At 36.4% G+C, this 144,179-nt stretch overlaps 1 long non-coding RNA gene across 2 annotated transcripts; it reads right to left on the reverse strand.

The window, feature by feature from the left end:
• Positions 1–49,033: 49,033 nt before the first annotated feature.
• LOC307180111 lies at positions 49,034–121,047 on the reverse strand. 2 transcript variants are annotated; one of them, XR_013825682.1, is made up of 4 exons: positions 120,916–121,047; positions 118,681–118,803; positions 52,075–52,240; positions 49,034–49,111 (listed from the first exon to the last, which is right to left on the reverse strand). It is a non-coding gene; the product is annotated as an uncharacterized lncRNA (long non-coding RNA). The 2 variants fall into 2 exon arrangements; XR_013825683.1 differs by lacking the exons at positions 118,681–118,803; positions 120,916–121,047 and adding an exon at positions 77,975–78,414.
• Between the last annotated feature and the right edge of the window lie 23,132 nt (positions 121,048–144,179).

A 144,179-nucleotide genomic window follows, 5' to 3' on the forward strand; every position in this document is an offset into this window, starting at 1 on the left:
ATCAATTAAAGAAATCTCTATGGTACACCAGGAGGAACAGAGAGAGAGAGAGGGAGAGAGAGAGAGAGGTGGGTTTTGCTCTTCACTGGAGATCAGGAAATCAATTTAGATGGTGAACATTCCTGTTCTCTCACCCTATAACAGAACTGTGTGACAGTACAAAGCAATCTGTATGTGGGTGTGCTGCTATTATGCCTGTCCCAGAATAAGCCCAAATAGATTTGAAGCCACAGAATTTCAAAATCTTGAGAAGCTCTGAAAAGTCAACAGGATTGATTTTTAAGAACTTCTGATTAAGAAATGAGTTTTGTAAAACAGATTTCTGTCTAGTTTGGAAGTCTCTCTGCTGTTTAACTCTACTCATTTCAGACTAATTGAGTTTGGCATTTCACTAATTAAAGTTTTTTGGAGCTGAAGCACATTTTCAGAAATTTTAACAGATTGGAAATTCAAGGCATCTATACATTACTCTTTTCCTCTATCTCCTGAAATTTAGCGCTTTCTGATTATATTCATGAACAATTTATTTACTTCACTGGTACCTTACTGACTCTCATTTGCCATTAATAATTATGGAATTTAGCTAATGCTCTGACTAGAGGTCAGAATAGGAGGCCAGTTGGCTTTGGAGGTTTCAAAATTCTTTATTCAATGTCTTTATCTACTGGTATCATCCTTCTTCCTTCTTCATATCTATCTATCTATCTGTCTGTCTATCTTCATCATCACCATCATCTATCATCTAGCTATCTAGCTTTCTCTCTATATATATATGTATATATATATATATATATACATATATATTTTATAAGTTTCAGGTGTATAGCATTATAATTTGACATCTACATACACTACAAAGTGATCATCAACACAATTCTAGTTGCTGTCCATCACCATATAGTTGACCACTTTCACCCACACCCAACCCCCTTCCCCTCAGGTAACCACTAATCTAGTCTCTATATCTATGAATTTGCTTTTGTTTTATTTTGTTTGTTTCGTTTTCTTAGATTCCATATGTGAGTGAAATCAAATGGTATCTGTCCTTCTCTGTCTGACATATTTCACTTAGCATAATACCCTCTAGGTCCATTCATGTTGGGGTAAATGGCAGGATTTCATTCTTTTTCGTGGCTGAGTAGTATTCCATTGTGTATGTGTGCATATATATATATATATATATATATATATATATATATATATATATATATATCTATCTCACATCTTCTTATCCATCCATCTGTTGATGGACACTTGGGTTGCTTCCATGTCTTGGCTATTGTAAATAATGCTTCAGTGAACATAAGGGTGCATATATCTTTTCAAATTAGTGCTTTTATGTTCTTCAGATAAATACCCAGATAGTGGAATAACTGGTTCATATGGTAGTTCTATTCTTAATTTTTTGAGGAATCTACATACTGTTTTCCAAAGTGGCTGCACCAATTTACAGTCCCACCAACAGCGTATGAGGGTTCCCTTTCCTCCACATCCTCTCCAGCATTTGTTATTTCTTGTCTTTTCAATTATAGCCATTCTAACAGGTGTGAACTGATATCTCATTGTGGGTTTGATTTGCATTTCCCTAATAATTAGTGATATTAAACATCTTTTCATGTGCTGGTTGGCTATTTGTATGTCTTCTTTGGAAAAATGTCTATTCATATCCTCTGCCCATTTTTTAAATCATATTGCTTGCTTTTTGATGTTGAGTTGTATAAGGTTGTTATATATTTTGGATATTAATTGCTTACCTAATATATTATTTGTGAATATTTTTTCCCATGCAGTAGGTTGTCTTTTCATTTTGTTGATGGCTTCCTTTGCTGTGAAGAAGGTTTTTAGTTTGATATAGTCTAATTTGTTTTTTTTAAATTTTGTTTCCCTTGCTTTTGGAGTCAGTTTCACAAAATCATTGCTAACACTGATGTCAGTGAAATTATCACCTATGTTTTCTTCTAGGAGTTTTATGGTTTCAGGTCTTACTTTCAAGTCTTTAACTCATTTAGAGTTAATTTTTTGTGCCTGATGTAAGTAATGATCAGATTTTGTCCTATTGCACGAGGCTGTCCAGTTTTCCCAACACCATTTACTGAGGAGACTACCCATTCTTCATTGTATGTTTTCTGCTCCTTTATCATAAATTGTTCATATATGCGTGGGTTTTTTTCTGGGCACTCAATTCTGTTTCATTGATCTGTCTGTTTTTTGTGCCAGTGCCATACTTTTTGGTTAATATAGATTTGTAATATACTTTGAAATCAGGAAGCATGATACCTCCAGCTTTGTTCTTCTTTCTCAGGATTGTTTTGGCTATCCAGTATCTTTTCTCACTCCACACAAAATTTTAAATTATTTGTTCTAGTTCTGTGAAATATGCTATTGGAATTTTGATAGGGATTGCATTGAATTTATAAGTTGATTTGGGTATTGTGGACATTTTAACAATATTCTTCGAAGGCATGAACATGAAATATCCTTCTATTTATTTGTGTGTTCTTCTTATAATTTTCAATGTACAGGTGTTTCACTTCTTTGGTTAAATTTTTTTCCTAGGTATTTTATTCTTTTTGATGCAACTGTAAATGGGATTTTTTCTTTATTTCTATTTCTGATAGTTCATTATTAGTGTATAGAAATGGCACAGATTCCTGTATATTGATTTTGTATCTTGCAACTTTACTGAATTCATTTATTAGTTCTAACAGTTTTTTTATGGGAGTCTTTAGGGTTTTCTACATATGTAGTATCATGTCATCTGCAAATAGTGAAGTTTTACTTCTCCCTTTCCTATTTGGAGACCTTTTATTTCTTTTCCTTCCTAATTGCTGTGGCTAGGACTTTCAATACAATGTTGAATAGAAGTGGTAAGAATAGGCATCCTTGTCTTATTCCTCATCTTAGAGGAAAATCTTTCAGCTTTTCACCATTGAGAATGATGTTAGCTGTGGTTTTGTTATATATGGCCTTTATTATGTTGAGAGACTTTATTTCTATACACACTGAGTTGAGAGTTTTTTTTTATCATAAATGGAAGTTGAATTTTGTCAAAGGCTTTTTCTGCATGTATTGAGATGATCATATCGTTTTTGTCTTTCATTCTGATAATGTGATGTATTATGTTGATTGATTTGCAGATGTTGAACCATCCTTGAGCCTTTTGAATAAATCCCACTTGATCATGGTGTATGATCCTTTTAAAGTATTGAGGAATTCAGAATGCTAATATTTTGTTGAGGATTTTTGCATCTACATTCATCAAGGATATTGGCCTATAATTTTCTTTTTTTGTGGCATCATTGTCTGCTTTTGGTATTAGGGGGGTAATGTTGGCTTTGTAAAATGTGTTTGGAAGCTTTTCCTCCTCTTAAATTTTTTGATAGAATTTGAGAAGAATAGATATTCAGTCTTCTTTGAATGTTCGAATGTTTTGTAGAATTTGCCAATGAAGCTGTCTGGTGCTGGCTTTTGTTTGTTGGGAGATTTTTTTTTTTTTTTTTTTTTTTTTTTTGCGGTACGTGGGCCTCTCTCACTGTTGTGGCCTCTCCCGTTGTGGAGCACAGGCTCCGGACGCGCAGGCTCAGCGGCCATGGCTCACGGGCCCAGCTGCTCCGCGGCATGTGGGATCTTCCTGGACCGGGGCACGAACCCATGTCCCCTGCATTGGCAGGCGGACTCTCAACCACTGCGCCACCAGGGAAGCCCTATTGGGAGATTTTTGATTACTGTTTCAATCTCCTTACTAGTAATCATTCTGTTCAGATTTTCTATTTCTTCATGATTCAGTCTTGGAAGATTGTATGTTTCTAGGAATTTATCCATTTCTTTCTAAGTGGTCTAATTTGTTGGCATGCAATTGTTCATGGTAGTCTCTTATGATCCTTTGTATTTCTGTGGTATCAGTTGTAATTTTTCCTTTTTCATCTCTGATTTTCTTTATTTGAGTGCTCTCTTTTTTCTTGGTTAGTCTAGCTAAAGGTTTGTTGATTTTATCTTTTCGAAGAACCAGCTCTTAGTTTCATTGATATTTTGTATTCTATTTCTTAGTCTTTATTTCATTTAATTTTATTCTGATTTTTTTTCAGGCTATTGAAGTGTTGTCTTTTATTTTAATGTCAATGTGTAAAGTGGCATACAGGCAACTTAAAATAACATCATACATGATATTGACATATTTATTCTTAGAACATATGCATTATATTTACAGACATACAAATATAGGACAAAGTTTTACAAAATCTTTTACTAATTACATGTTTACAACATTTTCAGAAATAAAATGAAATCTGCTGTAAACCACCTTACTGCAATATGTATATAAAAAGGTTTCTAAATATCCATGTTTTCCTTCATTTCTATAACCATTTAAGTGCTTAGTTTTAAAAAATTCATCACACTCATCAGCGTAGTCACACATCATTAGTCACTGCTGGACTGTTATCAAGTAGAGAAATCAGACTCCTTGATTAGCTGCGAGGCTGTATTTTCAAAAGCTTAATTAAGGAAAGTGACCTACTACTACTAAGTGTCCTACTCTATTCTAGTCAAAAACAAAGGCCCCTCCTCCCATGAGTTGTTTCCAGAGAAAATTGGTTTGGAGTGCTAAGCAAGTATGAGTTTGAAAGCCCAGAAACCTGCTGACTTAAAATCTCCACCGTTAGCAGGGTTAGCCTTTTCTTCACTCACTCTTCAGTGCTGGGAAGGTCACTGCTTCAGTAGGAAGTTCATAAATGGTCAGGTGGAACTGTAACAAAGTCATCTTCATCTTATGTTAGAGTCTAGCAAGGCTAAATATTAAATTTTCTTTCCAGTTAAAAAAAAAGGTATATACAAAACCCTGAGTACAAAAATTTTCCAACAAAAACATCATGACTTGTTTTGCATCTTGACATAGAAAAGACATTCAACATATTTTATATTTTTCTTTTATTATCAACCAAAACTGTACACAAATATTTTCTAACGATTCAAATATAAATTTGAATTAGTCTGATAAAAATATATGAATAAGGTTTCATGCTATGTATAAAATTTGAAATAAGTTGAAAATTCCAATTATTCCTATGGGGAAATTAGTCACAAATGTTGCATTATGTATGCTGAATGGAATTATTCCTTGCAAATATGTGACAAATAGTCCTGTCCTTTGCTGAGTTTCATTTCAAATGGCTGTCTATAATTTGGAGATTGCACTGAGGTTTAATGTTGACTAGAAGTAAAAATACCTATAGTTTAAAAATATACACAGTTAAATTCTAAACAAGTCCTATGATTGGTGGGTCTGTTTGGAACTGTAAATATAACGGGGTCTGGCTCTAACCACTTAAAACACATTTTACTTTTGTTTTGTAAGAACCCTGGAGGATTGGGCTTTGAGCTCAGATGTTTTGTGTTATATAAGTTTAAACCTGTGACAACAAGGAGAAAACATTATTTTGGCCAGATACTCAACATGATTTTATCCAGAGTTACTTTTCGATTATTCTGATCTTTATTATTCCCTTCTCTTTATCTTTTTCTAGTTCTTTTAGGTGTAAACTTAAATTGTTTATTTGGGATTTTTCTTCTTTCTTGAGGTAGGCCTGCATTGCTATGAACTTCCCTCTTAGAACCTCTTTTGCTGCATGCAAAATGATCCATATGTTGGTTTTAGTGGACAAGTACTTTGAAATAACAATGACTAAATTATTAAAGCACATGGAGAATAAGGTGGAAAGGGGGAAGAAAGTATGATTACACAAAGAAATGGAATCTATAAAAAGTTAAATGGACACTTTAGAACTGAAAAGAATCTAAAATTAAGAACTCAATAGTTTAATAGCATACTACATAGCGAGTAAACTTGAAGACAAACCAATATAAAATATCTGAACAGAAACATGGAAAAAAATAAAGGTGGGAAAAAAAGAACACAAGACAAGTGGAACATAGTGACATGGTTAAAATATGTGTGATTGTAGTATAAGTAAAAGAGAGAGAAGGAATGGGAAAGACAATATTTGTAGAGATAATAGTCAAAAAATTTCCAAATGTGACAAAAAGCCTCATCTCACAGATTCATAATACTCAGCAAACTCCAAACAGGATAAATGAGAATAGAAAACTTAGTTTTATCATAGTAAGCTGCTAGAAAACGAGTGATGAAGGTGAAATCTTCAAAGCATCTGGAGAAAAAAGACATGTCACCTTCAAAAGAAGAGCAAATAGATGGAGAGCTGACATTTCGATAGAAACAATGAAAGTCAAAAGCCAATGCAGTGACATCTTTAAAATGCAGAGAGAAACGTTTTTGACATAACATCTCTAAACCTAGGAAAAGTATCCTCCAAAAATAAAGGAAAATAAAGGCACTATCAAACAAGCAAAAGATAAAAGAATTCACTGACAACACACCTACATTTAGAGAAATACTAAATGAAGTTCTTCAGACTGAGGAAATAATCCCAGAAAGAAGGAAAGAACAGCAGGAAGGAATGAAGATCACCTGAAAAGGTAAATGTGTAGATAAACTATTTTGACCCACTTTGGTATTATCAAGCCCAACTTAAATTCTATGGAGTTCCTTAAGTATAAGGCTCTAGAGTGTAATGATAGGTTAGAAGTGACCTTTGAAACCACTTAGTCCAACTCACCTTATTGGACAGATACGGTAAAAATTTCACAGAAGAATTGGTCACCTAGTTTAATGATTCTAACCTTTAAGTTCCAAATGTTTTGAGCTCCAGGCCATTCACTAACTTTTAGGCCTTTAAAGTCTCTTGGGAAAATCTGTTATTATATACAGTTTCTGGCTACTCTACAGCTCCTATGCTCCCTGTGCCTGCTTAACAATATAAGGATTTTCTGCACCACGAAGCTTCAAGACACAGCCTCTAATCCTCTTGAACTGTATGAAATGTCAATCAATTTAATCTTTTGGATCTTGCATGATAGACCTTGTGTAAAGTAGATTCCACATTGGTAGATGAATAGGTACTAATCCTAAGGTTGCTTTCTCAGACAAGTTGAGGGTAGGTAGATATATTTTTCTTTAAAAGTGTTCACTCTTAGAGATTAAAGTGATGTTCTTATATACTAGTTATAGCAGCTAGGAAGGTGCTGAACTATCAAAAACACAGCCTAGACAGCCTGCCCCAATGAGTCCCTCAGGCTGACCAGTTAGTACCTAACATTTAGAATGTTTGAAGCTATACAACAATGGACATAAAGAAACTTTTTTTTTAATCTAGTGGTTTGAATAAAATAATGTTTTATAAAACAAATGCTTCATATTTGTTCTTATTTTGGTTGTGGTAAGTTTTTCCAAAGTTGACTGATTTAGACCAAATTTCACTCATTAATAAAAGCTATTTAGTTTAATGTATGAGTCATTTTACCATTTTGAAACTAAGTAGTAGCCAATCATCTTTTCATATGGGCATATCTTCTGACTTTGCTGTCCCCAGTGCATGGAACCTCTATCCTTTGATAGGACTTATTACCATCTTGGAGAGGACATGCAGCCTGATACGTTACCTGCTGATATAACTGCCTGCTTTTACCTGGTATGTGAAGTAGGTGTCTAGAAGCCACGGAACCTCTCATTTTGGGAAAGGAATTTTAATTGTTTCTTTGTTTCTTTAATTGTTTGTGATCCAGACCATCATCTAGTGGGGGGGGTGAATCAATTATCCCTTCATTCAATTATTTATTCCTACACCCTTTATTGAGAAAATGCTAACATAATATTAGACATAGAGAAGTCATTTTACTTTCATATAGGGTAGATCTGGATTCAAATACTGGTTCTACTACTTATTAGCTAGTAAGTGAGATTTTGGGCAAACAGCTTAAACACTGTGAGACTTGATTTTCTCTTCCTGAAAATGGGAGCAGCTACTATAAGAACGGAGAAAGTATTGCCTAGTATTTACATTCCTGGCAAGGCAGAGATTAAGAGAGTATTATATACAAATTTTCAGTCTATTTTCTATGTATATCATAGCAGGACTATCTTCTTATCCTATCATTTGAATGAAATAAGAAAGAGCCATAGGATCGACAGAAACTGAACATCAATATTCATGATGCTTTTGCATGGAGAAAGAGCATTTATGATATTTTCTTAAGCTGTTATGTCTGGTTTATAATGAGTATCCCAGAATAAGCAAACCGCTAGACTTTCAAATCTCCAAAGAACCATTCAGCTCTATGCATCTGTCTGAATTTAAATAATGAAGCTCTGCATGCACAAAAAGGAAACTCAAGGAAAAGGGAGCTAAGAAAATAGTGTGCTTACATGGAGAGATTTTAAGAATGGTTCTCCTGTTTGTTAAAATCCAGTGTTTGTAAATTCACACAGAGATAACATCTATGCCATAAATGCTCACCAGAAGTCCAGTGGAATGAAACCCCCTTGTGCCTTCTTGGTCCTGAAAAGGAGCAAAGACAAAGGTAAGGTGGAGTTTTTGGTTCTTATTTCTGGGTGCTTCAGTAGTGTCTGCAAACATCAGATCTTTTAGAAATACTGGAGCTATATTTGAAGTCCAGTTGCACATTCTCTATATACAGGGAGAAGCAGAAAAAAATTCAAGGGAATGGATACTGTATTCAGCATGAAAATATCCTGGCTCCTTTACTCTTGAAAGGATCTTGGTCTAAGGTAGTGTCTAATCATAAAAGTAGAATGAACTCATAATCAGGATCCTCTCTATCTGAGACTTTTTAGAAATATCTTTAGGAAATGGACAGTATGTTCTTAAGAATGTTGACTGTATATTGCCTTTTTCAACCTTTGCAGCTGCTAGATTCAAGGGCACAGTCAGCCTATGGCAATTTAAGGTTATCCATAAGTACATGGGCAAAGGTTTATCTGTAGTCAGAGGCAGAGAGCCCAATCTGAATGTTCAAGGTGAGTTCAGATTCAAGCAAGAAATCACAAGGTAGACATTTCCCAGAGTTCTTTTCACCTTACATAAATACTACCTAATAACAAAAGTCTTCATATCTGGCATTCAGAGCAATTTATTTTATTCAAAGGATGCTACCACACACAAAATCTCATTTCCAAATCTTTATTGCATATGTTACAATTTTCAATATAATAAAAATCCAGGACCGTGAAATAGCATATAACTTTCTTCTACCTGTAGGAGAAACCATTTACAGTAGCCATAAATGAAGAATACTTTCTTAGGTGCATATAACTACTCTCTCTTTTAGGCTGAACATTTAGGTAACATGAAGCAAATGGTCTAATGGTTGAGTGTATGTGTGTCTTTGTGTGTGTGTGTGTGTGTGTGTGAGAGAGAGAGAGAGAGAGAGAGAGAGAGAGAGAGAGAGAGAGAGAGAGAGAGAGAATGTTCACAGCTTCATATTGTTTTATTATTATCATCATCATTGCTTCTTTTGCTAGATTATTCAAGGCCTTAAGATATTGTATTGGTAGTCTTTTGGGGAAATGGCCTAGGGCTGTACATGTCATTTCTAATCACTTATTGCTTTTGTATACATTTGGGTTTTTGGCCTTGCTGCGTGGCTTGTGGGATCTTAGTTCACCAACCCACGCCCTTGGCAGTGAAAGCGCTGAGTCCTAACCACTGGACCACCAGGGAATTCTCTCATATACATGTTTGGCACTCCTGTTTTCCCACTTAGGAACTTATTGTGACCCTCTTCTCTTCATCTTCACAGGATTCTTGGTTTCTCAGTCCAATTATTTAACTTAACAAACATTACTGAGCTTAAGATTTTCCAGGCACTTAGGCTGCATGGCTAATAAGATATGCTTCCTATCCTCAAATGTCTCAAAATCAAACTGGAGAAACAAGCGCATAGACATCTAACTAGAACATCAACACAAAAAAAGCACCATAACTGTCCTAGCACATTGAAAGTGCAAAATTAAATATAAAAGTAGATTACCTTATGGAGCAAATTTTAATAAAAATGAAAATTTCTCTCAACACTTACCTGTTATCAATTACGGCTTAAGGCAACTCTGGTATTGTGAATACTTTTTTTCTAGTATGCTTCTTTGTATATTACTGTTACGCTTTTCTTGGAATCAGATTCTTTGGAGAATGGTACAAGCCTTAGGACTCCAGGCTCATTATCTAACAATTCTACTAGGAGTTGACTTTTCTCAGGTTCTCTTCAACACATGCATCAGTAACCCATGTTCACTATTAGGGTTCATTTAGGGAGCTGGTAGAGGCCAGTTAACCTGGGTTGTTAGAAGTCAATTAAAATGAAGGTCATCGATTTTCTTGTTAACCTCAGGATCAACTCAGTGGTCTTCAACATTAGCTATATAATAGAATCACCTCAGGAACTTAAAAAAAAATACTGATGCCTGCATGCTTCCACCTCCCTCCCACCAACACACACAGACACATACACACGCACACACACTCACACACTTCCCCAATGAGATTCTAATTTCACTGGTCTGGGGTGCTGCCTGGGCACCAGAGTTCCTGAAAACTTCCCAGGTATTTCTAATATGTACCCAACATTGAGAGACATTGTACTAATTCCTTACTATTTCCTCTGATTTGCATATATTTTTCTTCCTCTACATGACAGAAAGATTATAAATATTGAAGGTTTGAAGGCCTCGGTCCTTATGCTCAGAACACAAATATACTTTATGATAAGTTTCTCTCAAATTATTGGCTTCCTTGCCTTCTAATTTTGTGCAGTTATATAAAAACAAGTCAGCAATTTTTTTACATTCCTTCCACGAAGACTGGAAGTTTATGCCCCTTCCCCTTTGATTTGGGCTGACCTTAGTGATATACCCATTACAAGCAGAATGTAGTGGGAATGCACTGTGTGACTTCTCAGGCTGTGTCAGACAGAGCCATGAAGCTTTTGCCTGGTTCTTTTTGAGTAACCACACTAGAAGCCCTGAGCCACCATATGAGAAGTCTAACCATCCCAAAGCTACCATTCTTTGAAATAGCCAGACCATATGGAAAGATTACCTGTAGCATTCTGATCAGTAGTTCTAGCCTTCAAATCATTACAGTTAAGCAAGACATGTAAGTAAAGAAGTTTCTAGATGATTCTTCTGCCTATTGAGACAACCAAGCCTTTGCGTCTTCCCAGATGAAGTCCCTGATATTGTAGAACAGAGACAAGCCATTCCTGCCATTCCCTGTTCAAATTTCTGACCCACAAAATCATGATAAAGTACAGAATTTGGTACCTGGAAAGAAAATACCCAAAACATATGGCATTGATTGTGGGACCATGTGGTGGATAGAAACTGGAATGGTCTTAGGACTATTGCTGGAAGCCTGATGGGCCTAAGGAGACTGTCAATGTGGGATTAAAGAAGAGTAAGGAAAACGTAATTGAAAGCTGCAGGAAAAGAGATCCTTGATGTGTAGTGGCAAACAGTTTAGCAAAACTATCATTTATGGTTGTGCAGAAAATAGAAAATGCACCTATAAACTGTTGGTCTGGCTAAGTATTTCCAGATAGGATGTCAAAACTATCAATTGTATTTTTCTTGTTAGCTGAGTATCATAAAGTATGCTGACAAAAAGGCAAACTAAAGAAGACATTATTGTTTCAAGCAGAATTTAAAGAAAATGTAAAGAATCAATAATGCTGTATTTGAATATAAACCTATTTATTAAAATTCCTAGTTTTCCTAATGAATATTATCAAAGTAAGAAAGGGCTTGAGATATATATATATATATATATATATATATATATATATATATATAGAGAGAGAGAGAGAGAGAGAGAGAGAGAGAGAGAGAGGGAGAGAGAGGGAGAGAGAGAGAGAGAGAGAGAGAGATTTGTTACAAAGAATTGGATTGCATGATTATGAAGACTAAGTCTTAAGATCTGTAGTTAGCAAGTTGCAGACCCAGGAGAGCCCATAGTATAGTTCCAGTTTGAAGGCCAGGACTTGAGACAAAGGAAGAGGTGATGTTTGAGTTTAGGCCTCAAGTAAGGATAAAAACTGATGTCCTGGTTTGAATTCAGTCAGGCAGGAAGAGTTCCCTCTTATTCAGGAAGGGGTCAGCCCTTTGTTCTAGTTAGACTTTCAGTTGATTGGATGAAGCCCACACACATTAGGGAGGGCAATTGGCTTTATTCTGTCTATGAGTTTAGATGATAAAGTCATCCAAGAGCATCCTCACAGAAACACTTAGAAAAATGTTTAACCAAATATATGGATACCTTGTGACTCAGTCAAGTTGATACATAAAATAACTGTCACAGGGCTTCAGAGCAAAGATCAAGACCAAAGTGCTATCAAGAAAACATCTCCTGGTAAAGATGAACCAAGGATGTTACTGTGAAACATTCTTTTTTCACCTCAGGGATTTAAGGTAGCACCTCCTAGACCCTTCCAAACAGACAAAAGGATTTAAAAGGAGATATGGTTGCTGATATCATAGGCAAATATAATCTGTCACATGTCTATAACTTTTCTCTTGAGCTTTATGATACTTTTCTGATCAATACCTCATTTGCCTACAATGGCTTTCCTTTGTATAGTTCTTAATCACTTGTCAATAAAACAGATTGTTCTGCCTTTTTTTTTAAGAGAACATAAACTATAGAAAATCGTAGCTTCATTTTCTAAAATGGTCAGAATTTTCCAGAATGAAGCAGTATAAAACAGTAAAACTAATCAAAATATTGTTTTCATTTTGAACTCTAGCATATAAATTAAAGAACAAAAATGTTAAAAATAATGGATGATACAATATTTTGTTGATTATGACATAAACAACCTAAAAAGTAAATGTGTAGAACATTTTTATGCAATTGGAGTTAAGTTGTCATCAGTTTAAAATAGACTGTTATAACTCTAAGATGTATTATGAAAGCCTCAGAGTAACCACAAAGTAAAAATAAATACACAAATGATAAAGAGAAAAGAATCAAAATATACCATCACAAAAATCATCTATTCACAAGAAAGATAGCTAGAGAGAAAGAAAGGAACAAAAGAACTACAAAACAATCAGAAAGCAATTAACAAAGTGGTGATTGTAAGTCCTTACCAATCAAAAACTCTCTAAATGTAAATGGTTTGAATTCTCCAATTAAAAGGCATAGAGTTGCTGAATGAATTAAAAAAACAAGACCCAACTATATCTTGCCTACAAGAGACTCAATTAAACTTTAAGGACATTCACAGACTGAAAGGGAGAAGATGGAAAAATATATACTGTACAAATTGGAAACAAAAGAGAGCAGAGGTTGTAATAGTTACGTTAAACCAAATAGACTTTAGTCAAGAGCTATAACAAAAGACAGAGAAAATTGTTATATAAAAATAAGGAGTCAGTCCATCAAGAGGATATAACAAGTGTAAATATATACACACCCAATATCAGAGCACATACATATTTTAAACAATTTTTAACAAATCTGAAGGTAGAAATAGACAGCAATGCAATAGGAGACTGCAATATTCCACTTTCAACGAAGGATGCGTCATCCTGACAGAAAATTAGTAAGAAAATAATGGACTTGAATGCCACTTTAGACCAAATGAACCTAACAGACATATACAGAGCTATCCATCCAACAGAAGCAGAATGCACATTTTTCTCAAGCACACACAGAATATTCTTCCAAGATAAGTCATATGTTATGTCACAAAAAAGTTTTGAATTTAAGAAGAATGAAATATCAAGTATCTTTTCTAGCCACAATTTTATGAAACTAGAAATCAATAACAGGAGGAAATCTGGAATATTCACAAATATGTGGAAATTAAAACACTTCTGAACAACCGATGGGTCAACCAAAGAAATCAAAAGGGAAATTAAAAAATATCTTGAGATAAATGAAAATGGAAGCATGACATACCAAAAGTTATGAGATGCAGCAAAAGCAGTTCTAAGAGAGTTTATATCAATAAATGCCTAAGTTAAGAAAAAAAAATTTTCAAACAACCTAAACTTACACCTAAAGAAACTAGAACAAGAACAATAAACTAAGCCCAAAGGTAGCAGAAGAAAGGAAATAATAAAAAATACAGCAGAAATAAATGACATAGAGACTAGAGAGACAATAGAAAAGATCAATAAAAATAACAGTTTATTGAAAAGATAAAGTTGACAAACTGGTTAAAAACTAGACTAAGAAATAGAGATGATTCAAATTAATAAAATTATAAATGAAAGAGGAGATGTTACAACTGATACCACAGAAATACAAAGAACTGTAAAAGACTACTATGAACAAATTATATGCCAACAAATTAGATAAGTTAGAAGAAATGGCTAATTCTATAAACCTACAAGTTACTAAGACTGAATCATGAAGTCACAGAGAATCTGAACAGACCAGTATTGAGCAAGGAGATTGAATCACTAATCAAAAATCTTGCAACAAATAAAAACCCAGGACCAGATGGCTTCACTAGTAAATCCCACCAAATATTTAAAGAAGAATTAATACCAACCTTTCTCAAACTCTTCCAAAAAATTGAAAAAGAAGAATGCTTCCTCAGTTTATAAGGCCAGCATTACGCAGATATTGAAACTGGACAAAGACACTAAAAGAAAAGAAAGTTAGAGGCCAATATCCCTAATGAACATAATACAAAAATTCTCAGCAAAATACCAGCAAACTTAATTCAAGAGCACGTTAAAAGTATTATACACCATGATCAAGTGGGATTTATCCCTGGGGTACAAGGATGTTTCAGCATGCGCAAATCAATGAATGTGATACACCATATCAACAGAATGAAGGATAAAAATCATATGATCATTTTAATACATGCAGAAAAAACATTTGAGAAAATTTAACATCCTTTTATGATAAAAACTCTCAACAAAATAGGTATAGAAGGAATGTACCTCAAATAATAAATGTCATATATGACAAGCCCACAGCTAACCTGATACTCAACAGTGAAAAGTTAAAAGCCTTTCCTCTGTTCTGAAGAACCTAGGGACAGGACAGGAATAAAGACGCAGATGTAGAGAATGGACTTGAAGACATGGGGATGGGGAAGGGTAAGCTGGGACGAAGTGAGAGAGTGGCATGGACATATATACACTACCAAATGTAAAATAGATAGCTAGTGGGAAGCAGCCGCATAACACAGGGAGATTGGCTCATTGCTTTGTGACCACCTAGAGGGGTGGGATAGGGAGGGAGGGAGGGAGACGCAAGAGGGAGGGGATATGGGGACATATGTATATGTATAGCTGATTCACTTTGTTATACAGCAGAAACTAACACACCATTGTAAAGCAATTATACTCCAATAAAGATGTTAAAAAAAAAATCCTTTCCTCTAAGATCAGGAACAAGACAAAGATGTCCACTTTTGCTAATCCTTTTCAACAAAGAACTGAAAGTCCTAGCCACAGAAATTGCAAGAAAATGAGAAAAAAAAGATTACAAATTGAAAAGAAAGAAGTAAAATTATCTCTGTTTTTAGAGGACATGATCTTATATATAGAAAAACCTAAAGACTCCACTAAAAAACTGTTAGAACTAATAAATGAATTCAGTAAAGTTTCAGGATACAAAATCAACATACAAAACTCAGTTGCATTTCTATCCACTAACAACAAATGCACAGAATGCTATGAGAGATCAAAGAAGAAATATTTATATCCTGTGGAGATCAAAAAACTTTTCTTGGAGGAGATGCTATCTCAACTCAGTCATAAAGGATGAAAAATTTATCTAAGAATGGATAAACAGTATTTTAAACATGTGAGCTCACAGAAACAAAGACCTAGGCTAAAAGAAAAAATCACAGATTACGTGAAAATCTATAAGCAGTTCATTGTTGCTAGATTATAAAGTGCACAACAGCGAGTGGTAGGTGATGAATCTCGAGTAATAGTCTGGGGCTAAATCATAACAATCATGTGTTATGATATGGAATTTGGATATATGAGAACTCACTGGAAGACAGGAGAATGACATAACTAAACCTGCTTTCTATGTCATAGTTTACATCTTCATGCTTATCCTTTAACTGCATATTGTAGTTATAGTTTCTTTTATAATTTTTTTCTTTTAGTATACATACTAGCTTATTTTAATAATCTTCAATCGTTACTATATATCTGCCTTTCCTAGTGGGATTTTCTCTATCCTATAGATTCTTACTTTTTCCATTTAAAGAAGAACCTTCTACATTTCTTTTAGTGTAGGTTTAGTAGTGATGAATTCAGTTTTAGCTTGTCTGAGTTCTTTATCTCTCCTTCTATTTTGTTGAGTGCTATTGAAAGAGAAGATGTTTGGTAGTAGGAGAGAGAGATGTTTTGCTTTACCCCTTCTCTATTTAAAATTTGCTTGAAATGCTCTAGATTTTTGTTTAAGGGAAACATGTTTCATAATTGTATGAGCCAGGGTTCTCCAGAGAAACAGATCAATGGGAAATACACATATGCATACATATATACACACACTTGTGTGTGTACATAAATAATTATAATATAAAATATGTTAAATGATTTTGCATATATATATATTTTTTTATTATGAGGAATTAGCTCACATGATTATGGAGGCTGAGAAGTCTCACAATCTGCTATCTGCAAGCTGGAGACCCAGCAAAGCTGGTGGTGTAATTCAGTCCAAGTCCAAAAGTCTGGGAACCAGGAGACCTGATGGTGTAAATCCCAGCTGAGGATAAGGAAATATGGGATGAGATGTCCCATCGCAAGCAGTGAGGCAGAAAAATAAAGCGGGATGGATTCCTCTTTCTCTGTCTTTTGTTCTATTCAGGCCCTCAATGGATTGGATGATGCCCACCCCGTTTGGAGAGAGCAATCTACTTCACTAGGCCCACTAATTCAAATGCTAATCTCATCAGGAAACACCCTCACAGACACGCCAAAAAATAATGTTTTTTTAAAATTTAATTTAATTAATTTATTTTTTATACACTAGGTTCTTATTAGTTATCTATGTTACACATATTAGTGTATACATGTCAATCCCAATTCATTCCCCCAACTGCCAATCCCCCGTTTCCCCCCTTGGTGGCCATACATTTGTTCTCTACATCTGTGTCTCTATTTCTCCCTCGCACACCAGTTCATCTGTACCATTTTTCTAGATTCCACATATATGTGTTAATATACGATATTTGTTTTTCTCTTTCTGACTTACTTCACTCTGTATGAGTCTCCAGGTCCATCCACGAAATGACGTTTAATCTGAGCATCCTGTGACCAGTCAAGTTGACACATAAGATTAATCATCACAATATTTAATTCAATAAGTAAGCAAAACAAGCATTTATTGGGCACCTGCTTTCTATGTTTCAGGCAAAGTAACCTTCATTTTTCTAGATGCTCACATCTAGTAAAGGAGGCAGCTACTCAAACAAATACTATAGTATGGTGACCAAACCTATAATACCTTTAATAGCGATAGGTACAAAATACTGTTGGAACCCAGTTAAGAAAGCATTAATTCAAAAAAAAAAAGGAAGCATTAATTCGTAGCTGGAGTTTAGTGAGAATAGACCATATAAGAAAAGTGACAAGTGAATTGAAACTTGATAAGTAGCACTTTGCCAGAAAAACAAGAAGTGGGCAGGAGAAGCATTACAAGAAGAGTATACATATGGTCAAGAATAAATAAATATGAATAGGTCTTGAGTTTGGCAGCAATGGATGCCATCTAAAGTAGCTAGATATGTGAGAGGAAATGAATGATATTAGAAGGAAAGGGTAAAGCAAGTTTTGTGGAGGACTCTGAATTTAGAGTTGATGACAAAGAAAAAACAGTCATGTGTTTTAAGCAAGGGAGTGACATTGTCAGATTTGCATTTGAGAAAGATTACTTGAGCTGCAATTTGGAGAATTAACTGGGTAATGCAAGGCTAGAGACCTGTTCAGATGCCATTGCAGCAATCCCAGTGAGAGATAATAGTGGCATGGATTATGACAGAGACAGGGATTATGAAGAGGAGAGATCAGATATAGGAGGATTTTGAGGGAGAATCCAAAGGACTTGGCTCTCTGATATTTTCCTTCCCTTACTTCACTAAGGGATTTCTTGCTTGATATATTCTTTGAAAGATAATGCACTCACAAAGGATAGAAGAATGGCTAAATGAGAAAAAGATGTGAGGTTTGGCAAGGCCATAGGGTTGAGGGAAAGACCTGGTAGAGAAAAACAATGAACTTGGTTTTATTCATGTTGAGTTTGAGGTTTTATTACCACTTTATTCAGTTTTCCATTCAGATTACATAGTGACCATGTTACTACCCAGCTTAAAATCCTTCAGTGACTCTCCATCACATCAGTGTTCAGTATTAACTTACAATGGCTTATAAATCTCTCCAAAATCTGGATCTACCATTGTCCCCTCTGACTGGAACATGCTTTCTTGACTCTTCAGCTAATAAGTGGGAATCAGCTTAGACATCATTGTTTCCAATTTGACTGGGTACTTGTTTCTAGCAACTTCTATCCTGCAAGTGCAATAAGTTCAGGAACTTTATCCAATTCACTAGCTGTTTTATCTCTTGCACCAAATATATCCTTTAAGACATAGCAGATATTGAATAAATAATTCGTGAATAAATGAAATTCCTGACAACCATCTTGATAGAAAGGTCCTATAATCAGGTAGATATGCAGATCTTTATTTCAGAAAATAAATGTTTTAAATCATTTTTATTATATGTGTGCTAGTTGAAACCTTTAGCATAGACATCATAACTCAGGCCACTAGATTGAGAAAACCGTAGCCTAATAGAATTCAGTGGAATACTAGTATTTAAAAGAACAATGAACCATGGTAAGAGACATAGAAAGAGTCATCAGAAAAGTGTTAGAAGGAGAGAATAGTGTCTCAGAAACCAAGGAAGGAAAGAATCTCAATTGGGTCAGTGGTGTTACAGTGCAGAACCAAGAATTAGGAAGGACTAACAAGAGACTATTTCCTCGGGTAATCTATAAAGTAATGGGGAAAGAAGTTGGGATACAAAGACTTCAGGAGATATTTTTTAAACTTATATTTCCAATGATCCCTATTTTTACATATTTGTGCCCCTGCAGCTTGTTTTAAGGTGCAATTGTAAAAAAAAAAAAATCCAATAAATATTGGCATTTGAGTTTGTCTGCCATTATGTGTACATTTCTATGCACTCTGAGTCACATTATAAATGTGCTCAAAGCCACCAACTGACTAAATAAAATAAATACACTCAAATATTTTGGGTTTTGCATTCAAATGAATATTTAAAATTTTTGTACATAATGGGTTGTATGTTGAAAATATTTATGATTAAATACTCACTGAAAATTATGCACCTAAATTCTAATTGTAGATCATTGTTCCTTTTGCAAATATCACAAAACAAATTTTAAAGAGAAAGAAAAAGATAATTCACAGTGCCTTGCTTGATATAGCTTCAGTATTCAATTGTATCTCCAAAATATGCTTTTAACATTGGATTTCCTTGCAACAATACAAATACGTTCCCTTACTTACTTCATACTTTTATAATCGCATTCAGCTTCAAATAGCTTCATTAGGTAACCAGATTATCCATGTGAAATAAATCTTTACCACTTCTCTAACGATATGAAAATTCTCCCTTGGTGAACCCTGGGGTTTATTCATCACAGGAAGTAAGAATGACATAATGTAAAGAATAGGACCCTATCACAGCGTTCTTAAAAATGTGTCTTTTAAACCAATTTCAAATATCTAGAAAGAGGTAAGCTTTGAAAACACCCAAAACCAAAAATTCCCAATTGATTCAGTTATTTTAGTCTTTGTCCACATCCAGGTCTAACATCATAAGTATTACAATAAAAAAACAAGGATGATCAGCTGGGTAACAATGGCACTGACTACAGTAGGATGTTTGGAAAATAATTATTAGTGGAAAATATAATTTTTAATGTTTTGTTTTATGAATTTGGGTTTATTAACAGTTAAAGGCTATATGAAGTTTGTACTCATCAACTTATTTAAAGCACAAAAATTTCTTGGAGTTGTTCAATATTCACATCCTCAAACACAAATGCATGTTCAGCTGTTTACTCTTTATTTCACCATATATTATCATTACTTCATTCATAGTAACCTGATTCAGTGAATAGACATTTGTTTAGGATTTCCCTTATTAGCTGTCATCATGTTGTCTCTGTGTTTTCATAATTTCTCTTTTCTTTATTTTCTATATATTCCTTTATTTCTTTTTTTATCTTCTTTTCCTTGGGGGAGGGGAACTATGTAATTGTTTCACATTTAATGAAATATAGTTCATCATAGCTCAATCAAAACAACTTGGTCCATTCTGAAATTATTACTTTCTCCACAAAGCTCACATAAATCACAAATGCAATGCCAAAATGTAATTTTATTGATATTCAAGTTTTTCTTATTCATGGGGACTATAGCAAAAAAAAAAAAAAATCTAGCATTTATGTAATCAGAGTCCCAGAAAGAGAGGAGAAAGAAAGTGAGCTGAAAAAGTATTTGAAGTTGGTACAGATGAACCAGTTTGTAAGGCAGAAACAGAGACACAGATGTAGAGAACAAATGTATGGACACCAAGGAGGGAAAGCGGGGGTGGGTTGGGATGAATTGGGAGATTTAGATTGACATATATAATGACATATATAATTTAGATTGACATATATAATTGACATATATAATGTATAAAATAGATAAGTAATAAGAACTTGCTGTATAAAAAATAAATAAATAAAATTCAAAAAATATATTTGAAGAAATAAAGGGTGAAATTTTTCCAACTTTAACAAACAGCATAACCTACAGTTTCATGAAGCTTAGTTAACCCCAAACAGGAGGAACTGAAAGAAATCCATGCCAAGATACATCACAGTTAAATTTCCAGAAACTAAAAACAAAGAGAAAATCTTGAAAACAGTGAGAGAGAAATGACATTTTACCCATAGGGGAAATAAATTCAAATGACAAGCAGTTTATAATATGAAACTATAAATAGCAATATGAAGAAACACAATATTATTCAGGAGTTGGAAGAAAAGAAGTGTTTATCCAGAATTTTATGTCTAGTGAAAATATTCTTCAGGAGTTAGAGGAAAAATCAAGCCATTCTCAAATGAAGGAAAATAAGAGAATTTGTCACCAGCAGACCTACTCTAAAAGAATGGTTAAAGAAAGTTCCCTAAACAGAAAGGAAAGAATTTTTTAAAAAAAGGAATTTGGGAGCATTAGGAAGAACAAATACAGAGAGCAAAAAATGAATAAATACAATGGCTTCCCTTCTGCTCTTCAATTTCTTAAATTATGTTAGTTGAAGTAAAAATTACAACACAGTCTAATGTGGTTCTAAATGTATGTAGGGGAATTATTTAAGACAATTATAATAGAGGGAAGGTAAAGAGACATCAAGAAAGATGAGGTTTCTACACATAAGTTAAACTGGGAAAATGATAGCAAAAGTAAACTGTGCTAAGTTATGGCTATAACATATAATACCTAGAGAAACTACTAAAAAAGCTATACCTATACAAAGATAAAACAATAGATACATCAAAATGGTCTAAAAATGTTGATGTAACCCACAGGAAGGTGGGGGGAAAAACAGAGAAATGAAAACAGAGAGAAAAAACAGAAAACAGAAAATAAAATGGCAGATTTAAATCTTATCAAACCAATAATTGCATAATATGTAAAGATTAAAGACATCAGTTAAAAGACAAAGATTTGCAAAGTGGATGAAAAAATAAAAGAACCAAATTTTATGCTCTTTACAAGAAACTCACTTCAAATGCAATGTTATATGTGGGTTAAAATTAAAAGGATGGGAAAAGATATCTTACAAATGTTAATCAAAGAAGCAGGATTGGCTATAATATCAAGGTAAAATGGAAGTGAAGAAAAAATAAAAGTGAAGAAAACTACCAGAGTGCTTTCCTGGAACAGAGGATGGGGGGTGGGGGGAGAAGATGAGTGAAAGTGGTCAAAGGGTGGAAACATCCAGTTATAAAATGAATAAATTCTGGGCATGTAATGTACAGCATGGTGACTATGGTTAACAACACTAAATTGTATATTTGAAAGCTGCTAAGAGAGTAGATTTTTAAAGTTCTCACCACAAAAAAAGATTATAAATATGTGAGGTGATGGATGTGTTAACTAATCTTATTGTGGTAATCACTGTGCACTAGATACATATATCAACTTACTACATTGTACACCTTAAACTTATACAATGTAATATGTCAGTTATATCTCAAAAAAGCTAGAAAATAAATAATAAATAGATAAATATTGGTTCTCTAAAAAATAAATAAGTTAAAATGACTCCAAGTGTACCTAAATGTTGTATTTAGCAGATAAATATTTCAAATTAAAGTATTATTAATATCTTCCTAACAACTGTAAAACTAATACTGTACCTAAAATACACTAAACAAAATTTGGTAGAACTTGAAGGTTAAATAGACAATCTGTGATTAGAAGCAGAAATTTTAACTTCTATCTCTCAGTAATTTACAGAACAAAGTAGATGGAAAATCAGTAAGGATGTAGAAGGCCTGAACATTACAATCAACCAACATGATCTGATGTCTATAAATCACTTCACCCAACGACACCAAAATATACATACTCTTCAAGTGCACATGGAACATTTTCCAAGATAGACCATATTGTAAGCTATAAAACAAGTATGAAAAATTTTTCAATTATTTGAATCATACAAAATTAGTTCTATGACCACAAATGAATTAAAATAGAAGCAAGTGACAGAGAGGGAACTGGAAGATCTGTGAATATTTGTAAAGAAATTACTGTAATTCTAAAGAACCTAGGGGTCAAAGAAGCAATGAAAACCTATCAATATTTGTAGGATGTAGTTAATGCAAGCCATAAAAAAAAATTGAAATTTTAAATGCCTACATTAAAAGTTTAAAGTTTTAAAATCAATGATCTAAATGTACCCAAGCAGGACCCTATGGGGTCTTCCTGAGGCAGGCCCTTCCCCCATATCCTCTGCATTAGCTCCTCTCTGAAGTACATAGTTAACAGTATCTGGTGTACATTTCCTGAGTTGTTTTACAGATGCTAAAACCCCCACAGAATGGATGATGTTAACTACTTGATGACCCTGACCGCATAGTCCCCAGGCCTACTGGAGCCTGAGGATTGATAATGTTAACCCCTGCGACAGCGCCCTGTTACCTCACCATAAACCAATCACAGAATTGTGCACCAGCTGATCACATACCCTGTGACACTCCCCTCCCTCACCTGGCCTTTAAGAAATGCTTTCCTGAACCGCATCAGGGAGTTTGGCCTTTTTGAGCACTAGCTGTCCTGGACTTCTTGTCTGGCACCTTACAATAAATGCTGCACTTTCCTTCACTACAACCTGGTCTCAGTAGATTGGCTTTACTGTGCAGGCGAGCAGACCCAAGTTTTGGTTTGGTAACATTGGAGTACAGCCTCATGGCTTTTGCTTTTATAAACCCCTGACTCTTCTTCCCCAGAACATTCTTCTGGTTTTACTCAAATCTGTATCTCCCAAACGACAATTCTTAAGACCCCTTTTCTTATTTGCAATCTTCTGCATTTTTTGTTTGGTTGGTTGACAGGGGGGAGCACACAATTCAGGCCATAACAGATGGATAATAACAAAATAAAAATGAATGAAAGTAATGGCACAAAAAATGTCAAAGTAGGGCCATGCCCTACTCCAGAGCTCTGTCCCTCCAAAGACAACAACAACTAAAATGCTAGTAAAAACAATCAAAATCAACTTTCACAGAATCTGGAATCTAGTCAAAAACTTAACAACCACCAAGGGAAACCTTAGTGAAGGAAGAATCTGCTGCACTGTGGCATTTTAAGTAGCCTACCTTCCATCTCCCATTCCCCAGATCTGTTATGGCTGTAAAGGGGGGGAACCTGCCTGCCTGGGTCAGATTGTTAGTGTAGAGAGGCAGTGCAGACCATAGTCTCAAAGAATTGTGGTTGGGCTGCTCTATCTCATGGCTCTCTGAGGAACCAACACAAGGACTTGCTTTTTTCTTTTCTCTCTCTCTCTTTTTTCTTTAAACAAGTAAAGAGGATTCCCAGGACTGTGGTGACTTCCCAGGTGGTGTTTGCTGTCAGGTGGTGTTAGCTGAAAGAATTTAAAGCAAAATATTGGCCACAACAACTTGGGGCAAGGGAATAAAAGCCAGGATAAGCAACAGAGAGTCTAGAAAGCCTGAGGGGAAGAGGTCGAGAAAGGAGATACATGGGGGAATATGGTTGTTAAAAGCTCTCACATATATTGGGGAATAGAAAAGGCCAGCAGCATGCTCAGGGCTGGATGCATGCACAGAAAAGGCCTGAGAAACCCTAGTTTTCACCTCCAGCTGACCTCTAGCATCGGACAAGCATAAAGTGAAGGCCAAGGCAGAGTTGTAAATGGCCTGGCTAAGCATTGAAAAAGTTCCCCCAAACAGAACCAATCTGTAATACCTCGGAAAATACTTTTTTTGGTTTTGTTTCTCTTTTATTCTTTATGTTTCTTTTCATTTTTTTTTCTTTTTATTTGCTCAAGGAATTTAAGAAAACTTTGTCAAAATGCTAGATGACCTGGGAGGGAGGGAGACGTAAGAGGGAAGACATATGGGAACATATGTTTATGTATGACTGATTCACTTTGTTATAAAGCAGAAACTAACACACCATTGTAAAGCAATTATACCCCAATAAAGATGTTAAAAAAAAATGCTAGATGACCAATAGTTAATAGAACATAGTCTCCAGTGGCACATAGGACAAACAATAAAGATTTTACAAAAATGGTTTGGAAAAGTCACTAAGCAAACAAACAACAAAAACCCTCAACAAACACACAGAATTGCAAGTGACCCCAAATAACCAAGACAATCTTGAAAAAGAAAAAGTTGTAGGACTCACAGTTCCACATTTCAAAACTTACTACAATCCTACTCTATAGTACTAGCATTCAGACATATGGAACAGTGGAATAGAACTGAGTCCACAAATAGACTCATATGGCTATGTCCAGCTAATTTTTTACAAATGTGACAAAACCAATTAATGGGGAAATCATGGACTTTTCAACAATGATGCTGGATATCCACATGCAAAAGTATGAGGCTGGACCATACCATATACCATATACAAAAATTAACTAAAAATGAACCAAAGGCCTAAACTTAAGAGCTAATCTATATAAAACTCTTAGAAAGAAACATACCAAGGAATCTTTATGCTGTTAGACTTAGAAACTCTTAAATATGACAACAAAAGTACAAGCAGCAAAAGAAAAATATAAATTGGACTTCATCAAAACTAAAAACTTCTTTGCATCAAAAGACGCTATTGAGGGCTTCCCTGGTGGCGCAGTGGTTGAGAGTCTGCCTGCCAATGCAGGGGACACGGGTTCGTGCCCTGGTCCGGGAAGATCCCACATGCCGTGGAGCGGCTGGGCCCGTGAGCCATGGCCGCTGAGCCTGTGTGTCCGGAGTCTGTGCTCCACAACGGGAGAGGCCACAACAGTGAGAGGCCCGCAGTTCAACAATACAAAGACAAACATCCCAATTTAAAAAATGGGCAAAAGTTCTGAATATACATTTGTTCAAAGGAGATATGCAAATCCTCAAAAATACATGAAAAGTTACTCAAAACATCATTAGCCGTCAGAGACATGCAAATCAAAACCAGAAGATATTGCTTCTTACCCACTAGGATGGTTATAATAATAATATTTTTAAAAAATGGAAAACAACAAAGATTAACAAAGGAGGTGCAGATATTGGACTCCTCATATTAGGGCAGGAATATAAAATGTACAAATTTCCATAATTAGTGGCAGAAATGTAAAACAGCACAGCAACTGTGAAAAAGAGTTTGGCAGTTCCTCACAAAGTGAGACAGAATTACATGACCCAGAAATTCCATTCCTGGTATATACCAAAAGAATTGAAAATGAGTATTCAAAATTTGTACACAAATGTTCATAGAAGCACTAGCTAGTCACAATAGCCAATAGGTGGATAAGACCCAAATGTTCACTAATGAATGGATAGACAAGTTATGTTATATCCATGCAATATAATATTTTTATGTTATAAAAAAGAATAAAGTACTAATACATGCTACAACATGGAGGAAACTTTAAAACCTTATGCTAAGAGAAAGAAGCCAGACACAAAATGTCACAAATTGTATAATTACACCTGCATGAAATTTCCATAATAGGCAAAACCATAGAGACAGAAAGAAAATTAGTGGTTTGCAGGAGTTGGGGGGAGGGGGAAACAGGGAATGACTGCTTCATGCGTATGAAAATTTCCCTTTGGGGTGATGAAAAAGATTTGGAACCAGCTAGAGGTGATGGCTGCTCAACATTGTGAATGTTCTGAATGCTACTAAACTGTGCACTTTAAAATGGTTGAGTTTATGTTCTGTGAGTTTTTCCATAAAAGAAAAAGTTAGCTGAAAAAATGAACAAAAATTAGAGGAAAATCAAAGAAATCAAAGATAGTTATTTTAAAAGATCAGTAAAGATGATAAACCTCTAAGTTATCTGATGAGAGAGAGAGATAACACAAATTACCCATATGAGCAATGCAAAAGGGTACATCACAACAAATCCCACATACACAAAAGCAAATTAAAGAAACATTATGAAAAACTTTATGCCAATAGTGTTGACAATCAGATTAAATTAACAAATTCCTTGAAAGACCCAAGAACAAACAGAAAATCTGAATAAGATTACATCTATTAAAAATGGCATCACTATTTCTCCAAAATAGTGCAACCACTTTGGAGGACCATTTAGCTGTTTGACTGTTTCTTATAAAGCTAAGCATATACCTGTCCTATGATCTAGCAGTTTCACCCCTAAGTATTTACCCAAAAGAAATTAAAACATAAGTACTCCAAAAGATTTGTACAATATTGTTCATTGCATGTCTAGTCATAAAAGCAAGAAATTGAAAACAATGCACATGTCTATCAACAGGAGAATGGTTTATAAAAAGGTATTATATTAAAATAACAGAATATTACTCTGCAATCAAAAGGACCAAACTACTGATACAAACAACAAAAGCATACATCTCACAGATATAATATTGAGCAAAATAAGCCAGTTATAAAAGAGTATGGACTGTATTATTCAAAGTATATGAAATTCCATAACAAACAAAATTATGTGGTGATGACAGAAATCAGATCAACTGTTCCCTCTGGAAAGTGCTGACTAGAAAAAGGCATGAGGAACTGCCTGGGTTTCTGGAAATATTTTACATCTCATTTCAGGTGACAGTTGTATCTGTGTATACTTTTGTAAATTATACCCATCCTTATACTCTGTTTTTAACTGCTTTTAACTCTGTGTCATAACCCAACATTTTCCCATCAGTATCCAGAAATAGGGAAGTTCAGGAATCTTTTCTAAAGAACTAGCTGGGAACTAAAATGTATACCTAGCCTTGGCATTTACCTAGGGAAAAAATATCTCAGGCAACTAGGACAATGGCTTTTTTCTCTGTCCTGCATAATTGCAAGGCTTTTATTAGATTATAAAATTTCTACCAGTTAACTGTACACTTATAGGTCCCTTTTTATGATATAATCATGCAGCCATTAATGTGAATATTTCAATTTTTTTAACTCAGAAAAGTAGTAAACTGGAAATCAAAACAACTGAAGTTAAAGAATGTGTTAATTTAAACAGAGTTTTAAAAATTCTTCCAAATTAAAGAAATGCACCAAAGCTATAAAGTTAGTTTATTGGCTTAATCTAAATCTCATAAAGTAAAATTCAGGAATATAATGTAAAGTAAGGAAAATTGCCTTCTGAAATAAGAACAATGTTTACTTTATCTCCCCATCCCTACAAAAAAAAAAAAGTTAAGGATATTTCATGTGTTGAAAGCACATTGTTTTCATGTGTTGAAAACAATGCACATGTCTATCAACAGGAGAATGGTTTACAAAAAGGTATTATATTCAAATAACAGAATATTACTCTGCAATCAAAAGGACCAAACTACTGATACAAACTACTGATACAAAGTGCATGAGATCTACATGCACTTTCCACTGAGCAGTCCCATTCCACTATTAGATTCAAAACACCAACACTGACAGTGAAGGAATAAAGAGAACTTACATTTTATTGTTACTGAATTAGATGTGACACCAGCCTCTTGGGGCCCTATCTGAACTGAAGCCCCCTGGCTCTGTCAGTGAGTTCTTTTCCGCTCAGGTACTTGCTGCCTATAAATGAAAACAATTTGGTGCAAGAGAGACAGGCTTTTATCCAGTGGCCAGAGAATGCAGAAAGGGAGCTCTTGTTCTAAAAGTATCTTCTTCCCAACCAAAGGTCAGGGGAAAGTTTTTACAGGAAAGGGGTTAAGGGTAGGGAGCCAGGTGGAATCTGACATCATCTTAATTCTCAGAAAAGGCAGGGAGTTTCAAGAATGGGGTCCACTCCTTTCTATCATTACATGGTCAGGACCACCCAGCAATGGTGCAGGAGGTGAGCAGATCTTAGCATGATAATGTGTTATAATGTGTGTATAATGAGAAAAGCGGTGAACTTTAGCCTACTTTGTGGGCCATTTTGGATCAAGCTGGTTTGGTCTGGTTTTGCTGCGGGCTTTTGTGGCTTCCTGTTTTCCTGTTGATAAAACACATCTAGCCTATAACGTTAAAGATGGTTTCTGCATCTGGGCCTAGGGCTGCCTAGTGTGGATGACATTATAAATTTGGATGCTTTAGGAAAAAATGGCAAAATCACAAATGTCAGGATGTATATTTTCAAATGGTTGTTGAAATGAAGGTGCAGTTAGGACTAGTTGATCAATCCATTCTGTCAAGCACTAGACTTGATTGATCTTTGTTCAGTTTGGGGGTGTGTGTGTATGTGTGTGCACGGTTAGATTTTTTTAAATGACTGAATGAACTGATTATCATGGTGTTATGCTAGACACACACTTATTTCTGTGATTAAAAATAAAATAAAACACTATACTTGTATTATGCAACAGCAGGTAAGTTAGTCCATAAAAGCATTCACTTAAATAGGTTTTCACTTGATTAATAATGGATGTGTAAGGATCAATGGTTTTATATGTTGTCTTCTAGAAATGATTTGAAACAACAAGTAGACTATGATATATTCCCTCAGAGATTCTTTGCCCTCTAGCCAAAGACTGCCAAGGAACACACCTGTAGTTGAACCAGTTGGATTTACTACTCATTGTAGTGAGGGAGGATACACACCCTGGGGAACCACGGTGCATCTTAGTAAGAGAGTGTTAGAAAGAACTTATTAAGGGATTTCAGCTTTGATTAGGTGATTTGGAAGATTGGATGTTGTCAAAAATCAGGGGCAATCCTATGATTGTGTGTTGCAATAAATCTTCTTTAAAGGGAGTCCAAGGATGAAACTATATTTGGTAAAGAAGTAACATTTTGTCTGAGAGCATATATATGATACTGGTCTAATAATTAAATGGATATAAAACAGATTAACAGATTTATGTATATGTATATATAAAGTTATATATAATTAATAAACAGAAACCTGAATTAAATAGACTGAAGACACCAGAAGGGGGAGCTCTCATGCCCTGTAATGATAGCAGATCCCAACAGGAAGAAGGAAGACTCCTCTTCTTTCCTGCCAAGGACTCAGCCAATGAAAAGCCATGGACTCTTTGTTTACTCTAGCCCTCCCAACTTCCTTTTCCTCTCTATAAAAGTGTTCTTCCCTTGCTGTGCAGGGACTTGCACATGGCTCACTGTGGTTGCAGACCCTGAATCACAATTCTTTGCTGATCCCATCTTTGCTGGAGAAATATCAGGTAGTTTATTTTTTTAGGTCAAAAATATATAAAGAGATTTATTATAAGGAATTGGCTCATGGGATTATGGAGGATGGTGAATACAAAATCTGCAGTGTGGGCCAGCCAACTGGAGACCCAGGAGAGCTGACAGTGCAGATGAAGCCTGAAGGCAGTCTGCTGGATAATTCACAAGTTGGAAAGATTAAGTTTATTGGTAGTTTTAGGTTCTTCTATGGTTGTATTTAGCCTGAGAGAAGGAGAAATACAGATAAAGAGCAGGCTAGGAAAACAAGAGAAAGTAAGACTTCAAATTAAAAATAGTCATTAGTAAACTCTTATCTCTATCATTTGGAATCTATTTAAGCTTCTTTGCACACTGTGTTTTTCCTTCTCCGAGTTTTTCCTCCTCCGATAAAATCTCACCAATAGGGAGCAAAATACACTACCCTAAAATATTCCTCTTGGGCATAAGGATTATCTTGAGCTGGATACAGGAGAAGCTCTGAAAACTGAATAGAAGTTACCTTTTTGCAAGACACATTTACATTTATAAGGGAAATCTCCATTTTAAGGGTGTCTCCCTCTGTGTACCAGGAAGAGGAGGATGACTAAATCTCTAGAAAATTTTATCAATGGAAAAGGCAAAAATTTAAATCTGTATAACAATCATACTCTTGTTTACTGTATTTTTCCTGGTAACCTCCCATAACTGATACCATACCCACCTCCAAATCTTCTTTTGTCTTTAACTGGAAGTGGTATTTAAGGTGATGCTTGGGCTATTTCACAGTTACTCAGTTTTCCTGGAGGTATGCATGTGTTGACGGAAAGGAAAACGAACAATGTAAGAGCTGTGTGTTGAGTTTTATTCAGGGTCTTACTGAGGACTATAGCCAAGGAGACAGCCTCTCAGTTGCTCTAAGAAACTTCTCTGAGGAAATAGGGAGAGAAGCCAGTTTATATATGATTTTGGCTAGGGAATATGTACAGTCAAGCATACATCTCAGTAAAAAGGTTAGTCACAAGGATCAGATATCTGTGCTTTTCTATGTATGGAAAAATGCAAGAATATGTGTTAAACTTTTTCCAGAGATATACCTAACTATCCAAGGGTCTGTTTTTCCAAAGCACAGAGTGCTTTATCCTGTTTTTTCATCCTGAAGTCTTTTCAGGGTGCACAGTCGGTCAGTGACTGCAGTGGCTAATAATCCTTGTAGAACCAGATGGTGAGTAACATTCTTTGTTTTACACGTTGTTAAACTTACGTTTATTTTTCTCCTGTAAATGTTTTGAATTACAGAGGGGACCTCAGTTAAGATGGTACAGGGAAAATTATTTTTCTGCCCCTACCTAGGGGTGACCTAAAACTGCCCACGGTCTGAAGACTTGCCTTAAGGATCCTTGTTGACAAACCCAAAAAGATGAATGTGAATGTGCAGTAGTATGCATCCTCTCCAAATTTCTAAATTTACACTATCAGATTTTACCAAGTCACTTTCCTCAAGATAAACCAATAGGCTCACACTGGTTTGCACACCTAATTTAGAGTCAAACAGACCTAGTTTCAAATTCCAGTCTTACACTATTAAGGGCAAATTACTCAACCACAATGAACCTCAGCTCTCTTGTTTATAAAACTGGAATTATATTACTAATTCATAGGTACATTTCAAGTTCTACATGAGATTAAAAAATGCAAAACATGTTGGACACAGCCCAAGAAAAGACAGCTGCTATTATCATTACTGTTCCTATTATTATGAGTATTATTAAATTATTATGCCCACAGTCTACATTCTGATTATTCAATAGAGTTGGTATACTTCATGTCCTTCAGACAATAGCAGACAGTTCCCTAAAAGCCATGTGGGCAAGGACTGTATGTTGCTAAGTATAGATAGGTTTCATAAACTTTAAACACTAAAGTTGTGGCTGTATCCTTTTGCTTAAGAAGAATTCTATTCTACCTGTCCGTGAAGGTGAGCCAATGAAATATTTGTGTATAGGAACAGTGTTTTCTATACAATATCATACTGCATAATTTTTCTTACACAAAAATAAATAAAATGTTAAGACTACCAACACTTTATAATAGTTTATGGCTAAGATTTAGTCGTTGGAAAACAGACAAGTAGGTAGCCTAAATGGTGGTCCATTAAGATGATAAAAGTATCTAAATAATGCCACAATAAACATCTGATTTTAAACAATTTGTTTTCCCAGGGAACTCATCAGTATGATATGGGTGCAAAATGCATCTTTAATGATAACGTAGTAATTTGGTACAATTGATTAAAAGAAAAACTTTTTACACCAATGGCATCACCTTTTTACTGAACTCAGGTTTGGCTGTTCTCTGTTCAAAAGCCAATAACGGAGAGGCAAGTGTCAATAGAAAGGAAAGATTCTTTAATCAGAAAAGCTGGCAATCTGGGGAGACCGACTCCCAGAATTTTCTGCTCAGCCATGGCAGTTTTTAAAGGGAAAAGGGGGGAGGGGTAGAATCTCAGTGAATTATCAAGGCAGGAGTTTGGATTCTGCATCATTCTCCACTGCGTGCAGGCTGACCGACTCTCTCTTTAGATGTTGTTCTTGCTCGCGTGATCTGCCTGCAGGATTGCTAAAGGGGTTGCTGGGGGTAGAGAGCTAGTCAATCTTTACTTAATTCTTCTGAATCAACAGGTTAATTATGTTCTTTCAAGGTTAGAGGGGAACAGAAAGGGGAAAACAGGAAAGAGGTAAAGAGCTGCTTTCAATTCCCCACTGTCAAACATCATTCCATTTCTATGGGATTAGGGGTGAAGGTCTATCTTCTGTAACTTCTTCAGGCTGACATAGGGTACCATATTCTTAGAGTGGAAGATGTCAACATGGGTCTGTAGCATCTTTGCTGGCAATTTTAGTTGCCTGATTATATATATGAGCAGAGCAAGCTACAATTATTTTGATGCCCACAAAGATATAGATTATTATGAGCAATAATGTTAATCCCATTCTCTTGTGGCCAGTGCTTGGAATTGTGCTAGCCATAGATTCAGTACTGCTCAAGATGGATCAGCTTATGTCATGTCTATAGTCTGGTCATCATGCAGTGAGCTTGTTTTCTCCTCTGGTTGCAGTTATAGTGTCTATAAAACAACTCAGGAATGTGCATCAGACACTGAGTCTGTGACTCTATTTTCCTAATCATTAACTGCTCAGTTTTGTACTTGGGGGGCCCTGTAGGGTTCTGCTGGGTTCCAATCTGACCTTTTGTTTTGTTCTAAAGTATAAAAGACAGATATAGGAGTAAAGAAAATAAAAAATAATTTGGTTTTGGAAATTTTATGATACTCTCCCACACTCCTCAACCTCGGCATCCCTCCACCCACCTACCACTCCTGGGAATACCAGAGAACAAAATACTAAACTTGCATGAAATCATAGTCAGTTTGCACTTGGCATTCTATGCAAATTTCTGGTTACAACACATAAGAGTGAGCTTTCAGAAGTAGAGAAAGTTCAGGATAGGGCAATTCAATCAGGATGGCACCAGACTTCCTCAAAGCAGCTCTGTCTGGAAGCAAGTTCTTCAATATTTTGAGGAAAAATTATTTCCAACCTTGAATTCTTTATCAACTAATCAAAAGTATAGAATTTCCAGATGTACAATATCTCAAATAATTTGCTTCCATTACATCCCTTTTAAGTAAGTGATAGATGCATTCCACCAAAATAAGGGTGGAAAGCAAGAAACAAAAAATGGGATCCAGAAAGAGGGAATTGATGAAAGAAATGAAGGCTTAGATAACAAATGGTCCAAATTGAAATAGAATGATGGAGGGCTCTAGGAAAGCTATCTCCAAGAAAGAGATAAAATAGATTACCAATGGTATTTGTATGTATTGAGAGGAAATTTACACTTTTGGAGAATTATAAGTATACACATTTTTAAAAGGGAGACAAAAGGAATTTAGGGAAATAAAAATTGTAACAGGAAGGATGCGAAATTATTCTCAATTAATGGATCAGTTGTGAATCTAATTATATTTATACCCCGAATTTCATAATTAGCCTTGTAGAAGTATTTACTTTTTAATTATGACCTAATAATTAATTAAAAAAATGTAAAATGTCACCCAAAGAGTTTAGTTCAGAATTTCTATATTTCTACTGATGAGTCAAATTCATTTACAGTAGAAGTCAAAATTGCAGAATCTTCTGGTCAGTCTGGCTTGGGTTGATTCTGCCTTTTTAACTAAATGTATTCCATATCGTTTCTAAATGATGAACAGATTTATTTGTGCTTTTATTTGCTTAAGGAAGCAGAAATTAATTTTAGGGGAGTTATTGTCTTCCATCAGGGCCACTTGGCTTTGCCTTTGTTCTGTTCATTTCTATATATATTTGATACAATTTCATGTAGGGTCCTCCATGTGATTTTTTTTACTTTTGAATTCTAAAAGGCATCAATGGAATTGTTAAAGCATATGTAAACAGAAAGTTCATTTGCATGTTTAAGCACCACAGAACCAGGATATACAAACACAAATTCTTTTGTCAATATCAACTTGCATAAAATCAGAGACACAGATAAGCTGATTATTTAGAAGTACAACTGGTAATACTGGGGACACTCTGAGTGCTTGCCCTTTGGTACAAGTAAAGAAATTAGTAAAAATGCCCACACTTGAGGTTTTATGATTTTTACATTGAAATATGAAAGTTTAGCCATGGATAAATTTCATATTCTAGGATTAGCATAGGAGGCAAAGAACAGAGAAAAATCTTGTTATTTACATGATGGAACAAGTCACAACTCTGACGCATGAACAGGGCTAGCCTCAAAGGTAGATATAGTCAATAATTAATTACCCACATGGTGTGATTCATACAATTCACCCAAAATAGTCTCCATCTAGCAGTGCAGAAAAAAAAATCCACACTAGCAATTCAGTATTGAACGTTATCTTGTCACTTACATAAAAATCTTTTTAAAAATGAAAGGAGTTCCATAATTATTCCTAACAGTGTGTGGTTTGATAAGATTTATTTCCTCTCTGACATGAAATATGGGTTGGGCAACATGAGAGTACCAGGAAGAGGCTATGATATGTAGGGTGGAGTAAAGGGATTGGTGAAATGGGTAAAAGAAAAGTAAGACTAGGGCATTAATAATATATTTTCCCTAATTTCATAATTTTAGTTCCAGTTATGTTAAAAAATGATCCCAAAATAAGATGATAGTATAAGTCATCCCAAGATAGATCATAGGGCTGGTTGCATTATGACACAGACCTATAATCTAAAAAAAATAAAAAAAGCCATCTAAAGTCTAGATAGTTGTAAAGTGGCTGCAAATAGTGTCAACAATCAGGAAAATTCTTAGTTGGGTTGTATTTTCTAACCATGTTCCTCTATTCTACCTCCCCGCCTAATACACATTCTACAAACATTTTCTGAGTTCTGTTTCCCACACCCTGAAGTTAGTACTCTGCTAGACTGTAATCCCTTAAAATACATTGTCTCTTCTTCCTTTTCTTCCTCATTCAAATCCTACACATTCTGTGAAGTTCAGGTCAGTTTCAATTTTCTTTGAGATGCAAAATTTATTCCAGAGAATTAAGCAGTGTCCTGTATCGTACACTGCTAATTTCAGTGTTAATTCTGTAGAAGAGCAAAGTTTGCCTAAATTATTCAACATTCTTTTAGGCCTTTAGGAGGAAGGTCAAGGGTTCTTCCTGATCTTTTGGACTTTGATTGTTTTCAGCTCAAAATAATCCTCATGCCAAAGAAAATTTAGGGTGGCAAATTTTGCTCCCCAACACAGATACTGTAACTTGAGTTTCACACTAACCAAAGCTTTTAGATGGCCTCTGGAGTGGTGAAATTAACTTATTAGAATGTGTTTATTGATATAAATCAAAAAGGATAACTGCATGGTACAGAATGGGTATAATCTTCAGTTTTTCAACTAAAATATCAGGTGTGTGTATAGTTTCAACTTGAAGGTACTATCCTAAATTAGGAATTATATAATTAAATAGAAGTTAGAAAGATGGTTAATTGAAATATTAATAACACAATACACTTCCCATTGCAGTTTGCAAAGTTCAAAAGAACAGTTTAATTAAAACTAAATTTAATTTATTTTCAATAAAATTACATTATGACCATTTCTGTGATGTTTAACAGATGAGACAAAATTATATTAATATATTTAAGAAACTAATTCCATTTGAATAATTATATTTTAATAAATGAATAAGCAGCATCTATGTGCCTGAAAAATTTGATCAAAACTTGTATCATTCTGAATATCCTAGAACTATGGCTCATTATCTCTCTGCAGTCCTCCTTGCAGATACATTCTATTGGAAATACTCATTTCATAAGAAAAAATGTCCCCAAAATCCTCCTGAATTTCATAGAATTTTTAAAGAAATCTCTGTCCTCGTTTGAGATCCCACAGAAGCAGTCTCATGGATTAGTATGCAGTAGTTTATTAGAGAAGTGATCCCAGGAAGTAGCAGTAAAAGAGATGAGATGTGAGATGGGGGAAGGAAGAAACTCAATATATTGTTTTAATTAGCAGGTCAGGGTGTGGGTAACTGGTGCTCAGTCTTGCTAGGGACCTCTGGGAACAGCCCATTTCAGTTGTTCCACTCAAGGAAGAGGAAGCTGGGGTGTTCATCTTCCAATCCCTGTCCCTCACTGGCTATGGCTCTATTAGTTTTCCATAGCTAATTTAACAAATCACCACTAATTTAGTGGTTTAAAACAGCACAAATGTATTATTATTGTTGTTATTATTATTGTTGTTGCTGTTATTAATCATCTTACGATTCTGTAGGTCGGAAGTCCACTGGCTCTCAGTGACCTAAAACAAAATGTCAGCCTGACTGCATTTCCATCTGGAGGCTCCAGGGAACATTTCCTTTCATTCTCCAGTTTGAAAGGCTTTCCTTTGCTCAGAGCGCACTTCCTCCACCTTCAAGACCAGTAACATTGGCTAAATCCTTTTCATGCTGCCATCTCTCTGTTTCTCTCTCTTCTGCTTCTCTCTTCCACTTATAAGAACTCTTGTGTGATTACCTTATCCAGATAATCCAGGATAATCTTCCCATCTCAAGGTTAGCTGATTAGAAGTCTTATTTTTCCTTATTTGTGTTACCTAACATATTCACAGGTTCCTAGAATTAAGACATGGGCATCTTTGGTGGGGAGGGGGTATTATCTTGCCTACCAAAACGTTTGTTCTCCAGTGATTAAATCCCCATGCTCCCTGCCACAGAAAGTCCTAAGGAAGAGAGTTACAGCTACTTGCAGGAGAAGTCTCTTGGCATAAGGGAACGGTGAGTACCCAATGGATATGGGTGGGGCACCAACCTTCTCTGATACAAATTCCTTGCCTTCGTTGAAACCCAGATCTTTTCGAAGAGCACTATTTTACTTGCAGCCTTCTCAAGCAGATGCTATTAATCCCATGGCCACAGGTTTTATGTCTTATATTGTTAGTAACCTATTTATTCCACCCTCTCTCCCTCTTCAACCAATGTCCAGGTACCATGGTGTAGTAGTAAAGAATATGGACTCCGGAACCAAACCGTACTTCAATCACAGTTCTTTTACCTATTTAACAGTGCAACTAGGCAAGTTACTTAATATCCCTGTGTCTCAGTTTTCTCATCTGTAAAGTATCAATAATATCTTCCTAAAAGGGAGGTTGTGAGGGTTATATAACATAATATATGTCAAGTGGTTAGAAAAGTCCCTAATTAGTAAGAGTTACATTAATGTTTGCCAGATGATGATGATATCTGTCAATCTAAAGAATATTCTTTCTCATTTACCAACTTTCTATTCCATTCCTAATCCTTTCATTTTCTTGGATGACTTTAAAATCCATAAACCAACTTGCAGACCCTTGACTCTCCAAACATTCACATGTACTGGATTTCATTCCCATGGCTACATTAAAGGCTTCTGATCCTACTAACTGACCAAAACTTTTTATTTTTCCAGCTCATTCTCTTCCTTTACACCTGCTCTTTGAAGCTATTGTGATTTTCTGTCAAATGATTCTTCAACTTTCTCTTAGTTCATCAGCTCTGAACTCAGTGTATATACTCTCTCCCAGCCTGGATCCAATGGTCAATCACTGAAGTATTTTCCGGCTAGCACCCTTAGTTCCTTCTCACCTTTTCCTTTTTATTGTGCCTACATTACCGATCACTAAATTTGGAATTTGGAACAATCTTAAAAGTAGCCCTCTTTGCTCATATATCGAAGCTTATTTGTTGATAGATGTGTGAATGTCCAGATTAGTTTTGCTGCAAAATATTATTGGCAATAATAGCTGAGACATCAGAGCTGCTTATCAATCTCCTTACGTTTCGTTAATCATTTCCTCTTTTAGTTAACCCACACAATTACTATAACCTTTGTTACTTTCTTTCGGCTTCCTACTCAATATCCTTTCTCCTCACTCTCAGTAGAGGACTTTAACTCCTACTTATTACAGAACAATATCCATTAAGAATGAATTTCAATTTCCAACAGAGAGCCATATGCCACTTTTTATACCCTGTGTATTCTATTGTCCTTTCTTCCAATTTTAGAGGAATCACTGTCTCTTCCCTAACCCAAAGCTAACCTTGTCAGTACCATGCTATGTCCCATCTCCTTCCACAACTTTTTCTTGGAACATCTTTGCCTGATTATGTATTTTCCTTGACTCTCTGTGTTGGTGTCTGCACAGTAGACAAAGTAGGCTTTGCATACTGGCCTCATAGAGAAGTTCCCCCCCAATCAGCCCAGTCAGAGATTCTGGAGACCTCAACCAATTCTTCCCCACCCCCCACTCAGGGAGAAACAGGCAACTGCCCACTCTGGGCTGAGCTAGCGGGTGGGGGAGAGCTATGACATTTGCCCGCTCTAGCTGTCACCTCTATTCTCCCCAAGTGACTAGACTGTGTTGGACCTGTCAGAGCTCCAGGACTAGCCAGACAGATGTTACTTCTTTTGGAAGCACCAGAAAAGTTAGAGCACTGATAGTGGATTTACTCTCTCCCTCCCCAGGGGGAAGCTGAGAGCTGAAATTTTTCAGCCATTTGCTCTACATTGAATAGAGGGGCAAATCAATGGCACCTACCAGCCCAAGACATTGACTCCATACTCTTCCAGGTGGCTAGACTGCACTGGACCCATCAGAGCTCCAAGTCTGGCAAGACAGAAGCCAGTCCTCTGGGAAGCCTCCTTGGAAAAGTTGGGGCACAAGACCCATGAGCCAACACCTTCCCTACCCTGGATGAAGTTGGGGGTTACATGGCACTATGCTAGGGACAAGGTCTCCAGTAAGAGAGTGTCCTGAATTTCCCTACTGGCTTTGGTGAGTCTGGTTTTGTGTTCTCCAGGGTGCAGGAGCCGTTCAGTTAGTTTCTGATTTCTCATATAGGGAATTTATCCATGAATTGTTGCTGAGTCAGTGTGTTTGTTGTGGGAAAGAGGGTCCAGGGATCCTTAGTCTGCTATCTTACTCCAAAGTTTTTAATTTAGATGAAGTCTGACATGTATATTTTTACTTCACTTGATTGTTTTTTTAACTTATTCTTTATTGTGATAAAATATAAATAACATAATATTTATCATTTTAACCCTTTGTAAGTGTACAGTTCAGTGTTATTGATTACATTCACAGTGTTATGTCCCTTAGCAGCACTGTCTATACCCAAAACTTTTCCATTGAACAATGACTCTGTGCCCATTAAACAATAACTCCCTCTTCTTTCCTTCCCCCACCCCCTGGCATCCCTTATTGTACTTTTTGTCTCTATAAATTTGCCTATTCTAGGTACCTCATATAAATGGAATCATACAACATTTGTCCTCCCCACTTGGTCATGGTAAATATTCTTTTAAATATACCATTGAGTTCAATATGTTAATATTTTGTTTAGAATTTTTGCATCTGTATTCATAAGAATGTTAAACTGTTATTTTATTTTCTTGTGATATTTTTATTTGGCTTTATTATCAGGATAATGCTGACCTTATAAAATGATTTAGAAAATGTTCCTTCCTTGTCAATTTTGAGGAAGATTTTGAGAAGGATTGGTAAGCATACCTCAGCTGTAACTCTTTTCCATTCATCCGCGTCTCTGGATTTTGAGGTGGCAGTATGACTTACTACTTCAGTTCTCTGATGGTTCCAAGAAAAGTAATTGACCTTCAGTTTCTTTAGTTGTTGTTTTCTTTTTTTATTGTAACAATGGGAATGAATACTTCCAAGCTCTGTTCCTGTCAAAGTTGATGGATTTTTAAAAATTGTTACATTTTGAGAATTACTCTGATATTTTAGATACAAATTATTTGTCAGATAGGTTATTTGCAAATATTTTCTCCCAATCTTATTTTGCTTTTTAATTCTCTTAACAGGGTCTTTCAAAGAGCAAAAGTTTTAAATTTTGATGAGGTCCGATTTTATTAGTTTTCCTTTTTAGGAACAACTTTTAAATTTCAATTCCAAGAATTATTTGTGTAGTGTTAGGTCATGAATATTTTCTTTTTTTTTTCTTAGAAGTTTTCTAGTGTTAGGTTTTTCTCTAGAGTAGTTCTATCAGTTACTTATAGGAGGGTGGTAATGTCTCCAACTATAATTGTGGATTTGTCTATTTCTTCTTTCAGTTCTTTCATTTTTTGCTTGATATATTTTGAGGCTCTGTTCTATGGTTCATACATATTTGAAATAATTATATCTTCCTGGTAGATTGAGCCAAATTTTCTTTATACCAAAGTCTACTTTATCTGATATTAATATAGCCACTCCTACTTTTTAAATTAATGTTTGAAACATATAGTTGGAATGTATTTTTAATCCACTCAGCCAATCTCTGCCTTTAGTTGGTATATCTAGACTATTTCCATTTTAGGTGATATGTTAAAATTTAAGTCTGCCATATTGTTATTTTTTTCTCTTTGTCATTTCTCTGTTGCTCTTTTCTTGTTTTTATGTGGAGTTTTGACCATTTTTTTTAAGGCTTCAGTCTTGATTTATTTATAGTGTTTTAGGGATGCATCACTTTTCATAGTTTTCTTATTGGTTGTTGTTTATCTACGTGTAAAATGCAAAATTATAAATCTCTGAGAAGGCTACATAGGAGAAAATCTAGACAATCTTGAGTTTGGTGATGACATTGTAGATAAACACCAAAGGCATGACCTATAAAAGAAAGTATTGATAAGCTGGACTTCCTAAACATTAATTGTTTCTGCTCTGCAAAAGACACTGTTAAGAGAATCAAAAGATAAGCCACAGACTGGGAGAAAATATTTGCAAAAGACATGTCTGATAAAGGACTGTTATCCAAAACATACAAAGAACTATTAACACTCAACAAAAAGAAAACAACCCAATTAAAAAATGGAACAAAGACCTTAACAGACACCTAACCCAAAAGATAGACAATGGTAAATAAGCATATGAAAACATGTTCTACACTATCTTTTAAATTTTATTAAGTAATATTTTATCCATAATGTTATTAGGGAATTGCAAATTAAAATAACAATGAGACACCATCGCACACCTATTAGAATGGTCAAAATCCAGAACACTGAAAACACCAAATGTTGGCAAGGATGTGGAGCAACAGGAATTCTCATTCATCGCTGGTGGAATTGCAAAATAGCACAACTACTTTGGAAGACAGTTTGGGAGTTTCTGAAAAAAACTAAACATACCCTTACCATATGTATGATCCAGCAATCACACTTCTTGGTATCTATCCAAAGGAGCTGAGAACCTATGTCTGCACAAAAACCTGCTCATAAATGTTTACAGCAGCTTTATTCAAAATGTCCAAAAGTTGGAAGCAACCAAGATGTCCTTCAGTAGGTGAATGGATAAACAAACTGTGGCATATCCAGACAAAGAAATAGTATTCAGTACTAAAAAGAAATAAGGTATCAAGCCCTGGAAAGACATGGAGGAATCTTAAATGCATATTACTAAGTGAAAGGAGCCAATCTGAAAAGGCTACATACTGTATGATTCCAATTACATGACATACTGGAAAAGGCAAAATTATGGAGATAGCAAAAAGATCAGTGATTACCAAGGGCTAGGGGGAAGAAAAGGATAAATAGGCAGAGCACAGACTATTTTTAGGGAAGCAAAACTACTGTGTATGATACTATAATGGTAAATACATGTCATTATACATTTGTCCAAACTCATAGAATTTAGAACACCAAGAATGAATGCTAATGTCAGTTATGGACTATGGGTGATAAGGATGTGTCAGTGTAGGTTCATCAGTTATAACAAGTGAACCACTCTAGTGTGGGATGTTGATAATGGATGAAGCTGTGCATATGCAGGGGTAAAGTATATACAGGAAATCTCTGTACATTCTGCTCAATACTTTTGTGAACATAAAACTGTTCTAAAAAATAAAGTCTACTGAAAAATCACTGTTTGTTGGAACATTTTTATAATGGGGGCTTTAAAATTCTTGTCAGAAAATTCCTACATCTAATTCATCTCAGTGTTGGTGTTTATTTATTGGCTTTACTCATTCATATTGCTGTTCTCCTGGATCTTTGTATTACATGTGATTTTCGATTGTATCCTGGATATTTTGCATATTATATTATGAGACTCTAGATCTTATTTATTTGATTTTATATCTATTTTAGCAGGTAGTTACTTTGTTGAGGTATAGCTGAGGGCCAAGCAAATGTGTATGTTCAGCTTCCTACTTGGCTTCCTACTTGGGAAAAGTAGATCACTGACTCACACTTCCAGATTGAAAATAAGTAAAGTGGAAGTTTAGCTCTGCCTTAAACCCTAGTAAAGTGGGACATCAACTTGCACTGTCATGTTGCCTCAGAGTGAAGGTGTAAGCTCAGCTTCCCACTGGACCTTGCTGAAAACAGGGGTTGTGGCATGGCGAGGTGCGGGGTGGAGAAAGAACTTCAACTCCCCTGGCTTGCACCACTTTGTTCTGCCTTGCTGATGTCTGGTAGGTATGGAGGCTCAGCTCCTGCCTGGGCTTAGCTGACATGGGGATGGAGGAGGGATAGGAATCCCTATTAGCCTCTACTCACACAGTCTTGTTCAGACTTACTGATTCCAGTTGCGGGTGGAGGTTCAGCTTGCTTCTGGGCCCTGCTGATATGAGAGTGGAGGGGGTGAAGTACAGTGGTGACTACCCCACTTCGCATTACCTTATTAAGTCTCTTTGTTGCCCATTGAGACTGTTGAAACTGTGTGGCTTGGGAATTAGAGCACCACTATCTCTGCCAGATGGGAGATGCAAGTTTAGCTCCTTGCTTGACTCTGCAGTTACCACTGGCTGGGGAATGAGAATGCTGCTACCTACTTCTGTCAGGGTTGGGAATAGGGTGGAAAATCAACTGCTGCCCACCCAGCCCTGCTGAAACCACAGGGGAGTAGTATGTGAGTTTTCTGTCGGTGTTTGGCTGGAATACTGTGAGCATTCCAAAAACTTTTCTGTTATTAGGCCATACGTTTTCTGGTCCTTTTGCTAAAAGGAACAGGTGTTTCTTGGATCATTTTTTTGTCTGTGCCTGATGGCAGTTCCAGGTTGGAGGATTCTATAGGACCTTGTCCTTGATATATGGGAGGGAATAAGGAAACCCAGAGAACTAACAACCATGTCATTCCTCAAACCCCAATGTCCCTAAGCAGCCCATCTACTTTTTCCACCTTTCAGAATCTCCCTATGATTGTTTACTGTGCTATATCCAATGTCTTTTAATAGTAAGATGGAGGACATGGGAGGAATAAGGATACTCCACTTTAGCAGAAACAGAAGTTCCATTCTATATTATTTTAATTAACAAACTTATCTACTGAGTGACTACTGAATGCAAAGCAGCACGCTAGGCGATATGAAGAAATTCAAGAATGCTCAGTCATGTCCAATCCCTCTAAATGTTTACAATATATTTAGCTAGATTGAACATAGTGGCATAAAATGGAATACAAATTTCATATAAGTATAACTATACGGTGTAAAGTATTAAGGCTATCGAAGTAGAAAGAGTTCAGTGTGGGCTGATGTAGACAGGAGGGAAAGTGCAACTTAAGCTAAGGATCATTGTATTAAAAGCAATTCCATAACACAAAGTTACTGATGTTTTGAAAGGGAATGTTGGTTTGCCACTATCTGTTCATTGTATTCTTTGATTACTTGCTTGTTTGTTGAATGGCAAAAGTGGCAGATGTTGGAGACCAAAAAAATCTAGGAAAGTGAAATGATTTCATCTTGCACCTTCAGTTTATGCTTTTATTTGGAGGACTTCATATTATATAAAGCATTTTATCTCCATGTAGTGATACCTGCCATTTCCTTGCATAGCCTCCCTACCTACCTTCCTCCTTCTCTTTCTGCCTCCTTTTCTCTTTCCTTTCTTTTCTTTCTCCCTTCTTTCTATATTCATTCAACAAACATTTGCTGAACTTCTTTTTTTGTGCTGGATAATATTGTAGGTACAGTGTATGAGAGCTTTCTTTCTTGGAATTTGTTGACTAGTGGAGAGATTAGCAAAGTACACAGTTAGCGACAATACGAAACAATATATATTTAAAATACCATATAAGTGGTATTAAACACATACAGTAGGAATTTGGGGGACAATTATGATTTTCTATTATGCTTTCTGAAAGATCATATATTTTACCCAGAATATATCTCACTTTCCTTTTCTCCCTGCCATCTCTCCTAACCTCTTGGCCCCAAATGTCATATCCATATTTAAATTTGCATTCCAAATGTAGATTAGTAACCAAGCAAGGCTCACAAATTTAACCGCACATTTCAGTAGCCAAGCTAAACATTTTTGGGAACACTAAAGAAGGAGGACCATGGAATACTGAAGGCAAGGTCACTGAAGCTTTTTTCCAAGAAAAGATGGGAGAAATGAAGTGATACATTTTGGCATCACCCCAAATTAATTTAGAATTTCTCATTTTATAGTCCAGTCACTCAAGTATTAAAATATCCTTCTATAAAAATTTGGTATGAAATGTTCCATTCAGCCCAGGAGTGAAATTTTTCCTGTATTTGAGAAAAAGTGAAAAGAAAAACAACAGATATTGAATTATAGGAGTAAGAATTTCAGATGGTTTATTTTCTTTGGAATTCATGTAACTTTAGGACAGATCCATTTATTTAAGTTACATATTACAGATGGATTGTCTGAGATGGGAGTGGAGCAAAATGAAAAAAAGAGAGAGAGAAAGAAGAAAGAGAGAAAGAAAGAAAGAGAGAAAGAGAAAAAGAAAGAGAGAAAGAAAGAAAAGAAAGAAAGAAAGAAGAAAGAAAAAGAAAGAAAGAAAGAAAGAAAAAGAAAGAAAGAGAAAGAAAAAGAAAGAAAGAAAATCTGAGTTCTTTTCTGCTATGACTTTTCATGTCTTTGGGCAAGATGCTCCTTATGAATAGATTGTTTTCTTTAGCCCATCATTCTACCAAACATAGGAGGGCCTTACTTTCAATCTGAAGGCACATCACCCCCAGCAGAATCAAATCCACTGTACTCTTGGCAATCAAGTTTCCTTCTAGGCAGTTGCATGCACTGTCAATTTCTGTATGAGCTGCTCCTTCCATGAGGGTCAAGCTCATTTTAGGAAGAAAACACCTTGTGTGCCTTCTATACCAAAGAAACCTTTTCTTATCCATTTTTTCTAAAGTAAAGAATTTTGTGAAGATCCTACTTTCAAGATGGAATTTGCTGGAGACAACTGTATAAATTGTATAAAGTCTAACCATAGTTCCTTATGCTTGTTCCCTCTAACTCTTATTCTTCTTGTGTGTTCTGGTTTTCTTATTTGTCTTCTTTGGCCTATCTTTCTCGCTCTCTCGCTGTTCTCTGTCTCTATCTCTCTGTTTATTTCTCTCTCTCTCTCCATCTCTCTCATCCTCTCTCTCTCTCTTAATTCTACTTTCTGATTCTCATTCCTTTCTACCAACATATTCCTCTCTGTGGTAATTAGTCTTACATGTGATATATACTTCCACTTAATAACTGAGATTTTTAGGTTCATCATCCAAAACACTGTGTTGGTCTTTTTCTGCAATTTAAAAGGACTAGGGATAGGTAGCCCCTTTCAGGAATCTCTGACCTTAGCAACAAAACTGTATTTTAACCAATCTGTCTCTGTCTTGGAAAGTTCATTCAGGCTCATGGATTTGCTTATTTTCTCTACAGAGTGTACCCTTAAGTTATATTTCTAACCAGTATTTGTTCCTTAATTTCATTCTTCTTTTTTCCCCTTCTTTAAGTCCATTACATGTTTATTTACAAAATATTAAAACTTTTCACTAAAATATGATAGACTGACTATACAAATGGGCAATAGCCAGACCATATATAGAAACAGAACTCTGACCCACAGTCTGCAGCAACCAGCCCAGGAAACCAACACATCCTCTACGGTAATCAGCCCAGGAGCCAGCATGCCATCTAAAAGTCAGACTTGTAGGAAGTCAGGCCATGATCTCTAGCAATCAGTTCAGGAAACCAAATAATTCCTGTAACAGTTGGCCCCAAACAGCCAGGATTTGATTAATAACCAATAGCTCCCTTAATTTTTGTCCCCACTTCCAAGTTAGAACCAACCAGAGAAAGCCAAATATACTTTCCTAAGCAATCACGTATGATGCCCAGCTTCTAGTTTAGCCCGCCCTCCAGCTTCCCCATGCCACAGCCTTGAATCAGGGCATAACTGGAGCCTTTCCTTTTTTCTACTGTAAAGCTGTCCCACTCCTCTGCCTGACTTTGAGTCCCTACCCAAATGAAAGCAATGGTAGCTGATTCTGTTGCTATAACAAGCTTTGAACAAACAGCATTTACTTGTTCTCATTTGGTTGCTCTTCATTTACTTTCACAAAATTTTGCAGGGCCCCAAGTTCAGCAAGAGGTAAGGTTTTAGGGTCTTCTCAGCACTTTCTAAGGCACATGCCCAATCTTACATATGTATGTAGCCTTTTAGGTTTCCGGGAATGCACCTAAGCTTTTCAAAGGTCTTTATGGACGTGTCATTCCTCAGATCTTCCTTTTAGGGTTCTGGTTAGGTTTTTGTTTGTCCCAGGTGCAGGGTTATGTAATTGCTCCTGGTTTTCACCAAATCCCTATGATAAGGCTTTTCCCAAGAAGTGAACACTGAGTCAGCTCAAATAATGACAAGGCCCTGTGACTGGGGCTTTTCCAGGGAGATGTGAGACAGGTCAAATAAAAACAATTCTCTGTGGATGGGGCTTTTCAAGGGACTCCAAATCAAGTCAGCCCCCCTTAATGGCTGCAAGGCTGCTGGTTTTCATAGCAACTGTGGAACAATAGATGGGAGGCTGTTTTTTTGAAGGTTGTCATTGAGCTGAGGAGAGATTTTTGGTATAGTTTGTCAAAACATCCCAAATTTTACTGTTTTTCCAGAGGTTCAGGTGTTTTCTTGAAAAAATGTTTTTTGGATTTTTGAAAGCCTTTTGTTAATTTCTAGAGTTCTGAAAAAGTTGATTTAGACAATTTTTTTGTTAGTGTTTTCATTGCTTTTATTTTTAAATTTTTATTTATTTTTTTAACATCTTTATTGGAGTATAATTGCTTTACAATGGTGTGTTAGTTTCTGCCTTATAACAAAGTGAATCATCTATACATATACATATATCCCCATATCTCCTCCTTCTTGCGTCTCCCTCCCACCCTCCCTATGCCACCCCTCTAGGTGGTCACAAAGCACCTAGCTGATCTCCCTGTGCTATGTGGCTGCTTCTCACTAGCTATCTATTTTACATTTGGTTGTGTATATATGTCCATGCCACTCTCTCACTTTGTCTCAGCTTACCCTTCCCCCTCCCCATGTCCTCAAGTCCATTCTCTACGTCTGTGTCTTTATTCCTGTCCTGCCCCTACGTTCTTCAGAACCTTTTTTCTTTTTGTTTTTTAGATTCATTGCTTTTATAGAGGAGCAACTTCACAGAGGCCCTCACTCTACCATTCCAGATATCCTCACATTATTTTTCCTGTACACTGATAGAACTGATGTTCAACATCACTAATTATTAGAGAATTGCAAATCAAAACTACAAGGAGGTATCACCTCACACTGATTAGAATGGGCATCATCAGAACATGTACAAACAATAAATGTTGGAGAGGATGTGGAGAAAGGGGAACCCTCTTGCACTGTTGGTGGGAATGTAAATTGATACAGCCACTATGGAGAACAATATGGAGGTTCCTTAAAAAACTAAAAATAGAATTACCATATGACCCAGCAATCCCACTACTGGGCATATACCCAGAGAAAACCATAATTCAAAAAGACACATGTACCCCAATGTTCATTGCAGCACTATTTACAATAGCCAGGACATGGAAGCAACCTAAATGTCCATTGACAGAAGAATGGTAAAGAAGATGTGGCACATATATACAACAGAATATTACTCAGCCATATAAAGGAATGAAATTGGGTCATATGTAAGACGTGGATGGACCTAGAGACTGTCATACAGAGTGAAGTAAGTCAGAAAGAGAAAAGCAAATATGGTATATTAACACTTATATGTGGAATCTAGAAAAATTGTATAGATGATTTTATTTGCAGAGCAGAAATAGAGACACAAATGTAGAGAACAAATGTATGGATACCAAGGGGGATGGGGGGTGGGAGGAACTGGGAGATTGGGACTGACACATATACACTATTGATACTATGTATAAAATAGACAACAAATGAGAGCATACTATATAGCACAGGGAACTCTACTTAATGCACTGTGTTGACTTAAATGGGAAGGAAATCCAAAAAAGAGGGAATATATGTATATGTATAGATGATTCATTCCGCTGTACAGTAGAAACTAACACATTGTAAAGCAACTATACTCCAATAAAAATTAATTCAAAAAATAATAAAATAAAATTTAAAAAAACTGTCCATATCCAATTTTGAAATTGTTTCTTATGGGAAAATCTTCCTCCAGGCAGGGTTTTATTTAGGTTCTAGCAAGCAGCTAGAAAAGGATCAGATTATCTTAATCTAAAAGGGATTGAGGTAATTTGAGGAGGAGTTTAGTTATAAGGCCTGATGTATTTCCAGCCCACCCCACTCCTCTATATAGTCCTCTGGGGTCCCACCTGATAGCCTGGAGTATTTCCCAAAGCCCATGAACCTTCATGCTCCTTAATTACCATTTTGTTTTCTCTTAAGCCTTGTGAAAACTGTCAACAGTTCTGCTTACCTTCTCAGTTTGTTAGGAGCTGCTTTCTGGTTGGCTTTTCTCTTTCTTGTCCTATGCCACTTATAAATTATTGACTGCCTGGAGAAGAAAAGCAGTTCAGAATGTCTGGCTCACTTCATTGTACACTTTTTCTCTTCTCAATTTTGGTCTTATAAATCCTAACATTTGATAACCTGAAACTCCTATTTTTGTCTCCCTAGCTCTGTTTGACTGCTTTTTACCACTTACTGCCCCTATTGTTTATTAATCAACAAATGAACAGGGAGAAAGCAGCACAGGATGTTGGATTAAGAACAGAGACAAAGAGAAAACAAGATGTCTGGGTATCTTTTTATAAGGGCACTTATCCCATCATGAGAGCTCCACCCTGTTGACCTCAACTAAACCTAATAACTTGCCAAAGGCCCCCTCTCCAAATACTGTACCATTACGTTGGGCATTAGAGCTTCACATATGAATTTTGCAGGGATACAGTTCAGTCCATAACCCCATACTTTCCTCCCACGCCCAGTTACCACCCATTCTGGCCTGAGGCTTTCTGTCATAATACTTTAATCTGCATTTTCTAGAATTTTATATAAATTTAATTATATTGTATGTACTCTTTTATGGGGTTTTTTTTTCACTCAGCATAATTATTTTGAGATTAAACCATGTTGTTGGATCAATAGTTTATTACTTTGTATTGCTTAGTAGTATTCCATTATGTGACTGTACCATGGATTGTTTATTGATTCACCAATTGATGAACATTTGGATTATTTCCAATTTGGGGCTATTATAAATGAACCTGCTATAAACATTTACGTATCAGTTTTTGTATGGACATATGCCTTTATTTCTCTTGGGCAAATACCTGAGAAAAAAACGACTGGATCATATGGTAGGTGTAAATCTAACTGAAAACAGTTCTGCAAAACTATTTTCTAATGTGGTTGTATCATTCATACCACCAGTCTATAAAACTAACTATAGTCAGTCATTTTAGTTATAGCAGTTCTAATATGTTTGTAATGGTATTGCATTGTGGTTTTTTTAAATGCATTCCTTAATGACTATTGATGTTGATCAATTTACATGTGCTTGTCATTCAAAAAGTTTTTTTGTAAAGTGTCTGTAAAATATTTTACTTATTTTTAAATTATTTTCTTATTATTGAGTTTTGAGAGTACACAGTGTATTCTGAATATAAGTCCTGTGTCAAATACATGATTCAGAAATATTTTATCTTAGTCTGTGGTTTGTGTTTTCATTCTCTTAACAGTGTTTTTTGGAGACAAGAGTTTTTCATTTTGAGGAAGTAAAATGTATCAATTCATTCTATTATGGATGTGCTATTGGTGTTGAATCTAAAAAAATCTTTGTCTTAATGCAAGATCACACACAAAAATCTTCCCCTATGCATTCTTCTGTAATTTGTATAGTTTTAGGGTTTACATTAAGGTCTATGATCCATATTGGATTAATGGTTTGAGGTATGAATTGAAGTTCCTTTTATTAAACAAATGAATATCTAATTTTCCAACATCATTTGTGGAACTATTCTTCCTCTATTGAAGTACATTTGCACCTGTATCAAAAATCAGTTGTCAATATACATGGGAGTCTACTTCTGGATAATCAGTTATCTTCTATTGGCCTATTTGTCTGTGTTTGTATCAATACCACACTGCTTTGATTACTGTAGCTTTACAGTATGTCTGGAAATTATGTAGCATTAGTCCTCAAAATTTGTTCTTTTCCAAAGTTGTTTTGGCTAGTCCAGCTTCTTTGCACTTTCATATAAATTTTCAAATGTTTGTCACTTTCCAGAAAAAAAAGAATGGGATTTTGATTGGGATTATATTAAGTCTATAAATTAATTTGAGAATTGATATTGAATACTAAGTTTTCCAATAAATGAACAAACTATATCTCTCCATTTATTTATGCCTTCCTTAACTTCCCTCAGCAAAATTTTATGGTTTATAGTGTATAGTTTTCAAGTCTTTTGTCAAGTTTATCACTAAGTATTTCATATTCTTGATGCTATTTTAAATGGTATTGGTTTTTATTTCAACTTATGATTGTTCATTGCTAGTATGTAGAAATAAAATTGGGTTTTGTATGTTAATCTTATATCCTACAACCTTGCTAAACTCACTCATTATTTCTATCAGCTTTGTTGTAGATCTTATAAAATAGATGATCATATATAGATGATCATTATAGACATTATTTCTTGAAATATTTTTTTCTGTGCCTCCCCTCTTTTGGAAACTCCAATTCCATGTATATTAAGCTGCTTGAAGTTGTCCCTCATCTTACTGAGACCACTTTCATTGTTTGGAATTCTTTTTTCTGTGTTTTGTTTTGAATTTTTTCTTCTATCACTGTGTCTTCTAGTTTACTAATCTATTCTTCTCCAATATCTAATTAGTCATTAATCTATTCAGTGTATTTTTCATCTCATACATTGTCATTTTTATTTCTGGAACTTTGATTTGGGTCTTTAAAAAAAATCTTCCATATCTTATTTTTTGAAAATATGAAAAATAGTTGTAACAAGTTTTTAAATGTCTTTCTATGTTAATTCTAACATCTGTGTAAGTTCTGGAGTGGTTTTAACTGACTATTTTCCTCATTATCATTGAAATTTTCTTGGCTTTTTGTACACCTGGTAATCTTTGATTGAAAGCCAGGCATTGTGGATTTTACCTTGTCAGAGGCTGGATAATTTGTATTCCTATAAATATTCTTAAGCTTTTTCTGGGACACAGTGAATTTACTGGTAATCTGCTTTATCCTTTTGTATCTTACTGTTAGGCTTTGTTAGGTGGGACTATAGAAGTATTCAGTCTAGGGTTAATTATTCCCAGTTACTGAGTCAAGATCTTCATGTACACTCTACCTAAGGTCTCATGAATCATGAGGTTTTCTCATCTTTTTGGTGGGAACAAATTATTCCTGTCCTTGTCTGAATACCAGGCACTGTTATTGCTAATCCTTTAGGAAAATTATTTTCCCAGTCTCAGGTAGTTTTCTCACATGTATAAACTTACCAGTTCTCAGCTAAATGCTAGCAAGGGGTCCCTTGAGATCTTCTGAGTTTTCTCTCTGTGTAGCTCTCTCCACTCTGGTATCTTGTCTTGTCTAGCTGCTTTGGTCTCCCCACACTCTCAGCTCCATCTCCTCATCTCAGAGAATCCTCTGGGCTCTGCTTGGGTTCTGAAATGCATACGGAGGTCAAAGGATCTTACTCTCTAAATACAAGGCGTCAGAACAAAATTATTTCTCTTTAGGGTCACCAGGAGACAGCAAGAACTTTCAAAGAAGTTCAATCATGGGCAGGGGGTTGGTTTGCAGTGCTGTGCAGCTGAGAATCAAGGCAGAACATTCTAAGGTAATTGTTGCAAAGTTTCCCATTTGATAAATACAAAATTTTTAGGACAGTGGTTAATATATTTTCTCCTTGATTCATAGTCATACTAAATATGTGCCTTGAATCAATGTGCCAAAGAGTGTGTGAGAAGATTGTCCTTTTGAACAACCTACTGCAGAAAACAAAATGCCTCTGACAAAGACATATTGCTCCCTGAACTGAATGTCGGAATTTTTTATTATGATTTTTATTAAATATAGACTCAATATTTATTTCTGTCAGGACTCATCTCTGAAATTACGATGGAAGTCCAAGGGACACCATTCAATGTACAAAATATTTGTTTTCCATACACCTCATTTAAAGGGTATATTCAAATGTGTAAAAAGCTTACAAATTGTATTCTGGTTTGGAGGGTACGTGAGTGATTCAGGTGTAATAAATGCCTCTGCTCAGTAATTCCCCATTGTCAGATAAAGGAGTATTAAAAAATTACTCATGGTCTACAGAATCTAATCCAAATAATTGAAATAGTATCATCATTTAAGTAAATCTTAAAGCTTAGTACTAGGGAAATAGAAGTCTTATGAGAAATAGGATGGCAGCTTTCAGATATTGAATGGCTGCCATGTGAAAGAGAGATTAAAATTATTCTGTTTGGCTCAGAAGAGCACAGCTCGTACCAGTGGTTCAAAATTTTAGTATGTTAAATTTGGTTTCATTGGAGACAGAATTTTCTAACAAGATTCTTCCATCTTGTAATAAGTTTCTTCATGTAATAATTATCACTTCTTTGGTTCACAGATACTTTCCATTTTCAAAGCATTTTTTCATTTAGATTCTTAAAACAATCCAGTGAAGTAGGTAAGGGAAATGGTGCCAGTGCACTGATTTACATCAGCTTGCAGGAGCCAATTTTGTGCATCTTTTCCCAAATCGGTGTCCAGAGATGTCGTGTTATTCGCTTGAAATTAACCATAACCGGAGTATTAAAACCACGCAAATTGACAAACACCACAAATACTTACCAGTCTCCACCTCCCAGCCAGTTATTAAATATTTACCAACACGTCATTGGGGAAAGACAAATAAGGAGTCTGAGGTTTAGGTAGGTTCAGTGACTTCTCCAACGTCTAACAGCAAATAGGTGACTGAGCGACTGAATCAGCTATACCTTAGGGGCCAGAAAGTTATTGATTGTGAGCTTCCACCCTGTGTTTGTGTGACCCTCAAACTAAGAATGTTTTCACATTTTAAAAGGTTGTAAAAAAAAAAAAGAGTTTGCAACAGAGGATATATGTCATAGGAAAACTTGTCATAGGCAAGCAGACTAAAATATTTATTATTTGACCCACTACAGAAGATGTTTGCCGGTCTAGAGCCTCAGCTCTATTATACTCCCTGTGGCAAAGACTGCTTCTTGTCGAACAAATTCCATTTTCTACATCTTCTACAGCAATTGAGCTGTAGCTGGACACTAGATTGCCTAGCTAAGCTATATTACTCAGCATCCCTCATGGCTAGGAGTGACTAAATGACTAAGCTCTCCTCAAAGAGATAGGCATGGAAGTGATCCGTGCAATTTGAGTGTCACTTTTTAAAAATGAAGATTGCTCTTGGGATTGCTATCACTTTTCCTTCCTGCTGACTGGAAAATTTGAAGGTTGGAGTAATAATGTTAAAAAACACTTATTGAGGATGGTAAAACTTCCCTGCTGATCTGGACTACTAGAATCAGTTTGTGAAGCAGAGTCCATTTACCTACCCAGGATGTTTTTCATGGGAAAAATTTATGTGAGAAAGAAATTTCTATCTTATATTAGCCATGTATTTTTGGATCTCTTTGTTATAGCAGCTTAGCCTTTATCCTATACCTCCCTTTTCTCTGCCCAAGGCTCTTGGCTGTGACCCCCCTACAAAGTCCCCCCTGTTTCCTCTAATCTCTCTTCAATGATTATTTAAGCTTGATTACTTTGGCTTAAGTCTAGCAAATGGTGAAGCTAATACTTGAAACCAAGTTTTGTGACTTCATTATGATATAAAATAAGTATGTATGCACTGGAACTTAAATAAAAGGCTCAGTATTTTCCTGGAGAAGAAAACATGGAAAATAACTTCAGCTAGCCTTTGATACAGTGCTTTTTTTTTTTTTAACATCTTTATTGGAGTATAATTGCTTTACAATGGTGTGTTAGTTTCTGCTTTATAACAAAGTGAATCATCTATACATATACATATATCCCCATATGCCCTCCCTCTTGCATCTCCCTCCCACCCTCCCTATCCCACCCCTCTAGGTGGTCACAAAGCACCTAGCTGATCTCCCTGTGCTATGTGGCTGCTTCCCACTAGCTCTCTATTTTACATTTGGTAGTGTATGTATGTCCATGCCACTCTCTCACTTCGTCCCAGCTTACCCTTCCCCCTCCCCGTGTCCTCAAGTCCATTCTCTACGTCTGCGTCTTTATTCCTGTCCTACCCCTAGGTTCTTCAGAACCATTTATTTATTTATTTATTTAGATTCCATATACATGTGTTAGCATATGGTATTTGTTTTTCTCTTTCTGACTTACTTCAGAGACAGTGCTTTCTTGATGTCTGTGTTGATGAGTAGAAAGGACATGCACAATACATTATTATTCCTTACTGCCATATTGGGTTTTCCCTGAGAAAATGTGTAATTAAACTAGTTCCTATGAGTTATCTTAAAAAGTAAAGCCAATTCAGTGTACCACATCCTTGCCAACACTTCTTATTTCTTGTGTTTTTGATGATAGCCATCCTAACAGATGTGAGATGATATCTCATTGTGGTTTTGATTTGCATTTCCCTGATGATTAGTGATGGTAGGAACCTCTTCATGTACATGTTGACCATTTGCATGCCTTCTTTGGAACAGTGTCTATTCAGGTCCTTTCCCCTTTTTAAAATTGTGTTACTTTGGTTTTTTGTTTGTTTTTTGCTATTGAGTTGAATGAGTTCCTTGTATATTCCTTGAATTGCTCCTCTAATGATGAATATGAAAAGGATCTTTGGTCTCAAATGAAATATTCAAATGCCTTAAATAGTTCACCATTCCAATCCTGCTCTCTGAGACCAATCTGTAAATTACATTACACCAACCTATAATGGATAAAACGTATTTAAAATAAGGTCATGCTTGTTTGGATAAATGGAAAAAGACTTTTTGAAATGAGAAATGCAATTTTGATTTAATTTATTGAGACACTAAATCAATAGATCGTCCAAGTTGAAAGTACACTTAGGCCAAACTTATAAATTCACATCTTCTAATATTTCTAAGCCCTGCTCTGTTTCTTCTCTCTGGTTCTTGAAAATTGTCTTTGTTTTGCTCCCTAGTCTCTAGTTTGGTGGAGCTTGTGTCTCTCTTATGTGTTTTGTTTAGGTGTTCAATAGCACAGAGGATAGAAACAATGACTCTCTCTCTCTCTCTCACTCTCTCTCTCACACACACACATACACACACACACAGACACACACACACACTTTTAAAAAGGGCTTGGACTGGTCACAAAGGCATTAGAAATCCTTTTAGCTTTTATGCTCCTCCCACAAACTGGTTATTAAAAGGTATAATTTCTGTGATATGGTAGAAGATTACCTTATTTAACCGTGGATCAGGGCTATTATCAGTAGTACATAAGGGTACAAAACCAGCTCCATAGACTTGGTCCTCTGGGGTAGCTACCATCAAATAAGGCTTATCTGGACAGCAAAGAGCTAAACATCAGGCTTGCTTTAAACCAAGATCACTAGGAAAAGCAGGGATAAAACATTCATTTATCCCTTTATTTATTAAAAAAATATTAATTTGGGATTTACTCAGTGACATAGATTGAGCTAGTCCTGGGAAGACAGCAATGAAAAGAACAGACACGGTTTCTGCCCTCATAGAACTTATCATCTACTGCAGAAAATAATACTGAACAAATAATGACAAGTAAGTTGAGTGTTATGAAAAGCAAAGCACAGGGAGCAGTGGGGTGCATAGCAGAAATGTCTTCCTTTCTTTAGGTTGCCTCTTTAAAAGTGAAAATACTCTGGGATAGCTGACTACTAATTGGTTGTAAATTATTCATTCCTTAATTTAAATTGCTAGAATCAATTGTATTTTCTCATGAGAGTAGGGATCAGGAGAGAATGAACAATAGAGTGTTTTGGGGTCAGGGAGATTGAAAATGAGGAAAATATTATATATGCTAAATTTCTTACTGGGAATTGTGGTCACCAGCTCAAATGCCAACAGTGAAGAAATAGATACAACAAATGAAGGAAGCTGGCTGAAGGTTAGACAAGACGGTGCAGGAGTATGTGCGGTCAATATTACTAGATCTTCCAACTTGAAGAGAAGTCAGAAGTCCAGATCGTTGTGTAAAATTTCCCAATTTTAAAATGTTGGCAGTTAATTCAGAATATGTTTAACCATTTTTAAGATTTTGTACTAAGTAAAATATATCTGTAGCCAGGATGTGAGCTGGGGTCACCACTTTGCAACTTCTGTTCTATATTATAGTTGAGAGATTTGTGAAATGAAAGAAGTAAGGAATGGAAATGAAAGGATGGTTTTGAAGATAGCAAGGAAAAAAAAAGTGATGAGTTGGCAATGGTCTACGAAGCTTCCAAAATCACATAGAAGAATATTAACTGAACAGTTTTCTTGAGCAAAGACCTCTCAGGAAATGCAGATTTGCTAAAGAGATGCTAAAGGAAATATTATATCCCATAGTCACTACTATTCTTATTTGTGTGTTTACAATTTCATTGCTTCTTATTATGGTGTTATTATATGTGTAGATTTATCAGGAAAACAGGAGCACACAGATATTATGGTTGTTATGGACCGAACTGTAAGAAAACATCTCTCAGTTGTTTAAGCCACCCGGTATGTGGTATTTTGTTATGGCAGCTGTAGCAAACTAATACAATAACAAAAAGCCATTTGTTATAGTGATCAGATCTTACATCCACCTGAACCACTAATGAGGGTGAACAAGTCAGAGAATGTGGGAAAATCTGAGAAACTGAGCACAAGTGACTGCCAAGGTTGTACCACGAAAGATTTAATGGAGATTGTTGTGGAAATTGCCATCCCTGCAAAAGCTGTTCCCTTAAGTGGAAACTGCTACTTCTACTAAGCACTTGGTGATGGGCTTGAGCCTGCTGTTGACTGGTAAGGGCATTAGTTGGAAAGATGAACTAGGAATGGAACAGAAGAGCAGGGACAAGGTAGGGCTCTCTAAACTTGTCTATATCTATCCATCACTATATCTCACTTTGACAAATTTCCTAGTGTTTCACTTCTGCCTCCCAAATGTTATACAGCCAACTCAAATGCAGAACCATAGAGAGGAGCGGATTCTTGAAAACACAGCTCCCAATTTCATTTGGGAGGATTGGCGCCAAGTGGCTAATACACTTACATGCACAGAACATATCATTAACAATATATTATTTAGTTTCATTTTTCAACGTATAAGCAGTAACATACTGTATGCACTGATCTATGACTTGGTCTTTTCATTGAACATTAGGAATCTGAAATCATCCATGTTTATGAGTGCTGCCAGAGTTGCTTTCTTTTCATTCATATGTATTTAGTATGCCATAATTTACCCATTCTCCTGCTGATGTATATTTGGGTTGTTTCTCCTCTCTGGCTACTGCGAAGAGTAGTTAAACAATCCTGTACCTGTCTCCTGGCACTCACATTCAAGAATCTTTCTATGGTATAGACATAGGAGTGGGATTCCTAGGTATGGGCATTTTTGAATTTGCAAGATAATGCCAAATTAATTTTCTAAAGTAGCTTTCCCGTTTTGAATCGCAACAGAAGTATATGAGTTCCCATTACTTCATATCTTGAAAACCACTTGGAAGACTCAGGCTTTTAATTTTTGAAATTTGGAAGGCATAAAACTGCATTTCATATGGCTTTAATTTTCAATTCCTTGATTACTAATGAAAATTAGTATCTATTAATACGATTTTCGAGCTTTGTTTTATGTGAAATTCAATTCCTATAGTTAGTCCATTTTTCTATTGAGTCATTCGTGTTTTTCTCTATATTAAATCATAGGGGTTATTTATTATGCCTATCAATCCTTTTGCAGTTATATGTGTTGAAAATATATTCCTTAAATGTTTGGCTTGTCTTTAAACATTCTGTTTTTTGATGAACAGATATCTTAAGTTTAATGCAATCAAATGCATCTGTCTTTTCCTTTACTGAATTTGCATTTTGTATATTTGTAAAGCAATTCATTTTTATCTGAGATCGTGAAGATAGTCTTCCATACATTCTCCTAAGAAAGAAGAAGGCTCATCCAATTTAGGCCTAACATCTTGTTCCTCAAAACACTGCCATATTAGGTTTTTGTTTTATGGCAGCATCCCATGTCCATGTTACAAATATCTTCCAGTTAGTATGGCTGTGTGACAAATGAGCCCAACATTTATGATGTAAAACAATCATTTATCATGACTCATCGATTTCATGGGTCAGGAATTCAGACAGGGGAAAAGTGGGAATGTCTTTTCTCTGCTCCATTGTACTTGAGGCCCCAGCTGGAAGACAACACCACTGGATCTAGAATTTTCTACACTGTGCTCCAAATAAAATTAGCCACTCATTGCCCGGGGACGTATTTCTGCAACATGGAGGTAGGGGAATGGTTGTGAGGGGAGCACCTCCAGATTAAAACACCATAAACTTCCACTGTTCTCATCAAGATTCAATAAATTTTCTTGAATAAACACTTCTCAAATTGTTAAAAGCCTGAGTCTTTGAATTTTTTAAAAATAATTTTGCCCATTTTCATTGTTGCTTTCTCAGGATAGGATTTGCCAAGCTCCTCACTCAGCCATTCTGGAAGTTTCTTTCCCCTCTAGTTTCTTCACCTTCATTTTTGAAAGCTATTTTTGCTGAGTAAAGAAATTGTGCTCCACGGTGTTCTAGCTTCATTATTTTCCATAAGAAATGTACTGTATTCTTATGTTTGTTCAGGTATAGATAATAAGATTTGTCTTTCCTCTAAAACCTTTTAAGATCTTCTATTGATGGTTTTAAGTAATTGGATTATAACATATCTTAGAGTCATTTTCTTCATTTTTCTTGTGCTTAGAGTTCATTGAGTTTCTTTAAACTGTAAAGTGAATTATTTTCATCAAATTTTGAAAATAGCCATTGCTTCCTCAAATATTCTTTATATTTTCTCATTTTTTCCTCTCCTTCAGGGACTCCCCACAGAGCTTGATTTTCTTTTTTACAGTGTACTTGTGCCCTATTCACTTTTCCTCTCTGCTTCATTTCAGATAGTTTCTACTGTAGCATTCACATTCACTAATCATTTATTCTGCAATGTCTGCTCTGCTGTAAATACCATTCAGTATATTTTTTTATCTTAGATATTGGGATTTTTATCTGTAGGAATTCTATTAGGACCTATTTATATCTTCCATGTCTTTGTGTAACACAGTATATTCAATTTTCCCCTAGCTTCTTGCAAATATGGAATACTGTAATAATGACTATTTTAATGTCCTTGAGTACTAAATCTATAATATTTCAGTTCAGGGTCATTTATGACTGATATATGTTTCTTGTCATTATGTTACTATGTTCTTTATTCTTTGCATGCCTCTTAATTTTGATTAGATAACAGGCATTGTGAATTTTATCTTGTTTACTGATGGATATGTTCACATTATTAAAAATATTCTTGAGCTTTGTTCTGGGACATACTGAGTTACATGGAAAAAGTTTGATCCTTTTGGATATTAGTTTTACCTTTATTAGGTGATACTAGGGCAGTGTTTAATCTAGTGTTTAACTTTTCCTGCTAATGAGGTAAAAACTTCTGAGTATGCTACCCAGTGCTCTAAATTATGAGATTATTCACTTTGTATGCTGGGAACAGGCTTTATGCCTAGACTTCTATAAGCTCTAGGAATTGTTTCCTGTAATTTTTCTCTGTGATTCTTTCCATAGTCTCAGGTAGATATCTCAGACATATGCACTCATCAGTACTCAGCTAAATACTCTAGGATATTGCTTTACAGATCTCCAAGTTCTCTCTTTGTGCAGTTCTCTCTTCATCACTATGTTTCACTTTGAACTTTAGTGACTCTGGCCTCCCCAGACTTCCAGCTCTATCTCCTCAACTCAGGGAGACTGTGCTATTCCACCTGAGCCCCACTTCCCCATCCTATGCTATAGCCTGGGGATTTATTCCAGGAAGTACTTATGTTACCAAGTCCGAGCTCCTACTGCTTGCCACATGACAGGCCAATAAATTGAGAGACAAGTTGTAACAAGGAAAAGCAACTTTACTTGGAAAGGCAGCAGACCAAGAATATGGTGGACTAGTGTCCCAAAGAACCATTTTCCCAGGTTTGGATGCTGGTTTCTTTTATAGAGCAAAGAGCGGGGAGGTGAGGAGGTAAAGTAAAAATGGTGGTAAGTTGTTGTAAATATTTCCTGATTCTGGCCACAGTCCATAGGGGATGTGTTAATTTCTTCTTTCCTCCAGCCATTCACAGGTGGGCTTGGTCAGGATGTTTCCTGTGAGCTTAAACAAAGGTATTTTAACTTAACACTCAGGCATGGGAGGCAGGGTTCCTGGAGATGGGCCATTATGTATACTTTAAGCTATAGGCAACATCATTTTAGTGATTAATTTGTAGCAAAAGCAATAGAATACAAAGGTTAAAGTAAAAGAAACAGGTCCGGTATGGAGTCAGATTTGTTCTTCCCTATTACACTTAGGCAATATTATAGAACAAATTATTTGTTCCCTGAATCTTGAGGATCACTGTTCACCATTGCCCAATATCCAGTGTTTGGAAAACTAATTTTAATATGCTTTGGGTGGTTTATTTGTTGTTTCAGGTAGTAAGGTAATGATAAAGGTAACTCTTATATTTGCCCATATATTTTGATCTGGTGTAATTTTTTTCCTTTGACCTGAAGAACTTCCTTAAACTATTTTTTGTAACATTTATACTGAATTATCTGGGTTTTTTTTTTACTTTTTTTTTTTCTTTTAGTTTTATTTTGCCTGTTTTTTTGAGAGTATTTTCACTGGCATAGAATTCTAGGCTAACATATTTGTTTTTTCTTTCAGCACTTATACCAAAAGTCTCACTGTCTTCTGGCATGTATTTTTTTCCTAATAAAATATCTGCAGTCTTTAAAAAAATTTTCTTTCTGTATCTTTTCTTTGGTTGATTAAATGATTTGCTCTTTGCTACTGGTTTTCAGTTGTTTGATCAGGATATGTTTCTTTTGTTTGTTTTCTGTTTTTTTCTACTTGATGCTTGCTGAGAATCTTAGATGTGTGTTTTTACTTTTCATCAAACTTGGAAAATTGCAGCCATTCTTTTTTTTTTTTTGCTCTCTTTCACTTCTGATATTCCAGTTATACATATGTTAGCCAGATTTCCTGATATTCTGCTAACTTTGTTCATTATTATCTCTCACTGTAGCTAAGTTTGGATAGTTTCTATTTCTGGGTATTAAAGAGTCTATCCTTTATTCCTCAATATTTAGCTTGCTGCTTTTCTCAACCAGTGAATTTTTTATTCTAAATAATATATCATTCAGCTCTAGAAAATCTGTTCATAGCACTGATTTCTCTCCTAATTATTTTCATGTGTTTCCTTAATTCCTTGGACGTATTTATAACATCCGTTTAAAATGTTTGTCTGTAAATTCTATCATCTCTCTAATTTCTGGGTCTTTTCTGACTGACTTATTTCCATTCAAGTTATAGGTCACATTTTCCTTCTTCACATGTCTATTAATATGGATTGGCTGCTTGAACAGGGTGAAGTTTACATTGCCAAGTACTGGAATTTGTTATCTTGCCTTATTCAGTGTTGGATTGTGTTATGACGCATTAAATGTACTTTTGGATCAGCTTGATTCTTTTGAAGCCTGTTTTAGGCTTTGTGGCATGAGTCTAGAGTGACATTTACTCTAGGGCTAGTTTAGTTGTATTGCTAAGGTGTGACTCTTATGGGATTCTACTGCATTATTTAGGTGCACGACAACACCACTTCATCCTGGTTGCTTAGAATTAGAATCTCTCACAGCCCTGGGAAAGCTCTGGAAATTGTCCATTTTAGAGCTATCTTATTTTCCTTTACCAGGGTTTTCACCTTCCTCATGGATGTCTTGATATTCTGCAACAAACTCAAGGGGTCACCTATGAATATTCTAGAACTTTTTTTTGAATAGTTTTCTCTTGTTCACCAATTTTAGACACCTCAGCCTTTGCAAATGCCAGTATCTATCTTCTCAAATTAATAAGATCTCTTTTCTCTGCTCAGGTTTCCCTCCTCATACTTTTGGTCCAGAAAGTGTCTCCAGGAAGGGAGCCAAGGGGATTACAGAAATCATCTCATTGTTTTCCCTTCTATCCGGGACCACAGTCATTCACTTTCTATTGTCTAATATCTGTGAACAGTTTTATAATGTTTTGCCCAATTTTCTAGTTTTTTAGGAGGGACTACTCCATGTTATTTCATCATGCTAGAAGCAGAAAATGAAACTTAATCTTAAAGTTTCTCTTATGAGTTGTTTCATTTTAAATTGTATTTTCTAATTTTTTTATGTTGGTATATAGAAATGAAATTTAGTGTTTTACTATTACATCCAGCAACCTTATTTTCCTAATATAGTTCTGATAATTTACCTGTGGTTACTTCAGTTTTCTACATAGACCATTTTTATCACGTGTAAATAAATTTTTGTTTCAAGCTTTCCAAAACTTACACTTTTTGGGTTTTTTATTGTTTCCTCACTGCTAGGATCTCTGGCCCACAGTTAATAGAAATTCTGGTAGTGAGTTACACTATCCTGTTCCTGATCTTAAAGCAAATACTACCAGCATTTCACCATAATGTCTGACCTGTTGTATAGGTTTTTCTTAAATACTTTATATTAGATTGAGGAAATTTGCTTTTATTCCTTTGTATTTCTCAAGTGTGAATAATATGGCTCCTCAAATCACCAGGGGTCAGAAATAAGCTAAAAACCATTGATCAGCATGTAAAGACTGAGGTAAGAACTCTTAATTATACTTACAGTTAACCAAGGCAAGAAAGTTTCAATGAATCAATGGTAGATGTACCTAACATCAGTGTTCCTAATTCATCAAAGCTTGAGCCTGATACTGAATTTAGTTCCCAACAGAGTTATTTATGTACCTCCAGATTAGATGGGAAGTAGTATCAGTATAGGGGTGTTACTAACTCCCAAGAAGTAGTCATTGTTGCCTAAGAGAGTAGTGTCTGTAGGTGAGTTGTGATATAATCAAATAAAATCTTTCCATTTTAGATTGCTAGAGAGAATGAGTTCAATTATTGACTTTATTTGCCAGCTGGACAAACTGAACTATTGTGGTAATGCTGGAAGTTGATGTCATTCATTGTTCTTTCAGAAAATATTTGCCCTGCCAGATAATATACTGGGAACCGAGAAACCACAGGAGAATTAGTTTCACATGGGCCCTATCCTCAGAGTTTGATGTCTAACAGACTCATGGGGTATTTGTGTCTACAGTTTTCTTTCAGAATGGCTCCATGTCCTTTTGGTAGCACTTTACTCCCGTTCAGATGCCCAGTACTTTCGTGGTGCACCACCTGCCAGCCTAAATATAAGGCTGTCCCGCTTTCTACCCCCTACACACACAAAAAAATATGATATAATCTTTTTGCAGAGGTTCCCCAAATTTCTCTGTTCACAGATCTTTTAATGTCTCAGTAATAGTATTCATTGTGCCCCCAGTCCAAAAGACTATTTCAATATATTAAATAGTTAATTGCAAACAAATTAGTAAGTATGTATGTCCTACTAACCTAGTGGCTAACTAAAAAATTATACACATAAATTGGAAGAAAAAATATTTTAATTTTATTCTCAAATAATCATAATTACTTACTAATGGGATACATGTGCCTGTACAACTTCTTAAATTTTTGGAATCAAATTGGACATCACCATTTCCTGTTCCACAATGGTTTTTACATGGCATTTGCTTTTTAAATACAGGAACTGCCCAAATTCCAATTTAGCAAACGCATGATGTTGTCAAAAATAGTATAGTACAGTCTAGTGTTCAGACTGTGAAATATCTTGAGCTAATAGTCCATGTGGTGTCATAAGTCAAATATCATACTCTTCCCCTTTAAATTTTAAAATATCCCACAGCACCCCTGTGAAGTTCACTGTGTCTTCCTGGGGTACCTTGGTGCACAGTTTGGGAACCATATTCTGTGTCCTTTGCTCTCTGTTAGATTAGTGTTATATGAGTGTTCCTTAATTTGATGAACACCAACTTGGTAATGGATGTCAATGGCTTAATATAGTACCATTCCTGGGTAAAATTCTGGCTTTAAAAGCAGCTTTCCTCACCGTATTCAAAGTTAAAAAATCATATATACATCCAAGAATTGTACTTGGGTGGTAAGGAGACAATTTTAGACTTGGAGGGAACATTTCTGGACTCCCTCATTTACACCAGCTAGAAGACTGCCTATTTCATCCTTCAAAAGGACCAATTCTGTCCAGACTCCTATAAGCACCAGAGAACATCCATATTTCCTGTAAGGATTGTTTAATGTTGGGGCCAGACTGCTGTGTTCAAATCATGAGTCTGTCAGTTGCTAACTCTGTGACATTGCAAGTTACTTAACTTCCTTGTACTTTAATTTCCCCATTTTTAATACAAAGACAAAAATAGCACTTATTGAATAACCCAGGGAAAGAGATTAAATTAGATAATGTGTGTAGAGCATTTAAAACAGTGCTTGTCCTATTTACAAGAGCCAAAACTTGGAAGCAACCTAAATGTCCATCAACAGATGAATGGATAAAGAAGATATGGTACATATGCACAATGGAATACTATTCAGCCATAAAAGAGAATGAAATAATGATATTTGCAGCAACATGGATGGACCTAGAGATTATCATACTAAGTGAAGTAAGTCAGAATGCGAAAGACAAATACCATATGATATCACTTATATGTGGAATCTAAAATATGACACAAATGAACTTATTTACCAAACAGAAACAGACTCACAGACATAGAAAACAAACTTCTGGTTACCAAAGGGGAAAAGGGGGTGGGGAAGAATAGGAGTTTGGGATTAGCAGATACAAACTACTATATATAAAATAGATAAACAACAAGGTCCTACTGTATAGCACAGGGAACTATATTCAATGGAAAAGAATATGAAAAAATGTATATATATATATATATATATATATATATATATATATATATATATATATATATATATATAAATGAATCACTTTGCTGTACACCGGGAATTAACACAACATTGTAAATCAGCTATACTTCAATAAAAAAAAATTAAAACAGTGCTTGTTGCAGATTAAGTGCTTGATAAGTGTCAATCATTATTATAGGCAGAAATAATAGGTATCAGTGGTCTCCTATGAATGAAAGCATATGAATGAGTGGATCTATGTCCTCTATCATTTGCCTAGACCCACTAAGAGAGTTATAGGACAGTGGGGAAGCCATAGTCTTCACCTATAATACAGTGATCCTAGCAAGTGGTTATGGTTATGTGGGTTGCCCTGATTTTTCTGGCTATATATACTGACCAAATTGTTGACAATGTCAATTCCTTTGGAGTTAAGGAGACGGTACTGTAAGGCATAGACACCAGTGCTTGAAAAGCAGCAGTATTTGGTTTCAAATTTAAAGCTGGGGGTGGGGGGAGAGAAAGGGCTTATTAAGGGCTGATTAGCATTCAGTGGAAAATAATAGTTGAGGAGAAGGTAAAAATCTAATTGCTCTATCTTTAGGTCCTTCTTCCAGGTTACATTAAAACTACAAACCGAAGGGAAGCAAAAAAACAAGAGCAACTTTGTAACTTGAAAGTCTTGAGTGACATGGTATTTCTATTTTATAATACCCTGGAGTACAGAGAATCATAAAATTTCCATCCACGGATATTGGTTTATTCAAAATAACACACCACGCAAGACAACTGATAATCCCTAGCTTCCTGGATATTTCATTGCATTTTTTAAAGAAAATGCCAACAATACAGCCAATTCAAAGTCTTTTTCTCTAGGAGTCTCTAGAGAAGGATTCACATCTTGTTGAAAAAGAGGTAAGACACCAAAAGAAGGATTCATAAGGAAAGAGCTTAGTAAAGATCTTTTGTAGTTCCCCCCCAAGTATATATTGAATGTACTCCTTTTGCTGCCAATAGGATCCATCCTATACAAATCATGTGTGCAAGTTTACGGATGTACGTAGTTATGACTAAGAAGCAAGATAATAATTGAACAGGAGCAAAGTAGAGGGGGAAAATATAATAGGAATCTGATGTGTGGGACAAAACCAGTGAGTCAGGAAATGGTGGGGAACCAGGAAAAAGTGGGTTAAGCCTTCTTCAAAGCTTATTTGGAAAGAGGTGAAGCATAACTAGGAAAATAACACCAACTGAGGCTGGACAGCACAGGAAGCCAGTTTGGCAGCTGAAAGAGATGGAGGCCTAATAGTTATTTCAAGGAGATTTCTATGAGGGTAGAGGAAATCACTGTTGTTGCCAAGAAGCTGACTGGGGCATGACCTTGAGTATCCAACCAAAACAAACTGGATTCTTCAGGATTCAGAAACTAAGCATAATCACGGGCAGTAATAGTTACCGTCATGAAATTTCAAAACTGGTAGAAGACTGAAGTAAGTCAGACAGCGAAAGACAAATATCATATGATATCACTTATATGTGGAATCTAAAAAGAATGGTACAAATGAGCTTATTTATAAAACACAAATAGAGTCACAGATGTAGAAAACAAACTTATGGTTACCGGGGGGAAGGATAAGTTGGGAGACTGGGATTGACATATACACACTACTATAAATAAAATAGATAACTAATAAGGACCTACTCTATAGCACAGGGAATTCTACTCAATACTCTGTAATGATCTTTATAGGAAAAGAATCTAAAAAAGAGTAGATATATGTATATGTATAACTGATTCACTTTGCTGTATATCTGAAACTAAACCAACATTGTAAATCAACTACACTCCAATAAAAATTGTAAAAAAAAAAAAAAAAAGGAATGCTTTCGTCACTACCTCATTTTGTATATAAGGGAATGGATGCTCAGGGGGTGGAAAAGACTTGCTCCAGGATCACATGGTGAGTTAGTGTCAGAGTCAGGGCTCCTAACGTCTGCTTTATGCTGTTTCTTATCATAGAACCATCTTCAGAAGCAGGGAATTGAACAGGCACTATCACAGACACTGTAGCCAACTTTCTCTCTGTTGTCTATTTAGCATGTCTTTAACCTAGGCTTGTAATCTTTATGTAGAAATGCAGTTGACTATACAGATCATCACTCATAAGGAATATTTCCAGAACTCAACCAGAAGAGTAAATGTCTTATTTTTCTTTAATCCTTTAATATTACCAGAGAATATTTCAGGGAAACTATTAGGAGAAAGAAAAAGTTATCTTCAAAACATTCCAGTTTCAATCATGTCTGTCAAGAAAAAATAAGCACAGGGAAATATCCCCAGCCTTCTTAAAGTTTTGCCCTACTGCCAAAAATTGTTATATCACTTTGGGTCAAGGCATTTTGAGAGCAATGTATTGGCAAAAATGCACTTAGAAAAATGTTTGAGGAAAAGGTTAATTGCAAGAGTTGTCAGTTTGGGGAAGAAAGGGGCCGAAAACAGGAGAGATCAAAGAAGACAAATGTCTGAGGTGTGGTTAAGTTCTCTGGATGCATCCTGAAGGCAATGAGGACTTCATGGTGATAGAAGGGTAACAGAAGTGCAGAGGTTGTTAATTTCACACTTTTGTTTCTGGGGAAAGACAAAAACATTCCTCATTGTCTCTGTTTTTTTTTTTTTAATAGATCTTTATTGGCGTATAATTGCTTTACAATGGTGTGTTAGTTTCTACTTTATAACAAAGTGAATCAGCTATACATATACATACATCCCCATATCTCCTCCCTTTTCCATCTCCCTCCCACCCTCCCTATCCCACCCCTCTAGGTGGTCACAAAGCACTGAGCAGATCTCCCAGTGCTATGTGGCTGCTTCCCACTAGCTGTCTATTTTACATTTGGTAGTATATATAAGTCCATGCCGCTCTCTCACTTCGTCCCAGCTTACCCTTTCCCCTCCCCGAGTCCTCAGATCCATCCTCTACACCTGCATCTTTATTCCTATCATGCCCCTAGGTTCTTCAGAACCTTTTCTTTTTTTTTTAGATTCCATATATAAGTGTTAGCATATGGTATTTGTTTTTCTCTTTCTGACTTACTTCACTCTGTATGACAGTCTCTAGGTCCATCCACCTCACTACAAATAACTCAATTTTGTTTCTTTTTATGGCTAAGGAATATCCCATTGTATATATGTGTCATATCTTCTTTATCCATTCATCTGCCGATGGACACTTAGGCTGCTTCCATGTCCTGGCTATCGTAAATAGAGCTGCAATGAACATTGTGGTACATGACTCTTTTTGAATTATGGTTTTCTCAGGGTATATGCCCAGTAGAGGGATTGCTGGGTCATATGGTAGTTCTATTTTTAGTTTTTTAAGGAAACTCCATACTGTTCTCCATAGTGGCTGTATCAATTTACATTCCCACCAACAGTGCAGGAGTGTTCCTTTTTCACCACACCCTTTCCAGCATTTATTGTTTCTAGATTTTTTGATAATGTCCATTCTGACCAGTGTGAGGTGATACCTCACTGTAGTTTTGATTTGCATTTCTCTAATGATTAGTGATGTTGAGCATCCTTTCATGTGTTTGTTGGCAATCTGTGTATCTTCTTTGGAGAAATGTCTATTCAGGTCTTCTGCCCATTTATGGATTGGGCTGTTGTTTGTTTGATATTGAGCTGCATGAACTGTTTGTAAATTTTGGAGATTAATCCTTTGTCAGTTGCTTCATTTGCAAATACTTTCTTCCATTCTGAGGGTTGTCTTTTGGTCTTGTTTATGGTTTCCTTTGCTGTGAAAAAGCTTTGAAGTTTCAATAGGTCCCATTTGTTTATTTTTGTTTTTATTTCCATTTCTCTAGGAGGTGGGTCAAAAGGGGTCTTGCTGTGATTTATGTCATAGAGTGTTCTGCCTGTGTTTTCCTCTAAGAGTTTTATAGTGTCTGGTCTTACATTTAGGTCTTTTAATCCATTTGGATTTATTTTTGTGTATGGTGTTAGGGAGTGTTCTAATTTCATTCTTTTACGTGTAGTTGTCCAGTTTTTCCAGCACCACTTATTGAAGAGGCTGTCTTTTCTCCATTGTATGTTCTTGCCTCCTTTGCCATAAATTAGGTGACCGTATGTGCAAAGGTTTATCTCTGGGGTTTCTATCCTGTTCCATTGATCTATATTTCTGTTTTTGTGCCAGTACCATACTGTCTTGATTACTGTAGCTTTCTAGTATAGCCTGAAGTCAGGGAGCCTGATTCCTTAAGCTCAACAGAACAGAAGGGGTCCAGGCGTGCCTCCACCTCTGGTCTCAGAGGGCAGGGAATCCCACCTGGGACCCCAGAAGGCTTCCTGGGCTCGAGTGGGTGGGGCAAATGCCCTCTGCTCCTCCAGTTCCAGAGGGTCCCTCTCGTCTGCCTCTCCTGATCTCCCCGGTCTCCCTTCTATGCCCCCAGGACTCACGTGGCCTGGAGAGGGCTTTGGAGGGCGGGAGATCAGCCTGGAAGCTCAGCAGACACCCTGTGCCCAAGTGGTCAGGGCAAAAGTCCTCTGCTCCTTTCCTGCTCCTCTGGTCCTGGAGGGCCCCTCCCGCCTGCCTCTCCTGGCCTCTCTCCTATGCCCCCAGGACCAATTCAGCCCGGAGGGAACCTCTGAGGACATAGGACCCGTCCCAAGGGCTGGGCAGACTTCCCCAGCCAACTGGGCAGAGGAAAAGCTGTGCCCCCTCCCCCCTTGCAGGCACCTGAGGGTCCCTGCAAGCATGGGAACACCCCCCCACCAGCCACCCTTCAGGGGCACTGGTCCTATCCGGCCTCCACTTCTCCTCTCCCCTTAGTCCCCACACGTTCTACCTGTTTGCTTGGGAGTTCTTCCCGTCTCCTTGGGTGTCGGGGTCCCCACACCAGCATCCGGCAGGTGCCCTAATTTGGGGAAATGCGAACTCTGCGTCTTCCCACACCACCATCTTGACTCCACCCTCTTGGCTTTGTTTTAAGGCTATTGTATCTAGGACTTGATTAATGAATCCAGGACAAATAATTTTAAATCAAATTTTTTCTTAAACAAAAAATTTTTTTCTTAGTCAACATTTTGAGAAAAAATGCCCAATATTTCCAAGAAACATTAAAAATACCACAGTTTATATATTATAGACATAACTGACAGCCATTTCTCCCTCGATACCTTGAACAACCTATCGCTATTTTTCGTGAAGAAAGCTGAGAAGATGCCATGCTAAAAAGCATCAGCAGAAAATTACAAGCCAACAGCAAAGTTATATGTTCTATTGACCTACCTGTGTTCCAGATCATTAAATGAACCTACTGACGACCACCCAATGGAGTGTTTTCAATTTTCCATGTGAGCATCAACTAGCTCCATTAGAATGAAAGCCATTTTATGGAAGATGCCTGACCCCCCTAATAAGGACATCACTGAAAAGGAGGCAGAGCAGAGCATGGAAAAGAATCTCTTATATAAATTAGATAACTAATAAGGGCTTACTCTATAGCACAGGGAACTCTACTCAATACTCTGTAATGTCCTATATGGGAAAAGAATCTAAAAAAGAGTGAATATATGTATATGTATAACTGATTCACTTTGCTGTACAGCAGAAACTAACACAACATTGTAAATCAACTATACTCCAATAAAAATTTGAACAAAAAAGAATCTTTGACAAAAAGGAAACTAACCATCTAGACTGCCTTCTTATAAATGTTTAAAAAAGATATAAGTTTGTGTATACTGTTCTATAGTTGGACCAAACTGATGGTGATCTCAGGGACCGCCCTTTGTGATTAGCCCTTCTTTGAGTATTTATAGTAAGGTGTGGCACTAGAGTCACAAAGCCTACCATCTGACTGACTGCATGATACCAAGAGTTTGTTGAGGCCTGTCCAGTGTGCCAAGCACAATGCTAAGCATTTTACACGTATCATCTCATTTCATCAGCCCTACAGCCATGGGATACAGCTGTGTGATACTTTATATTTGTCTCTGTATTACTGATAAAGAAACTAAGGTGAAGTAATTTGTTCCAGGTCACACAACAAAACAGTGGTAGGGCAGGGATTCATACCCAGCAAGTCTGATTCCAGAGCGTATTCCCCTGGGTTCTAATCTAACTCTAGTAGAATATATAACCAAATAAGTCAATTTGTTTGATTGGATTTGAATGTATACATCATTTTTTTAGATATATAAAATGTAGGAGCATAGAACTTAGAAATGATTGAGTCCACCTCTACACTCTGATCTTTTACAAGTAGGGAAACTGAGACATGGAGAGGAAAAACGGTTAAATTCAAGCGAGGAAATATTTGATGTTTGCTATGGTCTGAATGTTTGTGTTCCCCAGAATTCATATGTTGAAATCCTAATGCCCCATATGATGGTATGGGAAAATGGGGCCTCTGGGAGGTGCCTAAGTCATGAAGGTGGAGTCTTCATGAATAGAATTAGTGCTCATATAAAAGAGACCCCACAGAACACCCTAGCCCCTTCTACCATGTGACAATATAATGAGGAGTTTGCGACCTGGAAGAGGGCCCTCATCCAATCATGCTGGTATCCTGATCTCAGACTTATAGCCTCCAGAATTGTGAGAAATAAATTTTTGTTGCTTATAAGCTACCTAGTCTGTGGTATTTTGTTATACCAGACAAAACAGACTAAGGCAATTGTGGAGCCAGGATTAGATCAGAGACTTATGACTCCTGAAGTTCTCTGTTTTCTATCGTGATTTCTTCCTTCTTCCTTTCCTCCTTTATTCTTTCCTTCCTTATTTCATGTGCTTTTTGAATTTGTGTAAACCTGCAGCATGCCTAAATGGCTGTGCTGTATATGTTAAAATTCCTTTTCTAAATATTGTCATTGTTTTAGATTGTCTAGGTCTGGGTAAAGTCATGTGATCCAACGTAAATGGAGGAGCAGGAATAATCAGTGTCCCTCAAAGAGCAGAAAATATATAGATCATTCTTATTAATGGGAAAAGCCACAATATTACAGAGGACAATAAAATACTGTTTTATTTTTCATTTTTAAGAAACCATCTTTTTCTTAATCAGCATTATTAAGAGATTATTTATTTACAAATTATGTACCCATTTTAAGATTACAGTTTGAGGTATATATATATATATATATTTCCACAATCAAGATATACAGTGTTTCCGTAATCACAGATTGCCTTGTGCCCCTTCCCAGTCATTACCCTTCTCTGACTCCCAGCCCAGGTAATCACTGTTCTTTCTGTGACTGTAGATTAAACTTGGACTTTCCCAGTGTTTTATATAATATAGAATCATAGAATATATATTAGTTTTTATCTGGTTCCTTTCCCTTAGCATAATGCTTTCAAGATCCATTCATATTATTTTGTGTGTCAGTCACTCCTTTTTTTTCCTCAGTAGTATTCCATGTCATCTAGATCATTACTTGCCAATCCATTCACCAGTTGATGGATATTTGGCTGGTTCACAGATTTTGGCTAGGATGAGCAAAGATTCCATGAACATTCATGTTCAGGTCTTTGTGTGAATACATAGTTCATTGCTTTGGGGTAGATTCCTTAAGAGTAGAATTGCTGGGATGTACTTGTAAGGAGCTGTCAAACTGTTTTAAAAAGTGGTTGTATTACTTTATGCTCCCCGCCATCAGCATGGGAGTTCCATTTGCTCCATATTCTTCAGCACTTGTCATTGCCATTCCTTTTTTTGCTTTAGCTGTTATCATGAGTTTATCTTCCTATTATTGAGGTGTAAGATTATATGTGTTAGATACAGGTCTTTTGTCAGATGTAAGTATTGTGTTTTAGTGTTTATCTTTTCAATATGTGTTTTTTGAAAACCGAAAGTTTTGCATTTTGATGAAGTCCAATTTACCAAGTTATCTTTCAAAGTTCCTACATTTTGAATCCTGTTTAAGAAAACTTTTCCTACCCTAATAAGATTTTCTCCTATGTTTTCATCCAGAAGTTTTATAATTTGAGCTTTTACATTAAGGTTTAGGATACATTTGAGATAACTTTAGCATATGGTGTTAGGTAATCATTAAAGTTATTTTATTTTCATATGGCTAGCCAATTGTTTCAGCACCAGTTATTAAAAAGACCTTCCTTCCCCTATTGATTTACCCTGGCACCTTTGTCAAAAATAAATTGACCATAAATGTGCTGAATTCTGTAGTCTATTACATTTATCCATATTTCTATTTTTATGCCAGTATCATTACTGTAACTTTCAGTAAATGCTGAAATTAAGCAGTGTAAGTTTTCCAACATTGCTTTTGATTCATCTCTTCTTTATTCCCTTTTCTATTTTCAGCCTTCATTTGGAATAACTAACTTACTTAGGATTCTATTCATCTCCACATTTGGCTTATTAACTAACCATCTATGTTTTACTCTTTTAGTCATTGCTCTAAGTTTTACAACATATATCTTTCCCTTACCATTGTCTAACTTCAAATAATACTATGTTACTTCATGTCAAACATAAGAGCCTTTCAAAAGTAGGCTTCCATTTGCCCTCTTCCTTCCTAAGTACTAATGTGTTATTGCTGTCATACATCTCATTTCGTTATTTGTGATAAACCTCTCAATGTATTATTGTTATTATTTTTAAGGAATTATCTCTTAAATAAGTCAAAAATGAAAAAAAACGCCTCTCATATTTACTCACATACTTCTTTTTTATGCTTTTCATTTTCTTCTGTATATCTGTGCTTCCATCTGGTATCATTTTCCTTCTGTGTGAAAAAGTTCCTTTAGCATATCTTATACTGCCAGTCCACTGAGACCAAATTTTTTCATTTTTGTTTTTATTTCACATTAGAAATATATTTTCTTTGTATATAGAATTTTAGATATCCTTTTTTTCCCTCATAGCATTTTAAAGGAGTGATTCTATTGTCTTACAGAGTTTCTGAAAAAAAAGTATGTTCAAAGTTTGATCATTGTTTTCTGTATGAAACATGCTTCTTACCTCTGGTTGATTATAAGATTTTCTCTTTAACATTGGTTTTCAGCAACTTGAATATGATGTACCTTTGACTGGTTTTCTTTATGTTTAATCTTCTTGGCAGCCGTTTATTAGTCTTAGTAGATTTGTGGGTTCTTATTTCTCAAAAATTTGGAAAATTTTCAGCCATTATTCCTTCAAATATACTTCTACCCCACTCCTTCTGGCAATCCAATTATGTGTCTGTTAGAATATTTGATATTGTGTCATTTTTCACTGATGTTGCCTTGCTTTATAAGCACAGGTCACTATCCCCACCTCCCCTCCCAGGAGCCTGTGGAGCCCGCCACTGCCAGGGTCCTGTGATCCAGGGACAACTTCCCCGGAAGAACGCACGGCACGCCTCAGGCTGGTGCAACGTCCTGCTGACCTCTGCCACCGCAGGCTCGCCCTGCATCGTGCCCCTCCCTCTCCCCAGCCTGAGTGAGCCAGAGCCCCCGAATCAGCGGCTCCTTTAACCCCGTCCTGTCTGAGTGAAGAACAGACGCCCTCAGGTGACCTACACGCAGAGGCGGGGCCAAATCCAAAGCTGAACCCCGGAAGCTGTGTGAACAAACAAGAGAAAGGGAAATTTCTCCCAGCAGCCTTAGAAGCAGTGGATTAAAGCTCCACAAGCAACTTGTACCCTGCATCTGTGGAATACCTGAATAGACAATGAATCACCCCAAATTGAGGAGGCAGACTTTGGGAGCAAGTTAGATTATTGTTTCCCCTTTTCTTCTTTTTGTGAGTGTGTATGTGTATGCTTCTGTGTGAGATTTTGTCTGTATAGCTTTGCTTTCAACATTTGTCCTAGGGTTCTGTCCGTGCATTCTTTTCTTTTTTTACTTTTTAAATTTTTTCTTAATACTTATTTTTTATTTTAATAACTTTATTTTATCTTATGTTATTTTATTTTACCCTCCTTCTTTCTATTTTTTCTCCCTTTTATTCTGAGCTGTGTGGAGGACAGTCTCTTGGTTCTCCAGCCAGGCATCAGGCCTGTGCCTCAGAGGTGGGAGAGCCAAGTTCAGGACACTGGTCCACAAGAGACCTCCCAGCTCCACGTAATATCAAACGGCAAAAATCTCCCAGAGATCTCAATCTCAGCACCAACACCCAGCTTCACTCAACGACCAGCAAGCTACAGTGCTGGGCACCCTATGCCAAACAACTAGCAAGACAGGAACACAACCCCACCCATTAGAAGAGAGGCTGCCTAATATCATCATAATTCCACAGACACCCCAAAACACACCACCAGTCGTGGACCTGCCCACCAGAAAGACAAGATCCAGCCTTATCCACCAGAACACAGGCACTAGTCCCCTCCACCAGGAAGCCTACACAACCCACTGAACCAACTTTAGCCACTGGGGACAGACACCAAAAACAATGGGAACTACGAACCTGCAGCCTGTGAAAAGGAGACCCCAAACACAGTCAGATAAGCAAAATGAGAAGACAGAAAAACACACAGCAGGTGAAGGAGCAAGATCAAAACCCACCAGACCTAACAAATGAAGAGGAAGTAGGCAGTCTACTTGAAAAAGAATTCAGAATAATGATAGTAAAGATGATCCAAAATCTTGGAAATAGAATAGAGAAAATGCAAGAAACATTTAACAAGGACCTAGAAGAACTAAAGATGAAACAAGCAATGATGAACAACACAATAAATGAAATTAAAAATACTCTAGAAGGGATCAATACCAGAATAACTGAGTCAGAAGAACGGATAAGTGACCTGGAAGATAAAATAGTGGAAATAACTACTGCAGAGCAGAATAAAGAAAAAAGAATGAAAAGAACTGAGGACAGTCTCAGAGACCTCTGGGAAAACATTAAATGCACCAACATTCGAATTATAGGGGTTCCAGAAGAAGAAGAGAAAAAGAAAGGAACTGAGAAAATATTTGAAGAGATTATAGTTGAAAACTTCCCTTATATGGGAAAGGAAATAGTTAATCAAGTCCAGGAAGCACAGAGAGTCCCATACAGGATAAATCCAAGGAGAAACATGCCAAGACACATATTAATCAAACTGTCAAAAATTAAATACAAAGAAAACATATTAAAAGCAACAAGGGAAAAACAACAAATAACACACAAGGGAATCCCCATAAGGTTAACAGCTGATCTTTCAGCAGAAACTCTGCAAGCCAGAAGGGACTGGCAGGACATATTTAAAGTGTTGAAGGAGAAAAACCTACAACCAAGATTACTCTACCCAGCAAGGATCTTATTCAGATTTGATGGAGAAATTAAAATCTTTACAGACAAGCAAAAGCTGAGAGAGTTCAGCACCACCAAACCAGCTTTACAACAAATGCTAAAGGAATTTCTCTAGGCAAGAAACACAAGAGAAGGAAAAGACCTACAATAACAAACCCAAAACAATTAAGAAAATGGGAGTAGGAACATACATATTGATAATTACCTTAAATGTAAATGGATTAAATGCTCCCATCAAAAGACACAGATTGGCTGAATGGATACATAAACAAGACCCATATATATGCTATCTACAAGAGACCCACTTCAGACCTAGGGACACATACAGACTGAGAGTGAGGGGATGGAAAAAGATATTCCATGCAAATGGAAACCAAAAGAAAGCTGGAGTAGCAATTCTCATATCAGACAAAATAGACTTTAAAATAAAGACTATTACAAGAGACAAAGAAGGACACTACATAATGATCAAGGGATCGATCCAAAAAGAAGATATAACAATTGTAAATATTTATGCACCCAACATAGGAGCACCACAATACATAAGGCAAATGCTAACAGCCATAAAAGGGGAAATCAACAGTAACACATTCATAGCAGGGGACTTTAACACCCCACTTTCAACAATGGACAGATCATCCAAAATGAAAATAAATAAGGAAACACAAGCTTTAAATGATACATTAAACAAGATGGACTTAATTGATATTTATAGGACATTCCATCCAAAAACAACAGAATACACATTCTTCTCAAGTGCTCATGGAACATTCTCCAGGATAGATCATATCTTGGGTCACAAATATAGCCTTGGTATATTTAAGAAAATTGAAATCGTATCGAGTATCTTTTCCGACCACAACGCTATGAGACTAGATATCAATTACAGGAAAAGATCTGTAAAAAATACAAACACATGGAGGCTAAACAATACACTACTTAATAACGAAGTGATCACTGAAGAAATCAAAGAGGAAATCAAAAACTACCTCGGAACAAATGACAATGGAGACACGACGACCCAAAATCTATGGGGTGCAGCAAAAGCAGTTCTAAGAGGGAAGTTTATAGCAATACAATCCCACCTTATGAAACAGGAAACAGGGCTTCCATGGTGGTGCCGTGGTTAGGGGTCCGCCTGCCGATGCAGGGGATGCGAGTTCGTGCCCCGGTCCGGTAAGATCCCACGTGCCGTGGAGAGGCTGGGCCCGTGAGCCATGGCCGCTGAGCCTTCACATCTGGAGCCTGTTCTCCGCAATGGGAGAGGCCACAACAGTGACAGGCCCACGTACTGCAAAAAAAAAAAAAGGAAACATCTCAAATAAAAAAACCAAACCTTGCACCTAAAGCAATTAGAGAAAGAAGAACAAAAAAACCCCAAAGTTAGCAGAAGGAAAGAAATCATAAAGATCAGATCAGAAATAAATGAAAAAGGAATGAAGGAAATGATAGCAAAGATCAATAAAAGTAAAAGCTGGTTCTTTGAGAAGAGAAACAAAATTGATAAACCATTAGCCAGACTCATCATAAAAAAAAGGGAGAAGACTCAAATCAATAGAATTAGAAATGAAAAAGGAGAAGTAACAACTGACACTGCAGAAATACAAAGGATCATGAGAGATTACTACAAGCAACTCTATGCCAATAAAATGGACAACCTGGAAGAAATAGACAAAGTCTTAGAAATGCACAATCTGCTGAGACTGAACCAGGAAGAAATAGAAAATATGAACAGACCAATCACAAGCACTGAAATTGAAACCATGATTAAAAATCTTCCAACAAACAAAAGCCCAGGACCAGATGGCTTCACAGGCAAATTCTATTAAACGTTTGGAGAAGAGCTAACACCTACCCTTCTCAAACTCTTCCAAAATATAGCAGAGGGAGGAACACTCCCAACCTCATTGTACGATGCCATCATCACCTTGATACCAAAACCAGACAAAGATGTCACAAAGAAAGAAAACTACAGGCCAATATCACTGATGAGCATAGATGCAAAAATCCTCAACAAAATACTAGCAAACAGAATCCAACAGCACATTCAAAGGATCATACACCATGATCAAGGGGGGTTTATTCCAGGAATGCAAGGATTCTTCAATATACGCAAATCAATCAATGTGATAAACCATATTAACAAATTGAAGGAGAAAAACCATATGATCATCTCAATAGATGCAGAGAAAGCTTTCGACAAAATTCAACACCCATTTATGATAAAAACCCTGCAGAAAGTAGGCATAGAGGGAACTTTCCTCAACATAATAAAGGCCATATATGACAAACCCACAGCCAACATCGTCCTCAATGGTGAAAAACTGAAAGCATTTCCACTAGGATCAGGAACAAGACAAGGTTGCCCACTCTCACCACCCTTATTCAACATAGTTTTGGAAGTTTTAGCCACAGCAATCAGAGAAGAAAAAGAAATAAAAGGAATCCAAATCGGAAAAGAAGAAGTAAAGCTGTCACTGTTTGCAGATAACATGATACTATACATAGAGAATCCTAAGGATGCTACCAGAAAACTACTAGAGCTAATCAATGAATTTGGTAAAGTAGCAGGATACAAAAATAATGTACAGAAATCTCTGGCATTCTTATACAGTAGTAATGAAAAATCTGAAAGCGAAACGAAGAAAACACTCCCATTTACCACTGCAACAAAAAGAATAAAATATCTAGGAATAAACTTACCTAAGGAGACAAAAGACCTGTATGCAGAAAATTATAAGACACTGATGAAAGAAATTAAAGATGATACAAATAGGTGGAGAGATATACCATGTTCTTCTATTGGAAGAATCAACATTTTGAAAATGACTCTAGTACCCAAAGCAATCTACAGATTCAGTGCAATCCCTATCAAACTACCACTGGCATTTTTCAGAGAACTAGAACAAAAAAATTTCACAATTTGTATGGAAACAGAAAAGACCCCGATTAGCCAAAGCAATCTTGAGAATGAAAAATGGAGCTGGAGGAATCAGGCTCCCAGTCTTCAGACTATACTACAAAGCTACAGTAATCAAGACACTATGGTCCTGGCACAAAACCGGAAAGATAGATCAATGGAACAGGATAGAAAGCCTAGAGATAAACCCACGCACGTATGGTCACCTTTTCTTTGAGAAAGGAGGCAAGAATATACAGTGGAGAAAAGACAGCCTCTTCAATAAGTGGTGCTAGGGACAGGTAATGGACATGTACATGTAAAAGTAGGAAATTAGAACACTCCCTAACACCACACACAAAAATAAACTCAAAACTGATAAAAGACCTAAATGTAAGGCCAGACACTATCAAACTCTTAGAGGAAAACATAGGCAGAACACTCTATGACATAAATCACAGCAAGATCCTTTTTGACCCACCTCCTAGAGAAATGGAAATAAAAACAAAAATAAACAAACGGGACCTAATGAAACTTAAAAGCTTTTGCACAGCATAGGAAACTATAAACAAGACGAAAAGACAACCCTCAGAATGGGAGAAAATATTTGCAAATGAAGCAACTGACAAAGGATTAATCTCCAAAATTTACAAGCAGCTCATGCAGCTCAATTTCAAAAAAACAAACAACCCAATCCAAAAATGGGCAGAAGACCTAAATAGACATTTCTCCAATGATATACAGATTGCAGCAAACACATGAAAGAATGCTCAACATCATTAATCATTAGAGAAATGCAAATCAAAACTATAATGAGACATCATCTCACACCGGTCATAATGGCCATCATCAAAAAATCTACAAACAGTAAATGCTGGAGAGGGTGTGGAGAAAAGGGAACACTCTTGCACTGTTGGTGGGAATGTAAATTGATACAGCCACTATGGAGAACAGTATGGAGGTTCCTTAAAAAACTACAAACTGATCCAATTTCAGCCACCTAGCCAAGCTGTTCCACTCACCTTTAACATCTCTACAACCAAAGGGATCAGTGCTTAATTAGTATTGTTAATGACGAGGCATCATGGAATCACTGGTACTGTACAATTTTTAAAATTCGTATTTTCCTGATGCCTCAGCATCTTCACAGTCTGTGAACACCTTGCCTGGGCAAGGTGCACCAGTGTGATAAGGCTGGTCCCCGTCTCCGGTCACCAGTCTTGCCTTCCCCTGACTGTGACATATTGGCATTCAAAGGCATTCTCCTACATCCTTTAGTTGTGTATTCCACCCTGACCCTCAATAAAGGGACTTGCTCATGGGCACTCTCTCTAGGCTCTCCACCTGCTTGGTTGAGCCTGCTCCCTTGGAGCTCCTCTCATATGGCCACCTGTTTGGCATACTGTGCCTCTCACCTTTAGGAGCTGTGTGTATAATAAATCTCTCAGTTTCATGCACCTCTCCGTGGTGTTATGCTGTGTGTCTGCCTCTGATCATCAACAATTCCTATTTTAAGTAACAAAAACAAAACTAAACTAGAAATGGACCAATTCTTAGAAAGACACAAGCTCCTGCAACTTACTCAAGAAGATACAGGATGCTGCTTCAATCTGCATCTATCTGATCTATTGATACATGCTATAACAAGGGTTTAAACAAAGTGCTTGGGGGGTGGTATTTACAAAAGCGTAGTTAATTTCAGCTGAGAGAATTGGCGTGAGTTTAATAATGTGGAGCTGAGGGGAGCTGCAGTGAATAAAATGAATTTTGTTAGGTGGGAAATGTATTTCAGGTACTGCGAGTAGCCATGAGTAAAGCCATGGAGATGGAAGCATATATTGCACGCTTGTTAAACTTTGAGGGCAGTGTGGCTGGGGCTTGAATGTGTAGAGGGCTGCAGTTGGAGATGAGATTTTTTTAAAAGTACATCAAGACTAGTGGATTAAGGAATGTAAATACTGTCTTCAGAATCTAATCTGAATGATATAGTTAACAAACCACATTTTTTTGTTCAGGGAATGAAGTGATATGATTTGTATTTGTAGACAACTCCCTCTGTATGTAGTGTAGAGGACGGATTTAAGGGGTTAAGACCTATTATTCAATTAGCATCAGTGAGGAATGATGAGTACCTGACATAAGATAATGGCAGTAAGAATAAAAATTATCTTTTTCTTTATTTTTTATAGTTTTACCTCATAAAATGATGCTTGACAAATTGCTTTCTTTGAGGATGAAACTATCTATGTCATCTACAGTGATTATACCCAATGAATTTGGGCTTCTGTACTACAAGAATCTGGAGGAAGTTTTATTCCTGTCTATTCAGAATTTAGCTTATAAGAAACAATAAGATAGAATGGAGATCCATTCATATCCTGTTATTTTCAGTTTCAGGACCTCAACTATGATGCTTTTGAACATGACTAAAAGATTAAAAATAAAAGCCCTATGAATACCTTGCAGATAGAGCCTGTATTTTATACCAACAGTTTAATACAAAGCTTGTCTAACAATAGGGGTATAGTCATTATGTTTTTCTTAATGAATGATTAAAAATTATAAACTTCTCTAATGGCTGTCGATAGTTTATAATTATAGTAACTGTATATCATGGATTTTCTGGAGCAGTTACAAGTGAGGCAGCCAAAGTTCAAAACAACTTTTGCAATTTTGCTCAGGACTCCTTCACGTCTGAACCTTTCTTCTGATTTTTATTCTTTGTCAATTACATTTCTGAGCACAGAATCAGAGCAGAAATATTCCCCCCCCATTGTGAACAGAGGACCCACAGGTGCATCTAAAACTGATCAAAATGTATAAATTAATTAATGTTACAAGTATTTGATCTCTACTAGGTGAACAAACAAGTGCCCTAAATCACCAGAATTACCCACTTAAGCCCAATAGAACTCAATGATGATAAAGTGAATTTAGAGTCAATAAATCTCAAGAAATAAAAACATGCAACTACCTAGAGATTTATTGGGTGATCATGGTTGTTTTGTTGGTTGCTTTAGTTGCTTTTTATGAACTGAAAACCCCCAAAATGATTGTTACTAGAGAAAGAAATAGGACATCATAAGTACTATATGTTCATTTTCCTTCAGCCTTACATTTGACAATTCTTTTGATTGAAATCAACTGAAGATAAGAAAATAAATGCCTCTACTTTGGTCCTGAATAATCTTGTTGTTCTTTAAAGCATAAAAATTATGTCCTTTGTAATACCATCTCCAGGCAGCTCAAAATAAAAAAAGGAAAACAGACTTTGATTGGTATATATGCTGAAGGTTTGTGTTTGGAGCTGTGTGGAAGAAAGAATTATGTAAAGAGGAGGGGAAAATGAGATCAAGAGGTATCCACCGATGACATTTAAACAATAGCAAAGTTATTTCTGAAACAACAGGATAAAGGGGTGTGTTACAGATCTGCAGAATAGAACGAAAACCGTTGTGAAAATTCTAACTCCTGCATTTCCAGAAAGAAATGCAAGAATTAATTAACTCAATGAAGAGTTCACTCTTCTGAATACTAACTGAGACTTCTCATTTTCTGCTGCTCTAGCTGATTTCACATTTTTACTCAACTGGTATATTAATAAACAACATGCTGTGTGGTCTTACTTTCATGGGCTTTTTACTGACATGTTGACATGAATTTTCATTATTCTTTTTAATATGCAACACACCTTTGATTCTTTTCCTGGAGTTCAAGCTGACAAGAAAGACTTCAACTGACTGAATGTATATTCCCAGAAAAACCTTTACCAATAGAGGTTATGAAGGTATATTTAATGTTAATGTATAATTGGAAGGGAGAGGAGGTGAAGCTGCCTTATAGATGAAAAATGAGAGGAACTCAGAAAGACAGAGACATAGAGGAAGGGAGAGGGAGGGGGGAAAGACAGAAAGAAGAAAGGGAGGGAGGGAGGGAGGGAGAGAAGAAGGGAGATTGAGAGAGAGAAAGAAAGGGAGAAAGAAAAAGAAAAAAGAAAGAAAAGAACTGTTAGAACTGTCAGGGGAAAAAGGAGAAGGCACTGACTGTAGAACTTCAGGGTTTTGTCTGCCTTTGGCAGGAGGATCTAGTAGTCAGTGAGAAGGATTTCTCCACAGGAGGCAAATTGCTTGCGGATTCTGAAAATTACACAGTACTTATAAAACAGTGAACATATCCCTGGTTACAACTACTTAAGTATTCAATTTGGTACTTCTTAGGGAAAGTTTTGCATTACGTAAATTTGTGTTTCAGAGCCTTCTCCCATTCCGGGTACAGGCTGAATAGCCTAGTGGGAGGTGACATAGCTTTTATATCAATCATTATGCAAATCTGCCTTTGGGTCTGCCTCGGGTTTAAAATATTCTCAAGTCTGGAAAAATGATCAAAGTTGGGGAAGTGATGTTTTGCCTAAATAAATGCTCTTCCTCTCAAATCAACCTACATTCTTTATTAATGACATGCATTTTTGAAAGTCAAAAGAGACAAAATGGGTGAGCAGTCATTTAAATGACAGCTTTTATGGATATTTCCTTTAATATCAGAGCTAGAAGAAATCTGAGTCCTACTAAGGTACAGAGCTTGAAACCACTTCTCTAGGAGCTCGCATAAAATTAGTGACAGAGATGAAACTAGATCCCAGGTCTTACTGCTCCCAGACCATTGCTTTATACAAGAGCTGCCTCTGTAAAACTGCAAAGGAAAGGAGACCTTTAACTGCCCTCATTCAAACAGCAGGCGTTCTCTCCCTCCTATTTACCTGTCTCCCTTCAATACAGCACCCTCACCACCTGCCCCTAGATCTGCCATGTCCTAAGCAAAAACGTACCTCTATTGTGAAACCCGACTAACTCCATTCTCCAGCCCACACTGATCACAGATTTCACCTCTAGTTCTAAGCACAACATTCAAGTTTTAATTTTTCTGTGTTTATGTCCTTAATCTTGTAGTACTTTGGAATTATTCTTGATTATTTCATGGGGGTTCTTTTGTCCCTTCAATTTAATTGCGAGCTCTTTAAGGACAGGGGCCATGTTTTCTACTTGCTTAATAACAACCCCCAATCCTTTGCCAACCACCCACGCACAACCTTCCACAGTAGAGACAACTGATATATGTTGTTGTTATAACTAGAGTTTTTAGTGAATCACAGGCATTTTCAAACACATTTTTAAAATGTGTTGTTTTCCTCTTTGTACATTTCTCTATTTTAAAAATTCTGTACAATGACTCTGCGTTACCTTTTAAACAGAAAATTGTATACCATTAAAAAAATTGAAAGGCCCACATTTTGTTTTCTTTAATGATTCCTTTCCTCACAGCTTCAGCTCCCACCTTTTTTCTGATGCCTCCCCAAAGCTATAAACTCTCCCCGGACTTTTCACCCAAGCTGTATACATGTATATCTTACTGCTCATGACCTATAGGTCTCTCTTCAAACTCTGGCTTAAATCTATCCCATTGTAGTGTTTATTCAGCCAGCCAACAAACATTTATTAGGCACTGATAAGTGCCAGGGACAGCTTTAGGTCTTGCATATACATTGAAGTAAAACAGATAAGTTTACCCAGTGAAGCTTAGTTGTTAAAAATGCACAGCAAACAGATAAACAAGTCAATAAATCTGTAATTTCTAATTGAGAAAAGTAAATTACAGATTCAGATTTAGAGTCTGAGAGCTAGAAGGGATGTGAATGAATTTCAAACCGTTCTAGTTTCTATTTCTATTTTTAAGGTCCAGCAAAGATAAGTTAGTTTCCCAACATTACACAGCTGAACCTATACTTGTGTGGAGGCCTTGGCTCTCAGATTAGTGCTATTTTGTTTTTACATCATTCTGTTACCCTTCCATTTAGATGGCAGCTCATCATTCAAATATGTCATCTCTTAACATGTAGTATTCAAGAAAAAAGATGTTCCAAGATCCTTATTAGGTTCTAGGGATACAGTGGTAAAAACATGATCAACAACACCAAAAACAACACATGCAATCACTCTCATCATGGAACTTATCCTAGAGAGTTTGAATCTTGACAGAGGTGTGTTGGTTTTATTAAACCTTTCAGAGAACCATCTTTTGATTTTGCTTATTCTCTCATTTTGTTACCATTTTTGGATTAAATTCTTTTCTTCTATCTATTTTTTATTTATTATTTCCTTTTTCCAGTTATTTGAGTTGACTCTTTTGTACTTTTTCCACCTTCTTAATTTGGCTATAATGTAATGATTATCCTTAAAATTCCAAATTGGAAAAGAAGATTTTAAGAATATACATTTTCTTTCATGTGCCATTTTAGCTTCATCTCCAATCTGAAATATAGTGTTTTCATTATTGTTCAGTTACAAATGTTTTCTTATTTCTATTGTGACTTCTTTTTTTTTTTACTTATTAGAGTATAATTGCTTTACAATTTTGTGTTAATTTCTGCTGTACAATGAAGTGAATCAGCTAAATGTATACATATATCCCCTCCCTCTTGGACCTCCCTCCCACCCCCTCATCCCACCCATCTAGGTCATCACAGAGCACTGAGCTGAGCTCCCACTGACATGTATACACTACCATGTATAAAAGAGATAGCTAGTGACTTCTCCTTTGAACCACAAATTATGTAGAATTTTTTGTCTTTCATTTTCTTAATGCATGGAGGCTACTCTTGTTTTATTGATCTCTAACTTTATCACATATTCTTCAGCAGAAGTGGGCTTTATATCCTATCTTTAGACTTGCTTTGTGGCCTGTACATGGTCAATATCTGTGTTATGTGAATGTGTAATATCTAAATAATGGGAGAAGATATATCTTCTCCAGATAAAGCTTGTTAATTGTGTTTTTCACACATTTTGTATCCTTATTTGTGTTTTGTCTGTGTAATCTTATCAATTTCTGGGGGGAATATCTGTGCTAAAATCTCCTGGTATAATTAGGGATGTGTTTATTTTCCTTTGTAATTCTATTTTCTTCTATATTTTAAGCCTAAACGGCTACAGCAGCCTGTTGCCTCTTCCTGTATCTTGCCTTTCCTCATACAACCTCTAATTCCCTAAAATGCAAACTTGAGCACATTGTTCTTCTGCACAGTACTCATTAATGGCGCATTTGTCAATCCATCAATCTTGAGTACTTCTGCATGATTTCCATGTTTGGGATCTACCCTATGTCCTCACTCCTATTTCCACCAATTCCTCATCATGAAATTTCTGCATGAATTCTTCTTCTCTTACATAAATCTCATATCTACTTCCATGTTGGTCGCAAATCTAGGAATATCCTCCCTCCTATCCTTTACTTATCTAATTCCTACCTATTCCTTAAGGACATTTCCTACACAAAGCCTTCATATTCACCAGAACTTGTACTCATCACTCTTTTCTCAGACTTTCAGAGAACGCTGGGTCTAAAAGGCATTTGATAGTTTGGGGTTTTTAACTAGACTGGAAAATCTTTGAGTGAGAAGCTGAATCTTATAACATTACAAGGTATAGCATATGGTAGGAATTTAATCCACTTATGCTGCTTAAGATTTTTATTGATGTTGATTTTCTAAGTTAAATGGAACTTAAGACTGAAGACAAAACATGTTGAAAGACCTGACATTGTGGCTTAGTTTGGTCTAACGATGAAAAAAAACCCTGTTAGTCTTATTTTCAGTGAATAAAATTCTTTCTTTTTATTGGTGTGTTAATTCCTATTTTTAAGACCAATAAAATGAAAGGTTTTACCCTTCTAATAAAAGAAACTGGAAAGAGAATAGAAAGACAATCCTAGTTACTAAACTGTAGGTGAAACACATTTATGTATGCTAGATATCACATTCTTATTACAATTCCTGCTTATATTTGACCTACATCCAAACCAAGAATAACATGCTAAGAAATAACTGTCTTTCACCTTCTTTTTTAATGAAAAAAATCAAATAAATTTAGGAGGAATTTTCAAAAGGTTAGTTACTGGTTCAATTTATTTCCTGACAGTTTATTACATGCTTCAATACACAGGATGTTTTCTGCAGAGTGATCGCTAATCAATGTCTTTTTAAGAAATGGTATTTCTTGTAAATCACAGAAAGAGCATCTGTCTCAATACCCTAATTTCTTTTCTCATAGTTTCATTTTTGGGAGTTCAAGTATATGGCACAGATTTTCATCCATAAAAAAGACCACATGAGGGCTGTGACATTATCTGAGAGTAGATCTTCCACAGAAAAACTTACTTTCAATTACTTAAAAGATTCTAGTTGGTATAAATATGGTTTAAAGATTTTTTTTTCATAATCTCCTCTTCTTATTGAACTTGGAACCCTTAGGAAATGAGGTCTCAAATTCAACATGAACACTAGGCAATTCTTACCTGTCTATTCTTTCCAAGAACTGAATGATTTTTTTTGGAAGTGAGTGGTTACTTATTCTTTACTCCACTTGTTCTATAGGAAGCCCTTTCCCTAAAGTAATGCTCCTGGCCTTTCTCCTCACCAGAGGAAGAGTGGCTTAACTGATTGGAGAGCCTGGGAGAATAAACCATGAGAGCATGATTAAACCTTTTTTTTCTCTTTTTCTCTCAGCACTAGATTAACTGTCCAGCTGAGAACATGTGTTTTCACATTATCTCCATATCATGAGGTAAAGGGTATCTCCCTGCATAGTGAGGCCTGAGGTTCACCAGGTATGCTGGTGACTTCAGAGCTTCTTAACCATTTATTTGTACTGTTCATCAACTCTGACACTATCTTAGGTTAAGCAGATTGCCCAAAGTCACAAAGAAGTTTAGGGTTGAAATTGGAATTCTAACATAAGCCTTTCTGACTCTAAAGATGTTTTTTTAAAAAGCACTATACTATATTAGTCCAGATTATGTTAAATTCAAATAATGGAGAGGTCTACTTCTGACCAATATAGAATGACAAGGACCAGATTTATCCTCCCTCCTGAAACAAAAATAAACAAAATAGACAAAATGTATGAAACAATAGGTTTCAAAACACTGGCTATCAAACAATGAAGGAAAGTGATCCAAGACAGAAGGGAAAACGAATCAGCTGAGCACTGTGATTTGCCCCAGATTATCTGCCTGAGTTTCCAGACTTCTGTGCAGAGCAGGATAATCCAGGTGAAGCACCCTCGGTATTCCTGATGTAAGGAAATGGAGCTGAAAGTCCAGGGAGAACAAGGTGACTAGAGTTCACAGGACAGAGTACCACAGAGGAGAGAGTTGCACAGAGTGAGAACCATAGAGATATTTAGAGAATACCCCTATAGTATTTGGCTGAAAATTGATAAGCACATATGTATGAAAAAAATCACTTGAGGCCAGGGGGAAAATATAGTCCATAAGGATTTGAAAAGAGTGGCCCATGCTCATATAGGGCCAGTAATAATGCCTATTCTCACCAGCTAGATGGGAAAAACACATAATTCATGTGGCAGTGGGTGGAGTATTCCTGTCAGTAGACAGGAATAATAGGCACCAAACTGAACACTGCTCTGATCCTTCCTAATAATTTATAAAAGAAAGACTCAAAATGATCAAACTGATTCCAATTATTTTAACATCCCAAGATAAAGCTCAAGAATATTTACAGGAATACAAACATATCCAGCACCCAAAAAAGTAAAAATACGAATGTCTAACATCTAATCAAAGATTATCAGATATACAAAGAAATAGGAAAATATACCATAACAAGGAGAATAATCAATCAAAACTGATTCAGAATTGACACAGATGTTAGAATTAGCAGATAAAATATTAAATGTTATTGTAACTATGTTGCATATGCTCAAAAAGTTGACTCACATGAAACATCTGGAGATGAAAACTAAAATATATAAGATGAAAAATATACTGAATGGGATTCACAATAAATTAGACATTACAGAAGGTAAGATTATGTTATGAAGATGTAACAATAAAAACTATTGAAAATTAAACACACAGAGGAAAAATAATCCAATAAAATTAAAAGAGCAGCTATGATCTGTGGGATTACTTCAAGTAACCTAATATACATGTAATTAGACTCCTTATTGGAGATGGTGGTGACACAAAATATATTTGAATAAATAATGGTCAATAACTTTCCCAGGTTTATGAAAATGATCAATCTGGAGAAGCTCAACAAATCTCATGTGCAAGAACATGCAGAATTCTATATCAAGTCACTTCGTAATCAAGTTACTCTAAACCAGTGATAAAAAGAAAAATTTAAGGCATTCAGAAAACTTGTGGCATACTGCTAAAGCAGTATTAATGAGAATTTTATAGCACTAAATGCCTATGTTAGAGAAGAAAAAGTTGTTTCACATTAAAAACCTAAAAGGAAGAGCAAATTATGTCCCAAATAAGCAGAAAATGGAAATAATAAAGCCTAAAGGAGGATTCAATAAAATAAAAAGCAGAAAAACAATAAAACCCAAAAACTAGTTCTTTGAGAGGATTAATAAAATTTATAAACCTCTAACCAGACTGATCACGAAAAAAAAAAAAAGGACACAATTTACCTATATTAGGATGAGAGATGTTACATCACTACATATTCTTAAAAAATAAAGTGACAATAAATGAATATTATGAACAAATTTATGCCTACAAATTCAACAACTTAGATGAAATGGACAAATTCCTTGAAAGCTATGAACTACCAAGATCACATCAAAAAGAAATATACAATCTATCTATTAAAGGTAATACATTTTTACTTGGAAATCTTTCCACAAAAAAATCTCCAGGCCCATATGACTTCACTGGTGAATTTTGCCAAACACTTATGGAATAAATAATGTGATTTCTACACATACTCTTCCAAAACACTGCAGAAGAGGGATACTTCCCACTCATTTGATGAAGCCAGCATTAGCCTAATAGCACAAGTAGACAAAAACATTCCAATATAAGGTAACTACAGACCAATATATCTCATGAAAATTGATGCAAAAAAAAATGTAAATAAATTTTAGCAAATTGGATCCAACAATATATAAAATGATAATAGACCATGACCAAGTGAAGTTTATCCCAGGAATGCAGAGATGATATAACAAAATCAATCAATGTAATTCACCATGTTAACAAACTAAAAAAGAAAAACAAACATATGATCATCTCAAGAGACATAGAACAAGAATTTGACAAAATCCAACATCCATCCATAATGAAAAAAACACTCTCAGCATAAAACAAAGCAGACAAAGATAAATACTGTATGATATCACTTATATGTGGAATCTAAACAAGTTAAACTCATAGAAACAGAGACTGAAATGGGAATTACCGGGGGTTGGCAGCAGCAGTAAATGTTTGCTGAGTTTATTTATTTATTTATTTATTCATTCATTCGTGAGCTGCATGACAGTAGACCTGAGTTCCAGTTCCAATACTGTCTCTAAATTAGTTTGTGACTTTGGGTAAATCACATTACTTTTAAGCTAGTCACTACAATTTCTTTTAACTCTAATAGTCTGAGACTAGATCTAAAAGTCCAGTCTCCGAGGTTTAGCAAACCAGACTTGGAGCTAAACATCTGAGATAGAGACAGTTTAGTTCCCTTAAAAGACAGACATCAAAACAAACAGATCAGTACTATCATGGGATAAAAGACTCCTGTCAAGAATAAGTCCCATCAAAATTATATTTTCTCAAACATAATGGCCATAATAGTCATCCCACAGTTGCTTGTTTTGGAAACTTAATAAACAGAAGACTCCTATACTTCTTTCCTAAGTAATAAATTTATCAAATATTGACAGAACTCTGATAAGTTCCTTTCAGACATGTCCACAAGCCGGAAAAAAATGAATCATACTTATTCAATTATAAACAAACCCAGAAATAATTGCTATAAACACAAATAAAGTCTCTTATTTGGTTTATGAGACATACTCTTAACAATCATATCAGCAACCTGGCCTAGAGTAACAAAATCCATTATGGAGTGAGCTCTGACAGGCATCACTCCCATCTTTACAACAAGAGAAAAGATGGACAAACTGAAAATCAAAGAGACCCAGAAAAAAACTTAGTTTGGAGGACAACCACTCCATGAATAATGAATAGACAGACAATCCAGAGAACCATCGCTGACATCTGCTTCTCTGGAGTAGAAACTGCCAGAGACATAAATTGGTAAGAACACTTGAATGGTAATTCTAATGAGTTGTTGGAAGCTGAAGGTTGATAGGCATGAAAGTGAGAAACAACCGGGGTCCATGGTCTTAGCAGGACCCTCACACTTCCATGAGGTTTACAGGCAAAAATCCTACTACTTTCTCATATTAAAGAGCCAAGAAAAATCCCTTCATGTCTGTGGCAGAAGTAGGGGGAAAGTAACCATTTTGAAGTATGCCCAGAGCATTCTGCATAAGAAAGTCCCATTCTCCAGGGGGAAAGACTTTACTGGAGCCTTATGCCGCCTGAGAGAATGACATTTCTCCCACTCCAGCCCCCTCTAACCTTCAGAAACAATTGTGAAGGTCATAGGCCAAAGACATAAGTCCACTAAAGGACTGATATTTAGTCAGGAGATTGTAGAAAGTGTTGCCAAAACTGTCTCTGTTCACCGGTGCTGAATAGAAATGCGGAGACAGAGTTTTGGGTGAAGTAGAAAAGAGTACCTTTTATTGCTTTGCCAGGCAAAGGGGGGGCACAGTGGGCTAATGCCCTCAAGACTGTGTGACCCACCCTGGAGAGGGTAGTGGGGAGTTTTATAGTGTTCAAGGAGCAGGGTGTAATCAGCTTGTGGACAGTTCTCGGATTGGTTGGCAGCAAGGTGAAGTTTCAAGCATCATCATCCTTCTGGTTTCAACCAGTCTAGGGTGTATGTGCTTGTGGTCAGCGGTTTTCATCTGGTGGGGGTCTGCTTCCTGTACAAACAACTTAGGAATGTGTGTCAGGCCTTTATCTATAGCTTTCAGGGAAATGGGAGTTCAGTGATTCTGTGATGTGGCAGAATTATAGTCTAAATTGTTAGCGGTTCCCCAGCCCAACAGCTATTCTTTGTTTCTGTATCTTCACATTTCTCAATCGTTAACTCTTGAGTCAGCATTATAATTCAAAAGGCAAGGACACAGGGGCTTGTACACGGTTTCAGGAGCTCTGCTTCCCCTATATATTACAATGACACTACCAGGCCTGTAGTATGCTAACAGTGGATTACAGCTGAAAGAGCTACAAGACACAGAATCTCTCTGAGAAGGAGTAGTTATGGAACCCAAACTCAAGGAGACAAAAAGAAAGACACTATAGGGAAGTTCTTGGAGGCCCAGTGACTGGGACTCTGTGCTCTCACAGCCAGGGGCCTGGGGTTCGATCCCTAGTTGGGGAATTAAGATCCCACAAGTTGCATGGCATGCCAAAAAAGGAAAAAAAAGGAAGATGCTACAAGAATTTGATGCCTTCAGTATCTATATCTATAGTTACAAAAAACATTAACCACAGGGCAATTCTTAGCAAAATTAATATATGTCCTCACCCTATAGGCCTATTTATCTCAGTTCCTGTTACCCCATGCATCCTGTCTGGTTTTTAACAAGAACGACAAATACATACATATATATATATATATATATATATATATATATATATATGACAGACATGCTAAAAAGAAAGAAGAAAAAACATACTCTGAAGAGACAAAGGAAGCATCAGAATCAGACTCAGGTATGACACAGATTTTGAATGATCAGATATGAAATTTCAAATAACTATGATTAACATGCTAAGGGCTCTAATGAAAAAATTAAACATTCAAGAAATGGGTAATGTAATCACAGAGGAAAATTTCTAAGAAAAAATCAAAAGGAAATTATAGACATAAAACACTCTATAACAGTTATGAAGAAAGCTTCTATTGGGTTTATCAATAGACCAGACATAGCCAAGGAAAAAATTAGTGAGCTTGACAATAGATCAATAGAAACGTCCCAAGTTGAAATGAAAAAAAAAAAAAAAGTGGGAAACCTCCCCCACCAGAACATCCAAGAACTTTGGAACAACTTCAAAGGAAATAATTGGAATACCAGAAGGAGAAGAAAGAAAAAATAGAGAAGAAATGTTTGAAGTAATGATGTCTGAGAAATTTCCAAAATTAATGATAGACATCAAACCATAGATCCAGGAAGCTCAGAGAATACCAAATGGGATAAACGTTACAAAACTATACCTAGGAACATACTATTTAAACTGCAGAAAAACAAAGACAAAGAAATATCTTGAAAAAAGCCAAGAGTGGGGACACCTTGTCTGTAGAAGGAAAAGAATAACAATTACAGTGGACTTCTCATCAAGAATCATAAAACGCAAGAAGAGTGGCATGAGATATGTAAAGTGTTAAAAGAAAAAAAAAACCACACAATCCAGTAAAATTATCCTTCAAATATGAAGGAGAAAAAAAGCCTTTTTCAGACCCTCCCATTTCCCCCCAACAAGGAATTCACTGCTAAGAGACCTGCCCTCCAAGAAATGTTTAAAGAAAATCTCCAGGAAGAAGAAAAATGTTTTAGGTCATAAAACTCAGATCTACATAAGAAAGGAAGAGCATCAGAGAAGGAGAAAATAGAGGTGAAATAAAATCTACTTTTTTCATATTCTTAACTTATCTAAAAGATAACTGTTTAAAGTAATAATATTCACAGTGTACTGAGTGATTATAGCATATGAATAAATGAGTGAATGGCAGCAATATCATAAAAGCCAGGAGAGAGGAATTGGGAATACTTTGTTATAAGATATCTGCACTACACAAGACATTTTATTTAAAGTGGACTTAGATTAGTATAAATTGCAATTACTAAAATATTTTCAAAAGAAGAATAATTGATACACTAAAGGAGGATATAAAATGGAAAATATAAAACACTTAGTAAAAACCAAAGAAGATTGAAAAAAAAGCCTCTGACAATAGTTAGAAAACAGTTACAAACACGGATGATATTAATCCAAATATATCAATAACTACTTTAAATATTAATGGACTTAACACACCATCCCAGATGATTTCACCATTTAATTCTACCAAACTTTTAAGGAAGAAATAATACCAATTCTCCACAATCTCTTACAAAAAATAGAAGCAGAATGAATATTTCCTAACTCATTCTATTAGGCCAGCATTACTCTAATACCAAAATCAGGCAAAGAGATTACAAGAAGAAAAATGACAGATCAGTATCTCGCATGAACATAGATGTAAAAATCCTTAATAAAACCTTAGCAAAATGAATCCAACAATGTCTAAAAAAATACACCGTGACTGTTCTGTGAGGCTGGTCCAGCATTAAAATCAGTTAACCGAGGCTGAGGGAAGATGGCGGAAGAGTAAGTCGCGGAGATCACCTTCCTCCCCACAGATACACCAGAAATACATCTACACGTGGAACAACTCCTACAGAACACCTACTGAATGCCGGCAGAAGACCTCAGACCTCTCAAAAGGCAAGAAACTCCCCACGTACCTGGGAGAGGGGATTAAGAGCGCTGCTTAAAGGAGCTCCAGAGATGGGCGCGAGCCGCGGCTAAAAGCATGGACCCCAGAGATGGGCATGAGACGCTAAGGCTGCTGCTGCTGCCACCAAGAAGCCTGTGTGTGAGCACAGGTCACTATCCACACCGCCCTTCCGGGGAGCCTGTGCAGCCCGCCACTGCCAGGGTCCTGTGATCCAGGGACAACTTCCCTGGGAGAACACACGGCACACCTCAGGCTGGTGCAACGTCACGCTGGCCTCTGCTGCCGCAGGCTCACCCCGCATCTGTACCCCTCCCTCCCCCCTGCCTGAGTGAGCCAGAGCCCCCGAATCAGCGGCTCCTTTAACCCCGACCTGTCTGAGCGAAGAACAGATGCCCTCTGGCGACCTATACGCAGAGGCAGGGCCAAATCCAAAGCTGAGCCCCTGGGAGCTGTGAGAACAAAGAAGAGAAAGGGAAATCTCTCCCAGCAGCCTCAGAAGCAGCGGATTAAAGCTCCACAATCAACTTGATGTACCCTGCATCTGTGGAATACATGAAGAGACAACGAATCATCCCAAATTGAGGAGGTGGACTTTGAGAGCAAGATTTATGATTTTTTCCCCTTTTCCTCTTTTTGTGAGTGTGTATGTGTATGCTTCTGTGTGAGATTTTGTCTGTATAGCTTTGCTTCCACCATTTGTCCTAGGGTTCTATCCATCCCTTTTTTTATTATTATTTTTTTCTTAATAATTATTTTTTATTTAATAACTTTATTATATTTTACCTTATATTATTTTATTTAACTTCTTTCTTTCCTTTTTCCTTCCTTCCCTCTTTCCTTCCTTCCTTCCTTCCTCCCTCCCTCCTTTCTTTCTTTCGTTCCTCCTTTCTTTCTTTCTACTTCTACTAATTCCTTCTTTCTACATTTTCTCCCTTTTATTCTGAGCCGTGTGGATGAAAGGCTCTTGGTGCTGCAGTCAGGAGTCTGTGCTGTGCCTCTGAGGTGAGAGGGCCAACTTCAGGACACTGGTCCACAAGAGACCTCCCAGCTCCACATAATATCAAATGGTGAAAATCTCCCAGAGATCTCCATCTCAACATCAGCACCCAGCTTCACTCAACAACCAGCAAGCTACAGTGCTGGACATCCTATGCCAAACAACTAGCAAGACAGGAACACAACCCCACCCATTAGCAGAGAGGCTGCCTAAAATCATAAGTACACAGACACTCCAAAACACACCACCAGACGTGGACCTGCCCACCAGAAAGACAAGATCCAGCCTCATCCACCACAACACAGGCACTAGTCCCCTCCACCAGAAAGCCTACACAACCCACTGAAACAACCTTAGCCACTGGGGACAGACACCTAGAATAAAGGGAACTACGAAACTGCAGCCTGCAAAGAGGAGACCCCAAACACAGTAAGATAAGCAAAATGAGAAGACAGAAAAACACAGCAGATGAAGGAGCAAGATCAAAACCCACCAGACCTAACAAATGAAGAGGAAATAGGCAGTCTACCTGAAAAAGAATTCAGAATAATGATAGTAAAGATGATCCAAAATCTTGGAAATAGAATAGACAAAATGCAAGAAACATTTAACAAGGACCTAGAAGAACTAAAGATGAAACAAACAATGATGAACAACACAATAAATGAAATTAAAAATACTATAGATGGTATCAATAGCAGAATAACTGAGGCAGAAGAACGGATAAGTGACCTGGAAGATAAAATAGTGGAAATAACTACTGCAGAGCAGAATAAAGAAAAAAGAATGAAAAGAACTGAGGACAGTCTCAGAGACCTCTGGGACAACATTAAACGCACCAACATTCGAATTATAGGGGTTCCAGAAGAAGAAGAGAAAAAGAAAGGGACTGAGAAAATATTTGAAGAGATTATAGTTGAAAACTTCCCTAATATGGGAAAGGAAATAGTTAATCAAGTCCAGGAAGCACAGGGAGTCCCATACAGGATAAACCCAAGGAGAAATACGCCAAGACACATATTAATCAAACTGTCAAAAATTAAATACAAAGAAAACATATTAAAAGCAGCAAGGGAGAAACAACAAATAACACACAAGGGAATCCCCATAAGGTTAACAGCTGATCCTTCAGCAGAAACTCTGCAAGCAGAAGGGACTGGCAGGACATATTTAAAGTGATGAAGGAGAAAAACCTGCAACCAAGATTACTCTACCCAGCAAGGATCTCATTCAGATTTGATGGAGATATTAAAACCTTTACAGACAAGCAAAAGCTGAGAGAGTTCAGCACCAACAAACCAGCTTTACAACAAATGCTAAAGGAACTTCTCTAGGCAAGAAACACAAGAGAAGGGAAACACCTACAATAACGAACCCAAAACAATTAAGAAAATGGGAGTAGGAACATACATATCGATAATTACCTTAAATGTAAATGGACTAAATGCTCCCACCAAAAGACACAGATTGGCTGAATGGATACAAAACCAAGACCCATATATATGCTGTCTACAACAGACCCACTTCAGACCTAGAGACACATACAGACTGAAAGTGAGGGGACGGAAAAAGATATTCCATGGAAATGAAAACCAAAAGAAAGCTGGAGTAGCAATTCTCATATCAGACAAAATAGACTTTAAAATAAAGACTATTACAAGAGACAAAGAAGGACACTACATAATGATCAAGGGATCGATTCAAGAAGAAGATATAACAATTGTAAATATTTATGCACCCAACATAGGAGCACCTCAATACATAAGGCAAATACTAACAGCCATAAAAGGGGAAATTGACAGTAACACATTCATAGTAGGGGACTTTAACACCCCACTTTCAACAATGGACAGATCATCCAAAATGAAAATAAATAAGGAAACACAAGCTTTAAATGATACATTAAACAACATGGACTTAATTGACATTTATGGGACATTCCATCCAAAAACAACAGAATACACATTTTTCTCAAGTGCTCATGGAACATTCTCCAGGATAGAGCATATCTTGGGTCACAGATCAAGCCTTCCTAAATTTAAGAAAATTGAAATTGTATCAAGTATCTTTTCTGACCACAACGCCATGAGACTAGATATCAATTACAGGAAAAGACCTGTAAAAACTACAAACACATGGAGGCTAAACAATACACTACTTAATAACGAAGTGATCACTCAAGAAATCAAAGGGGAAATAAAAAAATACCTAGAAACAAATGACAATGGAGACATAACAACTCGAAACCTATGGGATGCAGCAAAAGCAGTTCTAAGAGGGAAGTTTATAGCAATACAATCCTACCTTAAGAAAACAGGAAACATCTTGAAGAAATAGCCTGACCTTGCACCTAAAGCAATTAGAGAAAAAAACCCAAAAACACCCCAAAGTTAGCAGAAGGAAAGAAATCATAAAAATCAGATCAGAAATAAATGAAAAAGACTGAAGGAAATGATAGCAAAGATCAATAAAACTAAAAGCTGGTTCTTTGAGAAGATAAATAAAATTGATAAACCACTAGCCAGACTCATCAAAAAAAAGGGAGAAGACTCAAATCAATAGAATTAGAAATGAAAAAGGAGAAGTAACAACTGACACTGCAGAAATACACAAGATCATGAGAGATTATTACAAGAAACTCTATGCCAATAAAATGGACAACCTGGAAGAAATGGACAAATTCTTAGAAATGCACAACCTGCCAAGACTGAATCAGGAAGAAATAGAAAATATGAACAGACCAATCACAAGCACTGAAATTGAAACTGTGATTAAAAATCTTCCAACAAACAAAAGCCCAGGACCAGATGGCTTCACAGGCGAATTCTATCAAACATTCAGAGAAGAGCTAACACCTATCCTTCTCAAACTCTTCCAAAATATAGCAGAGGGAGGAACACTCCCAAACTCATTCTATGAGGCCATCATCACCTTGATACCAAAACCAGACAAGGATGTCACAAAGAAAGAAAACTACAGGCCAATATCACTGATGAGCATAGATGCAAAAATCCTCAACAAAATACTAGCAAACAGAATCCAACAGCACATTAAAAGGATCATACACCATGATCAAGTGGGGTTTATTCCAGGAATGCAAGGATTCTTCAATATACGCAAATCAATCAGTGTGACAAACCATATTAACAAATTGAAGGAGAAAAACCATATGATCATCTCAATAGATGCAGAGAAAGCTTTCGACAAAATTCAACACCCATTTATGATAAAAACCCTGCAGAAAGTAGGCATAGAGGGAACTTTCCTCAACATAATAAAGGCCATATATGACAAACCCACAGCCAACATCGTCCTCAATGGTGAAAAACCGAAAGCATTTCCACTAAGGTCAGGAACAAGACAAGGTTGCCCACTCTCACCACCCTTATTCAACATAGTTTTGGAAGTTTTAGCCACAGCAATCAGAGAAGAGAAGGAAATAAAAGGAATCCAAATCAGAAAAGAAGAAGTAAAGCTGTCACTGTTTGCAGATGACACGATACTATACGTAGAGAATCCTAAAGATACTACCAGAAAACTACTAGAGCTAATCAATGAATTTGGTAAAGTAGCAGGAAACAAAATTAATGCACAGAAATCTCTAGCATTCCTATACACTAATGATGAAAAATCTGAAAGTGAAATCAAGAAAACACTCCCATTTACCAGTGCAACAAAAAGAATAAAATATCTAGGAATAAACCTCCGTAAGGAGACAAAAGACCTGTATGCAGAAAATTATAAGACACTGATGAAAGAAATTAAAGATGATACAAATAGAGAGATATAACATGTTCTTGTATTTGAAGAATCAACATTTTGAAAATGACTCTACTACCCAAAGCAACCTACAGATTCAATGCAATCCCTATCAAACTACCACTGGCATTTTTCACAGAACTAGAACAAAAAATTTCATAATTTGTATGGAAACACAAAAGACCCCAAATAGCAAAAGCAATCTTGAGACCAAAACACGGAGCTGGAGGAATCAGGCTCCCTGACTTCAGACTATCCTACCAAGCTACAGTAATAAAGACAGTATGGTACTGGCACAAAAACAGAAAGATAGATCAATGGAACAGGATAGAAATCCCAGAGATAAACCCACACACATATGGTCAACTTATCTTTGATAAAGGAGGCAGAAATGTACAGTGGAGAAAGGACAGCCTCTTCAATAAGTGGTGCTGGGAAAACTGGACAGGTACATGTAAAAGTATGAGATTAGATCACTCCCTAACACCATACACAAAAATAAGCTCAAAATGGATTAAAGACCTAAATGTAACGCCAGAAACTATCAAACTCTTAGAGGAAAACATAGGCAGAACACTCTATGACATAAATCACAGCAAGGTCCTATTTGACCCACCTCCTAGAGAAATGGAAATAAAAGCAAAAATAAACAAACGGGACCTAATGAAACTTCAAAGCTTTTGCACAGCAAAGGAAACCATACACAAAACCAAAAGACAACCCTCAGAATGGGAGAAAATATTTGCAAATGAAGCAACTGACAAAGGATTAATCTCCAAAATTTAGAAGCAGCTCATACAGCTCAATAACAAAAAAAACAAACAACCCAATCCAAAAATGGGCAGAAGACCTAGACATTTCTCCAAAGAAGATAGACAGACTACTAACAAACACATGAAAGAATGCTCAACATCATTAATCATTAGAGAAATGAAAATCAAAACTACAATGAGATATCATCTCACACCAGTCAGATTGGCCATCATCAAAAAATCTAGAAACAATAAATGCTGGAGAGGGTGTGGAGAAAAGGGAACACTCTTGCACTGTTGGTGGGAATGTGAATTGGTACAGCCACTATGGAGAACACTATGGAAGTTCCTTAAAAAACTACAAATAGAACTACCATATGACCCAGCAATCCCACTACTGGGAATATACCCTGAGAAAACCATAATTCAAAAAGAGTCATGTACCAAAATGTTCATTGCAGCTCTATTTACAATAGCCAGGAGATGGAAGCAACCTAAGTGTCCATCATCAGATGAATGGATAAAGAAGATGTGGCACATATATATAATGGAATATTACTCAGCCATAAAAAGAAACGAAATTGAGCTATTTGTAATGAGGTGGGTAGACCTAGAGTCTGTCATACAGAGTCAAGTAAGTCAGAAAGAGAGAGACAAATACCGTATGCTAACACATATATACGGAATTTAAGGAAAAAAATGTCATGAAGAACCTCGGGGTAAGACAGGAATAAAGACACAGACCTACTAAAGAATGGACTTGAGGATATGGGGAGGGGGAAGGGTGAGCTGTGACAAAGCGAGAGAGAGGCATGGACATATATACACTACCAAACGTAAGGCAGATAGCTAGTGGGAAGCAGCCGCATAGCACAGGGAGATCAGCTCGGTGCTTTGTGACCGCCTGGAGTGGTGGGATAGGGAGGGTGGGAGGGAGGGAGACATAAGAGGGAAGAGATATGGGAACATATGTATATGTGTAACTGATTCACTTTGTTATAAAGCAGAAACCAACACACCATTGTAAAGCAATTATCCTTCAATAAAAATGTAAAATATATTTTTTCTAGCAAAATAAAGATCTTTAAACTTAAAAAAATATATATTGAGAAGACTGGGTTTTCTTAAGTAATCAAAGACTTCTGATAAAAAATAGTATGAAGCACAGTAAATTATTTTGGTGAGACACCAAAATTTTTGCTGTTCAGGCTGATTACCTTAAAGGTAAAGAAACTTTTGCAATCTGTTATCAAAACCAGGCCAAAAGTCCAATAAAACTTTGTCCTTTTAACAGAGAGAAAACCAATTCTAATTTTGTACCAGTATTCTTTTGATATTAAAATACTTTTTAACTTAAATAAATGTATTGCAATCTTAAAAAAAAAATCAGTTAACCACTGAATGTAATCTACCACATCAACAGACTAAAGAAGGAGAATCGTATGATCACATTAATTAATGCAGAAAAAGCATTCGAAAAATTCACCACCGATTTATAGTAATAACTCTCAGCAAACTAGGAATAGAGGGGAAATTTCTCAAGTGTAAATATAGTGATATTTACAGAAAGCTTAAAGATTACCACCATTAATCATGAGAAACTGTACGCTTTTTCCCTAAGGTCAAGAACAAGGCAAATTGTCTTCTCTCACCAGCTTTATTCAGAATCATAATGAAAGTCCTAGCTAGTGCAAAAAGACAAATAAGGACATGAAATTGTATACAGATTGGAAAGGAAGAAATAAAACTACCTCTATTCATAGACAACATAATTGACTATGTAGAAAATCCCCCCCAAAAAGGACCAAAAATTTCTGGAACTACTGCGTAAAACAAGGTTTCAGGATACAAGGTTAATATACTAAAGTCAATTGCTTTCTTATATGCCAGCAATGAAAAACTGGAAATTTAAATTTAACAAAACAGTATGTTTATAATAGCATCCCCCTCAAAATGAAATAATTAGGTATTTATCTAGCAAAATGTGTACAGGAACTATATGCAGAAAATTACAAAACATTGATTTAAAAAATCAAAGAAGCTCTAATTAATGGAGAAATATTCTATGTTCATGGATTGGAAAACTCAGTATTCTTAAAATGTAAATTCTCCTCAATTTGATCTTTAGAGTCAACACAATCTGATTTAAAATCCCAGCAAAATATTTTTAAATTATTGACAAACTGATTCTATAGCTTAAATGGTAAGACAAAGGACCTAGAATAGCCAACACAATATTAAAGAAGAACAGTTAGAGGACTCACACTATGTGATTACAAGACTTACTATAAGGTTACAGTAATTAAGACAGCATGATATTGGATGAAAGAATAGGTACATAGATCAATGGAACAGAAGAAAGAGCCCAGAAATAGATTCATACAAATATAGTTAACTGATCTTTGACAAAATGGAAAAGTAATTCCACGGAGAAAGGATAGTCTTTTCAATAAATGGTAGTAAAACAATTAGACACTCATATGCAAAAACAAACAAAAAACAAACACAGGCTTCCCTGGTAGCACAGTGGTTGAGAGTCTGCCTGCCGATGCAGGGGACACGGGTTCATGCCCCAGTCGGGGAAGATCCCACATGCCGCTGAGCGGCTACGCCCGTGAGCCATGGCCACTGAGCCTGCGCGTCCAGAACCTGTGCTCCGTAACAGGAGAGGCCACAACAGTGAGAGGCCTGCGTACCGCAAAAAAACAAACAAACACAAAACCTAGATGTAGATCTCTTACCTTACAAAAAAATGAACTTAAAATGGATCTTAGGCCTATATGAAAAAGGAAAAACCTATGATATTTCTAGAAGAAAACATAGAAAAAAATCTATGTGATCTTGGGTTTAGTGGTGAGTTTTTAGATAGAATACTCACAACATGAGCCATTAAAGAAATAACTGACCAATTAGACTTTATCAAAATTCAAAATGTGCTCTGCAAAGGACACTGCTAAGAGAATGAAAACTCAATCCACAGCCTGGGAGAAAATATTTGCAAAACACATATCTGATAAAGGGCTTGTATCTAAAATAAACAAAGAACACTCAAAACTCAATAATAAGAAAACAAACAACTCTACTGAATAATGGGCAAAAATATATATCAGTGACAGAACAGACAAATCCCCCATGCAGAATAATTCCAATGGTTTATGTAGATACTCTGCCCTCAAGGAGATGGAGCAAAACACCCTACTCCTTAAATGTGAGCTATACATTGTGACTTCCTTCCAAAGAGAACATTATGGAAAGGGGGGAGGGTAACTTCACAGTGGAGAAACCTAACAAACACTACCTCAGCCAGGTAGTCAAGGTTAACATCAAATGTTATCTGTCATGTTGATAGTCCGTATTCTTGATACGATGTGATGAGAATGGCACTTTAACCATGTGGTCTTCCTCCCTAAAACTCATAATCATAGGGAAAGCATCAGACAAATTCCAATAGAGGAGCCTCCTACAATATTCCTGACCAGTACTCCGCCACACTCTCAAGATTGTCAAAAACAAGGAAAGTCTGATTAACTGTCACAGCTAAGAGGAGCCTAGGGAGATATGACATTTAAATGTCATGTGGTATCCTTAATGGGATTGTGAAATAGAAAAATAACAGTAATAAAATAGTGAAGAAATCTGAATGAAGTATGGACTTAATAATATATCAACATTGGTTCATTAATATTAACAAATGTACCATACTAACATAAGAAGTTAATAAAAGGGAAAACTGTAGTATATGGAAACTCTCTGTACTATCTGTTTGATTTCTCTGTAAATCTAAAACTGTTTAAAAACTAGTCTATTAATTTTAGAAAATTAACACAAGTAAGAATTTGTCCTGAACTGAGAGCCTCTCCCAACACCACAAAACAAATTCCACAAAGTCCACCTCTTTAAAGTAATACCACCAAAAGGAAAAAAAAAAATCCTTTGATGGTAGAAATTCCTCAAGAGAATATTCACTCAAGCATTTGGTAGTTCATAAGGCTGAGTTTTTGCTCTATCTGCAAGGCATATTTTGAGTGTATACAATTCTCCTCTAATATTTAAACATTTTAGGTGAATGGAACTTTATTCTAAATCCTTCTTTTTGTTTATTTATTTCATTTTTTGAACACATTGCCAAGGTTTATTTTTTTAAAAAAGACCTAGTTTCAAACCTAAGTTCTTCCACTTTTACTGGTTCTGCAGACATTGAAATTGATTTAACCCCTCCAATCTCCTGTTTCCTCTTCTACAAAATGGAAATAATAATAATCCTTAACTTGCAGAATTATCATTGAACTAAATAAGTTTTATATGTGTGATAAGGAAAAAGTAATCATCCCTTATCTTCGTCTAATTTCTAAGGAGAATGAATTCCCTTTAACTAGCCAGTTATAATTTACTTATAATTTATAAAAATGAAGAAAGGCAGAGTAAAGCCAGAGAGGTTCACCAGATATGCAGTGGAGCTGGGAAGGAGAAAAGACAGCTGCTATTTGTATGGTCATATTATGAATAAAATCTCCCACTGACAGTTTATTAAAAGGTTGCAGTAAAAATTTTAATTGCTTTTTATTTGTATTTAGATTCCTGATTGATATTTCTTTGAATGCAAATATGAGACAGCTTGGCTTCTTGTAGGTTCTAATGCCTAAAATATAATAAGAACTCAGAAAGGTATTTCTTTAAGAAAAATAAAAAACAGGGTGAAGTTGAATAAGAAAATTTGCAACACAGTGGGAGAAGAGTTATTGTTATCATGGAGAAAACCAAAATAGAGTGATTAATTAAAAGGCACCCACTAGGAATTGAAATTGATCCAGTATAGGCAGCACAGCCACTCTAGTTTCCAAGTCAGAAAAAACTCTACTGTTTAGTCTTTTCTCTTTAATGCCTTTAAGTTTCTAGAAATCATGTACCCTCAATGGATACAGGAGTTTTGTGAGGCTTGTTAGCGTTAATATAATATCTACTGTTTTATTTGTGTCACATATGTTTTTTTCTGTTCGTTCATGTGGAGAGGACCTCCTTTTACTTGACTTCAGGTTTCCATGTGGATGGACATTAATTACTGTAATACTTCCGCCCCTCTACCGAAAGAGGAGTGATTTACCTGGTTAGTGAGTTTAGGAGAAAGAAGTGGATGTTTTTTGGCTCTAATATTTCTCTTTGGGAGATCTGATCGACTACAGGGAAGGAACACCCTGCTCCGCTCTCAACCCATGTAGTAAAGTTAGTGGTCCAATCTCTACAACTGTGGGGAGTGGTCTGGAAGTATTTAAGCTGTGCCTGTGATCCTTCTAGGGCACATTAATAGGAAGTCAGTTGTTGCTAGGCAATCTAACACATGCTCTCTAGTATCGCTTTATCAAATTATAGCTGATATTTTGATAGTCGTCTGTCTGGCTATCTTGTCCTATGTCTCAATTGATTTAGAATTTAGGAAATTAAAGGATGTGTCATTTATTGCTCTTACTCCCTGCACCTCCCCCACAAATTACATCTTTATGAAAGTACCCTTGTATTGAGAGTGCTAGCAGGAATCAGGGCATGACTCTGCATTTCCATTTAGCAACTATTTCCAGGATCACTGGTGAGGGGTATTATGCTGTGGAAGGAGACACTTCTATCAGTGGCTAAAGACTGTCATGGGAAAGGTGTGCCAGATACAAATGATGCATAATATACAACTATAGGTGATTATCTGTCAAACTACAGGTACCACAAATAACAATCCTTACAATCCAAATTCAGCACAATGTATAAAATATACTATTATGAGCAATGCAATGACAGTGACAATGAAATACTGTACTGACAAAAGTCCTGGAAGTTGCCAATAAGAGACATTTCTGACCTACTGAGAATTTAGTATTACATATCACTCATAATCTGTAGCACAGTGCCAGGCAAGAGATTCTCCCTTCAAAAAACACATCAAATTGGATTGCTTTCCCTCTAATAATGCACAATGTTTTTACTTATACTATTTATGAAGTAGTGTGACCCAATTCTTAAGACTACAGGTAAATAATTTTTCTGCAAAAAGCCAAAGACATGCAATATCCTGTTGTGTACATTTGAACAATGATGGTCTCTTACTGTTTTTTTTTTTTTATTCTCTTCTTCATGGTAAACACCTTATCTCTCAAAGCTATGCTCAGATATCACTTTCCCTATGCAGCCTTTCTTTTTTCACGATCCCCCTCAATTAGTTATTTTCTCTATTATATTATGTCAACATGATGTCAATATCTTATGCATATATTTATCACATAATCACTTGTGTGTTGTAATGAATTGTTGGCATGTGTGCCTTCCATACTGGATTGTGAATTCTTCGATGGCAAGAATCATTTCTTTGCTTGTTGTGTGTCCCCAGTGCTTCTCCTGTGGTCAGTTGTTGAATTATAAACTTCTAGGCTTAAGAGATACGACCGTTTTCCAGCCATGTAAAAGCAGACAACACATTTTTCCTTGATTCAGAAGTTATGTGATTGGTTGGTTGCTATATCTGATTGCTAGGTGTGGTAAATACCAACAGAACTCATCAAATTTGTATGAAGAGAACTCAGGCTTTTGTGAATAAAAAAAATTCACCATCAGCTGATACTGAATGTATGTATTCCTATGAGATTGACTTCAATGATCAAACCACACTATCCTGACTAGTCTCTCTGGTGAGGGGGTTGTTTGCAGAGACTTGTGACACAGAAATAAGATGGGGCAACGGTAAAATGTGCCACAGATGATTAAATCTTTGACTAGGTCCTGATTACCTCAAAGCTTTTGTTCAAGGATCACCAACCAAATGATTAGTTCCTATCAGAGCTATCAAATGCTTACTACTTACTTTCTTTTCCTTATTTCATTATCTACAATATAGGGATAATAACCCATTTCATAGAATTATTGAGAAGATAAAATGACATTATAGATGTATTTACAATAGTACTTATATGTGGTTTAAATTTGTTTTAAAAATTATTTTCAATACTGAGCAATTCTTGAAGTTGGTGACAATGGTTCTGCCTCCTTTTATAAGCTGTTTGAGGATTTTCAGCAAAGAGGGTAAACTCCAGAAAGAACTCATATACATTCCCCTCTCCTCATGGAATTTGCAGTCTTATGTCCAATCCACACTTTTAGGGTTTAGCTCAATATCCACTCATAACTTCAAATAACCTCAAAGATTTAGGTTAGGGTCCAGCAATCTAACCAAACACTCTTCCCAAGCATAAAGTTAAGCCAATTATTATATGCTTGACCTGAAAAAATTTAATGCTTGACAACTTATTTAGGAAAGAAGGCAGGGACATTGAATTTAATTAATTGAATTAATTAAGAATAGAAGAAGATAGGGACATTGAACTAATTTAATATTGATGGAATCAACCATAAAGTTGCTTACTTGCATATCAAAATAGAATTTGAGCACCTTGGAAGCATGTCAGTTGCTGCCTGGTAAATGAGTATGCAATATGACTCTTGATTAAAATGTTTGAATCGAGGCATTAATTAGACATAGTCCAAGACAGCACAAAACTCTCCCTGTTTCAGGGAGGATATTGGCATTACCCATATAAATATGATAATGCAACATTTTATATACTATTATACCTTTTAAAATGTATAAAAACCCAAATGTATAAAATGATACAAGTTTAAGCATACATACACATACAATGAAACAAAAAAAATGATAACATTCAGGATAGTAACTACCTTTGGTAGGACGGGGATGGGATAGAGAAGTAGTACATAGTGTACATTATAACTGACAAGTGGACAGGTAATAATAAAACAACGTATTGCTTCTATACCAGCAAATAAAGGGAAAGGAGTTCACATAGAACATTTTCAATCTAAGCAAAGGCAAGAATGGAGAATAAAAAAGAATAAGGGGATGAAAATCAAAGAAAAATGTTAGAATATAATTCAAAATATAACCATATGGAAAATAAATGTTTATTGGAAACAAAGATTGATTCAACTTTTTTAAAAGCCAGAAATCTGTTGCTATAAAGAGAAATACCAAAATAAACTGTCACAGGAAGATTAAAATTAAGGATGGCAAAAAAATGCTATGTTATGCAAATACTAACCAAAAAGACGGCACAAAAATATTAACGCTAACATGTATAAAATTTGAGTTAAAAAGTATTAATAGCGATAAAGTTTTACCACATGATAATAAAAATAAAATCCAACAAAAGGAAATAATAGTATGAACCCATATGCATCTAATGCCATTTAGTGTGTGTAATGACAGAATTAGAAGTACAAGTTGACAAATCCATAATAAAAGTGGAAGATATTTAACTCATTTCTATAAAAAACAATCAAACAAACAAAATTTAATTAAAGATATAGAGATTTTGAGCAACAGCATAAATAAACTTGATCTAAGGTATAACAGAAAACATACTATCTTTCCCAGTAAACATTAAACATTGTTTAAAAAAAAAAGGAAAAGCGATGAACTGCATTTAAGTGAATTTTGGGGAAATATCAAAGAATCAATATCATACAAATGGTAGTCTGAACATGTAACATTAAATGAGAAATAAATTATCTAAATATAGGAAAACATGTTTAGTGGGTTTAAAAGTCACTTCTAAACAATTCGAGGGTTAAAGAAACAAAATATTTAGAATATATGACAATGAAAGTTCTACATATCAAAACTGAAGTGGTACTTACAGGTAAATATATAACATTAAGTATGCATAGCTAAAAACTATAAATATTGAAAGTCATTGAGTAGAGTATTGAAATAAATAAGCTAGGAAAAGAACCAGAGGCATGGGCAAGAGAGTGAAGGAAGTAATAAAGATAAGAGAAATTTGAACTACTAGAGACACCACCAAAACCTTTTTAAGAATATCAATAAAACCAAGACTGACATTTGAAAAAGATTCACAAAGTAAACAAAGTTTTCAAACAGGATTTGAAAAAAATTCTTGTAAGCTGAAAACATAAGAGAAGTATCTGTATCTGATTAGAAAAGACACTCAGGTAACCCCTCAAACCTTGAGAATAACTTTTACCCCCAGAACTAATGAGACTTGAGAATGAACCTATAGTTTTTTAAAAAACGTTCAGTATTCTAATAAAGCCATCATAGTGCCACTTCAATATATCTAGCACCTTTAACATTTCACATAGATGATCTCATTTCTGGAAATTAAGAAGAACAGGATGTGCACCTGTCATTGGTGTGAAAATGCTCACAGGGTACTTAAAAGAGAATTATAGTCAGACGCCATGTTCTTGCAGCCTTCCTGAAGAAAAGGGCAGCAAACCAGTATTCATAAATTGCTTCCCCTTGAAGAAAATACAGTTACATGATTCGATAGATAGATATACTCTTGCTATTAAGATGTCCAAAAAGAGAATAAATTATATTCAGACGTTCATTTTTACAATCTTAAAATTCATCATAAAAACAATCAGCAGGAGGATTTGTTTACCTGCTGCATTAAAACTTAAGCGAATTTTACTCGCTCATTTGGAAACATTTAAAGATAAAATTCAAGGTAATAATGTGTTATAGAAACGAGTCACACCTAGCAAACTAGATATTTGGGATAGACTGATTATAAGGCATGGCTTTTATGTTTAACAAAATATTTTACTTTGTTATATTCATTTTCTTTTCTATAAGTGACTTTGCAATCATGAAGAATCATGATACTATATATGAATGAAATTATTGCTTATATTTTAATCTTCTGCATGAAATATATTTTCACAAAAATAAAGAAAATATTTTAACATAAACTAAAGAAAAGGGGTTCTGTCAAGGAAATAATAAAAGATTGTTTCTCGTCAATGAGTGTTTACAAGTTTAACTTTTTTTTTGATCAAAGAAAGAGAATGCTCTTCCTCTCATATGCCCTTGGCACACACACAAAAAAAGGGTGGCTTTAAAAAATGATATATGACCAGCAGCTGCTCTCACAGCCTCTCCTAATGTGCTCTAAAGTACCCAAATACATTTTTTTAAAAAAATAAAATACACAACTCTTCAGAAAACTAAAGTTTACAGAGAAACTTTGCCAAAATTAGGAATTTCCACTAACTCTAATGTAATGGAGTTTGATTAAATAAACACACACACACACACACACACACACACACACACACACTGTGGTGTCCTTCATGAAACAGAGTAGTTTCATTTTAAAAATCGAACAAGATTGGGCTTCCCTGGTGGCTCAGTGGTTAAGACTCCTTCTGCCAACGCAGGGAACAGGGGTTCAAGCCATGGTCCAGGAAGATCCCACATGCCGCGGAGCAACGAAGCCCGTGCACCATAACTACTGAGCCTGTGCTCTAGAGCCCTTGAACCACAACTACTGAGCCCACGTGCCACAACTACTGAAGCCCGTGTGCCTAGAGCCCTGCTCTGCAACAAGAGAAGCCACCACAATGAGAAGTCTGCTCACCACAACTAGAGAAAGCCTGTGCACAGCAACGAAGACCCAACGCAGTCAAAAATAAATAAATCAATTAAAAATAAATAAATTTTAAAAAGTTCACTTTAAAAATGGAACAAGATTAATCAAAGGCTCTGAAAAGCCTCAAAATATCATTTCATAGTGTGTGAATAATTAGAGCAGTCCCTGCCTAGTAGAAGCCGAACAGAACCTCCTGATTTGGAAGATATGGGCTGGAAGTTGGGTAAAAATGGAGACAAATGTGGAACAGGCACTTTGACCAAATTCATTACTGTAGATCCACACCACTTGGAATCAGCTGCAAGTGCACCACAAGGTCAAGTCTAACAGAAAACCTAAAGGTGCTGTGACTTTCCTTCTCCTGGCTTCCACCTTAGCAGTAATTGACAGTAACACTAAGAAAAAACCCTGACTCAGCCACATTATGTAACTGGAGTAGAATTTAGGCAGAGCAGAGAAAAATACATATATTTTTTTGGCTGCACTGCACGACATGTGGGATCTTAGTTCCCTAACCAAGGATTGAACACGCATCCCCTGCACTGGAAGCACAAGTCTTAACCGCTAGACCGCCAGGGAAATCCCTAGACACAAAATTTTAAATCAAGGAATAGCAATTCATCACATGGTGAAGAGGAAGTGTGCAGAGACAAATTTTCCCTGAAAAGACAGGCCCCAAACTCCAAATTCTTCCCCACTCAGGCTTCAGTATCACTAATTTGGTGACATAAATATACATCAACCCAGGTGTCCTGCAAAACTTCTGAGTCATTAAGTCCAATAGTATTCAGACACAGTGAGGGAATCCAAGGGAACTGCTTATACACTAATTTGGGTCAATGACCAGTTGAGTATAGACCTGCCCCAATTAAAAGATAAACACTTACTTTGTAAAACCAGCATGTGACTTATGAAAATATTCTGCTAAAGAAAAAGATGAACATGAGATTTAAATAGTAGAAAACAAAGTAAACAACAAAGTGAAAAGGCAAAAATAAATAGCCCATTTTTGAATAGACATTCCCCTCCCTGCAAAAAAATAACTGCTACAAATGGCCAACAGATATGAAAAGATGCTCAACATCACTAATCATCAGAGAAATGCAAATCAGAATCAAAATGAGATATCACTTCATATCTGTTAAGATGGCCATTATAAAAAAATAGCAAGGTTTGTGAGGATGTGGAAAAATTGGAATGTTTGTGCACTGTTAATGGGAAGTAATGCAACTATTATTAAAAAAAGGTATGGAGGCTCCTCAAAAAATTAAAAATAGAACTACCATATGATCCATTTCTGGGTATTTATTCAAAGGAAATAAAATCAGTATCTCGAAGATATCTGCACTCCTATGTTCACTGCAGTATTATTCACAATAACCAGGAGATGGAAACAACCCAAATGTCCATCAAAGGATGGATGGGTAAAGAAAAAGCTGTACATGATACAATGAAATATTATTCAGCCATAAAAAAGAAGGAAATCTTGTCATATGCAGCAAAATGGATGAACCTTGATGGCATAAGCCTGAGTGATAAAAGCTAGTCATAGAAGGACAAATATTGCATGATTCCATTTATACAAATGAACTACCTAAATACTCAAACTCATTGAAGCAGAAAGTAGAATCGTGGTTTCTAGGGACTGGGAAGAAGAGAAAAAGGAGAGTTACTGTTCAGTGGGTACAAAGTTTCAGTCACACAAGATGAAAGAGTTGTACAGATCTATTGTACATTGTGCTTACTGTTAACAATGCTGTATTGTACACTTAATAATTGTTAAGAGGGTAAATCTCATGTTATAGGTTAGAAGCTTTTTGCTTAGTACAGCTGTAACTGCCTTTTTTTTAAAAAATGTCTGCTACTGAAATCCATATTTTGCAAGAGTATATTCTTCAAAATATTGTCAAATCCCAGACACCGGTATTCATATTTGCCAATGGCAAATATGTGAAATATGTAAAAACGTAAAAGGCAGCTTTTAGGGGTATTTTTATTATTTGAAAATGATCTGATGCCATTAATAAATTCTTATCTTATTTTCTAATCTGAAAAAATAAAGAAAAAAATAGAACACTTTTAAAACTATTTACTAGAGTAAGCAGAATTAATTTTTAGAAAACATCTGCTTCCTGCTTCCAATAAAATTTAAATAGATCATGAATCCATAAAAGAAATTTTGAATGTTGAATCTGTTGAATGCAACAGATTCATATGAAAATGGAGGTAGGAATGTTCCAGAATGAACATAATTAAGTCAGTAATAACATGGCACAAAGTACAATGTTACTAGAAACATTGAATTACAGAATCAACCTTATAAAAATTTCAATCAGTAAGAAAATATAAAAATATTCTTAAACAAAATGAAACATAATGTAAAAAAATACAACCCAAATAATAGCCACTAAAATAGAAGAGATGGTGGAAAATGAATTAAAGTACACTAAATTTTTCATGAGCCCTACCTGTTCCATGTTGTTTAAAATCGTAAACCATTCCCCATTTGACATCCCTACCCTCATTGTTCTGCTCTATTTTTCCTCATAACATTAACAGTCATCGAATGTACCATAAAAATAATCTAACATAACATAAAAGTTACTTGTATTGGACTTCCTTGGTGGCACAGTGGATAAGAATCCATCTACCAATGCAGGGGACACAGGTTCGAGCCCTGCTCCAGGAAGATCCCACATGCCGCGGAGCAACTAAGCCCGTGCACCACAACTACTGAGCCTGCGCTCTGGAGCCCGTGCACCACAACTACTGAGCCCGCCTGCTGCAACTACAGAAGCCCACACGCCTACAGCCCGTGATCCGCAACAAGAGAAGCCACCACAATGAAAAGCCTGTGCACGGCAACAAAGAGTAGTCCCCCCTCGCTACAACTAGAGAAAGCCCTCATGCATCAACGAAAAACCAACACAGCCAAAAATAAATAAATAAATAAATAAATTTATATTAAAAAAAAAATTACTTGTGTTTGTTGTTGCCTGTTCTCTCAACTAGAATGCAAGCTTAATGAGGGCAAAGACTGATTTTTTGGTCATCAATTTATCACAAATACCTCGAAAAGGACTGGTACATAGTAAGAGACTCAATATTTTATATATAAAGGAATGAAAGACTGAGGGATGAATTAATCTAACCCTAAGTAGTACAAGCATATAATTTAAGGATGAAAATGAAGCAATACATATGCATATAGAAATGTTTTTTTCTTTGTTTGAACCTCAAGTAAAGAGGTTTCAGTTACTGTAGTCTTATTTCTTAATTCATAACATATTATCGTTATTGGTCAGAGAAGTCCTTCTTATTTATTTTCCCTTTTTTAAACTTCATACTCCACTTCCTTTCCCTTCTACATCATAGGCAAGTATTTTAGTATGTTAAATGTATATCTGCATATGTGAATGAGTGTTTTGCAAAACGTGTATTACTTTGTGCATGTTTTTCTAATTTGTGTAAATGGTACTGTCTTATATCATTCTGTTTTTAATTTATTTGAACCAATTATTGTGTTTTTAAGATCCGTCCATGTTGCTATATGTACATCTGAAGCATGCGTTTAGCTGTTGCATAATAAATACTCCAGTGTACACTGACCACATTTAACCGGTGATCAGGATTAAGTTGTCTCTTATTCTCCTCCATAACAACATTTTTCAATAAATATCTTTGAATATATCCCTTTATGGAGCTATATTATAATTATTTGGGGATATATACCTAGGAAAGGAATTGGTGGGCCATAGGATACACATATATGTAATTTACCTATATGAATATTGCCAGATTTCTCTATAGAGGGCTGCACAATTACAATCCTACCAGAAGAACACGATGGTGAATGTCTTAGCTAAATTTCCCCAAAAGAATGAGACAAGGATTTATGTACAGATGGTTTATTGGGGAGGTGATCTCAGGAAGCAGAATAAGCCACTGGGGAGACAGAGACAGAGAAGGAAGGAAAGCCAATAATGTGTGCATTAATGAGTTGTCCCTGATGGGAACAAAGAGGACTCGATTTTGTCCTAGATTTTAGAAACACCTGAAAGTGTACAGAATAATTCCTGGATATGTTTGACAAAAAGACGTAACGTAGAAGCATTTGTCAGTTTATGACACTCACTGGTCAATGTTTGTTCCTGGTGGTGTTAACCCCGCCTCTCCTTCTCTGGTTCCTGCACTTCTGAGCTATGCAAGCCCCTATGCTCCCTGCACTTCTGATCTGTGCATGCCCTTGAGAATAGTGAGCTTCTATAGCTGTCCAAACATTGGAAGAGCTCAGCATGGAAAGTGGACACCCATGATATGTGCATGAGATGAGATGCAAGTCTTCATAGAACTGTACCAGGAGGATTAAAATCAGAGATGAGACAGAAAGGTGTGAGTCAAGGCACCAGAGCATCTGGTATAGTTCTCACAGCCCTATTTCCTTACCAACATGGGCTTATCCAGTCTCCTAATTTTTGCTAGTCTGTTAGATTTAAAGTGATAGCTCTTCATTATTTTAATTTGTACTTCTCTCATTTCTAATGAGTGTGAGCATCTCTTCATATACTTGCTAGCTTTTGAGGTTTCCACTTCTGTTAATAGCTTGTTTGTATTCATTGACCATTTTTCTATTGGGGTTCCTGTCTTTATCTTATTGATTTACCGAGACTAATCATTTGTGCAGTTTTAAACATTGAATATATTTATTTCTACTGTCACTGTCCCTTATCTTTGTCTATTGTGTCTTTTGTTGAACATAAATCTTGAATTTTAATTTAATTGGGTCATTTTTCTGCTTTATGAATTATAATGGTAAAATTTCATTTTAACAGTCCTTTCTTTGCCTGCCCATAGGGCACACAAATATCTCCTTCATTCCCATCTACTAACATTATAGTTTTATCTTTCACGTTTATGTCAATAAACGTTTTGTTAGCTAATTTCATCATTCTCCATAAAGTGAACCAGTTTTCCCAAGATTATCAATTAAACAGTCTTTCACTGCCTCATTGATTTGTGGTAACCTTTTAAACACATATGAACTTTTGGGCTCTCTTCTGCTCCACTGGTCTACTTACTCATCAACACCACATTGGTGTTATTACTGTGATTTTATTATGTCAGTGACTGGTAAGGCAATTCTCTGATTTTTCTTTTTAAAGACTGATTCAACTCCTTAGAGTCCATTATTCCTTCACATGAATTTTGGAGTAATTCAGAAAGTTCCTCAAAAAATCACATTGAAATTTATTTTAAATGCACTGAATTTAATGGTCTTTTAAAGAAAGAATTACAGGGAGATCAGCTCGGTGCTTTGTGACCACCTAGAGGGGTGGGATACGGAGGGTGGGAGGGAGGGAGATGCAAGAGGGAAGAGATATGTGAACATATGTATATGTATAACTGATTCACTTTGTTATAAAGCAGAAACTAACACACCATTGTAAAGCAATTATACTCCAATAAAGATGTTAAAGAAAAGAGAATTAACATCTTTATAAATATTAAGCCATTTCATCAAAGAACATAGACTGTCTCTCCATTTGTTTAAATGATCATATATGGTTTTTCCCAGCTTCATTAAGGTATAATTGACAAATAAACAGTTTTATATATTTAAGGTGTGCAACAATTTTTTTTTTTTTTTTTTTTGCGGTACGTGGGCCTCTCACTGCTGTGGCCTCTCCCGTTGTGGAGCACAGGCTCCGGACGCGCAGGTCCAGTGGCCGTGGCTCACGGGCCCAGCCGCTCCGCGGCATGTGGGATCCTCCCAGGCCGGGGCACGAACCCGTGTCCCCTGCACCGGCAGGCGGACTCTCAACCACTGCGCCACCAGGGAAGCCCCGGTGTGCAACATTTTGATAAATGTATGTATACATTGTGAAATGATTACCACAATCAGGCTATTTAGCACTTCCACCATCTTACATACTAACCATTTTTTTTGTGTATGTGATGAGAACATTTAAGATCTACTCTCTTAGAAAATTTCAAGTGTACAAAACAGTATTATTAAATATAGTCACCATGTTATACATTAGATCTCCAAAACTTATGTATCCTGCATAACTGAGACTTTCCACCCTTTGACCAACATCTCTCTAGTTACCCCCACCCCTCACTACCACTATTCTATCTTTTGTTTCTATGAGTCGGTATAGCTAATCTACCATAGATATGAAATTTACAGACATGCCTTTATGCAACTTCACTAAAGGCCAGATTTTAGACTTCAGGAGTTTTCAAAGCAAGAAACATTCCGGAAAATGTTTGCTGCTCTTTACCATCTGTCTTTTCACACAATATCATCCATTAACAGGGTGGGAGAGTTTCCAGTTTTTCTCTTGACATCTGGTCACATAATTTAGGTCTACGAATGGAAATCAAAATGCAGAATAGAGCCTATTATCTAAATTATTCTGCCTTCAGTCTCTCTGCACCGCCAGACTTAAATAAAATCCAGAAAAAGGTGTGTGAAATATTCATAAATACAGAGCAGAAGTATTTGATAAGCTTTCAACAAAATAGTTTAAATAATTGCCCTTCAATTCCTACTAAAAGCCTTTTTCCTCAATGTGTAGTACTGTTCCAGGTGGTTTGAATATATAAAAAATAGCTCATGAGGAAGGACAAAATATATCAGGAGAAATACTAAATGCTTAGTGCTGAAGGAATGTTGATTAAAAGATCCCCTGGGGATGCTAAGAATTGGGCACAGAATAAAGTCAGCGAAGTAGAATTTCATAATGGCTGATGATTATAATTTTGCTCTTAACCAAATTTATGTAAATTGATTGAGAAAAATAGAGAACATTCCAAACAGTGGCAGTAGCATTAATAAAGGCATGGTGGCAGGAGGGAGCAAGATGTATTAATGATAGTGATTTGACTGGAGAGATAGGCAATATTATGAGGAATGAAAAATATATTTATGGAGATAATATGAATGTAGAATAAATTTATGGAGAACTTTACATGTTAGGCTAAGGATTTAAGGATGTATAGCTTCCATTTCCAGAGGTAAAGTGAAATAGGAAGTCTTGCCAGCCCTTTCTCTCTGGAAACAATCAACCCAGAAATATAGTTATAAAAGAGAACAAAACAGCCTCTGGTTTGGGACAGGATGGCATAGACACATCTCTCCCAGCTCCTCTCTACTAAGTACAAATAAAAATCCTGGAAATAATAAAGTGGACAGTCATGGATAACCCTAAAGAGTTAAAAAGAGAAAACAGACTGCCTAGGGAATCCCAGAACTTGAGGGAAAACACAGCAACCCAGTTTTTGACCACCCTCCCAGGGGAAGAAGCAAAACCAGGCCCAAAGTTTCTTGACTCTCCAAGAGACAAAAAACATGCCAGCTTCAGTGCCTTGATAGACTGGTAGCCCTGCTGGCACTACACAGCCAAAAGAGACCTGGAAAGCACTCTCTGTTACACAGGCCCAGCTACTCCCAACAGGACCTAGTGGTACCCAGTAGGCCAGTGAAGTATATCCTACCCCTTCAGGCAGCACCAGGAAGAATCAAGAGGGAACTGCACCAGCACCAGGTGACTTGGCAAAGAGTGGTTCTCATGTCCCATCAGGCCCAGTGTCTCCTGTCTCCACCTAGGGGCATCATGCCTGGGAGAGTACATTTAAAGAAGAATTAGTGCGACATTTTACACATTCTCTTTCAGAAAGCAAACAGAAGTGGATAGAACACTTTCCAACATATTTTATGAGATCAGTATTACCTTGATACCAAAACCAGACAAGGGCAGTAAAAAATATGAAAACTTCAGACCAATAGCTGTCATAAACTTAGACTCAAAACACTTCAACAAAATATTAGCAAGACATTGTGTAAAAGTGGTATGCATTCTTCTTGAACTGTTTGTTAGAATTCTCCAGGGAAACCATCTGAACCTGGAGATTTCTTTTTCAAGAACTTTTAAATTGCACATTCAATTTCTTTAATGGTTAGAGGGGTATTCAGATTGTCTATTTATCTTTTTGAGTTTGGTAGTTTTTGATTTTTAAGAAATTTGTTAATTTCTTCTAAGTTGTTGAAATTATGATCCTACAGCTGTTTGCAGAATTGTCTTATTATCTTTTTAATGGATGCAAGATCTGTAGTGATATCTCCTATTTTATTTCTGATATTGGAGATTTGTGTCTTTTCTTCAAATCTTGTTAAAGTTTCACCAATATTATTAATCGTTTTCATAAAACCAGCTTTCTCATATTTTCTCTATTGTTTTCCTGTTTTTATTTCATTGATTTCTGTTCTTATATTTGTCTCCTTCCTCCTCTTTGCTTTGGTTTTACTTTACTCTTTCTAGCTTCTTGAGTAGGAATTCATTAGTGATTTGAGGCCTTATATCCTATAATTTTATAATTTTTTTTAATCCACAAATCAGCAAAACAAAAACTAAAAATATTAGGGTATAATATCTCTAATGGGAGGTAAATGAACCAGTCCAGATGAGCCATATGAAGTGGTTAGCAGATTATTTGTACAGATAACTCAGAAAAATAAAATCTCCTTTCACAAGAATTTGTTGCAAAAGTGAATATTCCTTTGAAATATCTTAATGATTTTCTCAATTGTTCAATTTATATTGACAGCAAAGAACTTAAAATAATATAGAACTTAAAATAACATAAAAGGCAGATACTCTTTAAACACACTGTATGCTGAGAAAAAGGACAAATGGAGACAAGTGAATAGAGGACACAAAAGAATATCTTGTGGTGTTTGCACCCAAAGCAGTAGAGAGGATTTCAGGGCAAAAAGAATCACCAGAAATGCAAAAATCAACAAGCCTAAGCAAGAATAAGATTGACAAGGAAAACTAGAAGCACCAAAGGTAAGATAAGAAGTGAGATTCAGTTTAGATAAGAGAAGATAATAAGAAAATAGGAATAAGAAAGATGAATTAAGAGGAATTATAAGGATGAGGAGCTTTACTTAAGAATGATGGTGGAGAGGGAAGATGGCAGAAGAGTAAGACACGGAGATCACCTTCCTCCCCACAGATACACCAGAAATACATCTACACGTGGAACAACTCCTACAGAACACCTACTGAACGCTGGCAGAAGACCTCAGACCTCCCAAAAGGCAAGAAAGTCCCCACGTACCTGGGTAGGGCAAAAGAAAAAACTGAGACAAAAGGATAGGGACGGAACCAGCACCAGTGGGAGGGAGCTGTGAAGGAGGAAAGGTTTACACACACTAGGAAGCCCCTTCGTGGGTGGAGACTGCGGGTGGCGGAGGTGGGGAAGCTTCAGAGCCGCGGAGAACACAGCAACAGGAGTGCGGACGGCAAAGCCGAGAGATTTCCGCACAGAGGATCAGGGCCGACCGGCACTCACCAGCCCGAGAGGCGTGTCTGCTCACCCGCCGGGGCGGGCGGGGCTGGGAGCTGAGGCGCGGGCTTCGGTCGGAGCGCAGGGAGACGACTGGGGTTGGCGGCGTGAACGCAGCCTGCAGGGGGTTAAGTGCGCCACGGCTGGCCGGGAGGGAGTCCGGGGAAAAGTCTGGACCTGCCAAAGAGGTAAGAGACTTTTTCTTCCCTCTTTGTTTCCTGGTGCGCGAGGAGAGGGGATTAAGAGCGCTGCTTAAAGGAGCTCCAGAGACGGGCGCGAGCGGCGGCTATCAGCGCGGACCCCAGAGACGGGCATGAGACACTAACGCTGCTGCTGCCGCCAACAAGATGCCTGTGTGCGAGTACATGTCACTCTCCATACCTTCCTTCCGGGGAGACTGTGCAGCCCACCACGGCCAGAGTCCCATGATCCAGGGACAACTTCCCCGGGAGAACACACGGCACGCCTCAGGCTGGTGCAACGTCACGCCGGCGCAACGTCACGCCGTCACGCTGGCCTCTGCCGCCGCAGGCTCGCCGCGCACTCCGTGCCCCTCCCTCCCCCCGGCCTGAGTGAGCCAGAGCCCCCGAATCAGCGGCTCCTTTAACGCCGTCCTGTCTGAGCGAAGAACAGACGCCCTCTGGCGGCCTACAAGCAGAGGCAGGGCCAAATCCAAAGCTGAGCCCCTGGGAGCTGTGAGAACAAAGAAGAGAAAGGGAAATCTCTCCCAGCAGCCTCAGGAGCAGCGGATTAAAGCTCCACAATCAACTTGATGTACCCTGCATCTGTGGAATACCTGAATAGACAACGAATCATCCCAAATTGAGGACGTGGGCTTTGAGGGCAAGATTTATGATTTTTTTCCCCTTTTCCTCTTTTTGTGAGTGTGTATGTGTATGCTTCTGTGTGAGATGTTGTCTGTATAGCTTTGCTTCCACCATTTCTCCTAGGATTCTATCCATCCGTTTTTTGGGGTTTTTTTTTACTTTTTAAAAAAGTTTTTTCTTAATAATTATTTTTTATTTTAATAACTTTAATTTTTCTTACTTTATTTTATTTTTTTTATCCTCTTTGTTTCTTTCTTTCTTTCTACTTTTTCTCCCTTTTATTCTGAGCCATGTGGATGAAAGGCTCTTGATGCTGCAGCCAGGAGTCAGTGCTGTGCCTCTGAGGTGGGAGAGCCAACTTCAGGACACTGGTCCACAAGAGACCTCCCAGCTCCACGTAATATCAAACGACGAAAATCTCCCAGAGATCTCCATCTCAACACCAACACCCAGCTTCACTCAACAACCAGCAAGCTACAGTGCTGGACATCCTATGCCGAACAACTAGCAAGACAGGAACACAACCCCACCCATTAAAAGAGAGGCTGACTAAAATCATAATAATTCCACAGACACCCCAAAACACACCAACGGACGGGGACCTGCCCACCAGAAAGACAAGATCCAGCCTCATCCACCAGAACACAGGCATTAGTCCCCTCCACCAGGAAGCCTGCACAACCCACTGAACCAACTTTAGGCAATGGGGACAGACACCAAAAATAACGGGAACTACGAACCTGCATCCCATGAAAAGGAGACCCCAAACACAGTCAGATAAGCAAAATGAGAAGACAGAAAAACACAGCAGATGAAGGAGCAAGATAAAAACCCACCAGACCTAACAAATGAAGAGGAAATAGGCAGTCTACCCTTGAAAAAGAATTCAGAATGATAGTAAAGATGACCCAAAATCTTGGAAATAGAATAGACAAAATGCAAGAAACATTTAACAAGGACCTAGAAGAACTAAAGATGAAACAAGCAATGATGAACAACACAATAAATGAAATTAAAAATACTCTAGAAGGGATCAATACCAGAATAACTGAGTCAGAAGAACGGATAAGTGACTGGAAGATAAAATAGTGGAAATAACTACTGCAGAGCAGAATAAAGAAAAAAGAATGAAAAGAACTGAGGACAGTCTCAGAGACCTCTGGGACAACATTAAACGCACCAACATTCAAATTATAGGGGTTCCAGAAGAAGAAGAGAAAAAGAAAGGGACTGAGAAAATATTTGAAGAGATTATAGTTGAAAACTTCCCTAATATGGGAAAGGAAATAGTTAATCAAGTCCAGGAAGCACAGGGAGTCCCATACAGGATAAATCCAAGGAGAAACATGCCAAGACACATATTAATCAAACTGTCAAAAATTAAATACAAAGAAAACATATTAAAAGCAACAAGGGAAAAACAACAAATAACACACAAGGGAATCCCCATAAGGTTAACAGCTGATCTTTCAGCAGAAACTCTGCAAGCCAGAAGGGACTGGCAGGACATATTTAAAGTGATGAAGGAGAAAAACCTGCAACCAAGATTACTCTACCCAGCAAGGATCTCATTCAGATTTGATGGAGAAATTAAAACCTTTACAGACAAGCAAAAGCTGAGAGTTCAGCACCACCAAACCAGCTTTACAACAAATGCTAAAGGAACTTCTCTAGGCAAGAAACACAAGAGAAGGAAAAGACCTACAATAACAAACCCAAAACAATTAAGAAAATGGGAATAGGAACATACATATTGATAATTACCTTAAATGTAAATGGATTAGATGCTCCCACCAAAAGACACAGACTGGCTGAATGGATACCAAAACAAGACCCATATATATGCTGTCTACAAGAGACCCACTTCAGACCTAGAGACACATACAGACTGAAAGTGAGGGGATGGAGAAAGATGTTCCATGGAAATGAAAACCAAAAGAAAGCTGGAGTAGCAATTCTCATATCAGACAAAATAGACTTTAAAATAAAGACTGTTACAAGAGACAAAGAAGGACACCACATAATGATCAAGGGATCGATCCCAAAAGAAGATATAACAATTGTAAATATTTATGCACCCAACATAGGAGCACGTCAATACATAAGGCAAATACTAACAGCCATAAAAGGGGAAATTGACAGTAACACATTCATAGTAGGGGACTTAACACCCCACTTTCACCAATGGACAGATCATCCAAAATGAAAATAAATAAGGAAACACAAGCTTTAAATGATACATTAAACAACATGGACTTAATTGATATTTATAGGACATTCCATCCAAAAACAACAGAATACACATTTTTCTCAAGTGCTCATGGAACATTCTCCAGGATAGATCATATCTTGGGTCACAAATCAAGCCTTGGTAAATTTAAGAAAATTGAAATCGTATCAAGTATAATTTCTGACCACAATGCTATGAGACTAGATATCAATTACGGGAAAAGATCTGTAAAAAATACAAACACATGGAGGCTAAACAATGCACTACTTAATAATCAAGTGATCACTGAAGAAATCAAAGAGGAAATCAATGTAGATTTCATGGCCCATCATTTCAGTAATGCCCAGCCAATATTCCCAGTGTAAGATTACACTCACTAACTTTATGTAAGACTTCAACCTTACTCAGTATCCTCACCATCTTTCTCTAAGTCACTATTTCAAAACTTCTCTACCATCCTTGAGTCTCTGATTCTCTCTCCCTTTCTGTGCTGATGCAGAAAGAGGGAGAAGGGGTCCAAAATTTGAGAATAGAAGATAGAAAGAAACTTCCAGAAGGAAAGTTTCTCATTTTCTCTATACAAAATCCACACATTTACTTAAAAACTTCAAACAGCTTATCATCCTTCTCTCCAATTAGGATAATGAGGCTGCCCTTTATTCTAAGACTAATTTCTCCACATTATTTATACTCACTGTCTCCATTTCTTTACCTTCCACTCACCCTGTTCAATCTAACTTTTTGCCCCCTCCCTCTATAAAAACAGATCTGCTTGATGCCATCAGTGTCACTAAATAAAATACAGTTCATGTTTTATTTGACCTCTCATCAGCAGCATTCACTGTTAAACTACCCAAACCTTCTTGAAACACTCTTTTTTGTTACCATCTACAACACAATACTTAACTGTGTCTCTGCCCATTCCTTCTCTGCTCCTTTGCAGGCTCATCCTGATCTACCAGCCAATCTATGTTACATGTTAGAATTCATCAAGGTTTGTTCATAAACCCCACTGGTTTCTCATTCTATAGTCTTCCCCCTGGTTTCAACTAGCACATATACCCAAGTGAGTAAAAAAAAAAAAGTACAAAGAGACAGAGACAGAAAAGTAGTAACCGTTAAGTATTGTGTATACATTATGTTAAGTATTGTGTGTGTGTATATATATCAGACATCTGACATCTGTGATCCAAAGCAGTATATTCAATGGATAACAGAATATTCAACTCATTGTATTTGTTCTTTCCTCAGTTGTTTTAAAGTTACCTCAGACCAACAATGAACACATCTCACATACACACACACATATTCACACACATCTACCCCACCAAATACAGTCCTCTTCCAGGATCCCCTTACCAAAATGGACCCTTGACGGCACCTCATGCCTACCCCATTGCTAATCCAGAACTGGCTCATAGATTTTACCTTCCAAATCTGTTTCATTTATCCAGTTTTTTCCATCTCCACTGTCAACACCCTAATGGAAGCCAGTGTCTCCTGAATGAACTATGACAGCTTCCCAATTTTGTCTTATTGCATTCATTATTACCCCTTTCCTATCTGCTTCCAACGGCTGCCAAAATTTGTAATGCAGATCTTATCGTGGTCCCTCTCTCAATTTAAACTCTTTCAGTGTTTTACCATTGCTCTTAGGATATGGTTAAAACTCCTTAACATTTTCAACAACGCTCTGTGTAGTCTGGCCTTTGCCTACCTTTCAGGGCTTTCTTGCCCTGTTCCCTCACAGCACAAGTCCTTTGCATATGCTACCTCTTGTTTCCTAGAACATTTTATCCCATGTCCCTCCAAGTCATCCTGCAGAACTCAAGTCATATCCCTTTGTGATACCCTTTCCTTTTTCCTAGTATCACTCTTAGTTTGTAGTTGTTTATTTGTATCGTTATTATTGCCTGCATTTTCTTTCCAGAGTCCAGACTCTAAACTCTATGAGGGCATATCTGTGTTTGTCCATCTTGTACTCCCAGTGCCTAGTGAATAATTGTTGAACGAATGAATGAATAGACTCTTTACCAGCACAATAGTGAAATTTACCAAGTAAGAGTTTAGTTCTTTTGGCCACTCCTTTCCATGTCTTCTTTTCTCCACAGTGGTACAATCAGTATTCTCAAAACCATTCTCTTACATTCTTCCCTAGTTCTGAAGCATTAGTTTTCGAGAAGTGAGGAGATAAGCTCATTGAGACTTAGGAGTGACAGGCTGGTAAGCCTCAATTGTTTTCTCCTCCCAACTGAATTTAACTTTTGAAAATGGATTAAACCCTAAAATTAAAACAAAGAAGTTCTACTGTGAGATTTCTTCTGTCAGAAGAAGGCTCTGAACAGATACCACAAGTTCTACTGAAGAGATTGTCCTTTCCTTACTCAATTGTTGTGAAATCCATTTCTTGTTCATGGTGTAATTTAAGTTTATTTTGGCTTCTTCTAGAAAATCATTGATACTAATGTAACTGATGTTTAGCCAAATATCTAATTCTGTTTATAATATCTCAGAGCTGAGGAGGACTTAAGCTTCATTGCCACATAATGTAATCATTAATTTTCATTTCCTAACTGCCTTAAGTAGTAATTATTTTTGAAGTGGTTATTGTCAAAACAGTACATAAATTATGTCAGTTGCTGTATAGATATTCAGATAAATAGAGATATACATAATTGCTTTTATCATACCTACGTTATTGGTTAGGACAAATGATCATAACATGCCATTCTCCCTGCTATCCCAAGAAAGAATAACTTCCCTTGAGAGCCATAGACCCAGTGAAAGATTTAGTACCGGAGCTGACAAATTTGTCCTGGCTTTTGTGACTTGTAGGAAGCTATACATTCTGTTTGTTGGGAAATCTAATTTTGCATTAACCTAGCAGAAAAAAGAAATCCACAAGTAGCTGACAATCTGATTGATATGCAGCTGCATTAAAAGAAGAGAAAATGTAATGCTGTCTGCCTATGGTTTCCTTCAGTCACCACAGGGTAATAAAAGCAACATATTTTTTAATTACCATTTCTTACTAGAATGTGGAAATATTAGCCTCCAGATACCCATTTAAAAGCTTGAAACCAGATGGTAGAAAATATCCAGCTGAATCGAAGTCGAGGGGAGAACAATCTGAGTAAAGTGATTTGGAGACATCTGATATGTGGAAAGGGGGCATATAAAGACTCCGAGAGAAAGAAAGGGAAGGCAGATCAACTACTAAAGCCTCTGAAAATGTCAGACATAGTTGAGAAAATCTTATCAAGTTAATAATGGCCAAAATTCACATCTTATTTCAGAGAATGGCTGGAAATCATAGGCTGTAATTTCTAGTATCAGATGTGAAATTGCTCCTTTAAGTGAAAGTAATTTTGATACCTTAAATTTCCATGGTGTCTTTCTTTTCAAAGAAAGTTTCTCAGAGTGAGGCTTGCAAGTACATAGAGTTAGTTGTCAGCAGAAACTTGCAAAGAAAAAAATGTCCCAAGCCCGGTTGTCCTCTTTCTTCTTTCTTCTGGCTACACGTCACAATCGTCACCACACATCCCCCAAGCTCAACCTCCATATACCCAAAGGAAAACACAAAATATTGATATATGCTACTATACATATGAACTGCTTCTGGAGTACAGGAACAAATTGTTCCCAGAATCAACTCTGTGTTCTCAGGGATCCCACTATATCCATTCTTTTATTGAGTAAAACATATATTAAGCAGCCATGTTTCGCCAGACCCTTAGTAGTCCCTACAGTATTAAAACATGAGCAAGATATTCAGTCGGCCCTCCACATCCGTAGATGCCACATCCACTGATTCAACCAACTGTGGATTGAAAAATTTCGGGAAAAAAATTCTAGAAAGTTCCAAAATCAAAATTTGAATTTGCCTATCTGACAACTATTTACATAGCATTTACATTTTATTAAGTATGGTGCCTATGGCAAAGAATACACACATGAAAAAGCCCAGAGAGACTATTTACTGCCACACTGCACAGAAGCAAGTATGGCCAAAGTATTTCAAGAATGGGAGTGTGCAAGATGGGGTGGTAGATCAGCCAGAAATCAAAGCCAACTTTCCGTGCCTTGAACATGCCAAGCAAGCTCCAGCCTCCTCCAAAACTTCACATGGCTCTCTCGCTCACTTCATTGTAGCCTATGCTCAAATATCGCCTAATCAGAGAGAACTTCCTTAACCTCTCAATCTAGGATCATTTCCTTCCACGTCATTCTCTGTGTGTTGATTTGCTTCATGTTTCTTCAATGCACTTACCACTATCTGATATATTATTTATCATCTTTCTTCCTTCAGTAGAATGTAAGCAACTTGAGAGGCCCTTTGTTTGTTCTTTTCATTGCTATATCCCCAGTACCTAAAATTATTCCTGGCACATTGTAGTTGTTCAATAAATATCTGATAAGTGAAGCCATGAAAAGCAAGTAGAAAAGTGCCTGACAGATGATAAGTGCTCAAAAGTGTAAGCTATTTTTATTACGAAGTATGGATAAGGCAGAGGAGATCATAAAAAGATAAAATAAAAACTTGAGTATTTGAGTATCACAGGCTCTCTGACTGGAAACCTGAGTTTGAGTCTCTGCTGAAAGCTCCCATAAAAGGAGGGACTTTGCTATTTCCTGCTGCAGACTATCCCGCTGATTAAACCAAAGGTCTATTCATTCAAAGGTTTTCTCTTAGGCTGACCTGAAATCTGCATCCATAGCTTCTTCCATCTCTTCCAACCTTCTTGAAAAACACAAAGCAAATCCCTTCTGGAGAATTAAGGTCTGCTATTACATGTTTCTTTACTTTTAATCAGAACAAAATAATTCAATTCCTTGAACTGCATGAATTTCTGTTAGCCTTTTAAAATATTCAGACATATGATCTGACCAATAGGCTTCATTGGTCCCTGGGTTATCATTATTAATGCAATTTATGATTATATCAGCATTTTAATAACTGTGTTTACTGAAATAGTTATATAAGTGTATATGAACATTGATTCATTTAAAAGTGTTTTCTCTAAAAGACATATACTTTGTTGATTAAAGTTGTTAGTTTAGCTGGTTAATACAGAATTCTATTTTTAATACTTGAAACAAGAGAAAAACTAATCTCTTAATCCAATGCTTTCCCCTAAGCTAAGTAGAGTAAATCTTTGGGATTTGAGGATTTAAAATTCAAAGTTTCAGATATCCACAGAAGACCCAAATATTAATGGCATGCAACGATCTGTAATTTTACTGAGGCATGAACAGCACACCCGGCAAGGTTAGTATGTGGCAGTGCATCTCTTAGCTTATGAGTGAGCCAAGCTCTCTCCCAAGCTTATGTATCTTAACATGGCTCTGTTATTCTCTGCTCAAACTTGTATATATATTTTATGGGATTGAAATATATGTTACAGTATTGTTAGAGAATATGGGGAATATACAGAGGTTTAGTAGTTTTTCTTAGCAAATATTTTAAGTCTAATATCCAGTTCTTACAAGAGTGGTCATAATACTCTACTGCCACCTGGTGACATCATGTTGTCCACTCAGCATAAATTTATGATCCAATCCCCTGCATCCTACTATATGTAGGATTCCTTTGCCAGTTTGGAAGAGTTTTTGATCAATATCCATGCTCTATTCATTCTCAATTAGAGTAGGAAGACCAGGTTATGTGTGAATGGTTCTAAGTGAAAAAAATCAGAAAATACTCACACTGCTGTAGCAGAGTAAATAAATAAATAAATAAATAATAAAAATAAAAAACCAAAATATTCTTTAAGCAAATTCAATTGATTAAGCCATGATTGAATAATTATTTTTGGAACATAAGATTTTTCCATTTGAAATTATTATGACTTTTAAATACTCTATTGTGTCTGGTTAAAACTAAAGTTTGATTGAACATAATGCTTTAGAGAAACCGTTTTACATTTTTTTAGAATCCATTTTTTTTTAAATTTGTGTTTTATTTTCTTAACTTTTTGTTTTTTTTTTGTTTTTTTTTTTTTTTTAACTTTTTGTTTTGAAATAATTATAGACTCAAAGGAAGTTACAAAGATAGTAAAGAAAGGTCCAGGGTACGCTTCACCCAGTTCCCTAAGATGGTTTACATCTTAGTTAATCATATTATAGCATCAAATCCAGAAAAACCATCCCATCTCCACAAAGATCCTTTGTGTAACTCCTTTGTAGTTACATGCTTCCCCCACACCATCCACTACCATAACTGACCCCTAGCAACTACTCATGTGTTCTCCATCTCTATAATTTTGTCATTTCAAGAATATTATAAATGAAATCATACCAGATATAACATTCTGAGACTGGCTTTTTTTACACTTGGCATAATGTATTTGAAACACATCCAAGTTATTGTATACTATAAATAGCTTCTTTTTATTGCTGAGTAAAATTTCATGGTATGGATGTATCACAGTTTGTTTAACCACTCATCCATTATAGGTTATTTTGTTTGTTTCCAGTTTTGGGCTATTACCGATAAAGCTCCTATGAACATTTGCATACAAGTTTTTGTGTGTCTGAGAGTTCTCAGAGACAGGGTGCCTCTCTCTTTTCTTTGCCATTCCATGATGGTTTTATTCAAGGAAAAGACCATAAAAGGCTTAGCATCTACTAGTAACTTTGTTAAAAGGAAAGTCCCAAATCAAAGTCCCAATGAAAGTCTTTAGTTGTAGAAAAGAATCTGTAAAAAGTGGGCCACCACTACTATCACCACAATCCTACCCTGATATGTATAAGCTCTTATATCATTTGAGCCCTATATTTAGTGTTTTTAAAAAATATCTTAGATGAAAACATCAACTAGGAAATGTTAACAACTATTAAACAACCAACCAAGGATATGCCTTGGTATATCCTACACCAGGGAAATGTGTGCAGTGATCCTATGTTGACCAAATCCAATAGAGGTTAAAGATCATGCGTTGAGTGAATATGTGTGAAAGGGAATCCAGTGGACAAAAAGAAAAATAGACATATTTTAAAATATTCCCTCATATGAGGTTATTGAATGTCAGACGATTTATAAATTGGCCAATATGAAAATATCTCCTGTCTCCAACATAAAGAATGAACTATCAAGGAAAGTGCAGAGTAAAGGAAGCAATGTTTTTGGCTGGAGCTTCATATTATCTCAGCAACATCTGCTGAGGCCTGATTTTGCTCTGGGATCCCTCCTCCTAGATGAATATATGGGAAGGTCTTACATAGACCAGCCATTTAAGATGGGTTCAAAAAGAGTTTATTCTGTTATATTCAATGTTTCCTCACCCAGGTAGCCACAAGTAGGTTAAAGCTCCACTTTCCAGAAGTCTCTTACAGATCAATGGCTGCCAGAGGTAGAGGGTGGAGGGTGAGGGAAATTGGTGAAGATGGTCAAAAGGTACAAACTTCCAGTTATAACATGAATAAGTTCTGGGGATGTAACGTACAGCATGGTGACTATAGCTAACAGTACTGTAACGTATATTTGAAAGTCGCTAAGAGAGTAGATCTTAAAAGTTCTTATTACAAGAAAAATTATTGTAACTATGTGAAGTGATGGATATTAATTAAGTTATTGTGCTAATCATTTCTCAGTGTATACATGTATCTAATCATTATGTTGTACACCTGAAACGAATACAATGTTATATGTCAATCATATCTCAATAAAACTGGGGAAAAAAGAAGTCTCTTGTCTCTCAGACAAAGAAGTACGCAGTTTTTGCTCTCTATATTCAGCTATAGATAGGTCGAATAAGTTTAAACATCATTTGAGCATACCCTCCTCCCCACAGTTTCCCCTTATGGGAAATGATGTCCATAAAACCTCTTTCTTGTTGGTAGATTTTATTGTGAAGGTAAATTAAAGAAGGGGAGTGTCGGGGAGGAAGAATTTTTCCCCTACTAGGTTCTTCTGGCTGGTCTAAGAATTAAATTGACGTGAGAAAGATTAACGGGAGAAAATCAAACAAAAGTTTAGTAACATATACACATGGGAGAGACCCAGGAAAACTGAGTAATTCATCAAAATGGCCAAAACCCTCACCTTAAATGCCATCTTCAGCTAAAGACAAAAGAGGATGTTGGGGGTAGAGGTTTGGTACTTCAAAGGAGAGGAAGACATTGACATGGAGATGGAAAAGCGAATGTTTGGTAAATATTTGCTGGGCCAGGCAGAGACAATGGGACACGGAGAGGAATTTTAATAAGCAGACTTTGCTGGATTTCTCCCTGTCAGCACAGCTAGTCCGTAGTATAGTTATCTATGGTGATACCCCTTCCTGGAACAGGTCCTCCATCTACATTCTTTTAGGCAGTTAGGGGGAAGGTCAAAGGTTCTTCCTGAGTCTTTTGGGCCTTAAAAATAATCAGCCTAAATGAATCCTCTTGCCAAAGAGACACATTGCGCTGGTAAATATTGCTCCCCTACAGCAGAGACATGTTTTGAGCTTTTCATTAAAAATACACAACATAAATTTAAAACGTTAGTATTTTTGGTGCAATTGTTACAAACGTGGACAGGCTACTCCATTCAAGAGGTGAGAAAAGACACTGCCCCCAAAATGTGACAAATAATCTTTGGGTTGAATCCTAAGCTTATTAAACTGTCAGTGCTGAATTGTCAGTAAATCAAGAAGGATGTTAATGAGCATCTGTGCTTCAGCTTTCATTGCCATTTGGCAAACAGTAGCACAAAAAGAAAATGGTAATTAGCAATAAAGGTGTGTTTATTGGTTCGTGCAACTGACAGAGGCTGTGTGTCTCTTCTGCACAGTATGTGTCCTTTATAAAACTGCCAGACAATGGAGGCAAAACCTGTTCTCTTCTCCTTTAGGCTAGAGCTTCATGACCTTGAAGGGCCACTAGAGAAAATCAATTAATGTGGGCAGGAGAATTTATCGTTTGCATTGAAAAACAAAACAAAGAGATCTAGCGAACTGAGAAAAAATTTGAGTAGCCCTCAATCCCTCCCTACTCCAAAGGCCTTTCCTAAAGCCTGCCTTCCCACTCCAATCCATTCTCCATACTGCCTCCTGTGATCTTTCTAAAGGGAAAAATAATCGTGACATTCTCCTGATGAAAACCCTTCAATGGCTTCTCAGAATAGGATCCAGCTCCCTAGGGTGTTCGGTAAGTCACCTCATGATCTAGCCTTTGCCAACTCTCTAGTTTCTTCTCAGGTCACTATTCCCCCATCCCCTCATAATTTACACTCTGAGAAAGGAAGTGTTATGAGGAGAGGGAGGCAGGAATGTTTATACTCTTCTGGAGAAAGGGTACATTGGCACAGTCAGGGTTGAGAGCCATGTGGCAACCTATAATAAAGCAGAAAGTGTTTGCTCTCTGCAGTCTTATTATTCCACTTCTGGGTACACCATTGAAAACTTCAGGAAGTGCGCTGGTATCTTCATTGCAGTTTTTCTTACAATTGTGAAATGTGATATGAGAAGAGCAAAGAATCCCACGTAAATAACAGAATGAATAAACACATTATTACGGTCTCCTTACATAAAGGAATCATATAGGGAGTAACAATTAAAGAGGTAGTGGTATACTACATGGACAAATGTCCAAAACCTAATGTTGAATTAAAAACTATATTCCTGTGGGATGAATTGGGAGATTGGGATTGACATATGTACACTAATATGTATAAAATAGATAACTAATAAGAAACTGCTGTATAAAAAAATAAATAAATAAAAATTTAAAAACATATATTCCCAAATGACAAATACATGATGCAACTTATGTAAAATTTTTAAGTGAATAAAAAATTATATATAGTTTATGGGCACATACATTTGGGTCTATAAATAAAAAGAAGAGAAACGCAACAACTTCTAAGAGAGAGGTTACTTCTGGGGAGACAGGTGGGGGGGAATGCATAGCAGAGGATTACAAAGGGCCTCACTTTTAATTGAAATATGTTATTTCATATCTATCTGTGATATTGTGATTTAAAATAACAAATATATATTTGGTCTTTTTTCAGTCACAGAGGTCCTAAAGCCCTTGGAATTTCCTAAGTGATGAGAGCAATAAAGGTATCTTAGTTTTGTTAATGAAGTGACTTTTGGAAAGCACCTAAGGACGGTGGCTGGCTGGCAGTAGAGCCAACTGTGTGACTAGGGGGTTGAAACTTTCAGTCCCACCCTACTGACTTCTAGCGTGGGGAAAAGGACTGGAGATTGCGTTTAGTCACCAGACTAATGATTCAATCCAGCTTGCTTATGTAGCAAAGTCCCCATAAAAACTCGAAAGGTCAAGGGTTTAAAGAGCTTCTGGGTTGGTGTACACGTGGAGGTTTGGGCAGAGTGGTGCCTTTGGAAAGGGCACGGGAGCTCATGCCTTCACACCTTACCTGATGCATCTCTTCCATCTGGTTTTTAAACTGGTAGACTAGTAAGTAAAATGTTTCTCTGAGATCTGTGAGCTGTTCTACCAAATTAATCAAACCCAAGGAGGGTTTGGAACTGCCACTCTATAGCCAGCAGGCCAGAAGCACATGTGACAATCTGGACTTGAAATTGGCATCTGATGTGGTGTGAGGGGGCAGTCTTGTAGGACTGAGTAATTAACCTGTGGGATCTAATCCTATCTCCCAGTAGGTAGCTTCAGAATTGAGTTGAATTATAAGAAACTCCCCTCCAAGTCAGAATTGGTAATAGAATCATTTTACTGTTATCTATCTACCTATCTTTAAGAAAATATGCAAAATGTTAACACTTGTTAAATCTAGGTGATGAATACACAGGTGTTCAATCTATTCCTTTTGTGTAGTTTATTTGAAATTTTTCATTAAAAATCATTATTTACACATACAAATTTTTTGTCATAAATGAGAAACACACAAATAAAAACTCAAGCCATGGAGTGGATGGAACAGGATGGTGGGATATTGTGTTTACTTTCTTCTCAGTCATCTACCATTTTTCTTCTTCCTTTTCAGGGTTTTCGTGCATAACATAAATCATGCCTTTTCATGGGCTTTTTTTTTTAAACAAACCACCTGATTTTATTTATTTACTTTTTTATTATTATTTTTAACATCTTTATTGGAGTATAATTGCTTTACATTGTTTTGTTAGTTTCTGCTATATAACAAGGTGAATCAGCTATACATATACATATATCCCCATATCCCCTCCCTGTTGAGCCTCCCTCCCACCCTCCCTATCCCACCCCTCTAGGTGGTCACAAAGCACCGAGCTGATCTCCCTGTGCTATGCGGCTGCTTCCCACTAGCTATTTTACATTTGGTAGTGTGTATATATCCATGCCACTCTCTCACTTCGTCCCAGCTTACCCCTCCCCTCCCCGTGTCCTCTGGTCCATTCCCTATGTCTGCATCTTTATTTCTGTCCTGCCCCTAGGTTCTTCAGAACCATTTTTTTTTCTTTAGATCCCATATATATGTGTTCGCATATGGTATTTGTTGTTCTCTTTCTGACTTACTTCACTCTGTATGACAGTCTCTAGGTCCATCCACCTCACTACAAGTAACTCTTTTATACTGTGTGATTTTCTGAATGGAGTATTTCCTGAAGCTGTAGCCATGAAATATAAAGCTAGATAGGGTGTGGACTTAAATATCTAAATGAGTGAGGGTTGTGGTCTATTTTGTTGATGAATGGCTCTGTTGGGTAGTATAATTACCACTGGTTGTATTTGTTTTCCACAAAAACCCCTCTGAACTTAGTGCTTTACACTGTAATGGAGTGTAAGTTGGTACAAGCACTGTGGAAAACCATTTAGCATTACCCAGTAGAGTAGTACCTACGCTTAGCAGATGACCTACCAATTACACTTTTATTTTAGACTCTAAAAAAACTGTTAGAAATGTGCAGGAAACATATCCAAAGAAGTTGTTGAAATAGCTAAAAAACAGTCTGTCAAAGAAGCAGACAGAAATGTCACATCCAAACATTGGAGAATAAATAAATAAAGCAGAGAAAATGAATGAGACAACTATAACAGGTCATGGAAGAATACACACAGGATGATTCTGTTTATATAAAATCAAAGACATGAAAAAATTAAACTACTTTTTTTTTTTTGAGGAACACTGTAGAATACATTTTTATTTTATACATCAGGGTGATTTGAAACAGGAAAAAGCAGAGAATTCTGAGGGCATCTTTTTAGAGCCCTAACCAATTGAACAAATCCAAATTTTAAGAGGTTCATACATACGTGGAAAAACTATGATGGAAAGCATTGGAATGATGAATATATAATTTAGGATATTTGGTTTCTTACTTGGGAGGGAGGGAAAACAGGCAAGGGCTTAGATAGGACATCAAAGAAACTGGCAACGTTTCATTGTTTAGGATTGGTGGTGGTTATACATACGTTTCTTTTATTTTTATTATTTTAAATATATGCAGGGAATTCCCTGGCAGTCCAGTAGTTAGGACTCAGCACTTTCACTGCCGGAGCCCAGGTTCAATCCCTGGTCAGGGAACTAAGATCCTGCAAGCCATGTGACATGGCCAAAATCTATATCTATAACTATATCTATATCTATATCATCTATATCTATATCTATCTATATATGCATATATATTTTATATATCTGTTGTATTTAATAATAAAAATAAGAGAATTCTAAGTTAAAAGACAGTTCTAGAAATAATGCACCAGGCAAGTCTCTTGTCCGTAGAGACCAGAGACCACTGGGCCGAGTCATGGCCTTGCTAAAGTCATGGTCTGGCAACTCCTTCTATCTGTGGTCTTTGAACACCGGCTTAAGTGTTTTGTCAGAGAGCTGAAAGCTGCTGAGCCATTGTACTGCGATTTGTGGAGTATCTGGACGGCACCCCCATCCGTAATTACCTCATCTCCTGATGGATGAAATTCTCCTACTAAATATGTGTTCTGTTTCTTGAGGATTTTCTTATCCCCAATTTTTTTTTTCAAAATGCAAATCTACTTAAAAGATATGTCATATAAGGCTCTGTTACTTGAGTATGAATGAAACTATCATTTACCTACTTGGGAAAGGAGAAATATGTCTGAGTATGAACCAAGACAGGAAGGAATGAGGTCCAGAATGAGAGTTGGGAGAACCTCACCAAGAACCTTTGTGGACTTTACCATCTTGCCTGTAAGTGGTATAATAAGAATTGGAAGGCTATTTCAATGCTTATTCATTGAACGGGGTATTTATTAGCCTTCAGATCTTAATGGAGGAAATAGGTTTTAGAAGGGCCCCTCTGTGATATATACACTGTTCATTGAAGAGCAGTGAGGTGCTGGCCTAATCTGGGAAAATGTTCCAGGATCAGTGTCTAAAGGAAACCAGTTAGAATGCCCAATGAGTTGGGGTCAAGGTTAGGGGCAAAAATCATAGGGTTGCTGAAGGGTATAAACCCCAAATTGCAGAAAACAAGCAGCAGGTGGGGACCCTAGGGAATGAAAGCAACAACAAACATTAGGAATGTGTAGGGTTTTTACTATTCAGAAGTTTGAAGCCTACCGCAAACAGCTAAGGGAGGGCAAGCAAGCAATATGCCTTCCTGCATCTATTTTTGCTAGCTGTGACATGCCCACATGCGCACGCAGACAAAAATCTGGCTTTATTTATTCAATAGTAAAGTTGACTCAAGAGCTTTAGACAGAAGGCCTAGGATCCAGCGATTTCTGAGGAAGGGAAGGCTGAAGCTAGTAGCTTCGGTTCTGGCACGCAAGCTAGTGTGAAAATCAATCCTCATCTAAGGGCCAAGTTTGACAAAATCAGCTTCAGTTGTTTAAATTGTCATGCAGCTGGGCTAGAATTGCTTGCTTGTTACGATGCCATTAGCCTTTCAACTAAATATGTGCATTCATAATTGTTTGACAAAGTTATAAAGTCATGAAAATACATTACTGACATATTAAATCTGACTCATTTAAATTTTAAAATGCAGTTCCTGGCACACAGTAGGTGCTCCATAAATGTTTGTTGAATGAGTTGAAATCAGGAAATTAGAAGAGATTGTTCTGCTTTCCAACAGTGCATTAAATTGAGTACACCATTTCTCAAGCTGAAAGGAAGCTAAATGAAAGGAAATGGGTTTATTTGATTGTCTCACCTACATAATGACATGAAGTAATAAGGAAATTATTCAGATAATTCAACCCAAATTTTGCCTGATGTAGACAGATGATTAAGGCTTTTGTTTTTATAAATCTGCATTATTCAGAGGGCTCCCTCCCTGTTCCCCTTCCCTTTATAAATGAGAAGACAAAGTGCTCTAAACCAATTCCTGGATTTGTAAACACAGTGTGCCATCTATTTGGCTTATCTCCTCAGAGAAGGTAAGTATAAAGTCATTGCAAAAGACTCAGGATGGAGATATGACAAGCTAAGTGGCTTCCTGATGTCTCAGCACCTGCTTTCCTGTTTCTGATTTAGCCAGTGATACACTAGAGATTCCTTTAAAAAAAAAAAAAAAAAAAAAGACCTGCATACTTCCCCGCCACAGCATTGCATTGCATTCCAGTGGTCCAAGAGCTAATTTTTCTTAGAATAAAACCTTGACCTTAGAAAATATCACTTCTAGGGTGATAAATGGGAATGCCTCAAAGTAGATTATTTGAGGAGAGAGGAAAGATAACCTGGTGCATCATCTTAGAGCCATCTGGGTTCCAGTGACCACTTCAGCCTCTCAGAGTACATTTCCCCTAAATCAACTCAATCCATAAGCAGCTTGAAGGAGTACATGGAAATGACTGAGTGCTCAGAATAATCAAATGCCTCTAACCAGATGCTTTCCATAGAAAACTTGCTGAAGGTCTATTAGTGTTCTGACCTGAAATTGCATAGCTTCCCTCTGTCTTCATTTGAAGATCAGCCATGTGCTTTAAATTGATCAGTATCAAGTAGAATCTTAGTAGCTTTACCTGGGTAGGTAGAGTGCCTATGTATGGGTATATAAGCAAACTCACGCACAAAACTCTCACACTCAAAGTCATACTACATAAATAAAACTCTCTCCACTGTGATGGAAGTCGAACAAAATATGCACACTTGCAATGAACTTTTTTATTAAAGATTTTATTTTTTTAGAGTGGTTTTAGGTTCATAGAAAAATTTAAGAGGAAAGAACAGGTATTTCCCATATATCCTCTTCTCTCACACATGCATAGTTTCCCCTATTATCAACATCTCTCACCAGACTGGTATATTTGTTAACAATAGAGGAACCTACATTGACATATCATAATCATCCAAAGTCCATAGTTTATGTTAGGGTTCACTCCTGATATTGTACATTTCAATTCATTTTATATTCCACAACCATTTATGGAATACTTACTACAGTAAACATTAGGATTGTACTATTATAAATCCTCTGCCTTTAAGAAACTCATACTTAAGGGGAGGGGAAACAAATTTGATAAATACTATATGTATGAACTATAAATACCAAGAAGATGTGGGGAAAGTTTCACAGAGGTGGTGACATATGACCTGTATTTTGTGGGTATTGACAGAAGAGTTTGATAATCATGAAAGAGGTAGCAGTGTATTATAAGTAGAATAAGTGGGATGGGCAAAGGCATGGGGTTGCAAAAGGGTATGAAGTCTTCAGAAAATGGTGAGACATTTGTTACATACAATATATGGGAGCATACAGTATATGGGAAGAGGTGCAAGTCGGCCAGTTGTGAGAGTTTGGTAGGGAAAACATTATAAAGAGCTTTGGATGTGTAGCTAAGAAGTTAGACTTTATCCAGTAGATAGTTGGGAACCAAAAGAGGTTTAGAAGCATGGCTTTAATGGTAGAAGGGTTTCCCTATATTGTCTGATCTTGGTTTTACTGCCTCAGCAACCTCACCTGGAGCTGCATCTGAAGATGACTGGCAACTTAGTCATGAATGTGCCTGGTAGATTTCTAAGTCTAAACTTTGAGACACAGAAAACTTCTCATTTGTGGTAATTATATTTCTATATTTATTCTTACACATGGTAGCCACATGTGGCATGAGGCCAATAGGAGCTACAAAATCTAATTCAGAAAAGCATGTTAAATATCCAACTTGATCTTGAGTATGTGACTGAAGCCCGTAATTCTCTCTCTCCAAGTCACAGATGTCGTGGCAGAATCTGGCCTGAACTAAGCACCAAAAGAGATCATGAGGTGAATGTTTTATTGCTTTTTCTTCCTATTTTTAATATCCTCAAAAACCATTTTGCATCACCCCACTTCCTATATCTTATCAGTAGGGGAATGTTTGAAGTATGTGGGGATATGGACACACAAGCAACGATAGCAGGAAAATGGGAAGACGTTTAAGCATGAACACTTGATGCTTGCTTTTACATCTGATATCTCTGGCTCTACCAGACATGGTCAGATTTATGTTATAGAAAGATAACTACTGGCAACGTAATGATATATTGAAGAGGGAGAGATTGGTGTCAAAGAGACCAGTTAAGAGGTTGCTACCACAGTTAAGGAAAGAGTTGAGAATAGTAGGTACTAAAGTAAGTGGACAGTGGAGATTAAAAGCAGTGGACAAGTAAGGGAGCTATCTACTTCTGTGGTAAAAGCAAAAGAATTGCATAACCAATCAGATGAAAGAAGAGAGAAGGTGGAGGAGAAGGAGGAGTCTAAGATTACCAGTTTTTTTCTGGATTGGAGGACTGCATACACTATGAATTGAGAGCGTGAGTAACAAAAAAACTGGTGTGCAGGCAAGAGGATGTGTCTAGTTTCAGCCACTGTTGATAGGACATCTAGAGAAGCAATTCAGTGACAGTAGAAAGAACTGTAGTCCCTTATAATTCTTATAGGATGCATTTTTTCACATTTTAACAGTTCTGAATTTGGCATATGTTTTATAATAAATGTGATCACTTAATGTCATCATTTAATTCAGAATTCTCCCCTGAAAAGCTGCTGTATCAATAGTTCATCTTACCTATAGCTATCATATTCAATGATGAAAGACTGAAACTTTTCCTCTAAGATCAGGAACAAGACAAAGATTCCCACTTTCACCACTTCTATTTTTGGGAGTTATAGTCTAAGTAATTAGGCAAGAAAAAGAAATCAAAAGCATCTAAATTGGAAAGAAAGAAGTAAAATTATCTCTGTTCATTTATGACATGATCTTGTATAGAGAAAACCCTAAAGATTCCACACACAAAGAATCTGTTAGGACTAATAAATGAATTCAGCGAAGTTGCAGGATACAAAATGAATACACAAAAATCAGTTGTGTTTCTTTATACTTACAATGAGCAACCTGCAAAGGAAAGTAAGATAATTCCATTAACAATACCATCAGAAAAATAAAATACTTAGGAATTAACCAAGGAGGTGAAACACTTGTATACTGAAAATTACAAAATATTGTTGAAAGAAATGAAAGACATGAGTAAGTGCAAAGGCATCTTATATTCATGGATTGGAAAATTTAATATTGTTAAGATGTCAATGCTATCTGAAGTGATCTACAGATTCAATGCAATCCCTATCAAAACATCAATGATGTTTTTTGCAGAAATACAAAAATCCACCCTGAAATTCATATGGAAGCTCATGGGACCTTAAATAACCAAAACAACCTCGAAAAAGAAAAACAAAGTTGGGAGACTCACACTCCCTGATTTCAAAACTTGCAGCAAGTCTATAGAAATCAAAACAATGTGGCACTGGCATAAGGACAGACATATTGACAAATGGAATAGAATACAGAGCTGAGAAATAAACTCTTGTATATATGGTCAAATAATTTTTAACAAGGGTGTCAAGACCATCAGATGGAGGAAAGGACAGCATTTAAAACAAATGGTGCTGAGAAAACTAAACATCCATGTGCAAAAGAATGAAATTGGGCCATTACCTTACACCATATATAAAAATTAACTCAAAATGAATCAAAAACCTAAACATAAGAGCTAAAACTCTTGGGAAAAAAATGGGGGAAAAGACTTATGATATTAGATTGGGTAATGATTTCTTGGATATAACAGCAACAGTACAGGTAACAGAACAAAAAATAGATAAATTTGTGTTCATCGAATTAAAAACTTTTGTGCATCAAAGGACATTATCAACAGAGTGAAAAGGCAACAACAGAATGAGGGAAAATACTTGCAAATCTTATACCTGATAAAAGATTAATATCCAGAATATATAATGAACTCCTACAAGTCAACAAAAGAAAAAAAAATGTCAAATATGGGCCAAGGACTTGAATTGACTTTTCTCCAAAAATATACAAATGGCCAATAATCATGTAAAAAGGTGCTCAACATCACTAATCATTAGGGGAATACAAATCAAAACCACAATTAGATAACTACTTTGCACCCATTAGGATGGCTATTAGTAAAAACAAGCACAAAAGACAAGTGTTAGATAGGATGTGGAGAAATTGGACTCCTGTGCCTTGCTGATGGGAATGTAAAATGGTGCGGCTACTATGGAAAATAGTATAACAGTTACTCAAAATTTTATACATAGAATTACTATATGATTTAGCAATTCCACTTGTGGGTATATATACAAAAGAACTTAAAGCAGACACTTGAACAGATATTTGTGTGCTCATGTTCATACCAACACTACTCACAAAGCCAAAAGGTGGAAGCAATCCAAATATGCCTTGACTGATGAATAGATTAAACAAATTGTGCTAAGTGCATACAGTGGAATATTATTCAGCTGTAAAAAGAAATGACATTCTGATACATGCTACAACATGGATGAACCTTGAAGACATGATACTAAGTGAAATAAGCTAAATACAAAAGGACAAATACTGTATTATACCACTTATATTAGGCACACATAATAGCCAAATTCATAGAGAAATAAAGTAGACCAGTGGTTACCAGTGCTGGGAATAGAGGTAAATAAGGAGTTATGGTTTAATGGGTGAAGATTTTCAGTATGGGATGATGATAATGTTCTGGTGATGGTTGAACAACAATGGGAATATACTTAATGCCACTGAACAGTTAAAAATGATGAAAACCATAAATTTTATGTTATATATTTTTTACCACAATAACTAAAATTAATAAATAATAATGTCACCCCAATTTGGAAACCTTAAAAAAGAGTCCATTCTATAATTGAAGTCAAAGTGGGAGTGGCTCAGCAATTAGCTTTTATTGAAAACCAGCCATCTATTCTTTTTGCTCCTTGCTCACAGATGATGGAAGTCTTTCTGGCTTCCCAGAGTCATTACTGTTCCCTTGATGAACAGGGAAAAGAAGGGCTTTTCCCATGTTTTTCCATTGGCTAAGTATCCTAAACTGCCCCCACTGGAAGGGTTACTAGGCATTTCAAACCCCCTTGATTCCTCCATGGGTAGATAAAGCTAAAACAGCCCTTAATGACATTTCACTAGTTATCAGAGCAGCAGAAGTAGGGCCCAATGCTGACATTCCCTTTTCTAAAACCATTACACAGCTCACCCACCCTACCACCCAATTCTTGGCTAAAATTCTACAAACTTTCACCTCATCTCCATTTTGATCCTGTTTCCGTTCTTGAGTTCCCCTGGGACACGGAGCTGTATTTCTCACCCTTTCCCAATGTATTTCTCCTTTTGGCCCATTTACTTTCTCCAGTTTGACTTTCCCACTCTCTAGCAGAACTTACTGCAAAACCTTCATTTTCTGAGTCAAGCTGGGCCCTTGAACCCCATAACACTCTTTCACTCTTCTTCACCCTAGCAACCCTCTTTTGATTATTTGAATATTCCTAGCGTTTCCTGCTTTGAGGCACTTGTGTATGTTGCTTCTACTGCCTCATGTTTTAACCCAGTCTTTGCCCAGATGAACACCTACTCATCAGTCAGATCTTAGTTCAAATGTCACTTCAACAGAAAAGTTTCCCCTGACTCTCTTCTCATCCGATTTCTAAATTAGACTGCTGTTAAAGTGTCTAAAAGGCTCTTTTCCTTTATAAACACATCACAATTTGCATACATGTACTTGTGTGATCCTTTTTATTATTATTTTACTATTATCTAGAAGATAAGCTTTACAGGGCATGGGACCATGTCTATCTTGCTTGTAATTTTACAGCAATGGCCAGCACAAGGCCCAGCACAAACTTTGGTTCAATAAATGAGCAAATAAGTGGATGAATGTAGGTTTCAGCCAATTTTGTTGGCATTCTCCCACCACCTGAGGATATGGGGACAGCCTTTCTGTCTCTTGAATATCCTGAGTGCCATAACTTGGGGCCCTAATACTGGCAGAACTGAACAGAGACCCAGAAAAAGGAGATGGTAAGAGAAGAAAAGGTGATTCTCACAAGCTATTGCTAAAAATGCCAACGGGCTGTTACATAAACACTCATCCAATAACTTTGCTCTCAACATCATTACTAAGGTAAAGCGGTAGGACTGGCTCTTTCTATCCATGATTCTCCCCACTCCTTCCACAATGTATCTGTGTTTTTCTGACTTTATCCTCGGATCTGTTATTGATGCTCATTTTAATCTGATTTCATTGGTTTCCAATATATGTTTTGTTAGGGGTGGGTGGTAGTATTGGTGGTAGATATATAGTTTGTCTGGACACCCCTCTACAGGGAGTACCTTGAAATCATTCCTTTCTTTCCACCTACCAGAGA

Source organism: Stenella coeruleoalba, assembly GCF_951394435.1.
Source record: "Stenella coeruleoalba genome assembly, chromosome: X".
Classification (NCBI taxonomy): Eukaryota; Metazoa; Chordata; class Mammalia; order Artiodactyla; family Delphinidae; genus Stenella; species Stenella coeruleoalba.